Raw genomic sequence first — 144,179 nt, 5'->3', positions numbered from 1 at the left:
CAGAATAAGGCTGTGGATATATCTTGGAGGTAGAATGCCCCTGGATTCAATCCCCAATATCACACACAAGAACAGGTCCACGCACACTCAGAATGTGAAGTGGTAGGAATACTCCTACCAATAGATCTCACTTGGTTTTCTTTTAGTTTGTGCACAAAATGATATTAGAGTCTTCCAGTAAGCACAAAACAAAATTAGTCTGGCTAACGTAATCATACCATGGTAGAAAAATGAATGCTACCCCATTTGAAATTCAGCAAAGCCATTAATAGAAATAACCTTGGAATTACTGCATTTACCCATGTACCTTCACCTCCTGAACTAACTTCAATTTTCAAGAGGAAAAATATAAGCCGGGCATGGTGGCGCATGCTTGTAATCCCAGCATTTGGGAGGCTAAGACTGGAGGATCGTGGTTTGCAGACAGCCTCAGCTACTTAGTGAGGCCCTGTTTCAAATAAAAAATAAAAATCAGGGCAGGGTGAGTAGCTCAGAGGTAGAATGCCCCTGGTTTCTATCCCCAGACTTGCAGAAAACAAAAAAGAGGAAAAATATAGAATTTTCCTAAGAATAGTAAACTCTTATTTATTGGCACTCACTACACATTGGCATGGTGGTAACATCTTACTTTAATTATCTACTTTAAACTTTAAGCGTTTGTATGGATTAGGAGTTTGTTTTCAGACAGGTTTTGTTTGTTTTGTTTTGTGGTACTGGGGATGGAACCCAGGGGAAATCTGTCTCCCAGATATACCCCCAGCCCTATTTTTATTTTGAAACAGGTCTTCCTAAGTTGATGTGAGCCTCTCTACTTGCTGAGGCTGTCCTTGAACCCGTGATCCTCCTGTCTCTGCCTCTCGAGCACTGGGATTGCAAGCAGTATGCCACCACACCTGGCTAGAAGTTTTCAAAGCATAAATGTAATGTCTTCTGGTTGTGAAAACACTGTACGGAAGTGTGTCCCGTAAGGTTCGCAAATGCTCATTTTACACCCTTCCAGGTCTTTGATGCATATTTGGAAGTACACGCAGGCACACAGAAAAGGCCAGTCGTTAATGGGATTTCATTATAAATTGTGCTCTGTGAGCTGCTTTACTTATTTTAGCAGCATCTCCTAGAAATATTTCCATGTCTGCACACAGAGCTAACTGTCCTTTTTAATGACTGCAGTCACTGGCTTGCCATTTTACCGTAAACAGCGTTCCCCAATCCCACCATCAGCAGGCTCTCAAGACCATCACCCGTTTTTTGGAATGGATACTTCTCTACTCCTCCCCCCTCCCCCGCCTTTTTGTAGTATTGAGGATTAGTCCCAAGGGCATTCTACCTCTGAGCTACGCCCTAGCCTTTTTTTAAATATATATATTTGTAACAGGGTCTCACTAAGTTACTAAGGGTGGCCTTAAATTTCAATCTTCCTATTTTAGCCTCCCAAGTACTGTGGTTACAAGCATGCTCCACCACACCAGGGTTTGGATACTTGTTTAAACACTTGCCCTTTGCACTGGGAGATGCTTATTAGCATTTCTGGGTTTTAGCTACTAAAAGCCAGTAGCCTAGCTCCTCTACCACCACCGAGCTACTGAGGCAGAGAAGCTGTCTCTGTTTCTCAAAGGACATTGTGTCCTTTGAGAAACAAAAGTCCTTCCCTCCACCGCTGTGGAAAAACCACTAGTGCAGAAAGCTATTTGTGCTGGTTATTTGCAACAAAGGGACCCAGGAACATTTTATTTACTATAAACCATATTTTACAGGTAAGAACATGGAGGCTGGAAACACTGATCTGCTTAAAGGTGTCCGCTCCAGAGCATGTGATTTTAATCTCCTTCCAATTCCACTCAAGCTTACCACCCGGCAGGTTTTAGAGACCACACTAAAGCGGGGAGTCGGAACCCTGAGTTTCGGTACTTGTGGATAATAAAAACATATGTTCAGCACAGTTCTGATAGGCATACTTCGGCTTCTTCAGAAAAGCTAGAAGTTAGATTTTTTTTTCCTTTGGGGTTTTTTTTTTTTTTGTGTGTGTGTGTGTGTGTGGTACTGGGGTTCCTAGAAGCCCTTCTACCTCTGGGATACACTCCCAGACCTATTTTTTTAATATATATTTTTATTTGGAAACAGGGTCTCTTAACCCAACGGGGCTGGCTTCGAACCTGCGCGATCCTCCTGTCTCCGCCTCCAAAGCGTGGGGATTACAAGCGTGCGCCACCATGCCCGGCATCCTTCAGGTTTTTAAGTTTCCACAACAGAAAAAGTCCCTTGTAATAAACATTTCAACCAGATATAAAACTGCATAGAATTTTTAAACAAATAGCTCATACGATATTACCATGGATAATATGGTTAACTATGATAAAGGACCCTGAGAGCTCACTTAGTTTTGAGAGATCGGGATTCTAGAGCTTTATGGACCAGGAGGCAGCCAGCCCTTCGTCATTAAGGAGGAAGATGAGTCTCCAGGCCTGTCGCATACAGAAGCATACTGGCTTTTACTCCAGACATTTCCCCGAGCGCTGGCAGGTCTCTTGTAAGTTGACAAGGCAAACCACGCCACAGAGGAAGAGGCAAACAAACCCAAATTCAATAACGCTGTAAATATTGCCAAGTATAAATAGTGTGGCGGCAGAAGCCTGTAACCCCTGTCACTGGGAGGAGGGGAGGCTGAGACAAAAGGATCACAAGTTTGAGGTCATCCTGACAACTTAGCAAGACCTTGTTTTAAAATAAAAATAAGAAGGACTGGAGGTATAGCTCAGAGGTAGAGTACCCCTGGGTTCAATGCCAAGTACAACACACACACACACACACACACACACACACACACACACACACCTGTTAGAACTGACTGAGTACTTAACTAAGTAGCAGGTATTTAAAATAAGGTTCTCTCCCAACACTTACATGGTCCTGATACACGGTGAGCATTACATAGATATTGGTTAAATAAACAGGGAGTGAGTCATGTTGGGTGGTAAAAATAGTAATACCAACTGCAATGGCTGTTTTCATAGAATTCCCAATTTTTCAATCTGCAAAATAATAAAGTATGAGTATGTACAAAAATAAAGTAAAAGGAAGTTTGGTCACATCTGTTGTTTCATTTAACTTATGCCACAAATATTTATTAAATGCCTTCTGTGTCAGATGGGGCACCAGGTGCTGTGGATAAACCAGAGAGATGGTGTGCTGCTGGGAAGCAAGAAAGATACAAAATCACTATTTGCTTAAATAAATAATTATTGGGGGGAGCCTAATAAGGGTAGGGGCTGGAGGGAGGAGGATTTCTGGAAAAAAAAAAAAACACCTTACACTGAGCTCTGAGAACAGAGTATGAGTTAACTATTTGCTTAAATAATGATGGGGGGGGATATAAGAAGGGTAGGGGCTGGAGAGAGGAGGCTTTCTGGAAAAAAATACACTGAGCTCTGAGAACAAAGTATGAGTTAACGTTTCAAATCTCTAACAACAGAAGATTTAACTACAATAATATCTGTAAAACTCTGAGGCGGGCGGGAACTTGGCCTAGTCAAGGAAGACAGAGACAAAAATTACAGATAAAAAGAAGGATAACCAGATGGGCGTGGTGATGCATGCTTGTAATCTCAGTACTTGGGAGGCTGAGACAGGAGGATCACGGTTCGCAGACAGCCTCAGCTAGCTACTTAGTGAGGCCCTTGACAACTCAGTGAGACCCTGTTTCAAAATAAAGAAAAAAAAAAAAACAGGGCTGGGAGTGTAGGTTAGAGGTAGAATGCCCCTGGATTCCATCCCCAGTACTGCAAAGAAAAAAAGAAGAGGAAGACCCAGGCCAGACCAAGCAGAAACAACTGGGTGATGGGATTCTTACCTTTGCCCCCACCCAAATGGCAAACCATTGAAGAAATTTTAGACAGTAATATGTCATAATTATATTGGATTTTCCTCATCCATTCATTCATTCATTTGGGGCACTGTGGGTTGAATCCAGGGGTATTCTACCTCTGAGCTACACCCCCAGCCCTATTTTATTTTTCATTTGTAAACAGGGTCTTTCTGAGTTGCAGAGGGTCTCCCCCAAGTTGCTGAGGCTGTCCTCGAACCTGCTATCCTCCTGTCTCAGCCTCTCAAGTACTAGGATTACAGGTGAGCACCCCCAGGCCTGGCTCCCAATTTATTTGTTGGAATATTCTGTTATTTTATTCGTACAGAAAATAAGATCAGATACCAAATCTTGGAAATTAAACTATTTGCTTACCACAATATATTGTTTCCTTTCACTAGCAGAAAAAGTAGATAATGTGGGTCAGGGTTTTTATTCTCTCCCCTTTCAACTAAAGTCTTTTTCATAGTATTGTAAAGGTTATGGAACCTCTGCTTAAACAATAAACCAAGCCCTTAAAAGCCTAATGAAGGATATACTACTATTGATTCTGTTTCCATTTTGTTCTTTAAATATCACAACTGTAAAATAAGAATATTCCTTATGGTGAAGAATGAATAAAAAATGATTGCTAATATAATTCTAAGTAGAAAAAAATTCCCAGTGATTCTAACATTAAGTCCAGGCAACCACCACTTATGGGCTGCCATTTATTTATTTATTTATTTATTTATTTATTTATTTATTTATTTTTGTGGTACTGGATATGAGCCCAGGGATATTCTACCTCTGAGCTACACCTCCAGCCCTATTTTATATTAATTAACTAACTAATGTTGTACTACTGGGGATGGAACCCAAGGGCTTTCTACCTCCAGGCTATACTCCCAGACCTATTTTATATTTTATTTGGAAACAGGGCCTCACTAAGTTGCTGAGGCTGGCTTCAAACCTGTGCGATCCTCCTGTCTCAGCCTCCCAAATACTGGGATTACAAGCGTGCACCACCAAGCCCAGCTATATTTATTTTAAAACAAGGTCTTGGTAGGTTGATGAAAATCTCACTACTTGCTGAGGCTGTCCTTGAACCTGCGATCCTCCTGTCTCAGCCTCCCAAGTACTGGGATTACAAGCCAGTGCCACCACACCCAGAGACACAGGTGTATCTTGATCTACAAACAGAACCAAGAAAAGACACTCTTACTTATGCCTCTTTGTAGAATGCCTGGCCACGGGCTGCCATTTTAAGATGTTTCCCCAAATATATCATTTACAAATCAGATGCTTTCTTATGCTGCTGGTGGTGATCTCTACAATAGCCCAGTGGAATCTTCCCAGAGAGTTTCTGACGACCTCATAAAGACTATTTCACTTGACACTAGGGACATCGGCTAAGATCAAACCGCAAACGCCTGAAGCCTTTTGACATCACCTTGGTCATGAATTATCCTCAGAAACTGATCATATTGCACAATTCTTGCTTTTTTAGATTAAGCCATCTCAGCAGGGAGTGGTGGTACACACCTGTAATCCCAGTACTCTGGAGGCTGAGACAGGAGGATCGTAGGTTCAGAGCCAACCTCAGAAACTTATGCCCTCCACAACCTCACGAGAACTTTCAAAATAAATAAATAATAAATAGGCCGGGCATGGTGGCGCACGCTTGTAATCCCTGCGCTTGGGAGGCAGAGACAGGAGGATCGCACAGGTTCGAAGCCAGCCGTGCTGGCTTAAGAGACCCTGCTTCCAAATAAAAAAATATAAAAATAGGTCTGGGAGTGTAGTCCGGAGGTAGAAGGGCTTCCAGGAACCCCAGTACCACCAAAAATAAAAAAATAAAAAATAATAATAAATAAACAAATAAATAAATAAAGCTGGTGGGGTAGCTCAAAGCTAGAATAACTCCTGCATGTTACTAGGGGTTGGTTACTAGGCTCAACCTCTAATAACCCACATAACAATAAACAAATATCTCTTACTGACCCTTTCACATCATGTTTCTTGTTTGTCCTCAGTAACAAATTGAAAGATGAAATTTCACACAGTTTTTAATTCCTCAGCCTCAATTTTACAGGTTTTAGTAATTCTTTCAAAGTATAATTTCTCTGGGTCTCTAGGTTGTTTTTTTGTTTCTTTGTTTGTTTGTTTGTTTGTTTGTTTGTTTGGTCCTGGGGATGGAACCCAGGGGCATTCTACCTCTAAGCTATACCCTCAGACCTAGTTTTTATTCTTTATTTTGAAATAGGGTCTCAATGACTTGTAAAGGGCCTCACTAAGTACCTGAGGCTGTCCTCAAACCTTGATCTTCCTGTCTCAGCCTCCCAAATACTGGGATTACAAGCATGTACTACCACGCCCGGCTTGGGTCTCTAGTTTTTTGATATTCCTTTCTTAGCTAAGTTTGTATTTAACTTTTGTGTGCATGTGTGGTACTGGGGATTGAAGCCAGAGGAGACGCTACCTCTGAGTTATACCCATAGCCCTACTGTTTGTTTATGTGCAAGTGTGTACACATGTGATACTGTGGATGGAGCCAGAGACTTCTGACCTCTGAGCTACATCCTCGGCCCTATTTTACCTTTTCTTTTTACTTTAAAACAGGGTCTCACTAAGAGCTGAGAGCCTTGCTAAATTGCTGAGCCTGCCCTCAAACCTGCCTCCCTCCCGTCTTGGCCTTCCATGTACCGGGATTACGGGAGTGTGCCACTGCGCTTGGCTTCTATAACTTTTGTTTTGACTTTTCCCATGATTCAAATATAAGAGTAATAATTTGAGAAATATGACCGATGAGTTGCACTTACTCCCTCACAACTTGTTTTAAAAACCTACTTCAATGCAAATTGATGTCAAATACTACTTCCTATTTTGCCCACGTTGTTGGCTTCTGAAGAAAGAACGCGGCCAGGCTGCCTTCCATGGTCCTCAATGAGCTGTTCCATTCTTCACCCAACAGGGCTCAAAAATCAACTCCTCTAGCTTAACAATTGAGGAGAAGAGAGAGAGAGAGAGAGAGAGAGAGAGAGAGAGAGAGAGAGAGAGAGAGAGAGAGAGAGAGAGAGACCCATGTGATTTGGTTCTTTTTGTGCTTGGTTTCGGAAATGTCAAAAACGTGTTGGGCTGTTTAAAAAATTATTTTGGTATCCTGCCCTTTTATAGAGTGTCCTCTTGAAAGGTCATTTGGAAAAAGGTCATGCTTTCAGAAAACCCTGGTTTCCCTAAATCTCAGTCATCCAATTTCTATTTCCCCTGGAGAGAACTGAGCCTTGAGTCTCAACAAAAGAGCTCCCTCAAGAGTTGTAGTTCGAGCCGGGCATGGTGGCGCACGCTTGTAATCCCAGCATTTGGGAGGCTGAGACCGGAGGATCACAGTTTGCGGACAGCCTCAGCTACTTAGTGAGGCCCTCTGCAACTCAGTGAGACCCAGTTTCAAAATAAAGAATAAAAAATAGGGCAGGGAGTGTAGCTCGGAGGTCAAATGCCCCTGGATTCCATCCCCAGACCCGCAAAAAAGACTTGTAGTTCAATCTATGTGTGGTGGCACATACCTGTAATCCCAGTACTTGGGAGGCTGAGGCAGGAGGATGGTAGGTTTGAGACCAGCCTCAGACCCTGTTTCAAGTTAAAAATAATAAAAATAGGGCTGGGGGTGCAGCTTGGAGGTAGAATGTGCCTGTGTTTGATCCAAAGTATCATATACACACATACAGAAGAGCTGGGGTGAAGGCCTTGCATGAACTGACCACTTGCCTCATTCCTGAGAAAGAGGCAACTAGATTTCCCTGCCTCTGATAGACATATTAACAAGTAGACTGCAAACCGGGCGTGGTGGCGCACGCTTGTAATCCCCACACTTGGGAGGCTGCAGGAGGATCGCACAGGTTCAAAGCCAGTCTCAGCTACTTAGTGAGGCTCTCAGCAACTTCGTGAGAACCTGTTTCCAAATAAAATATAAAATAGGGCTGGGAGCATAGCCCGGAGGTAGAAAGCCTCTGAGTTCCACCCCAAGTACCACCAAAAAAAAAAAAAAAAAAACCAAGTAGACTGCATATGTTTTTATTAAATGTGTGTGTGTTCTCTTTATATGTTCTCTTTTCTGCTGTTCAATGACTTTACTCTCACTTGACTGGCTCCACTGTGTGTATGTGGTACTGGGATTTAAACCCGGGGGCATTCTACCACAAAACTACTCCTGGCCCTTTTTATTTTTCATTTTGAAACAGAGTCTCACTAAGTTACTGAGGCTGGCCTCCAACCTGCCATCTTCCTGTCTCAGCTTCCCAAGGGCTGGGGCGGCATCGGGAGGGGGGAAGAAACTTCTGGAAGTTCTAAGAGTGAACGAAGCAGTTACACTGTTTTGCCTTATTGCTGGGCCGAGTTTTATTGATATTTTGTGCCCAGTTTCCTTATAACTATCCTTCCTCCTCCCAACCCAACTTCCTATCAACAGAGTTAACACACACACACACACACACACACACACACACACACACACACACCATCAAAACCCCAAAGTTGGATGTTTTATTCACCCCAGAAATTTGGTAATTTGGGATCACATAAAATAGGTAGAATGGAATTGATTATCTGGTAACTTTCTCTTTTGGTGGTACTGGGGATCGAGTCCAGTAGCATTCTACCTCCAAGCTATAGCCCCAGCAATTTTTTGTTTGTTTCAAAACAGGACCTCACTAGGTTGCCGAGAGTCTTGCTAAATTGTCGAGGCTGGCCTCAAATCTGCAATCCTCCCGTCTGGGCCACCTAAGTACCGGGATTACAGTTGTGCACCACGCCTGGCTGGAAACTTTCAAAAAATTACCTGATCACAATTGAATTCCATACCTTCTCATTACGATCCACGACAAACTTCCAAAGTGCTTTTTACTGGAAACGATGCCTTTCATTTCATATTTAGAGAACACTGGAAAATTGTAAATAGCCCTCCTACAAGGTAGCTTGGCTTAACTTTATACTTCATATTTCATTTCCAGAAAGTTTGTTCTGTCGGGGTTGACTGGTATTTGGGAGAAGAGGAAGGAATGAGGAGTTAGAGGAACGATACACTGCACCTGGCCGTGTGGCTTAGACCCCTGAGGTGTGTGTGTGTGTGTGTGTGTGTGTGTGTGTGTGTGTGTGTGTTTCTAGGGATTGAATCCAGAGGCATTCTACCTACGAGCTATACCCCCAGCCCTATTTTTACTCTATTTTGAAACATAATCTCAGTAAATTGTGGAGGGCCTCACTAAGTAGCTGAGGCTGTCCATAAACCTTCACTCCTCCTGTCTCAGCCTCCCAAGTAGTGGGATTACAAGTGTGCGCCGCCACGCCCCGCTCCGGGCGGGACTCTTGAATCCACTCCATTTAACACTGAAGCTGACACCAGAACTCCACCCCTGGCCTTCCTTCCTAGCAGATGCAAACTGCCAGGGAAAGCCTTTGCAAAACGGGAATTGTAAGTACTCTCCCCTCCTTTAAGAAAACAAAACCATTTACATTTGAGTTATGTATGTACTGAGCTATGAACTCTATTACGTGATACAGCTATTAAAATCCATTTTGGCGGGGCGTGGTGGCGCACCCTTGTAATCCCAGCGCTTGGGAGGCGGAGACAGGAGGATCGCTCAGGTTTGAAGCCAGCCTCGCTGGCTTAAGAGACCCCGTTTCCAAATAAAAATATAAAAAATGGGTCTGGGAGTGTAGCCTGGAGGTAGATGGGCTTCCAGGAACCCCAGTACCACCAAAAAAAAAAAAAAAAGATCCATTTTGGTATTTTGGTTTTAGGGTTTTTTTTTTTTCCTTTTTTGTTTTGTTTTGGGTACTGGGGACTAGATCCAGGGTCGCTCTACCTCTGAGCTAGATCCCAGCGCTATTTTATTTATTTTTTATTTTTTGTGGTAGGGGATTGAACCTGGGGCTTTCAGAGCGACACCCCAGCCCTATATTATTATTTTTCAGTTTTGAAACATAATAACAGAGTCTCTCAAAATTGCAGAGGGCCTGGCTAAGTTGCTGAGGCTGGCAGTGTATGAATCTGCGTCCTCTTGTCAGCCTCCCAGATGCTAGGACCACAGGCGAGCGCCACCACGTCCAGCTTATTAAGACCATTTTACAGCGATGAAGCTGAGACCCAGAGAGGCCAACGGGTGTGGCTACTGTCACTTGGACCACACACACAGGACGTGGCTATGTCCAGCTCCTCGGGCCATGTTCCTTTTTAAAACCTTACCTTCTTAAGTTTATAATGACTGCGTCTTTAGTCGCCTAGTTGCTCACCCCAGTCTCATTTCTCCAATCTTAAGTGTCCTTCTCTTACCATTGTAGAGCACAGATAGAAACATTTAGTTAGGAAACCTCCATTTAAGCATTTGACCCAAAGAAATTCAGCAAAAAGCGCTGTTTGTCTTACTGGTTGACTTATTACTATTATTTTTTTGTGTGTGTGGTACTGGAGGTGGAACCCAGAGGCTTCCTACCTCTGGGCTATACTCCCAGCCCTATTTTATATTTTATTTGGAAACAGGGTCTCACTAAGTTGCTGAGAGCCTCACTAAGTAGCTGAGGCTGGCTTCGAACCTGCGCGATCCTCCTGTCTCAGCCTCCCGAGCACGGGAATTACTAGCGTGCGCCACCACGCCCGGCTTACTGGTTGATTTAAATGCCACTTTCAAAAAGAACTATTTCTACTGGCACTGAAAATGAATTTTATGACAAATATCATAACCAAACACTAACTTCTATTCCACGCAAAATTATGAAATACACTGGTCTTACAGACATGAGACACATAAACTTTTTTTTTTTTTTGGTGGTACTGGGGTTCCTGGAAGCCCATCTACCTCCAGGCTACACTCCCAGAACTATTTTTATAATTTTTTTATTTAGAAACAGGGTCTCTTAAGCCAGTGAGGCTGGCTTTGAACCTGCGTGATCCTCCTGTCTCCGCCTCCCAAGCACGGGGATTACAAGCGTGCGCCATCATGCCCGGCTAAACTCCATATCCTACCACACCTTAAGAAGGATCTAGGCATCACTTTCCTTCATAATTAGATATTTTGAAATAGATGAAGAGATTTGGTTTTTAGAGGATTTATTTATTGTGTGTGTGTGTGTGTGTGTGTGTGTGTGTGTGTAGTACTGCGGGTGGAACCCAAGGGCTTTTCTACCAATGGACTATACTCCCAGACCTATTTTTATATTTGATTTGGAAACAGGGTCTCACTAAGTTGCTGAGAGCCTCACTCAGTAGCTGAGGCTGGCTTTGAACCTGCGCGATCCTCCTGCCTCTGCCTCCCAAGTGCTGAGGTTACAAGCGTGCGCCACCACACCTGGCTCTTTTTATAGGATTTTTTTGGGGGGATTGGTACTGGGGTTCTTGAAAGCCCTTCTACCTCTGGGCTACACTCCCAGACCTATTTTTTTTATATTTTTATTTGAAAACAGGGTCTCTTAACCCAGCTGAGGCTGGCTTTGAACCTGCACAATCCTCCTGTCTTCGCCTCCCAAGCACAGGGATTACAACCATGCGCCACCACGCCCGGTTATAGGATTTAAAGCTTCAAGGTGCTGCCTGACTTCTAAGACCCTTCTAATGTGTTTATGGATATCATAAATATATATTACATGGACATTTTTCAAAATTATTTGATCACAGAACTTTTTCTTCATGTAGAATCTCAGGAAATATGTTTTTGGATATGCTAACTCCCAAACCACTAGCCTTCCAATTTGTGCCTGCAACAATTGACTTTTCCTCTATACATTCCTAGGGAGTAACCCTATCTATGAATGAGCCAACATGACATTAAAGAAATCCCAGGCTGGGTGCGGTGTAGCACACCTGTAATTCCAGTACTTGAGAGGCCAAGACAGGAGAATTGCAAGTTTGTAGATCAGGCTCAGCAACTTAGCTAGATCTTGTTTCAAAATAAAATATAGACTATGGATGGGGGGGTGTGGGGGTGGGAGGGGGTGTCGCTCCACAGTAGAATGCCCCTGGATTTAATTATTAGTGGAAGGAAGGAAGGAAAGACGGACCCATTTATAGTAGCACCAAAGAGAATCAAATACTTAAGAATAAATGTAACAAAAGAAGTATATAACTTAGACTTACAAATCTGCTTTATACTTTATTTGGAAACAGGGTCTCACTAAGTTGCCAAGAGCCTCACTCAGTACCTGAGGCTGGCCATCCTCCTGTGCCATCCTCCTGTCTCAGCCTCCCAAGCGCGGGGATTACAAGCGTGCGCCACCACGCCCGGCTTGGATACTCTTGAAAGAGAATAAACTCGGAGGACCCAACACTTCTCAATTTCAAAACTTACTACAAAACCACAGTAACCCAGACAGGGTGCAATGAGCACCAGAACAGTTGTAGAGATGAATGGAGACGCTAGAAATAAAACCATGCATTTATGATCCACTTATTTCCAACAAGGAAACTAATATCATCCAATAGGGAGAGAGAAGCCTTTTCAACAGCTGGTCCTGAAAGAACTCGATAACCAAACGCCAAGTGCTCACGTTAGACCTCCAATTCACACCATCTAGAGGAATCACTAGAAATAAACCAAAGACCTACACGAAAGAGTCAGAACTATAAACCCGAGGAGAAATAAACTTAAAGGCAAATCTTTGTGACCTTGGATTTGGCAGTGGATTCTTTATATATCTAACAACAAAAAAGTAAAACTTTGTGCTGAAAAAAAGAAGTATACTGTCAAGGGAGTGAAGAGACAACCCATGAAATGAGAGAAAACATTTGCAAGTTATAGATCTAATAGTGGGCTTATTTATGAAGTAATAAAGGACTCTTATAGGCCGGGCGTGGTGGCGCACGCTTGTAATCCCTGCACTTGGGAGGCTGAGACAGGAGGATCGCGCAGGTTCAAAGCCAGCCTCAGCTACTTAGTGAGGCTTTCAGCAACTTAGTGAGACCCTGTTCCCAAATAAAATATATTAAAAAAAAAATGGGTCTGGGAGTATAGCCTGAAGGTAGAAAGCCTCTGGGTTCCACCTCCAGTACCACCCAAAAATAAATAAATAAATAAATAACTCATAATTTTCTATAAAAAGACAAATAACCCATAGAAAAATAGGCAAAGAATCTAAACAGACATTTATACAAATGTCCAGGAAACACATGAAAAGATTCTCAGTGTCATTATGCAAATCAAGGCAGAACCACTATGGGATACTACTCCTTATCCAGTCATAGGACGGTTACAATCAACACGATAAACTGCTAGCCAGGATGGAGGAAATTGTGAACGCTCATAACTGCTGGCAGAAGTGGGAAATGGTGAAGCCACTGTGGAAAACAATCCTGTTGATAGTGCCTCAAACTTTAACTATAGGATTACAGTTTGACTCCACAATTTGTCTCCTAGGTGCATACCGCAAAGAATGACAGCATGTCCACACAAGAGCTTGGACGCGAATGTTCCTCATAGCACTGTTGTTCACAGTTTCTAAAAAGGGAAAACAACTCAAATGTCCATCCATTGATGAATGAATAAACAAAATGTGTGTGTGTGTGAGAGAGAGAGAGAGAGAGAGAGAGAGAGAGAGAGAAAGAGAGAGAGAGAGAGAGAGAGAGAATGAATATGTAGTGTATTGAACCTGAACCCAGGGGCATTCTACCACTGAGCTATAACCCTAGCCTTTTTATTTTTTTTTAAGTTTTTATTTTTTCATTACTGAAGATTTAACTCAGCGATATTCTACCTCTGAGATACTATTATTTATTTATTTATTTATTTATTTATTTATTTATTTATTTTTGCAGTACTGGGAATGGAACCCAGGGGCATTCTACCTCAGCAAGAGAGAAAGAGTAAGGATGCAGAAGCCGGGAGTGGTGGCGCACGTTTGTCCGGAGAATCGCGGGTTCGCGGCCAGCCTCAGCTACTTAGTGAGGCCCTCTGCAACTCAGCGAGACCCTTATTTCAAAATAAAGAATAAAAAATAGGGCTGGGGATGTAGCTTGGAGGCAGAATGCCCCTGGGTTCCATCCCCAGTAACACACACACACACACACACACACACACACACACACACACAATGCAGATGTGAAGATAATTTAAGAACTAGAAATAGAGGACCAAAGCAAAGACCAAAGCTGTGCCAATTTGATCTTTTTTAGCTTCTTTTAGAAAAATAAAAAAAAAATGTGAGTGTCAAGCTGCCAGCTTCAGGGCCCTGGTTGGGGTACAGAAAACTTAGTCAATAAGCATGCCAGACCAGTCCAACGCACGTGGTCCTCAAACCCCATGTTACTGAAGCAGCAGGAACCAATGCTCACGGCAGCTTATGCACCAGTGCTGGGACTTTATGGAGCTGGATCCCGGCACACTCTAAACAGTGACGCCAGGGCTGCTCATGTCAGGCCACGCCGCTAATCCCAGTACTCGGGAGGCTGAGACAGGAGGATCACAAGTTGCAGGCCAGCCTCAGCAACTTAGCAAAACCCAAAATAAAGCTCAAAAATAAAAAATAAAATAAAATAGGGCTGGGGGTGTATTGTATCTCAGAGGTAGAGTGCCTCTCGGTTTAATCTCCAGTACCACAAAAAATAAAACATTAAAAGATCAAAGCCCAGTAAAATTTTTTTCTTCGTGTGTGCGTGCATGCATGCATGAGTGCGTGCGTGCGTGCATGTGTGTGTTGTTATTTGTTTGGTACTGGGAGTTAGTTTAAAACAGGGTTTCACTAAATTGCTGAGGCTGACCTTAAATCTGAGATCTTCCTGTCTCAGCCTCCCAAGTACTAGAATTATAGGATTGCCACTGTGCCTGGCTGAGATTTTTTTTTTTTTTTTTTTTTTTGTGTGTGTGTGTGTGTGTGGTACTGGGGTGGAACCCAGAGGCTTTCTACCTCCGGGCTATACTCCCAGACCTATTTTCTATTTTATTTGGAAACAGGGTCTCACTAAGTTGCTGAGAGCCTCACTAAGTAGCTGAGGCTGGCTTCGAACCTGTGTGATCCTCCTGTCTCAGCCTCCCAAGCGCGGGGATTACAAGCGTGCGCCACCACGCCCGGCCGGGCTGAGATTTTTTAAAAAGAAGAATCCATGCTTAGCTAGGTTAGGTGTGGTGGAATACAACTGTGATCCTGGTACTTCGGAGGCTGAGACAGGAGGATTGCAGGTTTGAGGATAGCGTGCAGCAACTTAGGAAGACCCCTTTTCAAAATAAAAAATAATATAGGGCTGGAGATATCGCTAGGGGGTAGATCGCCCCTGAGTTCAGTCCTTAATAGCACATGTGCGCGTGTGCACGCACACACACACACACACAGAAAAAAAAAGAAAAGCCAATGTTACAATAGAAAACTTTGCCTTTTTTAAATTAGAAAATTACATTTTGAGATTTCACCTTTTTAATTCGAACATTAAAGACAGAATGTAATTAATAAAAAGGATGCTATGATGTAATAAGTGAAATAAAAGCCACGGCTTAAATGATTTTTAGCTCTTCTCAGGTTGGAGTAGTAGAGCTATCATTCACCAACAATGTGCTATAAGAAAATTAATGTCGGGCGCACTGAGCATTAGGTTAAAGAGAACCAAGGGTTAGGGTTCAAACATAAAGACATCTATAAACAGGGAGCCTGGGCCTTGAGTGACTCAACCAACCCACAAGTATGTGCTGAACATCGATCATGCAACTATCATTATGTAGGCACCATGCAAAAGACACATTTAGAGGACTGTCCTTGACTCCAAGGACGTCATAAGTATGAAGGGAAGTCATTTAATAATAAATGAGAATCATTTATTCATTCAACAAACATTTACCAAGCACCTGCTAGGCTGAAGATAACGTTTATTATATTATCTCGCCGTTATGTCTTTTGCATGTCTAAAATATTTTATAGTAATTTTTTTTTTGGTGGTACTGGGGATGTAACTTAGGGACCTTTTACCTCCGAGCTACACTCCCAGACCTATTTTATATTTTTTTATTTGGAAACAGGGTCTCTTAAGGCAGTGGAGGCTGGCTTAGAACCAGCGCGATCCTCCTGTCTCAGCCTCCCGAGAGCGGGGATTACAAGTGTGCGCCACCATGTCCAGCTGTAATAAATAAATAAATAAATAAATAAATAAATAAATAAATAAAAGTGGTAATTCAATCGTTAAGTTTTAGCACTGGTTGCTAACAACTGTTAATGTTATTGATTTCAGGCTTTATTTATTTATTTTATAGTACTGGGGGTGGAACCCAGGGACTTTTCTGCCTCTGGGCTATTCTCCCAGATCTATTTTATACTTTATTTGGAAACAGGGTCTCACTAAGTTGCTGAGAGCCTAAGTAGCTGAGGCTGGCTTCGAGCCTGTGCGATCCTCCTGTTTCAGCCTCCCAAGCGCCGGGATTACAAGCGTGCACCACCACGCCCGGCTGTTTCAGGTTTTAAAGAAAAAATATAGTACTAATGGCAGAGTTAGAATAAACAATAATTGAAAATTAGGCCTTCGATTGATTCTGAAGTAAGAAACTCTGGTAACTTTTTTGCGGTACTAGAAATAGAACCCAGGGGCATTCTACCTCTGAGCTACACCCTCAACCCTATTTTTTTCTTCTTTATTTTGAAACAGGGTCTCACTGAGTTGCAGAGGGCCTCACTAAGTAAGAGTTGAGACTGGCCTCAGACTGTGATCCTCCTGTCTCAGCCTCCCAAATGCTGGGATTACAAGTGTGCGCTACCACTGCCGGCTTGGTAACTGTTTTTTTTTTTTTTTAATCACTTGTATTTACCTTTTCTTTTAAAGTGCCTTTAGTTTCATCATCTTATTTCATCCTAATGGCACTTGGTGAACTTGCTGCCTACTATAAAAACTTTATACAGGTCGGGTTTTTTGTTTGTTTTTTGCGGTACTGGGGATGGACCCCAGAGGCACTGTACTTCTGAGCTACAGCTGTATCCCCAGCCCTATTCATTTCTCGTATTAGAACAGAGTTTCCGTAAGTTGTGGAGGCATTGCTAAGTTGTTGAGGCTGGCCCCAAACCTGCGCTCCTCCCGTCTCAGCCTCCCAAGTACCAGGATTACAGGCGTGCACCACCACGCCGGCTGAACGGAACCACGGACTCTACTTACCCTCTTTGTGTTCCCACCATGTGGAACCACTTCCTGAAGATTGTTAATAACGACCCATTCAAATATAGAAGAATCTTGTTACACGCACAGTATAACTGGACGAAGGTAACACTTGGGCCAGGGCTTGCCACGTAATTTGAGACTTCTATAGAACAGAGTTCAGTTTCTATTAACATGAGTGATGCCTTATCCAAAAGAAAAATAAACTAAAATAATGGAATTACATTGTTTTACTGCGAAGGATTATGGTAACAGCTTTTTCTGACCAAAAAAAAAATGAGTAGCTCTGTGGATAAGTAAAGTCTATATACTTGAATAAAATAAATAAATAAATAAATTAGAGATGGGTGTGTTGACACACGTCCTCTGGAGGCTGAGACCGTAGGATCACAGGATTTAGGACAGCCTCATAAACATAGTGACACTCACAGCAACCTCTCCAGGCACTGTTTCAAAAACAAAAAGATGAAGGGGTGGGGGTGTAGCTCTGCGGTAGAAGGTCCCTGAGTTCAAGTCCTAGGGAAGGGGGGAGGGAGAGAGGGGGGGAGGGAGAGAGGGGGGGAGGAGGGGAGAGAGAGAGAGAGAGAGGGAGAGAGAGAGACCATTTAATTAAATAGAAAGAGGGAGCCCGTCATGGTGGCATACCCTTGTAATCCCAGCATCTGGGAGGCTGAGACCAGAGGACCTCGGTACATGGACGGCCTTAGGTACTTAGTGAGGTCCTCCGAAACTTAGTGAGACCCTGTTTCAAAATAAAGAATAAAAAAATAGAGCAGAAGGCGTAGCTCTGAGGTAGAATGCCCCTGGGTTCCATCTAAAGACACACACACACACACACACACACACACACACACACACACACACACACATAGAGGGTAAACGACTTTAAACTCACTCCCTGGCGTTTACACGTGTTTTGGAAGAGTGCAAGCAGATGGCGAGCAGTATTCTCCCCTCACGATTCCGTGTGTGCCAACAGTAACTAGCTGGATTTCTATCTCAGCCCTCAGAACCCGCATCAGCTGTTTTTGGCCTGACTCCGGATCTCGCAAAGCAGGTCTGATGACGTGGACCTCCCTTTGCTTTATTGGACTGACTTCCCCTTGGTTTTGCGACCTCTTTCCTTCCATCCCAATCACGCTCCTCCCGCCTTCAGACCCTTCTCTGTCCTCCTCAAACTGACAGCCCCTAACTTCCACTTCTCATTAAGCCCTTCCCAACTCGGCCCCCTCCTTTTCCTTCTATTAAATCCACGTGACAAAACTCCAGCCCTTCTAGCTCCAGGACCTCCCCCTGGAGAAAAGGTGGCCAAGATCGGGGAAGGAAGGCCTCAGGAGGAGCTCAGGGGGAGCCCGGAGAGGAGCCATCACCTGGAGGGAGCTCAGGAAGTGCAGAGCTCCGCCCAGCCCCTGGCTCTGAAGCCGGCACAAGCCAGATCCCGAGGCGCTTCCTAAGCCAGCAGGAGTGAGCAATCATTACCAAAGAACACTGCTAGCACCTGAGGACTCCACCTGCGGAGCTGGCCTCTGGCCCCTCTGCAGAGCACCCTGCAGCACCTGGCCCTATCCTTCGGAGCTGCAGTTTCGTTTCTTTTCTTTTCTTTTCTTTTTTTGAGGGATGACGGGTTCCTGTAAGCTATACTCTAGCCCTATTTAATTCTTTATTTTGAAACGAGGTCTCACTGATTTGCAGAGGGCCTCACTAAGTAGCTGAGGCTGGCTTCGAACCTGCAATCCTCCTGTCTCAGCCTCCCAAGAACTGGGATTACAGGTGTGCGCCACCACGCCCGGCTCCCTGAACTGCACTTTGGAACTTGATCCTCTCCATGGGCTCTCGTCCATTTCTGTCCCCTTCTTGTCAGCCCATGTCGCGAGCTCCTCCTTTACTGTGCAAAGATGGGGCTCTGGCAAGAAGTCCTCCTCCCTCCTAAGCCATCACTACGTCTCCAGTGCCTGTGTCCGGGAACTATTCTCCCTGCTCTTTAGCAAGAGAAGAGGTGGATTCCCATGCGCCACCATGCCCAGTTTACCATTTTCTTTTCTTTTTTTTTTTTTTTTAACTTTTTTGTGGTACTAGGGGTGAAACCCAGGGGCTTTCTACCTCCAGGCTACACCCTCAGCCTTATTTATTTATTTATTTATTTATTTATTTATTTATTTATTTTGGTGGTACTGAGGTTCCTGGAAACCCTTCCACCTTAGGGCTACACTCCCAGATCTATTTTATACTTTTTATTTGGAAACAGAGTTTCTTAAGCCAGTGCGGCTGGCTTCGAATCTGCGCGATCCTCCTGTCTCCGCCTCCCGAGCGCTGGGATTACAAGCGTGCGCCACCACGCCCGGCACCATTTTCTTAAATATGCCTCCACTCCCTGCCTCTACTAACCCCCAGCCTCTCCCTTCACCATCTCATCTCTGATTCTGGCCTCAACAGACAGGAGCCTGGCCAAGGATGCTGCTCCTAGGACCCAACAATGTTATCGTTCTCTCATTGAATAGTTCCATCTTTTTCTATTTAATTTTATTTTACTTATTTGTGCTGGAGATTAGACACAGGGGAATTCTAACTCTGAGCTACACCCCAGTCCTTTCTTTAATCTATTTTTTATTTTTTGTTTATTTAGGTACTGGGGATTGAACCTAGAGGCATTCTACTTCCAAGCTACACTCCCAGCCATGTTTTATTTATTTTTTAATAGCAAACAGGGTCTTGTTAGGTTGATGGGAGTCTCACTACTTGCTGAGGCTGTCCTCAAACCTGCGATCCTCCTGTCTCAGCCTCCCAAGTACTAGGATTACAGGCATGTACTACCATGCCGGTCTTATTGTTGTTGTTGTTGTTGTTGTTGTTTTCTTTTAAAACGGGAACTGCTAAATTGCTGAGTCTTACTAAGTTGCTGAAGCTGGCCTGGAACCTGCAATCCTGTTTTCAGCGTCCCAAGTATGGGGATCATAGGCTTGTGCCACCACCTCCAGCGATAGATTGTTTTTTTTAAAAAACGGAAAGTAGAGAAATTATCATAAAATCAAACTAACAGCAATCTTAAAGTAAAACAGTTGGCCTTTCTGCATTGTGAAAACATCTTTATCACAAAACTATGTGTTACAGTTTTGAAGCTGATACATTCCCAATACTGATACACCATGGATCGACTGGGCATTCTGCTGGAAGTCTGTGGGGAGATAAGCAAGCCTAGAATGCCAGTACTTAGAAGGCTGAGACAGTAGGATCACGGGTTCCAGGCCAGGGTGTGGAAACTTAGTGAGACCCTGACTCACACACACACACACACACAAAGTAAAAAGGCTGGGGGTATAGCTCAGAGGTAGTTCCCTGAATACAATTCTCAGGATCTCCCCCGCCAAAATAAATAAATAAATCTTTGGAGCTTTTGACATGAACTAAAAACATCATTAGTTCATACAACAGGAAACCAAAGCTGAGGAAACAGAGACCTGGTTAAGGACACACAGCTCAGAGAAGCGTTTGGAGGTTACTCAGTCTCCGGGTCCCCTGTGTTTTCAACTTGAATATGTTAAAAAAAAAAAACACAAGCCAGATGGTCACAGGTGTGCCCGCTTCTTACAGCCCTTACTTAAGAAGTAAAAACCAAATCATAGCCAGGAGTGGTAGGCTACACTTGCAATCCCAGTATTTGGGAGACTGAGACAGGAAGATAGCAGATTTAAGGCCAAGCTCAGCATTTAGTGAGACCCTATTTCAAAATCACAAAGGCTGGGATGCAGCTTGAAGGCAGAAGACCCGTGGCTTCAATCCCAATTAAAAAATAAAAAAGCCGGGCGTGGTGGCACACGCTTGTAATCCCAGCATGTGGGAGGCTGAGACCAGAGAATCGTGGTTCGCGGACAGCCTCAGCTACTTAGTGAGGCCCTCTGCAACTTACTGAAACCCTGTTTCAAAAAAAAAAAAAAAAAAAGAATAAAAAATGGGGTAGGGGGTGTAGCTCAGAGGTCAAATGCCCCTGGGTTCCATCCCCAAACCCGCAAAAAAAAAAAAAAAAAAAGCAGAGTATGGTGGTACATGCTTGTAATCCCAGTTCTTGGGAGGCTGAGACTGGAGGATCACAGGTTCACCAGCCTTAGAAATGTAGTGAGATTCTCAGCAACCTAGCAAGACCCTGTTTCAAAAAATAAAACAGAAAGCCGGGCGTGGTGGCACACACTTGTAATCTCAGCATTCGGGAGTCTGAGACAGGAGGATCCAGGTTGACAGACAGCCTCAGCTCCTTAGGGAGGCCCTTTGCAACTCAGTGAGACCCTGTTTCAAAATAAATAATAAAAAATAGGGCCAGGGGCTGGGTGTGGTGGCGCATACTTATAATCCTAGCATTCAAGAGGCTGAGACAGGAGGATCGCAGTTTGGGGACAGCCTCAGCTACGTGGCAAGGTTCTCTGCAACTCAGTGAGACCCTGTTTCAAAAATAAAAAAGATTAAAAACTAGGGCTGGGTAGTGTAGCTTGTAGTTACAGTGGCCCTGGGTTTCATCCCTGGTACCACAAAAAATAAATAAATAAATAAAATAAAAAAATAGAGCCGGGGGTTTAGCTCAGAGGTAGAATGCCCCTGGGTTCAATCTCCAGCTCTAACCTCCACAAAATAAATAAATAAAAAAATAAATGAATGAATAAATAAATAAATAAATAAAATAGGGCTGGGGGTTGTGGCTTGGAAGTGGAATGCCTCTAAGTTCAATTCCTGGTATCTAAAATAAAAGGGCTGCCCGGCGTGGTGGCGCACGCTTGTAATACCCGCACTTGGGAGGCGGAGACAGGAGGATCACGCAGGTTCGAAGCCAGCTACACTGGCTTAAGAGACCTTGTTTCCAAATAAAAAAGTATAAAAATAGGTCTGGGAATGTAGCCCGGAGGTAGAAGGGCTTCCAGGAACCCCAGTACCACCAATAAAATAAAATAAAATAAATAATAAAATAAAAGGGCTAAGAGGAAGAACGACCCTGGGTTAAATCCCTACTACCACAAAACAACAACAACAATGAAAACCCATCATCGATCGATGTGTTCTTTTCTGGAGGGTCTAGTGAGACGAGACGTGTTCATTGAAAGACAGGGGCGAGGCTCCCCCGAAAGCCCTTGGAACCGGGCTCCCAGGTGTGTAAGTTGGGGTGGAGGTGGAGTCAGGGCGGAGTCACACCTCACAACCTGCTCCACCACTTGAAGCCTCCTCTGACAGCTCAAACCTGCAGCAGATTTAATCACACCTCGTCTTGTGCCTCTTTCCTGACTGAAACATATGTTTTTCCCCTCTCATTCATTATGTCATCTCTTTTATATCCATACCCCCAAAAATCAGTGAACTCTTAGTCCCTCCCCCCTTCCAAAGGTTCAGGGTGATGCTTAAACTACGAATCACAGGGCGGGAGGGCAAGGGGTGGGGAGTAGTGCAGAAGTCTAAGCGTGCACATGTTCCGGGGAGACTGGTTAGGCAGGAAATTTAAAAACCCTCCCAGTACATGGAAAGGAAGTAGCACTGCTAGGCATTATGCACCGAAATAACTCTTTATCCCAGGCCCATCGCTCCGGTGGCTCCCATCGCTAAAGATGCGTAATACAGAAGGAACTTGTCCCATCCTGAAACCGGACCTGGCCGCCGTGGCTGAGATCACGGAGTTACTGAAGACAGCCAGACTCTCAAGGCACTGGGCTCCCATCAGGGGAGAAAAAGGCAGGACATCACTCCCTTGGCTTTTATTTCTTGTTTTTTTTTTTTCACTCTCTCCAAGGATCCTAGGGTCTGGACCATAAAAGGAGATGGAGAGGAGAGAGACTAGGTGAATTCTACCCAGGACATTCAAGTGCCTATTCCCACTAGATGGGGGAGATGGGTCTGGAACTCAGAGTAATGGCCAAAGGCGAGAGTTTGCATCGTGCGGGCCAAGGGGTTCTAGGGGAAGCCAGGAAGGGAGATGCACTGGGCCGGGCAGAACATGCAAAGGGAAGAGGGCTTATGGCAAGAAGGTGTACTTGACTGGGATTTTTACCAGCAGCCTGACATATAGCAGGTAGTATAAGCGAGAATGGACCAGTTGAGGGTTGAAAATCAGTAGCGAGAGGGAGGCAGAAGCTGAAATGGTTCTGCTCAGAGTCCTAGCAGGAAAGAAAGCCATTCTACGAGTGACTTGAGAGGCCTGGAGAAAAAAGGAGCCGTCGAGGGAGTTGGGTAGCTACACTGTTGACCACTGTGTGACCTCCAATCTGTCATTCAGTCTCCCTTTGGAAACCCACCAGCCCGGTGTGCAGCTACGCCAGGATTCTAGTCTTCGCTCTTGGACACCACAAGTCAGTGTGTGTTAAGAGAACTAACTTCTTAAGCTGGACATGGTGGTGCATGTGTGTAAGCTCACTGCTTGGGAGGCTGAGACCGGAGGATCACAGGTTTGAGGACAGTCTTGACAACTTAATTTTATTTATTTACTTATTTATTAATTAATTTATTTATTTTGGTGGTACTGGGGTTCCTGGAAGCCCTTCTACCTCCAGGCTACACTCCCAGACCTATTTTATTTTTGGAAACAGGGTCTCCTAAGCCAGAGGGGCTGGCTTCAAACCTGAGCGATCCTCCTTGTCTCTGCCTCCCAAGCGCAGGGATTACAAGCGTGCGCCACCATGCCCGGCAGTCTTGACAATTTAAGCAAGACCCCATTTCAAAACAAAAAAAATAAAAAGACCTGGGGCTGGGGGTGTTGCTTGGATATAGAATGTTCCTGGGTTCAGTCACACACACACACACACACACACACACACACACACACACACACACACGTGCACACATACATTAAAAAAAAAATCAGTGAGCCAGCCATGATGGTGCACACCTGTAATCCCAGCACTTGGGAGGCTAAGACAGGATGATTGCAGGTTCGAGGACAGAAATCAGCAACCAAAATTCTTTCACCCAAACAAATAATCATCTCCAACGATAGAAATTGGGCCATTCCAGCTTCCGCTTCTTAGTGAAGCCCTTTACAACTCAGTGAGACCCTGTTTCAAAGTAAAGGATGAACCAGGCACGGTGGCGCACGCTTGTAATCCTAGCGCTGGGAGGCTGAGACAAGAGGTTCACACAAATTTGAAGCCAGCCTCAGCTACTTAGTGAGGCTCTCAGCAACTTAGTGAGACCCTGTTTCCAAATAAAGTATAAAATAGGTCTGGGAGTATAGGTTAAAAAAAAAAAAAGCTCCTGGGTTCCAGTCTCAGTACCAAAAACAAACAAACAAACAAACAAACAAACAAACAAAATAAGGAATGAAAAACATAAGGCTGGGGGTGTCGCTCAGAGGTAGAATGCTCCTGGGTTCTACCCTCAGTACCACAAAAAAAAAAAAAAAAAAAAGGAGCCAGGTGTGGTGGCGCAGGTTTGTAATCCCCACGCCTGGGAAGCTGAGACAGGAGGATCGCACAGGTTCGAAGCCAGCCTCAGCTACTTAGTGAGGCTCTCAGCGACTTAGTGAGACCCTGTTTCCAAATAAAATATAAAATAGGTCTGGGAGTATAGCCTGTAAGTAGAAAGCCTCTGGGTTCCACCCCCAATACCTCCAAAAAAAGGGGTGGGGGGATGAGAGAGGGGAGATGATATTCTAGAATATGGGTAATTTTTCTATTCCCCCCCTGACAAATTAAGTTCCACACAACCAAGTCCAGCTTCGATGGGCGCACTTCCTAACCGCAAGGCACCTGGCTCCATTTATAACACAAGTCTTGTACAAAGCCCACAAGTTGCAGGATACGCGTTTCTGGCAGCAGCAAGAAGCCAGCGAGGCCCCTTCCTCCCATAAATTCCTCGTCCCTCTTCCAGCTGCACGCCAGACCAACAATAACCAAGCTATACTACTCCCTCAGGACACGCAGGAATGCGAAGGCAGAACAGCACTGAAATCTATTAAGATCCATATTCATGGGCGCCCTTAGGAGCCTTAACAAAGACCGTCAGAAGAGCTCAGGCCAACGGTAGACGGCCCCCAGCCTTAAAACTGCTGAGTGGCTGAATCAAGTGTTTGATTTAATTAGAATTTCCTTTTTGGGGAAGAGGACATGGCTCCACAAAGCTCTGAGCTGTTTGAATATTGGAAGAAAAACCCACTAATATATTATGCTTTGGAGAAAAGTAATAAACCCCACTCATGAATGATCTTAACTTTTTTAAAACCACAAAGCCTCATTTTATTTAATCATGGGCACTGTTCTCAAAATGCCATGAACACCACAAAAGGAGGGGGGAAAAAAGGTAAAGTCACCCTTCAACTTTCTAAGGCTAAAATATTTCTCCCAGACAGCTCATCTTTGGGTTGCCCCAACTTTGTTGAGGTGCTCTTGAAAACCAAAAGGCAAGGGCTTTTTGTTCTTGCTGTTATTTGTTTGTTTGGTTTTATTTGATTTGGCCTCTTTTGGTACTATGAATTGAACCCAGGGAACTTCTATGTCTGAGCTACAACCCCAGCCCCCTTTCTTTCATTCTTTCTCTTTCTTTCTTTCTTTCTTTCTTTCTTTCTTTCTTTCTTTCTTCCTTCCTTCCTTCCTTCCTTCCTTTCTTTCTTTCTTTCTTCCTTCCTTTCTTTCTTTCTTTTTCTTTCTTTCTTTCTTTCTTTGGTGTGGCATTGAGGATTAAACCTGGGAGTGTTCTATCTCTGAGATACACCTCCAGGCTCTTTTATTTCTTTTCTTTTGAAATGGGGCCCGCTGGCTGGGTTATGAAAGTCTCACTTTTTGTTGAGGCTGTTCTCGAACCTTTGCAAGACTGAGATTACAGACTTGTGCCACTGTATCCGGTTTATTTTTTTTATTTTTGAAATAGGGTCTCCCTAAGTTGCTTTAAGTCTCTACATTACTATGGCTGGCTTTGAACTTGTATAATGCAAACAAATCCTCCTGTGTCAGCCTCCCACGTACAGAGATTACAGGCATGTACTACTAAGCCTAGATATTATTATTATTATTATTATTATTATTGTTATTGTTATTTTATTTTTTACTTTTATAACTTTTTTTTTTTTTTTTGCAGTACTAGGGGTGGAACCCAGGGGCATTCTACCTCCAAACAATACCCTCAGCTCTATTTTTTTTTTTTTTTCAGTACTGGGGATAGAACACAGGAGTATTCTACCTCCAAACTACACCTCAAGCTTTCTTTTTTACCTTGTATTTTGAAACAGGGTCTCACTGAATTGCAAAGAGCCTCATTAAGTAGCTGAGGCTGTCTGCGAGCCCGTGATCCTCCCGTCTTAGCCTCCCGAATACTGGGATTACAAGGGTGCGTCATCACACCCGGCGTTAGAACATTTTTCTAAACCTTATCAAAGAGACAAGCACTGCCACACAGTGTCACTCAATAGTGAAAATTACAGCACATTAATGGGGGTGCATCAAGAAGTACAAGAAGGTTAGCTGGGCGTGGTGGTGCACACTTGTAATTCCAGTACTTGGGAGGCTGAGACTGGAGGATCGTAGGTTCGCGGCCAGACTCAGCTACTTAGTAAAGCCCTCTGCAGCTTAGTGAGACCCTGTTTCAAAATAAAGAATAAAAAATAGGACTCAGGGTGTAGTTCAGAGGTAGAATGCCCCTGAGTTTGGTCCTCAGTATCCCAAAAAATAAATAATTAAGTACCAGGTTGACAGTTTTAAGTGTTAGTTGTCAACTATGATGTGGTAACAATTTTCCAGAAGAATCCCAGTTGCTCCTCCACCTTCATACAAGAGAAAAATCTCTCTGGTTCTGGAAGCTTCTGGATTATGGGTGCACTGGTAGGGAAACAGAACCCTTGGCCCCTGCAAGAGGTTTCGTATTGAATGTCAGAAACTACTGGACATCAAGTCATCAACATGGCCGGCAGATAGGTATCTTCTGGTTTGCATGGTTTACCCTTCCTCATTTGTCCCAAGCAGAGAGGAACATTTAAATCCTGGAAGAGGAGCCGGGCGTGGTGGCGCACGCTTGGAATCCCCGCACTTGGGAGGCTGAGACAGGAGGATCGCACGGGTTCGAAGCCAGCCTCAGCTACTTAGTGAGGCTCTCAGCAACTTAGTGAGACCCTGTTTCCAAATAAAGTATAAAAACAGTCTGGGAGTATAGCCTGGAGGTAAAAAGCCTCTGGCTTCCACCCCCAGTGCCACCAAATAAGTAAATAAATAAATAAATAAATAAATAAATAAATCCTGGAAGAGGAGGTCCTAGACCGTGTGTTATTGGCAAGAGAAAGTTGTTGGTGGGAGATGTATTTATTTTCAAATCCCCAGGGTTGGCATACCCTCAGCAAATGTTTCCCTACATGAAATAAACTAATTTTAGTTCCTATTTTGCTGTTTACTTATTGTGTAACTTCAGCCAACTGATTTGTCTTGAGCCTTAATTTTTCCATCTGCAAAGTGGGTTTGATCCCTAAGATAAGGCCCATGAATATATTTATGAGCCCTAAAGTTCTATGTTCATGAAGTGATGAAGAATTACTTGTCTCTGTTTTGCTTATTCTCAAACTTTCAGTGTCAAAATCAAGGCCAGTATTCCAAATGGCTTTCTTCCAATCAAAAAGCTTCTCCAAATCAGGAGAGGCAGCGCTTGTCTGTAATCCCGGCAACCCAGGAGGCTGAGGTAGGAGGATCATAAAATCAGGGCCAGCCTGGAGGTTGAATCCAGGAGCATTCTATTTCCAAGTGACACCCCCCAGTCCTTTTCATTGTTATTTTGGAACAGGGTCTCACTGGGTTGCTGACCATCTCGTCAAATTGCTGAGGCTGTCCTCAAACCAGCGATCCGCCTGTCTCAGCTGCCAAGAACTTAGATTTACAGGTATGTGCTACCATGCCAGACTCAAGATATAAACTTTTAAAAGGAGCTGGAGATGTAGCTAAGGGATTTGTTGTTTGCCTAGTATGCACAGGCCCTGAGTTCAACCTGAAATACCACACACACACACACACACACACACACACACACACACACACACACCTTGTCTGGCTGGTAAAAATAAATATTCCTCCCTATCAGTTAAAGCTACTTTTGTTATACAAATGTACAAATTTTGGCTTAATTTACCTGCCTTTCCAGAACTAAACTTTTTTTTTTTTTTGGTGGTACTGGGGTGGAACCCAGAGGCTTTCTACCTCCAGGCTATACTCCCAGACCTATTTTATACTTTATTTGGAAACAGGGTCTTGCTAAATTGCTGAGGCTGGCTTTGAACCTGTGTGATCCTCCTGTCTCAGCCTCCCAAGTGCAGGGATTACAAGCTTGCACACCACGCCCGGCTCAGAACTAAACTTTTAAAGAATTGAATTCACCAGGGGAAAGCCTGCCAAGTGCTGGGGGCACGTGTATCACTATCTGTAGGAACTACGTTATGATGTGAGACTAGAATGCACCAATAAAAGTATAAAAAAAGACAATACTAGCCGGGCGTGGTGGCGCACACTTGTAATCCCCTTGCTTGGGAGGCGGAGACAGGAGGATGGCACAGGTTCGAAGCCAGCCAGGCTGGCTTAAGAGACCCTGTTTCCAAATAAAAAAGTATAAAAAATAGGTCTGGGAGTGTAGCCCAGAGGTAGAAGAGTTTCCAGGAACCCTAGTACCACAAAAAAAAAAAAAAAGGAAAAAGAAAAATTACACTCATCTTGGTTTTAAATAAGATGGCATTGTAGAGTACTCCATTATATTACTACTATAACTATTCTATAACACTACACCAAAAATTAAAATAATTCATGATGTTAATTCCAAATTCTGATAGTCCTATAGTTGCACCTATGACTGGTACTCAACTGTAATTATTATTGGGTTTTGTTTTTTTTTGTACTTGATAAGGAACCCTGGAGCATTTTACCTCTGAGCTACACCCTCAGCCCTATTTTTTGTTTTGAAACAGAGTCTCTCTAAGTTGCTGAGGCTGGCCGTGAACCCGCGATGCTCCAGTCTCAGCCGCCCAAGTACTGAGATTCTAAGCATGTGCCACCTCGCCCGCCTCTAAACTGTTATTAATTAAATACTATATCCCAAGCACAGCGCTATGCATTTTATTTAATCTCCATAACAACTCAGGAAGGAAGACATTTCTTTTATACACATGTAAAAGGAGACTAAACGGAGAAGGAAGGGGCTCAACTCAGCTAAGAAATAACAGAAACAGGATTTGACCAGGTCTGGCTTACTTCCAAATCCTTCCTGTCTCTGTTATATCAATAAACTGACTTCAAAACAAACTTACAGAACAAAAAAAAACATCAGTAAATTAAGTCTGTATCCATGAATGTCAGAACTACTAATTCATTTTTAAACTGAAGAATATAAAAAGATCCAGTGTAAGTAATGTTTCCAACAATCTCCACTAAATATGCTTCAGATGGCCACGCTTAACGTTTTCTTCCCTGCTCGGTACAAACTGAGAGCTCAGGGAACAGCGGACACACACTCTTTTGACATTTTCCAAATCGAATAGCAGCTATCCTAATAATACTAAAATAAAGTAGAAAGCCAGGCATGGTGGCACACACCTGTAATCCTAGTGCTTGGGGGGCTGAGACAGAAAGATTGCAGGTTTGAGATCAGTCTCAGAAGCTTAGGGAGACTCAGCAACCTAGTGAGAACGTGTTTCGAAATAACAACTAAACTCGCGCTTGGGAGGCTGAGACAGGAGGATCGCGCAGGTTCGAAGCCAGCCTCAGCTACTTAGTGAGGCTCTCAGCAACTTAGTGAGACCCTGTTTCCAAATAAAGTATAAAATAGGTCTGGGAGTATAGCCCAGAAGTAGAAAGCCTCTGGGTTCCACCCTCAGTACCACCAAAAAACATAAATAAATAAATAAATAATAATAATAATAATAACAACTAAAAAAGGCTGGGGATGTTTCTTGGGTGTAGAACACTCCTGGGTTCAGTCCACAATGTGTGTGCGCATGCACCAACACACACAATAAATAAATAAACAAACAAACTAGAAAAAACTTTTGTAGAACGCAATGCTCCTTGCATAAAAATAATCCTTAAAGATCTGAAAGATAATTCTCACCATCAGACAGACAAAGGTAGTCTCTGCACCTTTCATCTATTACATCATATATTTCTGCTGATTCCACTCCGGCAGGAATAGCTCGCTTAGTGGCTCCTGTTGGGTCTTTAGAGATTCTACGACAGGTATCGTCTTGTACTTAAGGATGAGTAACTTCTAGTATCACGCTGGCTGGAGGCAAAACTCTTAAGACTATGGTGTAGAATCTGGCTCGAAGCCCTTGGAACATGTAATTAATCCCTAATGCTCCCTTCTCCACAACAGCGATTTACAGCGGCAACCCCGTTCCAGCCCCGTGAGGGAAACGTTAAGTTGAGCTTATTGGCAAAAACTAGTCGACCGCAGCTTCAAAGAATTATGCACATTTTAAATCACTTTGAAGCACAATTTCCCATATTTCTTCCCAGTGTTTGGAATAAGGGCAACTTGACGCTAACCCTACAATTAGAAAATATGGCGTGTGTAATCAGAGACGTGAGAAGAGCTTCTAGCTAGGAATCAGAGCAGTATGCATATTACAGCCAATTATTCTGGAGTTAATTATCCAGAATCATCCAATATTAGCCAGGACCATTGAGATAGACTTAATTTCCTTCATTTTCAGCCACTGATAAGCAATCTGCATACCAACCAAGGGTACTTATAAAAATTCAACTGAAGCCAGGCATCGTGACGCATGCCTGTAACCCCAGTACTTGGAAGGCTGAGACAGGAGGATTACAGGTTTGAGGTAAGCCTCAGCAACTTAGTGAGATTCTATTTTTTTTTTTAAATAGTGTTGGAGTGTAGCTCAGAGGTAGAATGCCTCTAAGTTCAATCCCCAGTATCACACACAAATAATAATAATGAAGAAGGAGGAGGAGGAGGAGGAGGAGGAGGAGGAGGAGGAGGAGGAGGAGGAGGAGGAGAAGGAGGAGGAGGAGGGGAGGAGAAGGAGGAGGAGGGGGAGGAGGAAGAGGAGGAGGAGGAGGAGGAGAAGGGGGAGGAGGAGAAGGGGGAGGAGGAGGAGGGGGAGGAGGAGGAGGGGAGGAGGAAGAGGAGGAGAAGGAGAAGGAGGAGAAGGGGAGGAGGAGAAGGAGAAGGAGGAGGAGGAGGGGAGGAGGAGGAGGAGGAGAAAATTAAACCAAGGGAAGGTATCAGATTGTCTCATCAGCTCTTATTTAGAGTGTGATCCTGGCTCTGATAAGGAGATAGCTGTGTTATCAGTTGGGGTAGCTGAGAAAACGTGGTCCATGAGGCTCACCCCTAGAACGTGTTCCTACCAACTCATTGATTTTGTTTAATTTATAAACTTTGATTATATATATCACTTCTTGAACCCAGGGTTAATCTATCTCTGAGATACACTCCCAGACCAATTTTTTTTTTTTTAAATTTCGAAACAGGGTCTAAGTTCCTGAAGCTGGTGGAAAAATAAAATGATGAGCCGTGCTGAGGATACATATGCAGGGAAGTAAAAAATAGCATGACTGATTTCCAAGAGAGGATTAGGGAAGTATCCTCACCTTAGAGACACACAATGGGATGATTCGAGTTTTAGTGATATGCAAGCTTTGCTTTGAATCCAAATTATTTCACAAGGGAGAAGTGTAGTTAAAGCTTTAATCTGCTTAGATATTTTATTGCCAACCGTCATTTCCCAATGCCAGGGGACATTTCATAGTGGGAAATGGAACTAAGCTCCAAGAAGTAAAGTAGGATAGTTATGTTAAAGCTTGGGACTCACAGCACGAGCTAAAGCAAAACCAAATGCCACACTTTAGAAACTGATCAATGATCAAAACCGATCATCAGGCATTTGATATGTTCAGAAAAACTACTGTTTTTTGGAAATTGAATTGGGACTTTTCTAATTTTTCCTCGCTTTTTTCTTTCCTCCTTTTTTCCTCCCTCCTCCTCCTCCTCCTCCTCCTCCTCCTTCTCTCTTCTTCTTCTTCTTCTTCTTCTTCTTCTTCTTCTTCTTCTTCTTCTTCTTCTTTTCTTCTCTCTCTTCTCTCTCTCTCTCTCTCTCTCTCTCTCTCTCTCTCTCTCTCTCTCTCTCTCTTCCTCTCCCTTCCTCCCTCCCCATCTTTTCTTTTGGTACTGGGGATTGAGTCCAGGGGTGCTGTGCCTCCAAGCTACACTTCAGCCCTTTGATTTTTCATATTTTGGAACAAGGTCTCACTAGGTTGCTCAGAGTCTTGGCACACTGCCGAGTCTGAACTCAAATCTGTGGTCCTCCTGTCGCAGCCTCCTAACTACTGGGATGACCAGGCATGTACCACCATGCCCAGCAGGAGTTTTCTTGTGGAGAAGAAAGGGGAGTTTGAGCTGAGAATCGATCTGATTAAATAAAGGTTTTTGAAAGATCAGGGATCACTTGCTAGGGATATGTGGAAAGTATTGTAAGAGGGGGATGCCAGGGCGTGGGGACCAACTAGGAAAGCATGAGTGTTTGTACCACGTTGTACGATTAGAAAGGAATGAGCGGGCCAGCACTGGTGGTGCACGCCTATAATCCCAGCATTTAGGAGGCGGAGGCGGGATGATCATAAGATTGCAGCCAGCTTCAGCAACGCGGCGAGGCCATCTGCGACTGAGTGAGCCCTTGTTTCAAAATAGGAATAAAATAGGGCTGAGGATGTAGCTCATGGATAGAGCACCCCGGGCTAAGTCCCCAGTCTGTCTGTCTGTCTGTCTGTCTGTCTCTCTGTATCTCTCTCTCTTACACACACACACACACACGCACACAACCAGGAATGAGCGAAGATAGACATATTTCAAATGAACAATCAAGAAAATGTACTTGATATGGTTTCATGATATAAGGCAGCATTATTAATAGAAACAGGAGAGATGAGGCCGGGCGTGGTGGCGCACGTTTGTAATCCCTGCGCTTGGGAGGCGGAGACAGGAGGATCGCGCAGGCTCGAAGCCAGCCGCGCTGGCTTAAGAGATCCTGTTTCCAAATAAAAAAATATAAAAATAGGTCTGGGAGAGTAGCCCAGGGGTAGAAGGGCTTCCAGGAACCCCAGTACCACCAAAAAAAAAAAAAAAAAAAAAAAAAAAAAAAAAAAAAAAAAAGAAAGAAAGAAAAGAAAAAAAAGAAAGAAAGAGAAAAGAAAAATAGGAGAGATGAGGTGAGAGAAGAAATCACTTAGAGATGAAGGGTTAGATTTTGGGTTGTGGAATACCTTCAATTTAGGCTGATGACGGCCCATCTGAATGGCTAGTGGACCACTTTAATTAATCATGAGAACACAAGTACATGTGATTTCTTCCCAATGATGCTTGCTAAAATTTTATGCTATAATGAGGCCAAATTTGAAAAGAGGCAATTTTTCTAATAGTAGTAGTAGTAGTAGTAATTGGTATTACATTTTAAAATATGTACTCTCCGGCCAGGCGTGGTGGCGCACGCTTGTAATCCCCGCGCTTGGGAGGCAGAGACAGGAGGATCGCGCAGGTTTGAAGCCAGCCGCGCTGGCTTAGGAGACCCTGTTTCCAAAAATAAAATAGGTCTGGGAGTGTAGCCCGGAGATAGACGGGCTTCTAGGAACCCCAGTACCACCAAAAAAAAAAAAAAAAAAAATGTACTCTCTGTTAATGAATGCTAGCCAGGTATAATATCAATTGCAGAACTCCTGAGGTTTAACTATATCTTTTCTCCACCACAACCCCAGTACCAGGGACACTTTAACCACTGAACTAGATCCACAGCCCTTTTTATTTTATTTTTTTTTATTTCAAATGTCACTGAAATTCACCAAGTTGAAGAAATTGGCCTCAAACACGTGATCCTCCTTCCTCAAGCTTCTGAGTAGCCGGGATTCCAGGCACGAGCCACCGTACTTGGCTCAACCCTATCTTCAGTAGAGGGGTGGGTACTGGAGACTGTGGGCTCTGAGCTGCACCCACAGCCCTACTTTATTATTTATTTTGTCACAGGGTCTCCCTAAGTTGCCGAGGCTGGCCTTAAACCATCCTCCTGTCTCAGCCTCCCAAGTACTGCGGTTACGGGCATGCACCACCACGCCCGGCTCAACCGTATCATCCAATTTTACCTTTCTTGTATGGTGAATATTGTTTACATCTTCTCACAATACAAAGAGTTGATAGAACTCTGCCCACGTGGGCCACGTGTTGGGAGGTTGGGGCTGCCCCTCTGCGCACAGCGATGAGCTAATCGTAGCCTGCGCAATCTTTAAATAGCTCAGGGAGGCCAGTGCATTCAGCTCCAAGCCGACCTCTGGATTCTTGAAACCGAAGCCTACGCGTCTAGCGTGTCATATAAACAGGCCGCAGCTCCAGCACTCGGGCTCCCTCTCGGCCTCGGAATTATTCTATTTTCATCTCACTTCCTCTTCAGAATTCCTGTCATCCTGCAATGCCAAAACAGGCCTGCCTCGGATGATGGAAGTCCTTTCCAGTTCTCATACGTCCTTTGTCTCTGTGTTACACAGAATAAGCCGTCAATTCTAGTTAAGGAGGAAGCCAGGAAAGGCTACCTCCGATGTTCTGTATGTTTAGACTAGCGAATACATTCGAGATTGAAATGTAAAGGTTATCTCCTTACTCATTATGTTTGGACCGCAAAAGCCAGCTGATTGAATTTATAGTAGGCAACCCAAAATAACGGGTTTTAAAATTGTTTTCGTGGTCCTGGGGATTGAACTCAGGGGCATTCTAATTCCAAGCTGTCTCCCTAGCTCTATTTTATTTTTTTATTTGGAAAAAGGGGTCTCACTAAGTTACTGAGGCCCTTGCTAAGTCACTAAGGCTGGCCTCAACTCTGCAATCCTCCTGTCTTTGGACTCCCATATACTGGGATAGTACTGGGTGCTCTTAATCTGTAGAGGGGAGCATAGACAGTAGTTATACCAGATCATAAGTCGAATGTTCTGGCAGAGGCTGGAATATCGCTGAGTTCATTATCTATCTATCTATCTATCTATCTATCTATCTATCTATCTATCTGGTTTATGTGGTCCAAGGGATTGAACCCAAGGCGTTCTACCTCTGAACTACACCTGTCCCTCAGTTCTACCTTATTTTTTAGTTTGCTAAGTTGCTGAGGGCCTAACTTGCCGAGGCTGGCCTTGAATCTGCAATTCTCCCATCTCAGCCTCCTAAGTACTGGGATTATAGGCATATGCCACCATGCTCGGCTTCAAGTGGATTTTGTGTCTTGGAAAAAATGATACTCGCCTATTTTTTTTCTCTTTGGAATTTACGCTATCGCCATCTCAATATGTGTTTATCTTTAGCTTACAATCCATCCCCTTGTCTACAACATGGCTTTTTGCTTAAATTTACCCTATCACCGTCTCCATATGCGTGTATCTTGCTTAAAAAATACATCCCCTTGTCAGCAACATAAACAGGAGCTTTGCATTTTATCTCTTCTGTACCGGAAGCAGGTCCTGACACAGATTAGTCTGTCGACGGCATTTACTGAACTACTGAATCCGCTCCTTTAGAAACACCAAGACCGCCCCGTGCAGGGGTTAGCATGAAGACTGCCACAAAGAAGGCCGGATGGTGCCTGAGCGTGCCAGTGTCCTGATGGATACCCACGTGGCCATGCATCCTTGGGCCCTGGAGACTCGGACTCACATCCCTGGGATGTCAGCATGAGGGTGAACTAGGGGACCGTCTAGATTTAGGTTGACCAGTAAAACGGTGAGCTATGAGTTGGGCATGGTGGCGCACGCTTGTAATCCCAGCATTTGGGAGGCTGAGACAGGAAGATCACGGTTTGCGGCCAGCCTCAGCTACTTAGTGAGGCCTTTTGCAACTCATTGAGACCCTGTTTCAAAATAAAGAATAAAAAATAGGGCTGGGGGTGTAGCTTGGAGGTAGAATGCCCCTGAGTTCCATTCCATCCCCAGTACCGCTAATAATAATGATAATAATAATAATAATAATAATAATAATAAAGAATGCGGGACTTGTTAATAAACCAAATTTCTTAGCCTCAGCCTAAGGATTTTGACTCAAGGTCCCCTGTGATTTAAACGAATCTTGCATATGATTGATATTCTCTTTGTTTTGGGGAAACTGCCTGAAAGGCTTTATGCTCTGCACATGGCTCTTTTGCAAAGGGAAATAATACCAGGCACAGTGGTGCACACTTGAAATCCCAGCACTTGGGAGGCTGAGACAGGAGGATCACAGGTTCAAGGCTGGCCTCTGCAATTTAGCGAAATTCTCAGCAACTTAGAGAGACCCTCTTTCAAATGAAAAAAGAACTGGAGGTGTAGCTCAGAGGTAGAATGCCCCTGGGTTCAATCCCCAGGACCCAAGTCAAAAGAGAAATAGCTGAAATAGCAAGTATACAGCTTGTGCTTTCTTCTTTCTTGAGTCTATTTATGTATTCCCACGAAAAGCATTCGCACATGGCTTACAGGAGAAATTATGTCATAAATGGAAATGTAATTTAATGTGTATGCAGTTTCTTCTGCAGTGAGTGAAATCAAAATTATACCTTTATCAGAAAGCGAGGCAAGCCGGGCGCGATGGCGCACGCTTGTCATCCCAGCATTGGGGAGGCTGAGACCGGAGGATCGCAGTTCGCGGACAGCCTCGGCTACTTAGTGAGGCCCTCTGCAACCCAGTGAGACCCTGTTTCAAAAGAAAGAATAAAAAATAGGGCTGGGGGTGTCGCTTGGAGGTAGAATGCCCCTGGGTTCCATCCCCAGTACCACACACACACACAAAAAAAAAAGAAAACAAGGCATAAACACAATGCTGCTTTCAAAATAATGATTTATGACGTGAGGCGCAGACTCTGAGAACGCAATTGAAGAACATGTTCGTTCTTTGTCCAAGATATATTTTAGGGGTCACGAGTATTTCCTATACATGTGTTATGAAGTCATGCAGCTCCTGTGTGCACCCAGGGGCGGGGATGGAAGGAAGTATTCCTCAGAGAAGTGAAAAGAGAGGAAGAAATAACACATCCAGGCCTCAGGTAGGGGCTCAGTCAGCAGGGGAACGGGGACTGTGCCCACGCACACACTTGCGATCCCTACGCCTGGATTTAAAAAAAAAAAAATGATACATAGAACCCAGTGCAGTGACACAGGCCTGTAATCCCAGGATTTGGGAGTCTGAGATAGGAGGATTGCATGTTTGAGGGCAGCCTCAGCAACTTTGGGAGACTCTCGGCAATTTAGCCAGATTCTACTTCAAAGTAAAAGATAAAAATAGAAGCAGGGCATGGTGGCACACGCCTGAAATCCCAGTTCTTGGGAGGCTGAGGTAGGAGGATGGTGGGTTCAAAGCTAGCCTCAGCAATTCCTAACAAGAGACCTTCTGCAACTTAGTGAGAAATTAAAAAAATAAAATAAAATAGATCTGGGGATGTAACTCAGAGGCAGAACGTCCTTGGGTTCAAGCCCTATAACCACAAAGAAAAATTAATTAATTAGTTAATTAAGCAAGCAAACCAGGGTGTAGCTTGGAGATAGAATAAAAAGAAAAAAAGAAATGGTACTTAGGTTTGCATGAAAACTTTTGGGCAACTCCTTTACTATCTGACATTTTCAAGAATTAGCATTTTAAATTTATTTATTTTTGCAAAACTGGGGTTGAGCCCAGGGCCTTCTACCTCTGAACTACACCTCCAGCCCTATTTTTTAATTCTTTATTTTGATACAGGGTCATACCAAATTGCAGAGGGCCTCACTAAGTAGCTGAGGCTGGCCGAGAAACCACGATCCTCCTGTCTCGGCCTCCCAAGTACTGGGATTACAAGCGTGCGCCACCATGCCCGGCAGCATTTTATTTTTTAAATACCACATCTCCCCTTTGTGGCATCGAGGCCCGCTCGATGGCATGCCCTTCAGTGCCAGCGCCCCTCATCCTCCCAGATGGTGCGAAGCCCAGTGAAATGGCGGCCCGCATTGCCTGGACCACGAAGTTTTGGAAAAGCAACGGCTTCGTAATTCATTCATGGTACAAAGCGCTGCTGCCGTCCCTCCCCTTCAGCGCTTAATCTGTTTCAAATTTCAGCTTCCAAGGAGTCTCAGAGCTTTGATGGCTCCGTCTGTATTAAGTGAAGATCAAAGGCCCTCTTAGCTTCGTAAAATCTTTGACATCTGCGAGGGACTCCACATAACATTTCTGATGTTATGGTGTGTGTCTTTCTTTCCACCACGGAATTCAGCGGAAGAAAAATGCCTTTGCCTTCAAACATGTCCTTCTCTCTAAGCCGAAATAGCCTCCAGATTATAAGCATGCTGCCTTCACGCATGGAATCCCACTCAGGGGTCCGTTTAAAGGACACCGGGAATGGACCGCGCTAGTTTTTCTAACGCCACCATAGAACACTTTCTTTTTTTCCCACAAAGCCTCTTCCCTAGCAGGGCTGTATTTGGTGCTTATAGAAAAAAGTCCAAGGTTGCTACCCTTCTTTTCTCCCTCCCTCCCTCCCTTCCATGTGTGTGTGTGTGATTACTGGGTATTGAAATTGAACCCAGGGGCATTCTATCTCAGAGTTGCACCCCTACACTGGCTTCTTTCTTTCTTTCCTTCCTTCCTTCCTTCCTTCCTTCCTTCCTTTCTTTCTTTCTTTCTTTCTTTCTTTCTTTCTTTCTTTCTTTCTTTCATGTTGTGGGTCTGCGGAAGGAACCCAGAGGTATCTGACCTCCGCGCTACACTCCCTGCCCAATTTTTTATTCTTTATTTTGAAACAGGGTCTCACTGAGTTGCGGAGGGCCTCCCTAAGTAGCCGAGGCTGTCCGCGAACCGCGATCCTCTGGTCTCAGCCTCCGGATGCTGGGATTACAAGCGTGTGCTATTCTTTATTTTGATGCAGGGTCTTGCTAAGTTGCTGAGATCCTCAAGTGAATTACTGAGGCTGGCTTTGAACCTCCGACCCTCCTGTCTCAGCCTCCCAAGTCCTGGGATTATAAGTGTGTGCCGCCACGCCTGGCCGAGGAGTTACTTTTCTAAACCGATCTTGTAGAGAAGGTGGTTTTTGTTGTGTGATATCATAAGAAAATTCCTTCAAATATCTCATAGATTCGTAAGAGAGAAATGAGTCAGGGTTCTGTTGAGCGATGAAATTCACAACATTGAGGACAAGGTAAGAAGATCTACATATATCGACATGGATATAGAAAACAGATGGAAAGCTGGGGTGGTGGTAGGCGCAGAGACAGGAAGGTCGCAGGTTCTCGGCCAGCCTCAGCAACTTAGGCCATCCATTACTTGGTGAGACCTTGTTTCAAAAAGAAAACAAAACAAAAAAAAAAAAAATAGGGCTGGGTGTTTGGCTCAGAGGTAGAATGAACCCTGGGTTCAATCCTTATTAACACACACACAAACACACACACACACACACACACACACACACACACACAAGCAAGTTACAGAACTTTGTACACTATATTTAATTCTATTTATATAGACTTAAAACGATACAAGTAAATATTACGTCACTAGTTAAGACACATAGGATTCTTAGAGGGAGAAGGAGAGTGAAGATATAGAATAAATAAATTCTAAATTCCTGTCTGAGGGTGCCTTTGAAGAAGGCTCGAGGGGGGGATGAGACAGAAAGAGGATCACAGGAGCCTCAGGCTTCCTCGTTGCTGTTATGTTTTCATTAGAAAATGGAACTAATGAGTCCAAAAGTTTTAATCATTCTCAAGTGGAGAGTACACTGGTTTGAGTGCTTGCTTGGTTTTCCCTGTATTTTTTAAAATTATTTACTTTTTTGCCATACTACCTCAGAGCTACACCCCCAGCCCTATTTTATAGTCTTTTTATTTTTGAAACAGGGCCTCACTGAGTTGCGGAGGGCCTCACGAAGTAGCTGAGGCTGTCTGCGAACTACGATCCTCCTGTCTCAGACTCCCGAATGCTGGGATTACAGGTGTACTCCACCATACCCAGCTGAGACAGGAGGGTCACACAGGTTCGAAGCCAGCCTCAGCTACTTAGTGAGGCTTCCAGCAACTTAGTGAGACCCTGTTTCCAAATGAAATATAAAATAGCTCTGGGAGTATAGCCCGGAGGTAGAAAAGCCCCTGGGTTCCACCCCCAGTACCACCAAAAAAAAAAAAAAAAAAATTATAAGTAGGAAACAAAAATGGCTATAACATATAAAAATAAAAAAACTGTCATCTTCCAAGTAAACAAGGAGATGCAAATTTATGCCAGATATTTTCACCCTTAGGAATGGCAAAATAGCATTGCTATTTTAGAAATCTACTGCTGTATAAACAAATCACTTCAAAACACAGCTTAAAATCACGATTCTCTCCCGTTTCCGCAGCTCTGACTTGGGGTGTCTCCCGCTCCCCCTCTGAGGGCTCAGCTCGGGCTGCGGGATCCGTTCCCCAGCGGCTGAGTCGTGCTGGAGCCGGGCCAGGTTCTGGCTCCTCTCACAGACCTGCTCGGCTGCCCGAGTGTGTACCAGACGTGTACCAGACACGCCTGGCGACCGGCTTTTGCAGGCGCATGCGCAGTCCACGGCAGCCGCGGCCTTGGGTGGAGCAGCCTCAGAGATAACGCGGTGACTTCTCCATCCTCGGTCAGACACGCAGGCGGCTCTCGCCGCGTGGAAGGGACCAGGGGAGCAGGAAGGCGAGGCTCAGGGGCTGGCTACCTCCGCCGCAATTCAGACTTTGGCAAGAACGGGAAGAGACAGACGTCCTCACACACTCCCCTGGCTGTGCGATGTGGAGGTTTTGCGGGCGGTTTGACAGTAGCTACCAAGATTTAAAATGCACGCGTCATTGCATATGTGAAAGAGAGTGTATACGGGTGTTTACCTCAGCAGTGCTGGCAAAATAAAGAACCTAAGTTATCTGTAAAAAAAGGGAATGGGTAAATAATGAAAGAACCCAGAACAGCTTTAAAAAATGTAGCAGATCCATGACTGGCAAGGGAGAGGTTTTTAAGACACAGTGTTAAGAAAGCAAGCAGAAAGTGTCCACATTTCTTTACATGAATAGAAAAAAACCTAACACGTGAAGACTGGCACTTGTGCGTGTACATGTATGAATCAGAAAACCCACAGGAAACATCTGGAAGGCCATGTGAAAAACAGGCAGTTATTTCAGAAAACTGTAGTGTAAAGCGTGGGGAGAGGAGGCAGCATTTTTATTTTATTTTGTTATTTATTTATTTATTTATTTATTTATTTATTGGTGGTACTAGGGATGGAACCCAGAGGCATTCTACCTCCGGGCTGTACTCCCAGACCTATTTTATATTTTATTTGGAAACAGGGTCTCACTAAGTTGCTGAGAGCCTCACTAAGTAGCTGAGGCTGGCTTCGAACCTGTGCGATATTCCTGTCTCAGCCTCCCAAGCGCGGGGATTACAAGCGTGCGCCACCATACCCGGCTATTTTGTTATTTATTATTTTTACATTTTGAAACAGGGGCTAGCTAAGTTGCTGAGATTGGCCTTGAACTTGTGATCCTCCTGTCTCGGCCTCCCAAGCACAGGGATTACAGGTGTGTATCTGTAGTGCCCAGCTGGCATTTTTATTTTATAAGATTGTCTTTCCATTTTTAACAAAAAGAGCTTTAATAATTTAAACATTTAAAGCAAGGCGTGGTGGCGCACGCTTGTAATCCCAGTACTTGGGAGGCTGAGAAAGGAGGATTGCAGGTTTGCAGCCAGCCTCAGCTACTCAGTGAGGCTCTCAGCAACTTAGTGAGACTCTGTTTCAAAATAAAGAACAAAAAATCGGGCTGGGGGTATAGCTTGGAGGTAGAATGCCCCTGGGTCCAATCCCTGGCAACACACACACAGACACAGACACACACACACACACACACACACACACACACACACACACACACATTTAAGCATTTAAAAATTGATAAATTGAGCGAGGTGTGGTGGTGCTTGCTTGTAATCCCAGCATTCGGGAGGCAGAGACTGGAGGATTGCAGTTCACAGACAGCCCCAACTACTTAGTGAGGCCCTTTGCAACTCAGTGAGACCCTGCTTCAAAATTAAAAAGACAAATTATAGGGCTGGGAGTGTAGCTCGGAGGTGGAATGCCCCTGGGTTCCATCCTCGGTACCGCCAAAAATATAAGAAAAAAATAAAAACTGGTAAACAATGATCTTCAAGCAATAATATGAAATACCCTTATAGAATATGAAATGTGCTATAGTGATTAGACTTTTATTTTGGTGGTAGTACCGGGGATTGAATCCAGGGGCATTCTATCTCTGAGTTACACCCCCCAGCCCTATTTTATTTCTTTATTTGGAAAAAAGGTCTCACTAAGTTTCCGTGGGCCTCATTAAGTAGCTGAGGCTGGTCTTGAACCTACGATTCTCTTGACTCAGCCTCCCAAGTGTTGAGATGACAGGTGCGTGATACCATGCCCAGCATGATTAGGCTTTATGATTCCATTATTGTGGCTTTTCAGGGTTTTTTTTTTTTAAATGGATTATGCATTTCTAGCCAATGCAATGATTTTGTTGATCTCAGAGCAAATCTTTAGAAAATTATGAAAGCAAGGCCTCCACTTGCGTTTCCACATGTGGTAGAATCACAGACAGAAAAGGGATGTTAGGCATGCAGGCATTAAAGCATTTGACTCCCTCTTATCGGTTTCATCATCTATCAAACGGGGGAAAAGATACAGTACCTACTGTCAGATGCTGCTCTGACCTAGTAAGCGACTGGAGCTTGCTAGGTACTCACGACATGGCCATTGTGTTTGGCCCGTTCTAAACCTCTGATCAGAAACGCACTGTTCTGATCAATACAGAACATGTAAGTGAATCCGTGCCAGGCAGAACAATCCGATCACGACTTGCATCGATTCATACTTCTCTTCCCTCAAGAATATTTAAGGGCTGGGCATGGTGGCGCATCTTGTAATCCCAATACTTGGGAGGCCAAGATAGGAGGATCGCAGGTTCAAAGCCAGCCTCAGTAATTTAGTGAGGCTCTCAGCAACTTAGTGAGACCCTGTTTCCAAGTAAAAAAAATAAAATAGGGCTGGGGGTGTAGCGCAGAGTCGTAGCATGCTCCTGGGGTTCAATCCCTGGCATCACACACACACACACACACACACACGAAGTTATGCCTGAATTAGAGCTATTAGTTTATGAGAGTTTATTTGCTTGGACTATAAGGTAAAATCACAACTTTCTTGATTTAGTTAATCACAACTTATTGTAGAGCAAAAAAAAAAAAAAAACCTCTAGAAAAGCTTAACTATAGTTTTAAAAATTACTGGTTTTAATAGCAACTGTAATACCTTCTCAACTTGGACGTTCTGATGAAGGCATCTACATTCCTGCAACATCTACCAATACCGCAGCCTGCCTACAGCCCCTGATTCTGTGACCTTGCAACAGGACTGAAGCAAAGACCCAGACACACAAGTGAATCTTGCCTGCATCACTGTCCACTGAGTTGTGTGGAGAAGTCATTTACGCCGCTGGGCTTGAGTTTCCCTCTGTGGAAAATGAGAAATCTGGCCTAAATCATCTCTAAGGTTCTTTCTTATAAAAAACCCATGATAAGCCGGGCGTGGTGGCGCACGCCTGTATTCCCCGTGCTTGGAAGGCTGAGACAGGAGGATCGCACAGGTTCTAAGCCAGCCTCAGCTACTTGGTGAGGCTCTCAGCAACTTAGTGAGACCCTGTTTCCAAATAAAATATAAAATAGGTCTGGGAGTATAGCCTGGAGGTAGAAAGCCCCTGGGATCCACCCCCAGTGCCACCAAAACAAAAACAAAAACAAAAACAAAACAAAACAACAAAATAAAACCCATGATAAAAGCGTTCTCTTGCCCTCCCTCATCAGAGGTGCTGCTTTTCCTGGTAAATTGACCAAAGCATCAGATGTGGCTTTTCACCCTCAGAATGTGACTTCTACCAAAAGATTTAAACAAATAAAATTCACTGCAATGGAGCGCTACGGGATTCATCATGAGGTACGATATCACACACCCACATAAATCCTTTTTTTTTTTAAAGTACTGGGGATGGAACCCAGGGGCATTCTACCTCTGAGCCACACCCCAGCCCTGTTTTATACTCTTTATTTTGAAACAGGGTGTCACTGAGTTGCAAAGGGCCTAAGTAGCTGAAACTGTCCGCGAATCACGATCTTCCTGCCTCAGCCTCCCAAATGTTGGGATTACAAGCGTGCCCAGCTCCATAAATCCTTAATGTGTGGCTGCAGTGGCAATCAGAGGCATGAGTTAAGAACGTGGCATAGCGGGGCGTGGTGGTGCACAACAAAACTTGGGAGGCCAAGGCAAGAGGACCTGACTCAGTGACAGCCTCAGCAACCTGGTGAGACCCTGTTTCAAAACAAAACCGCTGGGCGTGGTGGCACACGCTTGTAATCCCCGCGCTTGGGAGGCTGAGACAGGAGGATCGCATGGGTTCGAAGCCAGCCTCAGCTACTTAGTGAGGCTCTCAGCAACTTAGTGAGACCCTGTTTCCAAATAAAGTATAAAATAGGTCTGGGAGTATAGCCCGGAGGTAGAAAGCCTCTGGGTTCCACCCCCAGTACCACACACACACACACACACACACACACACACAAAACAAACCAAACCCCCCAAGGGCTGAGGGTGTAGCTCAGGTAGAATGTCTCTGGGTTCAATCTCAGTGTCAGGGAAGAAAAAGAACTTCCTGTATAGTTATTCTCTAAATGATTTAGCATGTGTTCTTTTGTTTGTTTTGGTGATATTGGGGTTCTTGGAAACCCTTCTACCTCCGGGCTACACTCCCAGACCTATTTTATTTGACTCCCAGACCTATTTTATTTGGAAACAGAGTCTCCTAAGACAGTGAGTCTGGCTTTGAACCTGCATGACCCTCCTGTCTCCGCCTCCCAAGCGCGGGGATTACAAGCGTGCGTCACCACGCCTGGCTAGCATCGGTTCTTTCGCCACAAGCTAGGCTTGTTCAAGTGAGAAGATCCTGAATAATTACCATAGAGTAAACGTAATGTGAATGCTGGTTTATGAAGGGATCTGTAGCATCAGACCTACTTTGCCTAAATTAACAGCCGCCCTGCCAATTTACTGTCACTTAACTTCATATACAATCAAGAATTGCTCCAATTCATATCTATAATACAATAGCAATTTGCTTGGTGTGGTGGTACAGACTTGGGAGGCTGAAACAGGAAGACTGCAGGTTTTTAAGGCCAACCTCTGTCATTTAGGAGGACCCTATTTCAAGATAAAATATACGGGCTACATGTGCATTTCAGAGGTAAAGTGCCCCCGAGTTCAATCCATTGTACCCCAAACAAAAACCTATTTGGGAATGGTGGCAATATGCCTGTAATCCTAGTACTTGAGACTGAAACAGAAAGATTGAAGTTCAAGGTCAAAGTGTGGTTTATTTTGAAACAGGGAGGATGTTTCAAAATAAAAAATTAAAGGGGCTGGGGTTATAGAGGTAGAATGCTCCTGCGTCCAATCCTCAGTACCCCTCCCCCACATAAAATATTAACATGTTGGGTGTGTGGCACACCTGTAATCTCAGCTACTTGGAAGCTGAGGCAAGAGGTTCAAAAGTTTGAGGCCAGCTGGGGAAACTTAGGGAGACACTGCTTCAAAATAGAAAATAAGAGCCGGGCGTAGTGGCGCACGCTTGTAATCCCTGCGCTTGGGAGGCAGAGACAGGAGGATCGCGTGCAGGTTCGAAGCCAGCTGCGCTGGCTTAAGAGACCGTTTCCAAATAAAATATAAAACAGGTCTGGGAGTGTAGCCTGGAGGTAGAAGGGTTCCATCCCCAGTACCACCAAAAAAAAAAAAAAAAAAAAAAGGCTGCGTTGGGCTGTAGAAGTCAGTGGCAGACTATCTCTGGGCCTAAGCCCCAGTACCTCCCCATTCCCCCTTATCTAAAGAGTTGAAATGCTCATGGAATATATTGAAGAAAAGTGTGGAGGCTGCGGTGTCGTTTAGTGGCAGAGTACTTGCTTAGCATGTGTGAGGTCCTAGGTTAAATTCCTACCACTACAAAAAAGAGCCCCCTCACCAAGAGTGTGTCTTTTTTTCCTTGCCAATTCACTTTTTTGAAAGCATAGGACATTTGAACTCCATTTTTTTGCTTAAAGCCACAGTAAAAATTAGAATGTATTCTTTTCCAAGATAAAGTATATTCAGTTGAGTTCCAACAGCTCTATGACCATCTTTACAATGATGCCTGTAGATCTCGGTTTTTTCATGTAGGTTACGGTTGGTAGAGACCAACAGAAAGAACACTCCTGGTGCCAACATTAGACACTGCAACAGAAGTGTCAAGTCTCCAATTTTAGTACCTGACCAGTATATAGGCTATGATTAACTCAGAAGGTCCCAGAAGTCTAATATTCAAGACATAATGAAGTTCAAACACAAAGTGTTTCTTTTGAAAAGCAACTTTCTCGCAGTCAGTGATTCTCAGTCTGGCTGAAATTAAAAGGCAAATGCTGAGGCCTTTGCTTCAGTATATTACATATTTTATGACACCTGGGGTGTTCTCCCGAGTCGTATGGGGTGGGGGGTTCTCTGAGCAAGTGCCTTTCGCACATGAAGGCTGAGAACTCGCTTTTGCCGTCACCGCCGAGAGGGAGGGCCCGGAGGCCTGGCCGCGTCTTCTCGCCGCTGCTCCAAGTGCTAGCACAACGCCTTGCACACGCAGGCTTAATACATTCACTGAACTGAGGCTATACAGAACACTGAGAAAAAACCTGCTCTAGTGTATAAACACTGTGAACAGAGTTACAAAGCCTCAAAGTCAAGAATATTTTATTCAATGAGGTAGATAAAAATACAACTCAAAAGTAAAGCATTTGAGTGTTCACAAATTATGAAATTTACAATGTAGATGAATACATGCTGTCAATGTTAAATGTTAATTTCAACATTTAGCATACACAGTAAAGATTCATATTTAGCCAAAGTAAATGCTAAAAAGATGTAAGGCAAAATAATTCATTTTATTTCTTAAATGCCTACATATTTACAATCATAAAAACTCATGCATTATATAACTTAAGAGATACTGTACTTTCACATTTATTAAAAATTAAGAATTTAGAAAAACCTAAATTTAACCACTTATAAAGAAATGGCTGATAAGGAAACGTTAAATTCCTATTAGCCAGGGATTTGTAACATAATCATGAATAGCATTTAATCATGAACACCATCATAGTACGTGTGTAATTTATATTAAAACCTCATATGGGAGTAAGAAGATGCTGCGTTGCATTATAGCCACATATGGAAGGGTGTTTTTAATTCAAGGTTCCATGATGGTCCACAATATAAAGATATATTTTAATAAGGATTACATGATGGATAACCAGCAAAAGAAATGTGCTAGCACAGGGTAGTAAACTAACAACTAAGCGCACACTGAACCAACAGACTTTACTCTAGGCCAGGGCAGGCCTGATCACTGCCAGCTTTTCTACAGTGTTCAGGTTCTCAAAGGTCACTGAATTTTATAATTATTTCCAAACAATTTTCTTCATGGTCATTTAAGCTTTGTCTAAACAGCTGGGTGTGTTGCCAAGCAACACTGCCATCTCCTCTGCTTAGTTCTGCTTCCAAAATAACTTCAGTGGCACCAGAAAAATCCTGATAGGAGTGAAGAGTTTTATCTGTTGGGGGGAAAAACAATTAACAGTTTACTTTTGGTAGTTTACAGAGCATAAAGAGTTTTGAGATGCACTTTCTAGTCTAATTTCTGGTTAAAATTAGTCGGCCTATCATCCCAGTTCTTGGGAGGTGGAAGCAGGAGGATCACAGGTTTGAGGGCAGCCTCAGCAGCGTAGCAAGACTTTCAGCAATCAAGTGAGATCCTGTTTCAAAATAAGAAGGGCTGGGGTGTCATTCAGAGGTAGAATGCCCCCGGGTTCCATCCCTAGTAACATACATACACCCCCCCCCAACAAAACCCAAATACCTGCAATAATATTAACTTATAATTGGCTATTTTAAGATCCAGAGGAAGTCATCACAGCATAAAAAGTTGTGGAACAATAATGTGGAACTTTTGATAAATTAACAGAAACTCCAAGTACACATTATTCTATATGGAGGAAATGCATCCTTTGAAACAAAGAAATGACTTTTCTTCTTGCATTTGTGTTTTACACAAAGTAACATGAGGCTAAACAAGCCTTCAGTTTTTTGCAATACTGGGGATGGAACCCAGGGGCATTGTACCTTTGAGCTACAGTCCCAGCCCTACTTTTTATTCTTTATTTTGAAACAAGGTCTGAGTTGTAAAGGGGCTCACTAAGCAGCCGAGGCTGTCTGCAAACTGCGATCCTCCTGTCTCAGCCTCCTGAATGCTGGGATTACAAGTGCGCGCCACCACGCCCGGCTAGCCTTGTTTTTAAATACTTTGCCACAACGGTGTGAGTAAGTTGTACAGGTCAGAGCTGGACCTCAGGCAGGCACAGCGGGGGCACACCCTGGCCCTCCCGGCTGGCCCCGGCTTCGCGTACCTCCCGTCAGGTCCACCTGTGCCGCGTCGGATCGCAGCTTCCACTTCACCATCCCAGTCTGGAACGTCTGGCTGCTCGTTCTAACTGAAATGCTATCTACTTTTAGGCCGACTGACCCACACTCGAACTTCCAGGAAATATAAGCGAAAGATGATCCTTCCTTTCGGGCTAAATACACCTATATGGTAGGAAAAAGGGGAAAAGGAGTTTAGAGGGGTCATCGGACGGTGGAGAGAACAGTGAGAACCTTCAGCTCACAGGGCACTTGCACAAACAGTTATTTAACAAGGCTTCCTCCCCACTGAAAAGACCCCCTGCTGACATTGTTCTACTCGATCACGCCTTTTCCTACAGCATCTTTTGGTCTGGTAGAAAGTTACCTGAGCTTAGGTGCCCTCTAAGTACGGCTCCAGAGGACTTGACGCCGATCAGATTTGCTAAGTTACTCTCTTCTAAATGAAGTTCAGTTATTTAAGATCAGCTTTAAGACAAATACTGCTGAAAATGATTTTATTATTTTTACTGGTGCATGATTACACATCGTAATGAAGTCCACAGTGATAGAAACTTTAGAAGTGTACAGTACCTATGTGTATGTGTGTGTGTTACACCCAGACCTACCTGCGCCCTCCCGCCCATGCAGTGCTGAATTGCTGATAACTCTATGTGAACACGGCGTCCCTGAGCTGTCTCTTTTCACCTCCCCGCCTCCCCCCGTTACCTGACTAGCTCCCCATCTGAGCAAGTGGACGTGGCCCGCACTTGCTCAAGCAAGCTGCCCTCACTAGCATAATACTTTCTAGTAGTTCCACAAAGGATATTCTTTAGTTTATCTGCTTACTCTGCATTTTCATGGAACTTTCTAGAGTCAGACAGGCCCACCCTCTAAACCACAAGACACCTCAGCTTTGACACCAGTGTTCTTTCTGTGGTACTGGGGATTGAACCCAGAGGCACCGACCATCAAGCTAAACTCTAGCCTGAAGGGGTCTTGCTCGGTGGATTTGTGTCTCGCTACGTGCTGAGGCTGCCTGGAGAACTCCACCCTCCTGCCGCAGCCTCCCAAATACAGGGCTCAGTGCCGGGGTGAACGGCACTTCCTCACCGCACGGCTGCTCTCCCATCCGCACCCCTCACCTCCTCACACAGGCACGGCCGAGGGAGCCCAGGCCTCCAGCTGCGTCCTCCGGTCAACACGCCTCAGTCTACTGATGCGACGCCCATAACCTCCATCCTTCAGAGCGAACTTTATTCACTCAGGGCAAACTCCTAAGAATCTGACTCTTCAACTATCAATCCTTACAGCCACACTCCCACAAAACTCTATGCACTTCTTTGAAATAAATCTCAAGAAAACCCTTCTTCATTTACACTGCACTTACACTGGAGCTGGAACTCTCCGCTCACTGTGCTGCAGCCGCCCAGCACTGCTCCATTCTCAGCACCACGGCCTCTCGGCTCCCCTCTCTGGCTCCCGCTGCCTCTCCCCTCTTACTAGGAGTGAACCGGGGCATTCTACCACCGAGTACATTCCAAGCAGACCCTATTTTCTTTTCCTTTTTTGAGACTGGCCTCCAACTTGCAATCCTCCTGTCTCAGCCTCCCAAGTACAGGGACTACAGGTGAGTGCCACTGTACCTGGCTTCAGATTCAGGTTTCTAAAGGCCCGTTTTCCTCACGCCATCTGCCAGCTCTAGAATGTGCCGCAAGCACCTGGCTCCGCTTGAAGTCCAAACGACTAGCTTTCAGGGTCCTCCACAGTTTCATCCCTCCGGGAACTGCCAAGACCGTAAGCCTTACCTAACTTTCATGTGCTTTGCCTGATGTAAGTCTGGAGGCGACAGTCTGGATACATCAGAGAGTTTAATAAATATTAAGTATTTTTGCATACAAACATGCATATATTCAGAGGAGGATTTCTTCGAGAACACCCCCCTCAGGATCAGCAGCTCCTCCTTCTGCCGCCTTCCCTCAGTAATGTCCAGGTTCATAATCTTCTAGCATTTACTCCATTAACCTAGGCAGCTTCTCAGGGACTTTCCTACACCAGTCCACACTTGTCTTTTTCTCGTGGTACTGGGGATGGAACTCAGGGGCATTGTACCTCCGAGCCACACCCTCAGTCCTAGCAGTTAGTCTTTTTATTTTGAAACAGGGTCTGAGTTGCAAAGTGCCTCACTAAGTAGCTCAGGATGGCAGAGAAGGGTGACCCTCCTATCTCAGCCTCCCGACTGCTGGGATTACAAGCGTGCGCCACCATGCCTGGCTTGTGCCTGTCTTGAGGCTTTTTTTTTTTTTTTTTTTTTTTTGGGTATTGGGACTGAATCCAGGGCATTCATCCCTGGCCCCTTTTTAATTTTGAAACAGGTCTCACTAAGTTGCTGAGGCTGGCCTTGAACCTGCAATCCTCCTGTCTCAGCCCCCCCACCCCCGCATTGGGATTATGGGTATGCACCCCAGTGCCCAGAAAGAGGCAAGCCTCCTAATTCTTCCACCTGCACACCAAGCACGTTTGTTGAGGTATATGTTTGCTGAATGACTAATGAAATGAATTCTTGACACAATGCCATGTATCAAAAGTTCTCAAACAGTATCAGTGACAAAATGCTCAAAACTCAAAATCAGGCTGGGCGTGGTGGTGCACGCTTGCAATCCCAGTGCTGGGGCTGACAGGATCACAGGTCTGAAGCCAGCCTCGGCAGCTTAGCGAGGCCCTCAACAGCCTAACAAGACCCTGCTCCCAAGTAAGAGACCTGTCTTGGGGTGTAATTCAGAGGTACAATGCCTCTGGATTCAATCCCCAGTAACATACCCCCAAAGTGTCTAGGAGCGCCCAGGAAACACTGACCGACGCAGAGGCCCTCCTGTGCTTTACACAGCTCAGGGCAGTGCAGGACTCGTCACACATAGACACTCAACAGTGTTTCCTGAGCACTTAGCATGTTGAGCACCAGATCCATGAGCACAAAGTGAGCAGGAATGTTAAGGCCCTGGTGGGAGAGATGCTTTTCTTACTCCTAACTGCTGAATGCATGCGAGGAAGGAGAGGTCCAGGGTGCAGCGACCCTATGAAGGGCAGGACGGATCAGTCAGCTGGGGCTGCAGAGGGTGCGCTTTAAGCCAAGTTCTGAGGACAAGAAGTCAGAGGAATAGGAAGGAAAGTAAGGTTTCTGTGGAGAAGGCAGGAGAGGGCAGCTAGAATGCAGAGCCAAGCCCGGCAGGAGAGGAGGCAGAGGCCAGCTCCAGGGCCGCGGAGGCTTCTAGGCCGCTCGGAATGCCACCGAATACATGGCCCCTCGGAGTGCAGCATTCTGTGGCATCCTGGAGGGGACCAGAGCAGGGAGACTAGTTAGGAACTGAAGTGTTATCACTTGCTTCTCCAAAAGTACTGGTTTTCTTGATTTTGCTCTATTTTTTTTTCAATTCAGATATCACCGTATATGTATTTGTAAACAGTATGATTTCACAAGTCCATGGGAGCCTGGGAAAGGACCTCCTGAGGGTGACCATTCTAAGGGTCCGAGAGCAGGCTCACGTGCCTGCTACGATACGAGGCTGGGGGCACTGAGGAAAGACTGATGGGAGTGGTCGCCTACCCAGGAGCTGGAGACACTGACCTGCAGCTGCGCAGGTGAGGCACCAGAAGTCCTGATTTAAATGGAATAGACACATCTAGATGACAACAGTCACTTCTCAGTTATCACTCTCTGCATGATTGTAGCTAGTAATGGATTTATTCAACTTTTATCAAAGGAACCCCACACAGAAGCATGTCGGAGCAGGAGGCCCTCAGCTAGGGTCCCCTTCCGGGCTCACGGCGCGCACTGGCCTCTCATCCACACGCCCACTGGCCACACCGCTCTACCTGGAGCTGTGTGCGCCTCAGGCCTTTTTGCTGCTGTTTCTTGCTGACAAACACCTCCCCGTCCTTCAGCGTCCGGCTCCAATGTCGCCTGCTCTGTGCAGCTTTGCCCAACTCCCACAGCCAGAGCTAATTACTGCACCTCAGGGTTTCCATGGCAATGTGCTGATATTCTTATTATAGCACGCTGCGTGGTGGCTGAGATGGCTGCTCATGCTCCTGTTTCCTCTATTAGATCAGGGCACAACCTGTATCTTCATCTACCTCCCCACTGGAGCTACGAATAATGCCCACCAACAGGCACCCGGGAAACGCGGAGCGGGTACGACAGCCTGCTTCTCCGCACTTCTATCTTCTGCATCGCGCCGTTTCCTCCATGATTTTCCCTATCAACACTTGTTCAGGAAAAAAATCCATGACTTTCCTTCGGTTCAGCAATTATAGACTAGTCCTTGAATAAATAACACTCCTGTTCTCTCTTTAGAGGAATCTTTAGGCTAAAGACAGCCTTCCAGAGACGCTCATCCTCAGCAACTACACATCATTTACAGACATGTGCACCTCGACATTAAAACTTTTATTTTTACATGCTTATTTAGTGAAAGAAGAACACTCCAAAATTTACAATCTTAATAATTCTGTAATGTATTCTTGGTTTAATATAAAAAATCCTTATTTTTATTAGTAGATAATGTGATTTGAACTGGATATTTATAGGTTAAGTTTTGGGACAAAATCTTATAATTGGAAAAAAAAAGCGAAGAAAGTAGAGTCCTGATTTCTGGATGCCTTTTTGTCCTCTGTGGTGCTAACCAGCACCCACACGGCGAGAGCACAATCCATGCTCATAAGCTATGGCAGACCCTCATTACATTCCTTTTCCACTCAAATATCTCAGCAAATTAACTTCAAAAGTTCCCTATAAGTAACTTATACCCTATGAAATCTAACCATAAGGCCAGGTGTGGTGGCACAAGCTTGTGATCCCAGTACTTGGGAGGCTGTGACAGGAGGATAACAGGTTTGAGGACAGCCTCAGCAAGTAGTGAGACTCTCATCCAACAAGTGAGATCCTGGCTCAATCCCAGTACAAAACGCACGTGTGCGCGCGCACGTGCACACACACACACACACACGCACACACACACGCACCCCTATTGGTAATGCATTACAACCATTTTGAGTAGTTGAGTTTATTTATAGTGTTTCTATGAAGGAAAAGACTTAACTTATTACTGATAACATGTGATAACAATGTGAGGTCCAGCATAAAGGATCTACTGTGGCTCCAGCCTCCATTTACTTACTCACTCTTTAAGACATGAAGAGATCACCAGAGCCACTCCTCAACCACCCACATCTTCATGAAATCAGTCTCTTAGATGACTAGCTTCCTGAGATTTGGGGCTAAATCTATGACACTCCTCAGCAACTTATACTTAGTAGGTTAATAATATATATCTGCAAAGGAATTAAATAGCAATACATTTTACATATTCATGCCCCAAAAAACACATGGATTGGTTACTTGACTGTTTTTCCCATAAAAGAATTCAATCTTTTTGATGAATATGGGTATTATCTTGATATAAATGCAAGAATTTCTAGTGTACTTTTGGTTACATGTTGGGAATAATATTTTATTTCCAAAGTTAAGGAATTACTAAAAACAATTCTGACACATCCGTTTTCACATGCATACTGGATAATGAAGCCAAACTACACACACACACACACACGCACGCACACACACGCACGCATATATTTTTTGCAGTACTAGGGATTGAACCCAGAGGCATTCTACCTCTGAGCTACACCCCTAGCTCTACTATTTATTCTTTATTTTGAAACAGGGTCTCATTAAGTTGCAGAGCACTTCACTAAGTAGCTGAGGCTGTTCAAGAATCCAGATCCTTTTATCTTGGCCTCCTAAGTACTGGGATTAAAAGCACGCACCACCACACCTGGCTTGAACTATATCTGTTTAAACAATGACAAAGAACCATTGATCCTAGTACTTGGAGGCTGAGATGGGAGGGTTGCAGGTTCGTGGCCAGCCTCAGCTACTTGTGAGGTCCTATTTCAAAGAGAATAAAACAGCCGGGCATGGTGGCGCACACTTGTAATCCCAGCATTTGAGAGGCTGAGACAGGAGGATTGCAGTTTGAGGACAGCCTCAGCTACTTAGTGAGGCCCTTTGCAACTCTGTGAGACTCTGTTTCAAAATAGAGACTATAAAGTAGAGCTGGGGGTGTATCTTGGAGGTAGAATGTCCCTGGGTTCCATCCCCAGTACCGTAAGTAAGTAAGTAAGTAAAGTAAAGTAAAGTAAATAAATAAATAAATAAATAAATAAATAAATAAATAAAAACAAGGTTAGGGGTATAGTTCAGAGGTAGAACATCCCCGAGTTCAATTCCCATCAGCAAAAAAGCAAAAACCAAAAATGACAAAGGTTTTAAGCTCCACGCAGCCACTTACCATGTTCCAGTCTGTTTCAACTTTTCGGAATATGGACTCCATTTTCCACACACCATTCTCCCATCCAGAAATGGTTTGATTGTCACTTGAAACCCGGATATAATGATCTTTCACAATATTGTAACGAAGGTGGAACTGTTTGGAAATCTTCTCGTTTTCAGAAGGAATGAACTGTAGGCTTTCCTTTCTCTTAAAAAGAGAGTTTTTCAACATTATGAAAGATGTTAAAAATAAAAAGAGTAACTACTATATATAGTAGTAATAGATTCCTTCAATTTAAAAAGGAAAAAAAATTATACCAGTGAAAAACTCAAAATATTTTATAGGTTAAATAAAATGAAAAGATACTGATCTAAAACCAAACATTACTACAGAAAGGATGAGTAGAGCTCTGACTCCACAGGTGATTGTGGTGTATCTAAAATTCATTAATTCTTCTCCACACCACCGACGTTGTCTCATCTCATAGAGTGACTCCTGGCTTTCCACTCACCTCTATTCATATTCTACATAGCAACGAGCGTGATCTTTAAAAATCACTGACTGAGCCGAGTGTGGTAGCACGCGCTTGTCATCCCAGTACTTGGGAGGCTGAGGCAGGATCGCAAGTTTGCCGCCAGCCTCAGCTACTCGATGAGGCCTTCCGCAACTTAGTGAGATCCTGTTTCAAAATAAACAACAGCAACAACAACAACAACAACAACAAAAACCAGGGCTGGGAGTGTATTTGGACATAGAATCCCTGGTCCCCAAACAAAAGCAAAGAGCATTGCCTGGAATGTGTCTTTCGTTTAACACACATCACTAACCTCATCCCGCGTCCGCTCCAAGCTCATTATCAAGGCTGAGGCGCATGCAATCTGTCCCTGCCTACCTCTCCAACCAGACTCATGCTACCTGTCCCTCTGTTTCTAAGCTCCACGTACTTCATAATGTGTGATTACACTGCACCAATGAATTTTAAAAAAAGTTTCAGTTGGTTCCTGCCTCAGGGCCTTGACACATGCTACACCCTGTCTGGAATGGCACTCTCTCTAATCTCCGCATACTCCACATCTTTCTCCTCCTTTAGGGCTCAACAAAAAGCCATTTATTTCATCAGGACCCTTTCCTGATACCCTAAGGAGAGTGTCCGAGAAGTATAGCTTAAAACACTCTTCTGAATGTGTCAAACAACTACTATGGCTCATGGTTTACTTTAAAATTCCTGGAAATTTTTGTATTTTATTCCCAAATAAACTCATGTGCTTTTTTTTGGTTTGATTGAGATGCTGAATATTGAACCAAGGGGCATTCTACCTTCTAGCTATACCCCCAGACTGTTTTCATTTGGAAACAGGGTCTCAATAAGTTATCACAAGCCTTGCTAAGTGCTGAGGCTGGCTTCGAACTTGCAATCTTCCTGTCTCACCCTCCATAGTACTGGGATTACAGGTGCGTGCCACCACACCTGGCTCTCAGGTTTGTTTTAATATAAAGTGGTTCCTACTTCCTGAAACCACTGAGTGACAAACATGTGAAGGAGACATATTTACCCTGTGTCTTATGTGCCTTGGCTCAGTGGCTACCCCACTTTGATTACAGACACAGTAGCATTTTGAGTCAGATAATTTTTTGGTACTAGGGACTGAACCCAGAGAGATTCAACCTCCAAGGTTTACTCTCAGCCATTTAAGTAATCCAGAAAACAATTCCAGTCACAATAACCTCAAAAACCAATAAAATACCTAGGAATAAACCTAGCCAAAAAGGTAAAAAGACCTCCACAATGAAAATTATAAAACACTAAAGAAACAGAAGCTCTTAGAAGATGGAAAGATCTCCCTGTTCTTGGATAGGTGGAATAAACGTCAAAATGGCCCTTCAGGAAAAAGTGATCCATAGAGTCAAGTCAATGCAATCCCATCAAAGCACCAATATTATTCTTCACAGACCTAGAGAATCAGTCAAATTTCATTTGGAGAAACAGAAGACCCACAACAGCCACAGCAATTCTCAGCAATAAGGCCAATGCAGGAAGCATGATAGTTATGAAACAGCATCTTGGCGAGCTGTGAGGACAGCCTTGGATCCATAGTCCTCCTGTGTCAGCCTCCCGAGTACTGAGTCAACAGGGGTGCGGCACCCGCCCACCCGGGGTCAGGCCACTCTTTGTGGTGGGCACCGTCCCGTGCCTGGCAGGTGGTTAGGTGTGCCAGGCCCATGGCCGCAAGGTGCGCGGCACACCCGCTCCCAGCCTGTGATCAACACAGTGTCCCTCTGGAGAGCAAATCATTCACTCTTAAGAACTACTACTCTGTGTCAACACTTTACCACAGTACTTTCTAATTGATCAATATAATAGGCAATGAATGTTTGCCGGGCACGGTGGCGCACGCTTGTAATCCCCACACTTGGGAGGCAGAGACAGGAGGATTGTGCAGGTTCGAAGCCAGCCGCGCGCGCTGGCTTAGGAGACCCTGTTTCCAAATAAAAATGTAAAAATAGGTCTGGGAGCGTAGCCCGGAGGTAGAAGGGCTTCCAGGAACCCCAGTACGACCAAAAAAAAAAAAAAAAAAAAAAATAGGCAATCCTTTTTTTGTTAAACTTTGGGCACTAGGTATTAAAAAATATAAAACTTTAAATGTACAAGAACCAATGAGAACAATATAAAACATCTTTAAGCCCGGCTCAGAGGCCCATGCCTATAAATCCCTGCATTTGAAGGCTGAGACAGGAGAATTGTAGGTTCGAGGCTGTCCTTAGCAACTTAGCAAGACCCTGATTTAAAATAAAAAAGGACCTGGGTAGTGTAGCTTGGAGGTAGAATTTCCCTGGGTTCAAGCCCCTGTATCAACTCCCCCAATCTTAAACACAAGGTGTTTATACACACACACACACACACACGCACGCGCACATACACACACACACCACTGTTGAAATTTTAAAATGTTAAAAATATAAAAGATGTTAATTCTGCCAGGCGTGGTGGCGCACGCTTGTAATCCCCGCACTTGGGAGGCGGAGACAAGAGTCTCACGCAGGTTCGAAGCCAGCCGCGCTGGCTTAAGAGACCCTGTTTCCAAATAAAAATATGTAAAAAAATAGGTCTGGGAGTGTAGCCCGGAGGTAGAAGGGCTTCCAGGAACCCCAGTACCACCAAAAAAAAAAAAAAAAAGATGTTAATTCTCTAGGAGAACCTGTGAATATCATCATTGCTAAAAGGTAAATAAGGCAGATTAAAAATTGATTTTACAATTACAAATTAATATACTACATTTCATAACAAGCATGTAATACTTCCCAATTTTTCTTCTTTAAAGCTTTTTATTTTTTTGCAGTGCTGGGGATGAAAGCCATGGCCTCAAGCATGCCAGGCAAGCACTCTACCACTAAGCCATGACCCCAGCCCCTCTTCCCTTTATCAAAAATATTTCAGAGCCGGGCAGGGTGGCGCACGCTTGTAATCCCAGCATTTGGGAGGCTGAGATCTGAGGATCGCGGTTCGCGGACAGCCTCAGCTACTTAGTGAGGCCCTCCGCAACTCAGTGAGACCCCGTTTCAAAATAAAGAATAAAAAATTGGGTAGGGGGTGTAGCTCGGAGGTCAAATGCCTCTGGGTTCCATCCCCAGACCCCCCCCCCAAAAAAAAAAAATTCAGAGTGCTGACATGACCCAAATGGAATTAAATTTAAAATAATTTTTTTTCCGGTACTGGGGATGGAACCCAGGGGCACTCTGCACTCTATCTCTGAACTACATCCCCACCCCTATTTTGTATTATTTATTTTAAAACAGGGTCTCACTGGGTTGCAAAGAACCTCACGAAGTAGCTGAGGCTGTCCTTAAACTGTGATCCTCCTGTCTAAGCTTCCCAGATGCTGGGATTACAAGCGTGCACCACCACGCCTGGCTTAGAATTTTTATAAAGGAAGAGCAATTATCAAAGGAAAAAGAGAAGCGTGTTCAACTTAACACAGCAATGTCAATGTTTTAGAAAATATCTTTAAGATTAAAACTTTGCTTTCTGAAAATAATATCACCAGTGTGTCCTTTTTCCCCCCAAAGGATTCTAAGATTTAGTTCCAATTTTTTTTAGGGTTAACATTTTTCTATTTACTTATATGACCCAGTTTATATTTTTAAAGTTTAATCAACTTACATGCCATGCAAGAGGAAGCACAGCCATCCATAAAAGAGAAAAAGAAATGAAGACCTAAATAACCGTGCCTTAAATTGAACACAGCTGTGAATTAAATTAGCTCTCTGAAAGAGGTTTTATTTAGATTTGTGCTTATAACTTGCACTGCATCAGCAGCGATTAGAGTTATTTGTCGAGTTTACTCTTGTAGCTCCATGGCTGAGCCAGCGCTCACAACTGCCTGCTGCAGATGACGAGACCAACTAAAAAGCCAGCATGAAACCGACTAGGCACAAGGCTCTCCCGGACATTTTCTCTCACTAGACAGATGAATTGTGACAATGGCAAATTCAGAAAAAGTAGACATAAGGCTTTCCTTTGTCCAAAACTGTTTGATATCCACGTGTGATGAATCGTTTCCCTTAAAAGTATGTTTCATTACGTATCTTCCTAGCTATTTACATTAAACACTCCCTAGCCATTTTATTCTAAGCTCTCTAGGTTAAGAGCTGGTTTACCGCACTTTTTTTTACTGTTCATTACAGAACTAAACACACTGATTTTTACCTGGACCTTAACCATAGAACTACTGAAATTATTTAATTTTGGTGATTAATCAAGTGGTAATAATTTTAAAATAAATTGGATAATATAACAGTAATCACATCAACAACTTCTTGCAACTACCAAATATACTCAAGCATATACCAAGAAATACACACTTTCACCACCTAAATTACCCAAATTCTGTATTTTCCCCACTGTGCATTATAAAGTTTTACATACTGGGGAAACAAAAAGTAAAACAAGGTTCTTTTAGATGCATTAAACTGTCACTTAAAAGACCTAATTGGGCACCTCATAAAAGAGAATATCATTACAGAATAAATTACATACCTCTAGACCCATTTCACCTCGGGCTACTCTCCAAGCCACGGATCCAGATATTCTTCCACCAAGCTCTCCAGGTTTAGGGGTTTTAGGAGATATAAATTCAACAAGCTCCACAATTATCCTCTGGAGAAGTTCTTTTCTTCTGTTTTCTGACAAAGATAGCTGCCTCTGTAATTAAGGTTTTAAGAAGTTGTGATTAGGGGAATGCAGAAGTCCATCTGTAAGCAAAAATGTACTTACAACATTTGCATGTTAAGAGGCCTTGAAAGAAGTTACCAATACTATTTCCATACATATATTATTTGGAAGATAAAAAGATGCTGGAAAACTTAACTGTATAAATTTGATGGTGAGGAACCATTTAATATCTATCTCCAACTTTCTGTGATCTCTGCTATCCTACATTTACAGTGGAGGTAGCACCTGTCTTTGGCCTGTGTTATAGCGACTGTCTTGCTACACAGAAGACTGAGGCACATGCCTGTGTGGATGCAACAGAAAGCTACTAAGGCAGCCAGAACGCAGGAGGCCAAGGTCCCAGAGGAGAAATGCACGGAGGAGAGGAGCACACAGCAGCTCCTTTCCCTTACGCAAACCCCAATGAAGAAATGGTGCGTGAAGAGGAGGGTGGGAAGCCAGCTAAGGATGGTGGGTGACCTGTGCTGACACACAGCAAAATTCCTAACTGACTCGAAGCGCACAGGAGAACACAGATTGGCATTCCGAGTCCTCGGAAACAAGGGGCTCCAGCAAATAGTCCAGGTTTTCAAGTTCAGATCTCTGCAGGGCAGCAGGGAAGTAAAAGAGAGTAGGAGCCAGCTCTTAGAAGTGGAAGCAAATTAAAAACAGACTGCACCTCACCGGGAGAGGTGGCTGCCGACTGGACGACAGGGGTCTAGGTGCCTGTGCCAGGCGCCAGACAGACAAGTTTTTTTTTAAATTATGAAAAATCCCCACAATTACAGAATTAAAAATTCAAATACTACCAAAGGGTTTACAACTCAAATTCTTCCTCTCCTTATAAGTAGTCATCTGTAATAATGTCCTGCGACTTCTGAGAAGATGGCGACGGAGAAAAGCAGGGCTTATGAGCCCAGCTAACAACCAATCTCTATTACCACAAAATCAGTGCCTGTCATAGCCAGAAAACACCATCAGCAGAGAAACAAAACATGTAATTACAAGGGACAGAGAAAAAGGGGGCTGGAAAAACGAGACACCAGAAAGAAACCAGACTGCAATGCTGCGGCTGGAGCTGCGGCGTGGAGCAGCGTGGGCGCCATCTTCCCTTGCAGCACCAGGCCCCAGAGAGGAGGGGGACTCAAAACGGAGCTCAGAGCCACAGAGGAGATATGTCGGCCTCACGCCCGAGGATGCGGCAGCAGCGCCTGCCAGCGGCAGCGTCAAGTTCACCGGATGGCACCAGACCAACACACTCAACAGCCCACCAGGCTCCAGAGAGGAGCGGCGGGCAGTGAGCGGAGGTGAGCCGCTGCAGAATAGCTGGGCAGGATTCAGCAGATTTTTCGGTGCAGGGAGCATCTAAAGTTCCCAGGGGCTGGGCTCAGCACACCCTACAGGGACTCAGAGCGGAGCTCAAAACCAGAGAAGAAATACGCCAGCCTCACGGCCGAGGGCATGGCAGTGGCACCATACTACCACCGGCGGCAGCAGCAGTGAATTCACCAAGTCCACTACAGCTCCATCAGCGCACTCAACAACAGTGAGTCAAACTGCGGCCCACAGAGGAGAAATCCCAGTACTGCACTCCCAGTGGGGGAGTGGCGGTGGCAGAGATATCACACCATAGGAGAACGCCCAACCTGGCACCCCCCATGGTCTAAAGCAGCCTCGATTGACTCCCTGGGTCTGAGACTCTGCGATACAAGCCAGTAAAGGAGTAGTGGGGACTGAGATACCACAGACTCGAGAACCACAGCACCTTAAGTGAAGTCGTAGTGACCCAAGGGAAGAACCCAGAGAATGCACAAACTTCCGAAATCATGGGAAAGAGGAATAATAATGGAGCAATGAATGTCCACAACCCCACAACATCAGAACCTGATAAAACAGAAATTCAGAGATTTCTAGAAGATCAAATCAGGAAAATAACTGTAGAAATAATAGAGGTTTTTTGAAAAGAATACAGAGAGCAAAAAAGAGATAAAGGATGCAATTAATGAAGTAAAGGCCTCAATTCAAAGTACAAACAACCGATAGACCACATGGAGAATAGAATCTCGCTCTTAGAAGATGATCACTCCAAAAATGAACGCATAGTTTCTAATCTAGAAAAAAATATCCGACAGCAGGAATCTGACATTGAAGAAATATGGGCCCATTTTAAGAGCGCTAACCTAAGAATAATTGGAATAGAGGAGGGAAAAGAAAGTGAAACCAAAGGGATCAACAATCTCTTCAAGGAAGTAATAGCAGAAAATTTTCCAAACATAGAGCAAGAGGTTGATACACAGGTCCAGGAAACTTATAGAACTCCCTTTAGACAGGATCGGAGAAGAGGATCTCCATGCCACCTGTCAAAATGACCAATGTGGAAGCCAAGCAGAGAATCTTAAAGGCAACAAAAACAAAGGGCCAAGTGACACTCAGAGGCAAACCAATCAGAATCACTCCAGACTTCCCAAACCAAGTCATGAGAGCCAGAAGGGCTTGGAGTAACATATTCCAAACTCTGAAAGAAAACAACTTCCAGCCCAAAATTTCCTACCCAGCAAAACTTTCTATCAAATTAGATGGGGAAATAAGAAGCTTCCATGACAAACAGAAACTGAAGGAATTTATGTCTTCAAAACCAGCGCTAGAGAAAATACTCAAAGAGATTAACTACAAAGAAGAAATAGGTAACACACACCAGAACCAGAGAAACAAGATTTTCCATCCAACAGACAACTAAGATTGGTTAAGTGTGGAGATGCATTATTTATGTTAGTCTTTTACCTATCTCTAAATTGTATTGTTTGCTTTTATTGTTGCTAATTTTTAGGATTTCTAGTTGGAATATTAATATACCTTCAGATATAGCATTTGGAAATATTTTATCCCATTCTATCAGTAACTTTTAACTCTGTTTACATTGTCATTGGATATACAATAATTTTTTATTTTTTAGGGAGTTTGTTTACCCTTCTGTTGCCTGTGCCACTGAAATATTATCCAAGAAATCACTGCCAATTTCAATGTCATGAGGTTTTATGACCCAGATTTTCTTCTAAAAGTTTATAGTCTTAAAGATTTATATTTAGGTCTTTTATCTATTTTGAGTTAATATTTGTATATGGTGTTAGGTAAGGGTCCAATTTTATTCTTTTTCATGTAATTATTATTTCTCAACAATATTTAGTCAAAAGATTATTATTTCCTCCACCAAATGTTTGTGGAAACCTTGTCAAAAATAACTTGACAATATATGGAAGAATTTATCTCTAGGCTTTTATTTAACTCCAATGGTTTAGATATCTGCCTTTATAATAGTACTACACTGTTTCAATTATTGAAGCTTTATATGGTTTGAAATCAGAAAATATACATCTTCTAGCTTTGTTCTTTTTCGAGATAGTTTTGGGTATCTAGAGTCCATATTCCATATTAGGATAGATTTTTTTCTGAAAAATAAATAAATGTATGATAGTTTCACCTAAAAAAAAAAAGATAAATATATTCTGGTAAGAAAGAAAGCAAAAATAAATATTGAAATGTTATCTTTAAGTCATCAAAAGCTTGGTATCAGACAAATGAAACTGTTCTGTGAGATTATCAATGTTAATTTTGGATAAATTGCTATAATACTAGATGTCAACCACTAAGCCGAGCATGGGAAGGAGGGATGGGAGAGAACGGGGTGGGGATCGGGTAGGAGCTAAGTGGGCGATGTGTGCATGTATGTCTACAAAAGTTTTTTTTTTCTTATCCCATTGTGATGTATGAATACAGTGCACCAATAAAAAAAATTTCAAAAAAAAATAATGTCCTTCATTTTACTTCCATACATGTACATGTATGTCTGCAGGTATGTGTATGAACATATGTATATACATAAATATAAGTACATCTCATTATATCCAAAGTACAGTTACTTTGACAAAATGAATACTAAAATTTTGTTTTATTATGCTTTGGAAAGAAATGTGACAATCTAGAAAATGTAATAGTTAGAGTGAGTCCTTAAAATTTCCAGTGAACAATAAAACATTTAGCATATTAAAATATTCTTAGCTGCTGGGCATGGTGGCGCACACTTGTAATCTCCGCGCTTGGAAGGAGAAGACAGGAGGATCGCGCAGGTTCGAAGCCAGCCATGCTAGCTTAAGAGACCCTGTTTCCAAACATAAAAAAGTATAAAATAGGTCTGGGAGTGTAGCTCAGAGGTAGAAGGGCTTCCAGAAACCCTAGTATCACACACACACACACACACACACACACACACACACACACACACACACACACACTACATATATATATTCTTAGCTGGGAGTGGTGGTACATACCTATAATCCCAGTACTTGGGACGCTGAGACAGCAGGATCATAGGTTGTCACAGCAACCTAATGAGACCCTCAGAATCTTAGACTTTGTTTCAAAATTAAAACACAAAACAGGCACAGTGGTGCATGCCTGTAATACCAGTATTTTGAGAGGCTGAGTGAGACAGGAAGATCTCAGATTCAAGGCCGGCCTCAGCAACTTCAAGAGGTCCCCAGCAACTTAATGAAACCCTGCTTCAAAACAAAAAATAAATTGGGAGTGGTGGCACAGGCTTGTAATCCCCACGCTTGGGAGGCGGAGACGGGAGGATCGCGCTGGTTCGGAGCCAGCCTCGCTGGTTTAAGAGTCCCTGTTTGCAAATAAAAATATAAAAATGGGTCTGGGAGTGTAGCCCAGAGGTAGAAGGGTTTCTAGGAACCTCAGTACAAACAAACAAACAAACAAACAAACAAACAAACAAACATAAATTAGGGGTAAGTGTGTGGCTCAGAGGTACAACATCCCTCCTGGATTTACATCCTCTGTACCAAACACATACACAAAACCCTGTATCTATATAGGTAAAGATGTATATAGATAGAGATTTGCTGGCAAAGTATTACTTCTTTAAGTAGCTCAGGGAGTTGAACACTGTCTAGTCTCGATTAATTGCAAATGTCCACTTTAAAAGACACGCAGTCACCCCGACCTGCTTATTAAGTGCGTTAATGGTCTCCCGAAGTACTTCTTCCTTAATCTCGGTTCTTCTGGTGAGGATCTCTTCATGTTTACAAGAATATCGCCAAGTGACATCAACCACCTGAAACAAGGGGCAGAATATAAATATTTAACAAGATTACAATCCTCAACTTTTCTTTGATAGCTAATGTATGGAACTCACAAATGCATATTTAAAAGTGCTATCCTTTATACTTGAGAGGCTGAAATGGTTCAAAGCCAGCCTCAGTAGTTTAGTGAGGATCTCAGCAACTTAGACCCTGTTTCCAAATAAGATATAAAATAGGTCTGGGAGGATAGCCCGGAAAATATGCTTTTTTCCATTTCTGAACAAGTGGACTTTCAAAAAACACTGTGATGAAATAGAGTGTGGCATGGCGGCACAAGCCTGTAATACTAATACTGGGAGGCTGAGATGGGAGGACCTCAGGTGTGAGGCCAGCCTCAGCAACTTAGTGAGGCTGCCAGAAGTTTTGAGAGACCCTGCTTCCAGATAAAAAATTAAGAGTTAGGTGTAGTGGCACATGCCTGTAATCCCAATACTTGGGAAGCTGGGACAGGAGGATCACAGGTTTGAGGATAGCCTCAGCAACTTGGCAAGATCCTGTTTCCAAATAGAAAATAAAATAGGGCATGGGGTGGGGGTAGCTCAGAGATAGAACCCCCTGGGTTCAATCCTCAGCAATACACACACAGAATATTCAGAATATTAGCTTTTTTTTTTTTGCAGTAGTGGGGGTTGAACCCAAGGGCAGTCTATCTCCGGGCTACACTTCCAGCCCTATTTTGTATTATTTATTTTGAAACAGGGTCTCACTGAGCTGTAAAGGACCGCGCTAAGTAGCTGAGGTTGTCCGGAACCACGATCCTCCTGTCTCAGCCTCCCAAATGCTGGGATTACAAGTGTGTGGCACCATGCCTGGCTAAAATATTAGCTTTTTAAGATTTATAAAATTGATGCCTCAAAATTAAATAGCAACTTTATCCATTTTTATAATATTAAATAATACAATTGATTTTGTCATTCTAAAATGAGTTTCAATCTATATCTTAGACCATATATAAAAATTAACTCAAAATGAATCACAGATTAAACATAAAACTAAAATATAAAATTTTTAAAAAGAAAATGAAAGACAATTATAATGATCTTGGGCTAGGCAAAAATTTCCAAGCCACAACATCTAAAAGCACACTCTGTAAGAGGACAAATTAGTAAAAGGGACTTCACTGATTTATTTTCTTCAGAAGTCATTAAGCCTGGCATGGTGGCACACGCCTGTAATTCCAGTACTTGGGAAGTTAAGACGGGAGGACCACCAGTTCTAAGATAGCCTCAGCAACTTAGAGAGAGCTGGGGTTATAGCTCAGAGGTAGAACACCCTTCAGCTCTATCTCCAGTATGCCCCCCTCCAAAAAAGTACTTAAGAACATGAAAAGTTACAGACAGGAAGAATGTTTGGCAAAGCATACTGCTGGTGTAAGTGCACATTAGAACTACACAAATGTCTCCCTTCAGCTAAGTGGGTAAATAGACTATGTTGTATTTACACAGTAGAAAACTGATTGTTGTAATGATTTCATGGATGCAGAGAAGTGACAAAACTTATTAAAAGGTATCTTTAAATATACTCAACTTATCATTAAACTGTCAGAGAAAAAAAGTCACAATTTATTCTTGGAAAATGTTTTTTTTTCTCATATGCCCTACCTCATCTTTAGAAAATGCTAAGATGTAGGACAGCTTCTTGCCCCAGCCTATCTCATAAAGGAGTGGCTTGTCGCAGACGTCCTCACATGCGTCACAGTGCAGCCACCGCTGCTGGGAGGCGGAGTACACTTCTGTCCAAACATGGTCTGCTCGAGAGGAACGGGAGAATGGAAACAGGAAATAAAGCTTATAAAATCAGAACGACTTCCAGTATTTATACACAGATGCCTAAGAATGACATAATAATCTAATATCCTAATTTTAATTAACAGTGAACATTTTGGTGGCACAGACAACTCTAGAATACTTGTATAATTTTTTTCTTTCTTTGAACTCCTAAAAAATGTTTTTGGAATAATCTCCTTTAATGCAGTCAGTTGTAGTCTTAATTAAAAAGAAAGAATACTATAACGCGAAAGAAGGTAAAAATATTAAAAAACAGCATCAAGAAATATTAAGTTCAAGCTGGTTGGGGTGGTGCCCGCTTGTCATCCCAGCATTCGGGAGGCTGAGACAGGAGGAGCGCAGTTCGAGGCCAGCCTCAGCTACTACTTAGTGAGGCCCTCTGCAACTCAGTGAAACCTTGTTTCAAAATAAAGAATAAAATATAGGGCTGGGGTATACCTTGGAGGTAAAATGCCTCTGGATTCCATTCCCAGTACACACACACACACACACACACACACACACACACACACACACACACGCACACACATTTAAAGCTAGCTGCAGTGGTACTTGAAATCCCTGTACTTGGGGGGCTTAAACAGAAGGATCATAAGTTTGAAGCCAGCCTCCACAACTTAGTGATACCCTGTTTCAAAATAAAAAATAGAAAGGGCATAGAAAGGGCTGGAGAGTAGGAGCAGGTCATGGTGGTGTGTGCTTGTAATCCCAGGATTTAGGAGGCTGAGATGGGTTCAAGACCAGCCTCAGCTACTTAGTGAGGCCCTCTGTAACTTAGTGAGACTGTTTCAAAAGAAAGAATAAAAAAAAAAATAATAATAAGATGGGGGTGTAGCTCAGAGGTAGAGCACCCTTGGGTCCAATCCCTAGTAACTAACATACAGGCACTCACACATACACAAACATCAGGTCCATCTGGGAACTGTGGAGGTATCACTGCGATGCAGCGTGGTGGTCGAGTGCTCCTAGGTTCAATCCCCAGCACACATCCCCCCAAAAAATACCAGGCTCAGTTTGCCAATGTGAAGGAATTAATGCTTCTTTTGAAATTGTGGTCTCTCTCTCTCTGGACCTCGATACTCAGAACCAGCAGGAAGTCTAACAGGATCTCATGTTAGTGAAGTCCTGTATTTTACTATTAAAAGAATGCTAATCAAAGATTTCATTTGATTCTAAAAAATAAATAAATAAATAAAACCACAAGTACAGCTAAAAAAGGAAAACAACTTTTTAACACAGAGACAATATGAATCATTTCTTTTTATTTTGTTGCCAGGGATTCAACCCAGGAGCATTTTGAAAAATCCAAGCCACATTCCTAGCTCTATTTTATTTTTTATTTTGAAACAGGGTCTCATTAGATTTCTAGAATCTCACTATGTTGCTGAGGCTGTCCTCAAACTTGTGATCCTCTTGTCTCAGCCTCCCAAGTATTGGGATTACAAGTATGTATCACCAGGCCTGGCTAACATGAGTCATTTCTAAATAAAGATAATACAAATATATGGCTTTTCTTATGTTTTTTATATAATGCAAATTAAGTTTACTAAATCATTCACAGTAATCCCTCTAAAAATGAAGGTTTTTATAAAACATTATTACACATGTCCTTTTCTCTATAAAAAACAGCATCAGTATAAATGCCAGGATGAAGTGTTAATGAAAGAACACTGAGAGTGCAAAGTAGCACAAATTACTAGGTATGTTAGAAAAATCTTGTGATTCCCTCAAAAAACCCGAGGTTAGTACTGCTGTCATTTTACAGAAGGCAAATGCAAACTCAGACGGGCAGGGCCAGAAGAAGTAAGGCCTGAGCTCCCGAGTCTGCGAAGCGGTGCCGCCCCCGGTGCAGACAGCCTTCTGTACCTGTGGAATCCCAAACATAGCGTGCTTCAAACCCCAGAGCTCGGCAGCACAGTGTGAAACAATTGGCCCATTCGCCACACCGTCCGCATCGCGTCTCCAAAAGTTTTTCAGGGTGGTTATATCTGGTTTAAAAAGAACAAAACAAAAAAGCTTTGAGTCATTATCAAAACCAATTTAAAAAATTACAATACTTCTATGCTAAGCATTAGTCATGTTTCTTAATTTCTTATTTTCAAATGTTGGTTAAAGAGCCTAGAATTTCTAAGATGTTGTGCTAGAATTCTTGGTGAAAAGTGATTCAACAGTGGTATTATCTTCATGGTGTTTAGAATCCTGAGAAAATAAAAGTTAATACAAGTTAATACAAGTAATTTTACTCTATGGCAGAATGAGATACAAACCAGTAGGCAGACTTAGCATTACGGGAAAGAGGCTGGGGAGGAGAGCATGTATTTGAAGTAGACTTTGAAAGATTAGAGTTGGACAGGCATATTCTCTGGAAATCTGCTTAAGGCATTAAACACTATTCTAACAAGTGATATAATTACCTCACTGTGTTTCAAAGGTAAACAACTTTGAACCCAGCATTGTGACATATACCTGTATTCCTAATACTTGGGAGGCTGAGACAGGAGGATCACAGGTTCAAGGCCAGCCTCAGCAATTTAGCAAGATTCTCTTTCCAAATAAAAAAAATAAAGTAGGGCTAATGGCATAGCTTGGAGGCAGAATGCCCTGGGTTCAATCCCCAGTACCTAAAAAATGGTAAGCAATTTCAACAAACTATTCAATAAATATTTTTATCTTAGTTTAATTCAACTTTACTTAAAAATATTTTTATTTGAAATGATCACTGTATTAAAATTTACTCTTCTGGAGTATTCAAAGGTACCTGCTAACTTAGAAGTTGTTTTTTGAAAGATGTCTACAGCAGTATTTTCAAAAGTTTTCCAGTTACAAATTTGTCATAAAAATGGATAACAAATTCTGCATTTTTTTGTGTGTGTGGTCCTGGGGCTGGAACCCAGGGGCATTCAACCTCCGAGCTACACCCCCTGCCCTATTTTTTATTCTTTATTTTGAAACACGCTCTAAGTTGCGGAGGGCCTCACTAAGTAGCTGAGGCTGTCCACGAACTGCGATCCTCGGGTCTCCGCCTCCCAAATGCTGGGATTACAAGCATGCGCCACCACGCCCTGCTGCATGTTTTGTTTTGAGCTGTTATAGCTAAACAGAAAGTGTCCAGGTGAGCAGAGACATGGGCTGTGAGCCTGGGGGGCGGGGGGGGGGGGCGCTGGTGGGAATGAACTGGCTCTGCAAGGACACTTGTTAGGTAGGTGCTTTTGTTCAGGCTAAGTTAAGTGAACTTAGAACTTAGGTAATTAAGTAAAAAGTGAAAAAAGGTATAAGTTGGGCATGGTGGCACATGCCTGTAATCCCTAGTACATGAGAGGCTGAGACAAGAGGATTGCAGGTTCAAGGACAGCCTCCGCAAGCAATCAAACTCAACCTAGCGCAATCCTGTTTCTAAACTGAAATAAAATAGAGCTAGAGGTATAGCTCAGAGGTAGAATGTTCCTGGGTTCAATCCTCAGTACTATACACACACGTGTGCACGCGCATGTGCACGCATGCACACATACACACTTAAAAGGTAAATTTACATTCAGGCCAACACAATCTCCATCTTCTATTTAAACTACTAGTGCCAAGTCAAACAGACTAGCTTGGGGGTCAGGTAGTCAGTAGTAGAGACTTTGCCTAGCGTGGGTAAGGCTCTGCGTTTAATCCTCAGCACCAAAACAAAACAAAAACACAACTGCAAAATCAGATAAGCCTTTAATAGTGCTTAGGACCGGGGTTCTAGCTCAGTACAGCACTTGCCTAGCATGCCTGAGGCACCGAGTTTATCCCTAGTACTGCAAATACACACACAAAAATGTTTACCATTCCAACCTGACAGCAAGGCCAACAGCAACAATACAACAAGCAAATAAGCAGAAAGAGGAAAAAAAAAAACCAGCTTGCATAAATATGTGAGCCTGACCATTCCAACTACCTAGGAAACAGTTAATGAGGAGAGGGGGGTCATTCATATATTTATATCAACCTAGGAGTCTCTGCAAAGGGGGTGTGCAAATGAGTCTTAAATGAAGAAGTAACACTAATTTTAGATAATTACTAAGTAGTAGATTGTTTATCCTATATTCTGTGTAACATAGGGCTAGTCCCAAATTAGAGAAATGACCGAGTCCCTAAGCCCCTAAAATTAGGTTTTTCAAAAACATCGTATCTTTCTTGCCTCTAATACAGTCAAATTTTGTAAGTCCTGCCAATTAAGAAAAATCTAACATGAGGCTTGTACAGGATTGAAAAATAAAGTTTCTTTGGTTTAAAATTTTGAGATATGAGGAGGTTAGGTGGGAGAAATTCCCAATGAAAATAAAGTTTTGCATTTGTAAGGAAGTATGATCATGCTATACAACAGACTTTCACCCTCCATATTAGGATTTGGTAATTATGTTAAGAAAAACATCGTATTTACTAACAGTATTTTGTTAATGTATATCAATATTAGTTATAAGAAAATTATGTATTAAAACTGCAAAAAATACAATTTTTTCAGAATTGAAAATGTAATTACTACACTCAAAATTTATAATCTAGGACAAGAAACAACTTTCTATAAAAGGACAGAGTAAATATCTTAGGCTTTGAAGATTCTAGGGTCTGTCACCAATATTCACCTCCACGGTTATAGACAGAAATCGGTCAGACTGTAAATAAATGAATCAGATTGGCTGTATTGTAATACAACTCTATGAAAACAGGATGTGGGCTGGATTCAGCCTGCCACGGTTTGCAAACCTCTGTTCTAGCAAAATGCATTTCAAATAATTAAAATGAAGATGAAAAAGTTCACTTAGTGAAACTTCATTTGTTTCACAGAATCCTGACTTTGTTCCCGGGCACCCACCTTGGGAACCGATTGCTGAACTGGCACGTGTCGCAGTAATGATCCTCTACGTTGTTTGTGCCCCACTTGAGCTCCTCATCGTTGGGAGTTAACGACTTAGTCCTGGATACAGTCTCTCCACCACATTTGCTGCACAGAACAGTATTCACCCACTGAAAAAACTCCTCCTTGAACCAGTGCAAAAGCTCCAGCAAAAGAAAATCTTCCTCACTTATATTAGAACCTGAGAAGATAAAAGAGCAGCAGGTAAGACCCAGAGCTGACAGGATCTAAAATTACCCACATTTTATTCTCAAACTGAAAGCTGAAATATGTGAAAACAGAATAGGACATAGGAGGCATTCACAAGACATACTGTACATGAAAACCATCCAAGAGCCAAATTCACACAGGATCCTATGTACATGAACCGCACACAACTTATGTTTAGAGATAATCACTTATCAGTAGGAATATACAAGAAAATAACATGTCATAAAATAACAGTTGTTGCCTACTGAAGAAGGAACTTGATTTGAGAATTTACCTCTTCCTGCATCATATCAAAGTTTCCTAAAAGATACACAAAAGAGTTAAACTTTTAGAAAATGGATGTGCTCTCCTCTATGCAGTCTAGTCCCTACATGTAGCAGCCAAAGTGATCTCATTAAAAATGTGAGCCAGGGCTGGGGCTGAGCGCCGGTCAGATCTCAGCACTTCATGCCCTATGGGTTTCTCATTCAGATAAAATGTAAAATCTCTACACTTGTTCTCTAGCTGGCCCCCTGAAAAGTGCCCCCCCAGGACACCCACATCCTAGTCCCTGGAGCGTTAAGTGTAGTTGTTTTGTGGAGGGGTTGCAGATGTGTGACCTTAAGGATCTCTTCTGGGGAGGCCATTCTGGATACTTGCTGGGCCTGAACCTCCACACGCCCCCTCCCCCGAGGGAAGCAGAGGCGTCTTTGCATTCACACACTGCAGAGGCCAGAGATGGCAGGCCTGGCCTGGAAGACGGGCAGGCGGGATGCGACTCAAGTGGAGGATGCCAGAAGGCAGGAGAGGGAAGAAACTGATTCTCCCTTGTGCGCGGGAGCAGAGCTGTGCCAACACTTCGGGCCCTGCGATACCAATTTAAATTTTTAGCATCTAGAATTGTAAGAATAAATTTTTAATTTTTTTCTGTGAGTCACTAGGTTCATGGTGATTTCCTATGGTGGCCACAGAAAATTGTACATATTCCCTTACTTCTCTTGTTCTACCACAGCTACAATGCCCGCCCTGCGAAGATCACTCCCACTGCAGGGGCCTCATAGCTGACTGTTTACCCGAAGAGGATCTCTGCCTTTCAGAGAGACTTTCCGTGGCAGTGATACCAAACAGCATCTTCCTAGTCGGACACTCTTATTCTGACTTCTGTCTTTGTAGCCACTCGGCACTCCTTAAAATATTTGAGTATTTGAGCTTGTCTCTCTTCCCGCATAACAGCAGGGACTTTGTGTTGCTCCATGCGATATCCCCAAGACCTAAAGCTACTCTTGTTTCACAATAGATGCTCAGTAAATATTTAAATGTCTGGTAGAGGTACTGAACCAAAGTCTCAAAAATATTAGTAATCATTGATACTGTTCATCAAATAGTCACCATCAAGACGGGAAAAAGCCACATGTGGTGGCATATGCCTGTAATCCCAGTACTTGGGAGGCTGAGACAGGAGAATTGCAGGGTTGAGGACAGCCTCAGCAATGTAGCAAGACTCTCAGTAACCTAGTGAGACCCTGTTTCAAAAACCAAAAAACAAAAAATAAATAAAAAGGGCTGGGGGTGTACGTTGGAGGTAGAATGTCCCTGGATTCAATCCCCATGATCACAGACACAAAACCAAACAAAAGACAGGAAGAAAAACGACAGTACAGTATTCCATACTAACATATTCTGGGCATAAAGCAGCTGGCTTCTGGTGGGAAAGATAATGTCCCAACAGCCAGGCGACTTGAGGGTCAATGTCACTGAGAAATGAGAGCAGATCCTGTCTGTGGAAGAGCTGCTCACACACTCAAAAGATAGGAGCGTGAAAGGGAGGCCGACTTAGATGCTAAATCCTGTGAAATTCTATTTAGAGGCTGGAGAGTTGATTTTAAAAATACAACTAAGACTTCAAATTTATATATTTAGCATGTTTGAAAGTGTTATATAAATATAAACGTATTTCCGGTAACATTTCAGTGACAAAATAAAATTATCAAATTTAGGCACTAAGTCCACCGTCTGCAAACCACTGACACCAACGTACAAAGAGAGAATGAGCTGCCGGGCGCGGCGGTGCCGCCTTCAACCGCAGGACTAGGAAAGCTCAGACGGGGGAGCTCAGGCTTGAGGCCGTCCTCAGAAACGTAGCAAGACCCTGTTTTATATTAAAAAATAAAAGAGGGCTGGGGGTGTAGTTCAGAAGCAGAACACCCCTGGGTTCAATCCCTTGTACTGCAAGAAACAAAACGAAGAGGCAAAGGGAAAGGAAAGGAGCCTCACCCCTGGACACAAGCTTAGGACGCAACACTCTGCATCTCCTGTCTCCATACTCAACTTTGTAGGCCAACATATATTAGTACTTCTCCAAAATGGCAGCACTCTTCCTCTTCCAAAAAGGCATTTTATCAGTTATCAGGAATAACATTAATCCTGAGAAAGCCTGAGTCCACCAGGCGGAGCTACCAAACTGTGCTTCTCTGAGCCTCAACTGTCTCTAGAGATGCTTCAGTGCACAGGCCAATAAGGTCCCCACTTCGGCTTCAAAACCAGAACGCCTGTGCTGGATCAGAAATCCAGACTGAGATTGCATTTGGGAAGGAAAAATGAATCTTTGCACAAATGAAAGCAAGCCACTGGCCAGCGGAGGCTCTGGCATCGCCTCAGGGCAGGGCTGCCACTGGGGCAGAGACGGCTCGTCACCATGTCCATTGCTGCTGCTTATTCCAGAAGCACCGCCGAGGAGAGGGCGACCCACCAGCTGAGTGACTGCAGGGCTGCCTCTCGTGGCTACGAGACCACAGGACCAGGCTTCCTGCGCCGCCAAGGAACGGCTACTCCAACACAGCAGGCACAGATTAGAGGCACGGCCGTTACTGCCTTTTCTTCCCTTCTTCCTGGCCAGTCTGGTCTGCAAATGTAACGGTGGACACTGCAGCAGCCACTGAGGTGATGGGAAGATGGCGCCCATGTATGCCTGAGTCCAAAGACAGAAGTACACACCTCGGTCGTTGGCCACAGCTCCCATCAGCACCACAGTAACCCTGTCCACGCCACCATGGTCCCCGAGCTGCTGGCGCCTGGCCGAGTCTTGTCAGCAGCTCGGGATGCCGACGGCCCAACGCTGACATTTCTTTCACTTGTTGCTCATCTTCTTCCTGGATCCTGCGTTTCTAAAATACCGCCATCCAGAGAACTACAGCAATGCGGAAATAATTCCACGTTTACACTATCCAATAGGATGGCCATGCATACCTGTGGCCTGTGAGCACCTGAAATGTGTTGAATGTGACTGAAAAACTCAATTTTAAGTTTCATTGACTTTAAATACAGATGCCACTGTGGCCGGTGCTGCAGTGTCTCCCAGAGCCTCTCATCTCTGCTCCCCCTCTTGTCAAGCTCAGCACCCCATTCCTTTCCCGCATGGCTTCCCGACCACCCAACTGTGTCTGAAGCCTCACCTCTGGGGCCCAGGCCCGCCTTGCCTGGCAGTCGAGCGGCCTTGCGCAGGCCCCTCACCCGGCTGTCTTCTGCCCCTCAAAGCTTGTCTGCCGACTTCTCCGGGTCACACGAGCCAGCCTTCTTTGACATGTCCTCATGGGCTCACAGCTCCTGTCACAGCTTCGCCAAGACCCGCACCCCAGCAACCTGCTCATCTGCCTCCTCCCCCAGTCCATACTGTTCACCCCCATGTAAATTCTACTACCATGTTTTAGTTCTTCTCTCCTTGCTCTTGAGTTCTGTTCATCTTACAAGCTGTTAATAATGTCCTTAACTATGGCTGTGATGTCACTCATTTAAAGCTTCAATATTTAAGGCTGGGAGCCGAATGTGGTGGTGCACGCCTGTAATCCCAGTACTTGGGAAGCTGAGACAGAAGGATTGCAGATTTGAGGACAGCCTCGGCAATTAGTGAGACTCTCATCAATCTAGTGAGACCCTGTTTAAAAAATAAAAAATAAAAGCCAGGCGTGGTGGCACACGCTTGTAGTCCCAGTACTTGGGAGGCTGAGACAGGAGGATCGTACAGGTTCGAAGCCAGCCTCAGCTACTTGGTGAGGCTCTCAGCAACTTAGTGAGACTCTGTTTCCAAATAAAATACAAAATAGGTCTGGGAATGTAGCCCAAAGGTAGAAAGCCTCTGAGCTCCATTCCCAGCAACACACACACACACACACACACACACACACACACACACACACACACACACACAAATAAAATGGATGGGGGCATAGCTCAGGTACAATGCCTTTGAGTTCAATCCCTGGTACCACCCCCAACACACACACAAAGTTAAGCCTGCTGAAATCGAGTACACTAACTTGATTTCACTAGGAAATTATTTTTTTCTGATAAATGAGGTTATATTTCATTTTTCCTATATGCTCAACCACAGTAGCAATTTATGATGAGCTGTTTAGCTAAGATGTGTGTTTCCTATTAACTGTGCTACTCATTTCCCAAATAGAGCCTCTGTTTCTACATCCAGGCATATTGTTCACTGACCTGGAAGAAGGTCTGTGATCCCTGCCTTATTATGCCCTTTTACATCTCAGGTTATAAATCCTATTTTTTAATTTTTTTGGTCTTTAAAGGAAAGTCCAATCTTTTACTGATTTTCACACTAGCCCCTTACCAACTAATATGTTCCTTTCCTATTTCAATTAAAAGTTCTTCACTGCAGCCAGGTGTGGTGACAGACACCAGTACTTACAGTACTTAGGAGGCTGGGATGGACTACTGCAGGTTCAAGGCCAGCCTCGGCAACTTAGTGAGACCCTACTGCAAAATAAAAAATAAAAAGTAAAAGAGATGGGGTAGAGTTTGGAGGCAGAAGGACCTTGGGCTCAACCTGCAACATATCTGTATATATTCCTATGTGATGAAGTTACAGATGATTCAACTCATTTCATGAATTTGACAAAGATCTGTGTGACTTTTTAATACTTAGAGAGAAAAATGTTGGGAAAAATGTCAGCAGGGACTATCAGATTTTACGGGAAGTGGACTTAAGGCTTGCCTAATGGATCTGAGGGACTCTGATATACTAGATGGACAAATGCATCAGGACAGCCACACCGTTCACCAACTCCTGCTCTCTTCCTGATTCTTGTTTCTTGAGCAACTTCCTGGCTGTTACTTGCCTGGAGGGAAGGAATGTGCTGGACATTCTGTCTCAGACATTTCTTACTGCAGTTTAGTCATTTGGCAACGACTGTTTTTTTTAGATAGTACTTCCCACATTACATTTGCTGGGCCCCGCTTCACGCTGAGTTGTTAGTACACTTTACTTCTCTTAGAGCTATATTAGGTCTCGCTACAGGGCCCAGCCCAGCAACTCTGATGCAGAATGTATTCAGCGAGTACCAGACACACAGGCAGCAGTTCTGTCGAGTATAAAGGATCACAGTACTCTGAAGCCAACAGGCCGGCAGGATCACATATTGATATGCGCTTATGTCACATGCAGAAAAAATAACCTGTGAAAGTAAGAAACGGTCTCCGAGGTCAGCAGACCTGCGGCAGACTACGTGAGGCCAGGCCAGGCATCACACCACAGGGAAGTAGCACAGTGTGACGCTAAAATAAAAAGATCAAACCAAGGGGTAGCAAATGACACATGAATAAACTGATTAAATGGTTAAAAACCAAGGACAAAACACCCCACACTGACCCTCAGGGATTCCAGAATTTCCAGTTTCTACTTCTTGTTTCTCCCAAGTAGAAGTCGCTACTTCCATCCTTACAATCAAAAGCACTGAACAAACTAGAAGTCAGTGATCTTTCTTGAAAAACTCACTTTGCGCATCAGAGATCGGAGGTCAGAGCAAACTGTGCTGCGGAGTCCGAGGCCCCTGGCCAAGATGTGCTCACGAGGAGCACATGTGCACTGCAGCCGTGCACTGGTATCAACATATAAATAGTAAAGTACCCCCCACCCCACACTAGGGATTGAACCTAGGGCCTCACACATGCTAGAAAACACTCTCCCACTGACCTGCACCCCTTTAATTTTAAATTTTAATTGGAGACAGGGGCTTGCTATCCTATGCCTCAGCCTCAGGAGTAGCCGGGGTTACAGACCATGTGCCACCAAGCCCGGCTTAAATGGTAATTCTGACCAACCGCTGGAGACTGAGGACGGACCAATTTGGGAGTGGAAAATACAGTGTCAGAGAGGTCCTCATGCCAACAGACAAGAAAAAATCAGCCTGCAGAGACAAAACAACCCTAAGGGCCACTTGGATAGAGCATACATTTTGGAATTCAGGAATTTAAAATGACTATGGTGTATGTTTTCTAAGTTTACATATCTTATATGTTAAGTTCTAATGGAAAAAGTAGACAACATATAAGGACAGATAAGAGGTCATGTAAACAGGGACATTAAAACTAACAACAACAACAAAAAAAATTAAAGGAAATGCTACGGGTCAAACCACTGCAACAGAGATGAGGAGTGCCTCTGCTAGCTCCTCTGCAGACTGGACAGACACCCAGCAAATCAGTGCTTGAGGAGCGCACCACTCCAGGACTGGGGTGCAAAGAGAGGGGCAACATCACACACCCCTCCAAAGTTTTAAAATGAAACACAGCTTAGGAACGGTGGCAAGTTGAAGCACAGAGATAAATGAAGGCAAAATAAAACACACACTGGAATATCAGAAGGAAAAAAAGGAAGCAGAAAAAGTATGTGAAGTTGTAACGTCTGACAATTCTCAAAAGTTAATGAGACACCAAGCCACAGACCTGGGATGCTCAGAGAACACCAAGGAGGATAAATGCCCCCAAATCTACACCTAGGCATATCTTACTCAAACTGCAGAAAGCCAGGGACAAAGAGAAGATCATGAATGAGGAATAAAGACAGAAAATATAGCAGATTTCTCATTAGATATAATGCAAGCAGAGAGAAGAGTGAAATATTTAAAGTGTTGAAAGAAAAACCCACCAACCTAGAATTCTATATCCTGGTGATATTATCCTTCAAAAGTCAGGGAGAAATAAATAATTTCTCAGGCAAACAAAAACTGAGGAACTTCACCTCCAGCAGACCTGCCCTGAAAGAAATATTACAAGAATTTTTTAGGGAAAAGAAAAATATGTCATAAACATGGGTCCAAATAAAGAAATGAAGAAATCAGAGAAGGAATAAATGAAGGTAAAATAAAGTCTTATTTTTCTTATTCTTACTCTATCTAAAAAACAACTCAAATAACAGCACAGTGTTGGGTAATTTCAATACATGGGTACGCGAAAGGAAAGACAGGAACATCATGAGGGACAGGAGGAAAGAACTGAGACAATTCTGTAAAAGGCACCTGCCCTCTACACAGAGCAGGAGAGTGCTTCTGAGGGGTAGACCTAGTTAAAAATGTTTACCATAAACCAGGGCAAGCAGCCCTCCCCACTCCCAAATTAAACAATGCCCTAGAAAATACAGTACTAGCAAATAACTTGTGGGATAAAACCCAACTGCATAAAAACTCAAAGTAAAAATACTATAGTTGGACAAACTTAAGCACCGAAATCTTAGGACCACCAATGATAACAATAAACTACCGCTGGATGATGAGTGTGGCAGGCATTTTTCTGAGCTATTTAAATGTACTATCTTATTTTTTAAATGATCATTCCTATTTTCAAATTGCGGCACAAAGAATAAATTAATTGCTCAAGTTAAGCACTGGATGTAGCAGTACTGAATTTATATATGGACAGTTGGTTTCCAAATTCACTCTTAATAAATGATGACTATTAACTAAAGTCAATCAATGGTCTAATCATATGAATTAATTCTGAAAATGGTTGTTTTCAGATTCAGGTTAAAATTCATTAATTTAAATTTACTTATAACACCATCATGTATTCTATGGGCTAAAGTTCTACTATACCTAAAAATATTCACATACCAAAGGTTACACTGAAAATACATATTCAGGCTTAAAAAAAAGCTTTTAAAGAGAATGTCTGGAAGACTTAATGAAACACTTGTCTGAAGAAGATATAAAAACCCAGTAAGTACATGAAAAGATGCTTAACCATCAGGGAAAGGCCAGCCAAATCTGCAATGATACCTCCTTTCATTAGCATAAATAACATAAAAAAAGATCCAGAAAATAGTACTGGTGAGAATATGAGGATACTAAAACCTCTTTGCACGTTGATGGGAATATGAAATGGTACTGTTTCCATGGAAAATAGTAAGGCAGTTCCTCAATAAAAAGTAGAATATAGAATTACCATACGATTCAGTAATTTCACTTCTGGGAATATACTCCAAATAATTAAAACCAGGGTCTCAGAGATATTTGTATGCTTATGTTCACAGCAGTATTATTCATAACAGATAAAACATGAAAGCAATACAAGTATCCATCAAGAGAAGAATGGATAAGCAAAATATGGCATATACACACAATGGATTGTCATTCAGCTTTTAAATGACAGAAAATTAGCCAGGCATGGTGGTCCATGCCTGTAATCCTAGTGCTTGGGAGGCTGAGATAGGAGGATCAGAGGTTCAAGGTCAGCTTTAGCAAATTAGCAAGAACCTGTTTCAAAAATAAATAAGTGGATTTGGTGGTGCACACATGTATTCCCAGTGCTTGGTAGGCTGAGACAGGAGAATCGCAGGTTTGAGGCTAGTCTCAGCAAATTGGCAAGGCCCTCAGCAACTTAGTGAGACCCTGTTTCAAAATAAATTAAAAGAGGGTTGGGGTGTTGTAGCTCAGAGGTAGAATGCCCCTGGCTTCAACTCCCAGTATCACACACAAAGCAAAAATAAGACAAAGTAAAAATAAGAGTGGGGGCTTGGAGGTAGGATGTTTTGGGGTTCAATCACAAGTACCAAAAAAAAAAAAAAATTCCGTACTATGTTACAAAAAGAATGAATCTTGGGGGAATTTTGCTGTGTGAAATAAGCCAATCACAAAGCCACAAATACTACATGATTCCACTTATATATTTTTGAGTAGTCAGAATGATGGGAATACAAAGTAGAATGGAAATTGCCAAAGGCTGACGAGAGGACAGAGAGAAGGGGGTGTGGGGGAGAGGGGTGTGGGGGAAGGGGACGCAGAGAGACTAATGGGTAGAGGGTTTCAGTTTTACAATACAAAAAGAGTCATGAGCTGGATGGTGGTGATAGTTATACAACATTATAAATGTATTTAACAGCACTGAATTATAAATTTAAAATGGTTATGATGGTAAATTTCCTAGTATGTACATTTTATCACAATATAAAATTTTTTAAAAAGATGTGTCCGTTATAATTATGCTATTATACTTCTTAAAAATCTATTAAAATGGGTTATTTACAATGTATACACAAAAAGGTGCTATTTTAAGTTTGTTTACTTAGCAATGATGCATATTTAGTAATAAATCATTATGTAAAACCATTACCTTTATCCAATTTTCTAGCTCTGGATAACTTTTCTTGCGATTTCCTCTTTAGTTCTTTGACTGGAATACAAGCCAAAGCCTTCTCCTGGAGAACGGGATTTTCATAGAGTAGTACATGCTGAATATTGGACTGAAGAATTTTTAGAACGACTGAATCAGCCATAATCTATTAGGGGGAAAAAAAACCCTAAAATTAGCTTTTCACTATATGCTACAAAAATAACACAATAAAAATCCTATGAGGTTCTATGATTTCACAGATAAAGGGGAATGTATGGATTCACTGAAAAACAATTACACTATATCTTCAGATATATTATTTTCCTCTGTACTTATTACTGATGGCATTTAAATGGGGATAAGCTGAATTCTTAACCATAAGAATCAAGTCGGGTGTGGTGGCACACGCTTGTAATCCCAGCATTTGGGTGGCGGAGACCAAGAATTGTGTTCACCGACAACCTCAGGTACCCAGTGAGGCCCTTTGCAACTCAATGAGACCCTGTTTCAAAACAAAGAATAAAAAATAGGGATGGGAGTGTAGCTAAGAGGTAGAATGCCCCTGGGTTCCATTTCCAGACCCACAAAAGAAAGGGGAAAAAAAAAAAAAAAATCAAGCTCTGTATAAGGCTCGGTGGTCATTTTGGCTTTTCCCTCCTTCACAGCCCATCAAAAAGTCCACCTCTGAATGCGAAGCTGCATTCATAGGGTCCAAAGGAGAAGAGGAGCAACCAAGTCCAGACCAGTTGCTTCTGGCTCTTCCCACCACGCCCCCTCAGGCACTGGAAACAAACTCAGTTATTCAGATAGGCAAATCCACACAGACACATATGGCCAAGGAGTATCAGAAAGACAAACCCTACAGCAAAGGCAGTGAATACAGCAGACTGGATAAGGTGCACCTTCAGCTGCTCTAGATCTGCTGCACCGATGCTCCTCCACTTGATGGGGTTACATCCTGATAAAATGTCCTAAGTTGAAAATAGCTTAGGTCAAACATGCATTTCATAAGCCCGGCCTGTGCGGCACATCACAGTGCAGCCACACAGTGCCCTGCAGTGTCACCTAAGCTCCCCTGCCTGGGAGCATCAGCAAGGAGCACGTCACTAGTCCAGAAAAGATCCAAATGCCAACTTTCAAATATGCTTTCCACTGGGTGCGCATTGTTTCTTTCATACCACTTTAAAGTTGAGAAATCTTTTGTCAAACCATGGTTAAATCAAACTTCTGAAAGCCAAGGACCATCTGTATTCAGAGAAAAATTCAACTATGGATCTTAGAAATAAAAACTTAAACTCTGAAAGAAAGCACAGATGATGTCAAATAGTAGAACAAGTACAGTAAAAGAGCAACCAATCAATTAGAAGAGGAAGCAAAGCCTCAGTCTTAGAATGAGACAAGAAAAGAACAGATGTTGGCTGAGCGTGGTGTACGCACACTTGTAATCCCAGTGCTTGGCAGGCTGAGACAGGAGGATCACAGGTTTGAGATTAGCCTCAGCAATTTAGTAAAATGCTCAGCAACCAAGGGAGACATGGTGGCACACGCTTGAAATCCCAACATTTAGGAGGCTGAGACGGGAAGAGCGTGGTTCACAGATAGCCTCAGCTACTCAGTAAGAACCTTTGCAACTCAATGAGACCTGTTTTAAAATAAGGAATAAAAAAATAGGGCTGCTGGGTTCTATTCTCAGTATAGGAAAAAAAAAATTTCATGTCGATATTGGAAAACTAAGTGTGATAGTTAACTTTCTAACTCTTAAGGAGCAATAATGGAAAAAAACTCAATCTTTTTTTTTTTTTTTTTTGAGGGTCTGGAGATGGAACCCAGGGGCATTTGACCTCCGAGCTACACCCCCTTACCAATTTTTTATTCTTTATTTTGAAACAGGGTCTCACTGAGTTGCAGAGGGCCTCACTAAGTAGCTGAGGCTGTCCGCGAACCGCGATCCTCTGGTCTCAACCTCCCAAATGCTGGGATTACAAGCGTGCACCACCATGCCCAGCTAAAAAAACTCAATCTAAACAAATCAAAGAGAAAAAAAAAAATCAGGAAAGCAAAGAAGTCAGCAATACAAAAATAAGGTTCAGAAGTAAATTCAAATATATTAGCAAAGCAATTATAGCAAATGGAAATGGGTTCAATGTGTGTATTAAAAGGTAGAGAGAGTCATTTAAAAAAGCAAACCACTACCAAATACAACGTCAGCACTGTATTAGGCACTGGGTTGGGTGCACCAGACAATTATGGTCTGAGGGTAAACAGCATCAGCACAGTAATTTAGCAGTATTCGTCTGTGAATGTGCAGGATGCTTGAAAAGTCGGGGAGACCAAAATAAACAAGGACATTGCCTTTACAGAGCAAACAATCTATGGATACACACTGAATGACAATGCTCATTTACTCGAGTACTTACTGATCCTTTATTTGCTACGTACTAGGGACATAATTGTAAGTCGACAACCTAGTCACAGCTATGATAAGAATTATAAGGGTTAAATGAGGCTTTCCAACTGGGACCCCAAACTGAGGCTTCCCTCAAGAAATGACATTTGTGGTGAAATAGAAAAGAAAGGAAAAAGCTACCAAAGAGAAAAAGGAAGAGCACTCCCGTCAGAAGACTCAACAAGAAGGGAGCTGGGGAGTGTCGGTGAGCGGGATCTGCCTGGAGTCTTCTGAGGGATCATAATGAGGACGTTCGGTACATACGGACTGAGGAGAAGCCGATGGAAAGACGAAGCTGAGGATGGGGCTGGGCTGACAAGCAGGCGGATCTTTCTCATCTCCACTATAATAGGAAGATGTTAGATTCAAGCAAGGGAGTAAAATTATCAGACTGGTCTTTTCAAAATGCCACTCGAGTTTATAGTATTGGTAGAAAACATGTCCAGGTATGAGAAGAACTGAGAAAGCTGAATCAACAAGTCTTGGTGACAGAGGGCACCATGGAGCCAGCTAGAAAGGGAGAAGACTGCTCGGAATGGTCCATGGCTTCAGACAAGAGCAACGGGGTCAGCAGTGAGCCACTTACAGGAGGAAACAGCTGAGTTAAAGCAGACTGAGGGGCAAGCAAAAACCAACCACACAACGTCCAGTGACTCTAGCAATATGGAGATCAATGACCTTAGTAGAATAGTCTTGTAATCATGGGTTTTTTTGGGGGGGAGGGGGGAGTGGAAATTGAACCCAGGGAATTGAACCCAGGGAATTGAACCCAGTGGGAATTGAACTTAGGTACACTACCACTGAGCTAGTCCCCCCTTTTTATTTTTATTATTTCTTGAAAAATCTAAAACAGTCTCATGAAGTTGCCAAGGTTGGCCTTGAACTTATGATCCTACTTTCTCAGCCTTCTAAGTCCTGGAATTATAGGTGTGTGCCACCACGCCCAGCTCTGTGATCAGGAAAACAAGCTACAAGAGACAGTTGTACAAGTGGTGTCCCAATGTGGGCTAAATGCACCAAGGTGTTACTGAGAAAACACAAGCAAACCCTCCAGCTTCACTTGCTCTTAAATGCACTAAAAAGTCACTCATTTTGGAGGCCACAGAGCTAGGAAATACATTCATTCTTAGTCTCCCACTAGCTTTGCTGTAGACAACACCTCTGGCTGTGGGTTATGATGACATGTTGATTTTACAAACATTTTGTCCCAAGCTATAAGGTTAACTTGACCCAGACTTGTTTCTTACACTCTCCCCTTATCAAGCTACCTACCAGCCACTACAGAGACCTCAAACATGAAAGGAGAGGAAAGAGGTAGCACCTTTTCCCCCAAAAGACACAAGCATCCCTCTCTTCTCCCAACCCCCATTCCTGTGCTACAAGCCTTCAACCCCAGAGTTGAGAAGCTGGCTCAAGCGTGGGCTCCCACTTCTCCATTCTTCAGACACTGAATAAAGACTATTCTTTCTCCCTAACATGTGTCTGCAGGACAAGACTCCTAATCCGTGTACGGTAGCAAAGGCAGCTGTATAAAACAGTCCACTGGGATAATGGCAAAAATATTAAAATTTCTATTTGTATATTTTTGTCCAAAAAGCAAAGTGATTAAGTGATAGTAATAGTATTTGCGCCGAGCATGGCAGCACACACCTGTAATCCTGGTACTCAGGAGGATGAGCAGGAAGATTGCAGGTTTGAGGTCAGCATCAACAATTTAGTGAGGTCCTCTGCAACTCAGTGAGCTGTTTTAAAATGAAAAAATGAAATAGGGCTGGGATGTGACACCACCTGATGTCAATCTCCATCACCACAAACAAAGGCTGACATCTGGATTAATAGTGGCTCACACCGACTAGAGAAACTACCCTGAGGAAGATGCCATAAAGTCCAGGGGTTAACAGTGGCAAAGCCATCCGCTTCTAAGCTGGCAGATTAAGAAGTTTTATACTTCAAATATGCCTGATTAGATGGACTATATGATATATTTTTAACTAAATTAACTACAACCCTAATATAAATAGATAATGAACTATAGGAAAAGCTGGGCATGGTGCTGTTTGTTTATAAACCCAGTTACTCTACTTGGGATGCTGAGGTAGGAGAATCCAAGTTCAAAATCAGCTCAGGCAATTTAGCAGGACTCTGTCTCAAAATAAAATTACAAAGGGGCTGGGGACAGAGCTGTGGAAGCGCATGTGCCTTGCAAGCTCGAAGCCTTGGCTTCAGTCCCCAGCACTGTAAAAACCCAAACCAATAAAAACTCAAGTGAACAACAAAAGCCTCTGAAAAACAAAGGATAAATGTAAGGACACAAAAGAAATTTGATAAAGATTTAGTGAGAAGAAATGGAAAATAATATGTTTCTTTAGCAGAATTGACAGAATAGAAAAAAGTCTCCATTTTTATTTAAAAGAATTCTTATAAAAATGAGGCATTCAAAGTGGTATTTTTTTTTTCTAAATGTAGATTTTCATTTACCAAGAGAGTAAGAATTCATCCAGAGTTTTTTTTTTTTCCGGGTCTGGGGTTGGAACCCAGAGGCGTTTGACCTCCGAGCTACACCCCCTGCTCAATTTTTTATTCTTTATTTTGAAACAAGGTCTCACTGAGCTGCAGAGGGCCTCACTAAGTAGCTGAGGCTGTCTGCGAACCGCGATCCTCTGGTCTCAGCCTCCCAAATGCTGGGATTACAAGCGTGCGCCACCACGCCCAGCTTCAGAGTATTTTTTATTTAATTCTTTCCAGCCTGTAAATTATAACATTCACTGTGGTTTTATGGCTTTCAGATAATCTTGAACAACAGTTTGTTTTCTTGGCTTATTTCTTTACATATTCATTGGCACAACTCTGAAAAGAACTAAGTCATAAAAATAGAAGGTTACTGATTGCTGGGCGATTACAGCAGCTGGGTAGCCATGTACTAATGCAACGTAAGGCGGCAGTTAATTGCCTGACAAAATAAAAGTTATTTGGGGTACAAATGAAAGTTTAAAATGGAAATCTGTTTTAGATTAAAGAGACTTTTCACTAATCATACTTCAAATTATTTTGGTTTCTGATGTGAGATATATTTGACTCCTTACAAAAATTATGTGTATGACTGCCACTCTTGTGGCCTAATCAGTGGAAGGTGAATTAGCAAACTTACTTCTCTGGTAAGAGAGCAAGGCTCCCCAAGCCCACCAGCCCTCTATACCTGTGTGCATCCCTTTATTTTGTGACTTTTAGATGTAGAGATTGTTTTTGAGCACAAAGGTTTTATCTAATAATATTTTTAGTGACAGTTTTAATCAACTTGGAATTTAATAGTTATTATAAATTTTTTTTCTATTGTAAAAGTAAAATACATTTCTGTAAAAAATTCAGGAAATACTGAATGGTATAAATAATATTAAATATTAAATCATCCATAACTTTACTACTCAGAAAATTATGGCTAAGGTATCTGTGTATGGCTAGGCATGATGGTGCACACTTGTAAGCCCAGTACTTGGGAGGCTGAGACAGGAGGATCACTGGTTTGAGGTCGGCCCCAACACCTTAAGAAGATCCTGTTTCAAAATACATAAAATAGGGCTGGGGGTCTAGCTTGGAGGTAAAGTGCCCCTGGCTTCAATACACAGTACTCCTCCTGCCAAACACATACACACACACACACACACACACACACACACACGCGCGCGCGCGCGCGCATATATAAAATATTTATCAGAAAGATATTTCCATTAGGAATAATAAATACTCAGTGTATATAATCAGCAAATTTAAAAGTCACTTGGGTCACTAAGAAAATGCAAATTAAAATCAAAATGAAATCCTCCTAGCCTCTAAAATGGGTATTACAAAAAAAAAGTAACTGTTGAGAAGATTGAGAAATTGGAACCTTCAGACACTACTAATGAGAATGTAAAATGGTGTGGCAATTCTGGAAAACAGGTTGGCAAATTGTTAAGATTACCATTCAAGCCAATGGTTCTACTCTTTGAATCCACTCCATGAAAGCTGCCTGCAGAGACTGCATGTGAACAGTCACAGCAGTGTTATTGCTAATACCCCCAACGTATCAACTGAAGCATGGCAAAACAAGCCGTGCTAATGTCCTTGCATAGTGTACTGTTCAAGAAAATTAAACAAGATACTGATCCGTTTATAGTACGAATGAATTTCAAACACAGTACACACAGTAAAGAAGCCCACAGTGAAGGACCGCACATTGTATAATTCCATTTACACAAGGTGCCCAGAGAAGGCAGCAAAGTAACTTCCTCTCACTACCACCATGTACTGAGCACCTTTATATTCCAATACTTTGTATCTTGAAGAAAATGCTTACTAACATAACTCAAAATCAGTAACTATCATCATGGATTATATTTCAAAATTTTACTTGATGTAGTTGTAACCATAGAAATATAATAGTTATAAAAGTTCACCCAGGTTTATCTATTTTACATATAGATTAAATGTTTTCTTAAATCTCTTGCTACCTGACTTTGTTCCATCATAACCTTGGTATCCTCACTCAACACAGGCAAGGCAGGAGAAAATAACTGTCAAATTCTAGAGGATAGTAACTAATGGTGATTAAAAACTTAAATAAGAGCCAGGCGTGGTGGCACACGCGTGTAATCCCAGCATTTGGAAGGCTGAGACAGATCACGGTTCACAGCCAGCCTCAGCTACTTAGTGAGGCCCTCTGCAACTCAGTGAGACCCTGTTTCAAAATAAATTTTAAAAAAGGGCAAGGGGTGTAGCTCAGGGGTCGAATGCCCCTGGGTTCCATCCCCAGAAGACCCTGGGGGGGAGGGACCTTAAATAACAAGATACTTAAAAGTGTATTCCAGTGATTCACAGATAGCCAAGAATTAGTTATCTATAAAAACCATCCAAGCCGGGTGTGGTGGCACAAGATTGTAATCCCAGCATTTGGGAGGCTGAGACCAGAGGATCGCGGTTCGCGGACAGCCTCAGCTACTTAGTGAGGCCCTCTGCAGCTCAGTGAGACCTTGTTTCAAAATAAAGAATAAAAAATAGGGCAGGGGGTGTAGCCCAGAGGTCAAATGCCTCTGGGTTCCATCCCCAGACCCGCAAACAAAACAAACAAAAAAAACCCCCAAAAACCCACTCAAGATTCCTTCAATTTCTCTCAACTTCTTTAAGGAACACATAAAAACATTTTGTCTCAAGGACTAGAGAAGAGTTGATAAATACTATCTTACTAATTGCATACATTTTTTTTTTCTTTTAGATATTGGGGAATGAACCCAAGGCATTCTACCACCAAGCTACACCCCAAGCACTTATTTTGAAACAGGGTTTTGCTAATTTGCTGAGGCTGGCCTCAAAAAAGGCTCAGTATTAGCCTCTCTAGTATTGAAAACATTTGTGCCCCACCATAGGGCCAGGCCAGCCTGTTGCGCACAGCTTTGAGAAAGTTTCTTTTCTTCTCAACTTTAGAATGTGTGCTGGCCAGACTGCCATTTTGTTTCTGAGCAGAGGTGATATAGTGACTGACACGTCAGAATTGCAAGGTTAAGAACCAAAAACAGAAGGGAGGCTAAAGAAGATTCAGAAATTGTGAACAGATTCCTGAGCCAGAACATTGACAAAATACTCCTTAGTCCAGGCAAGAATATTTTGTAAAATAAGATGTTTTCAAGCTTTTCTTAAGACCAGTCAGCAATGTACATGCTAAACTGCAATTCTGTGATTAAACAAATGTTAAAGAGGCAATCAAATAATAAATTACGAAATTAGAAAACTCCTAAGAAAAGGTAGTAAAAAGCAAGGAAGATGTTAACGGAGCTTCTATATCTGTACCTACGCTACCCTCAAAGCCGATGAAGATCTAAGGTAGTCCAGGATGGGATGTATGTGCTCCTGGGAGGGCCTGAGAACAGTGGGGTGCACTTTGGACTTTTATCTCTTAATTCTTTACATGATTTTGTATAAGGTACAGAAGTATATCATTTGTAAATAGACACCGGTTATGCTCTCAACATTCTATTATGGTAAGCTGTATAATCTAAACAGGAACGGAAACCACTGCTGTAGGATGGGATGGCTAGAGTGCTTATTCTGTCAGAGTTAAGTATTCACTTTCTGTAACTGTGTCAACTTTGTACGAATGAAGCAGATCCAATACTGTGCAGAAAGAACTACTACTGCCTAGAGCAAAACTTCAAAGTTCTTTAGAAAGCTTCCATACATGCTGCCTCATCTGATGACCACAGCCTTCAGTATCATTAGTTGATCCAGTAATATCCAGTAACATTTCTTAGAACTCTTCATAAATACCAGCTGTGTTTGTTTTTACTATTGTAACAAATATTTAAGCTGGGTGTGGTGGTGCATGCTTGTAATCCCAGTACTTGGGAGGCTGAGACAGGAAGGCAGGTTCCCAGTCATCCTCAGCTACTTAGTGAGGCCCTCTTTCAAAATAAAGAATAAAAAATAGGGCAGGGGGCATAGCTTGGAGGTCAAATGCCCCTGGATTCCACCCCAGACCCACAAAAAAAAAAAAAAAAAAAAAAAAAAAAAAAAAAAAAAAAGAAAAAGAAAAAGAAAAAAAAAAATTTGGCTGGGGTGTAGCTTGGAGGTAGAATGCCTCCGAGTTCAACTGCGAGTTCTGCAAAACAACAACAAATACTTAAAGACTTTAAGTCAATTGAGGGTCAAGAGTATAGTAGTAGAGTTAGTATTAGTATTCCACAAAGGGAAGTTTGGAAGTTACCTGACAGAATTACACAAAAGCTGCCACTTTTATTACTCTCTCTTCTACTGCCACTTATATTCTTTACTTTTATTTATTTATTGGTATTGGGAATTGAACCCAGGGACATTCTGCCTTAGAGACAGAATCACATAAATGTAACTCTACTACCCTCCCTTCCTTTAAAGCCAGGGACATTCATTCTACCTTTGAGCTGCACCTATAGCCTTTTTTTTTTTTTTTTTTTTTTTTTTTTTGCGGTTCTGGAGACTGAATCCAGGAGTATTCTACCTCTGAATTATACCCACAGCTCTATTTTTTATCCTTTATTTTGAAAGAGGGCCTCACTAAATTGCAGAGGACCTCACTAAGTAGCTGAGGCTGACAAGAACCTGTAATCCTCCTCTCAGCCTCCCAAGTACTGGGATTACAAGTGTGTACTACCACGCCTGGCTACCTACAGCCCTTTTAATGTTTTTTACTTTAATACAGAGTCTTAGCCGTGCATGGTAGTGCATGATTATAAGGCCAGTATTTGGGAAGCTGAGACAGGATGATTGCAGGTTTAAGGTTAGCAGAACCCTCAGCAACTTTGCAAGACCCTGTTTCAAAATAATTAAGAGTTGGTGTGTAGCTCAGAGGTAGAAATTTACAGTTCCATAAAAATAGGCCCATATATGCCTCTACCATCTTGTACTCCATTAAGTTGTATGATAACAATTTACCAATAAAATTTTTTCAAGAAAGGGTCTTGAAAGGTTGCCAAGGATTTTACTAAATTGCCGAGGCTGTCCTTGAACCAGTGATTCTCCTGTCTCAGCCTGCCAAGTACTACGATTAGTACTTGGAGCCTTCCCAGTCTAGACAAAGAAATGACCCCCAATTATTTGACAATCAAGGAGAAAACATTAAAATCCGTGGGAATGTCCGGATTGAACGATTAAGGGTGGATTTAATAACATACTGCATAAAGTTCTGCTGTATGGAAAATAGTGACAAGGTGTTCTATCAAAGTTAAAATAAGAGGATATGCGTTTAAGCTTTACTTAGAAAATTACTATAGAAATATCACAACATTTTCAGTTATAATTCAGAATACATAATGATCTCCATCAGAAGAAATTTTTGTAAACAGTTTATTTCCTAATAAATGAGGTCATTAGATTTACAAAGAATGCCTTTGTACAAAACATGAAATCTGATTTCAGTTCTTCAGAAGTATGTATCTGCATATGCTATTAACTATACTAATGTGCCAGCATCTACTATCAGTATATTAATGTGTTATTTACCTTATACCTAAAGCAGCTAATTTTTCATTAAATTAAGATGTTGACAATGGTTGGGCCATTGAGATTAATAACCTCATAGTGAATGGCAGAGGGTAAAACCTCGATTACAAGTGTCACTGCACTATGGTGGGTGTGGTGTCACAGGCCTGTAATCCTGGGAAGGCTGAGGCAGGAGGATTCCAAGTTTGAGGCTAGCCTGGAAAACTCTGAGAATGTCTCAAAATAAAATAAACGAAATGAAATAAAATAGGGTTGAGAATGTGGCTCAGCAGTAGTATGTACCAACATGTGTGAGGCCCTGGGTTCAATCATCACAGTCAGCGCAGTAGTAATTTGATGGCCACACTTCTGTTTAGCAACTCCATTAATTTTAAAGACATATGCTAACTTGTGTAACTGATTTAAATACCTAGGCAACAAGTACATTTATAAATGATAAAACTTAAGCCAAACTGGGCGTGGTGGCCCACGCTTGTAATCCCAGTACTTGGGAGGCTGAGAAAGGAGGATCATGCAGGTTCAAAGCCAGCCTCAGCTACTTAGTGAGATCCTGTTTCCAAATAAAGTATAAAATAGATCTGGCAGTATGGCCCAGAGGTGGAAAGCCCTGGGTTCCATCCCCAGTACCAAAAAACGCACACACACAAAAACAAAAACAAAAAACCCCACAAACCTTAACCCACAAGTTAAATTTAAACTATAGATAAAATATAGTCATATTCATCACATTTACTATAAATTTGAAACTTTTAAAGCACTGAAAAAATGTGGAAATGTTAGAGTTATAAGAACAAAGACTATCTGAGGCATAAATTCAGAAATAAATCATAACATTTTCTAAAGCATTTGCTATTTCAAAGCTTTGACAGAAAGGTAAGGAAGGTTTAACTCTAATATTACCTTTGGAACTGAGGAGGGGTCTGACAGTCCTTGGCGGTCCCCTATGCGCTGGGTCAACATGTTAGGATCTGAAGACCGTGTTGCAGGCAGCTGACTCCTGGCTGTGGGTTGTTGAGCTGATTCTACTCCAAGGTTCTTAATCGATTCATCCAATCGGCTACTTCTCTCCATGGCAATCAGGTCACGGATTTTTTGCAGCTGTTCCACTGAAGCTTTTTTAGGAAAAATAAGATGTGTTTCTCCCTGGAATTTACAAAATTGGGGAAAATGTTGACCTTTGCTTTATACTGAGTCATATATATGAATTCAATATTATATGTATATATTTTATTCAATATATATTTTATTCAATATTATAGAATAAATTCAATATTATAGAATAAATAAATATTTTAACAATTGTACTTTTTTTTTTTTTGGTGGTCCTGGGGTTCTTGGAAACCCTTCTACCTCCAGGCTACACTCCTAGACCTATTTTATACTTTTCTTTATTTGGAAACAGGGTCTCTTAAGCCAGTACGGCTGGCTTCGAACCTGTGCGATCTTCCTGTCTGCCTCCCAAGCGCGCCACCACGCCTGGCACATTTGTACTTTTTATCATTATGATCCTTTTAAAACACAAAGGTAGATAATGCCTAAACAAATCAGAAAATTAAAGCCAGACACAGTGATTCATACCTATAATCCAAGTATTTAGAAGGCTGAGATAGGAAGATCAGAGGTTTGAAGTCAGCCTTGGCAACTTAGTAAGAACCTATTTCAAAATAAATAAAAAGGAGCTGGGCATAGTGGTGTACAATTGTTATCCCAATACTTGGGAGGTTGAAACAGGAGGATCGCAGGTTCAAGGACGGCCTTAGCCATTTAGCAAGACCCTGTTTCAGGTGGTGTAGCTTGGAGGTAGAATACTCTTAGGTTCAACACTTAGTATTCAAAAATTAAAATGGGCTGGAGGTATAGTTGAAGGTAGAATGCTCCTGGGTTCAGTCCCCAGTTAAAAAATATCTAAACAAAACAAGTAAATAACATTTAACATTTGTTTAGATTGATTTAATAAACACTCATAGCTGGGCATGGGTGGCACACAATTGTAATCCCACATTTGAGAGGCTGAGATAGGAGAATCATGGCTTGCGGCCAGTCTCAGCTACTTAGTGAGGAGGCCCTTTGCAACTCAGTGAGATCCTGTTTCAAATAAATTTTAAAAAATAGGGCTGGGGTGTAGCTTGGAGGTAGAATTCCCCTGGGTTCCATCCCCAGTACCACACACAAAAAAGAAATATTCATAGTACAACCAAAATGCTTTAAGTTAAACATTACAACCAGACTCATAATATAAAATAGTCAATAAATTACAAAACTAGTGAAATGAAAATATATTCAATTAAGTTTCAAGGTGTTAAGAATCAAGAGTGAGCTGGGCATGGTAGTGCATGCTTGTAATCCCACTCAGCTACTTAGTGAGACCTTGTTTCAAAATAAAGAATAAAAAATAGGGCTGGGGGAACAGCTCAGAGATGGAGTGCCCCTGGGTTCAATCCTGATACTGAAAAAACAAAAGCAAAAACAAAAACAAAAAAAACAAACAAGAGTGTTAATTGCTAATGAGATCAGGTTGCTACAACATATAGATCATGAGCACTTAAATTAATTCCACAACTGAGAATGACATGATTTTCCTGGCGCTGGCAATCCTACAGGAATCCAATGACCAAGACTTTACTCAGTGGTAACATGAAAATCAATTTTATTTGAGTGTTCTTAAAATGCTGGAAGAGAAATTGGGTGTGGTAGTGCAAGCTTGTAATACTGGCATTTGGGGGGCTGAGACATGAGGATCATGTTTCATGGATAGTCTCAGCTACTACTTAGTGAGGCCCTCTGTAACTCAGTGAGATCTTGCTTCAAAATAAAGAATAAAAAATAGGGCTGGGGGTATAACTCGGAGGTAGAATGCCCCTGGGTACAAAAAAAAAAAAAAAAAAAAAAGCCAGAAGAGGCCAGCATCCATGGATTATCCATAGCAGGTATAAAAGAATTACCACCATTTCTTGTGCTAATGTGTTCTAGGTATGTGCTAAGCATTGGATATATGTTATCTCTGAAAATTCTTTCAAACACACTGAAACTACCCCACTAGTTTCTCTTAGTATTTTACTAAGTTTCTAGGATAATCCAAATCTCAAAGAAGTTAAATAAGATACCCGATACCTCCGAACAACTGACAAGAGCATGGATTCAAACTACATGATCTTGCTCTGTGTGTGTGTGTGTTATTTAAGATTGAATTCAAAATACTCCACTGAGCTACACCCCCAGCCCTATTTTTTCTTTATTTTTTGTATTGTGACAAGGTTTTACTAAGTTGTTCAGGTTTGCCTTGAACTTTCACTCCTTCTGCCTCAGCCTCCAAATACAGATGTATGCCATTGCATCCAGCTCAAACTTCATGATCTGATTGTTTTTTACTGTAAATGATCCCATCTTAGGTTAAACAGAGACCACAAATCACAAACCTGCAAAAGCGGTTGGAAATGATGACCAGAGCATTTGCAAAACTCTCGAGAGTCTGGTACTTTGGATTTCACACCTCAGCACATAGCTGAAGTAGATGTGTTACTATGTCGTGGGAGGAACCAGTGATGGTGCTAAGCTTCACTACTGAAATGTCCTGGGCTTTTACATGTGAATTTAAGTGTCATCTGCAATCTGCAGCTGTTTATTAAGATCCCGGATACTTGTAGGCCCACTTGTCTCTAAGGCTGACTCTTTTTGTGTTTTATACTTAAGAGGTGGCAGGGACATTCTGCCTCTGAGCTACTCCCTCAGCCCTGGATGGTTTCTCCCAGTCTGTCTGGCTTTCTCAGCACTACTGCAATGAGAGTCTGCGGTCAGATTTCTCCATATTTGGAAACCAGATAGATGGTTTCTCTTCCCAGACTTCATAGAGATGTGAAGTGATTCCTTTTCTAAAAAAAAAAAAAAAAAAAAACCAACACTAAACTCTAGTATCAAAAGTAAACTTGTGGGGCTTTGGGGCTGAGGTGTGAGAAACAGTGTGGCAAGTGTGTGGATCTAGACTTCACAGTCCACACCTGTGAGAAGGCCCCAGGGAGCAGAGGTGCTGCTCACGCTTACTCGGTTCCTTTCTATTAATCTGCAGCCCATTCTAAGAGAGCAAAGAGCTAGGAGCCATGGCGCACACCTGTAATCCCAGTACTTGGGAGGCTGCAACAGGAGGTTTGCAAGTTAAAGGACCATGTACACTCACTTGGCCAGACCCCATTTCAATATAAAAAAGGGGGAGGGATTCATCTGATGTAAAATGCCCCATATTCAATCCTTAATGTCACACACACACACTCACACACGGAAAATATAGCTATGAGCAAAGTGTTTGCGCCAAAGATGTTTAATCAACAGCAACAGATTTTCATAAAAGGACAAATGTATAGGCTTAACATACTATAACCAAGAACAACTTAAGACATCAATGAGAATTCTAGAATTTTACAAGCATGTTTCTTGAAATGTTTTTGCTGAAGCAGCTCTCACTGCGAGATGTTTAGCCAACATGGTCCCTGACCACTAGACACTCAAAACCCTGAACGTTCTGGTCCCCGCCTGCCTCTGCAGCTACGTTGTGTGAAAGTTACTCCTGCTGGAAGTCCTTTCTTCACTTAGGAACCCTTCAGCATGATGCATTTCAGACACCTGAGCTGTCACTTGGACGCCAGCTCCATCTTCGCAGAGGCCCTCCCTGGCACTCACTGTGTAGCTGCCTGCCACGAGTCGCTTTTTATTGCACTACGCGTCCCTTCTTTGCATTTGTGTCCACTGTCTAATCCATCAGAACACAAGCTCGACGTGCAATGCGATCAATACTTAGTTCATTACTGTTTGTTCAGGGTCGGGAATAGATCTGGGTAAGGAGGAAAAGTATATCCTATAGTAGCTCTTGTTGTTTACACTATGGTTTGAACCCAGGGACATTCTTCCAAACTACACGCTTAGCCCTTTTTATTTTGAAAAAGGGTCTTGCTATGTTTTGGGGGCCTCCCAAGTACTGGGAGTACAGGTGTATGCCACCACACCGATCCAACATGTGTCTTTAACAACTGCCAATTCAGGAGCCAGACTGGCACTGACGATTCAATCACCATAATCTGGTTTAATTTCTTTTAATACTCCAAACCTACAAATAGCCAAAGACATAAACACAAAGAAAACTTGCAGGCCAGGTGCAGCAGTGCATGCCTGTGATCTCAGTGTATGGGAGGCTGAGACAAGAGGATTGATGGTTCAAGGCCAGTTTCAGCAACTTCATGAGAACCTGGTTCAAAATAAAAAAGGTTGGGTGTGTAGCTTAGAGACAGAATGCCAATGGGTTCAATTCCAGTAAAAGCAAAAAAGAAAACTTGAAATCTTGGTAACTACTTTAATTGTATTGTAAAAACATACTATGCCACAAGATTCCAGAAGATGGAAACACCAAAAACTTCTTTTGAAATAAAACAAAACACATTGTGACTCCTCCTGTCACAGAAGCAAACCTTTTTTGTGGTTAACTGTACCCAGCTTTTCTGTGATTACTTCCAACTCTTCACTTCTTACTAGACACAGATGGTAGGACCCTTTTAATATTCACACATACTCACAAGTCAGGTTTTTGCTTCAGATCTGGAGGGAACCACATGGGGTCTTTCACTTACATTTTTATCCTAAGGACTGAGACTTGTAAGAATTTCCCTATAGAGTTGTTTTATTTGTATGTATGTATGTATGTATGTATGTATGTATGTATGTATGTATTTTTTGCGGTAGTGGGGGTGGAACTCCCAGAGGCTTTTCTACCTCTGGACTATACTCCCAGATCTATTTTATACTTTATCTGGAAACATGGTCTAAGTTGCTGAGAGCCTCACTAAGTAGCTGAGGCTAGCTTCGAGCCTGTGAGATCCTCCTGTCTCAGCTTCCCAAGCACTGGGATTACAAGCATGCGCCACCACGCCCAGCTTAGAGTTGTTTTAACTTTAAAATAAATTTACTGTGACTTTTGTGTGTGTGTGTGTGTGTGTGTGTGTGTGTGTGTGTGTGTGTGTGTGTGGTACTGGGGATGTAATCCAGGGGCTTTCTCCAGGCTACACTCTGAGACCAACTTTTACATTTGGAAACAGGGTCTAAGTTGCTGAGAGCCTCACTAAGTAGCTGAGGCTGGCTTCCAACCTGTGTGATCCTCCTGTCTCAGTCTCTCAAGTACTGGGATTACAAGTGTATGCCATCATGCCTGTCTTACTTTGAATTTTGAATGTCTAATATGTGAATAAATAATTCTCTAAAATGATCAATAAAGAATACTATTCAAACATTTACCAATATTAAAATGATTGCTTTGTACACAAAGACCAGAGAGGATATCCTTAACACACTTACCTCTTCAAAGCCCATTTCAAATAAACATTCAACCGCTCCTCTGACAGGCAAGAGTCTAGTAGAAAAAGTTGCATTTCCAATCCGGATAGATCTGTATTTTTCATCATTAGGGTTTCTGATAAAAGAAAAATTATATTTTATACAACAAATTTGTTTTTTTGTAGCTCTGCAGATACAACAGAGGGGCATTCAACCCCCGAGCTATACCCCCTGCCCTATTTTTTATTCTTTATTTTGAAACAGGGTCTCACTAAGTTGCAGAGGGCCTAAGTGGCTGAGGCTATCCACGAACTGCGATCCTCTGGTCTCAATCTCCCAAATGCTGGGATTACAAGTGAGCACCATCACGCCCAGCAACAATTTATATTTCTCAGTGTTTCTGCATTCTCTTTCACATTTTATGCTGACTATTCTCCTACAGAATAGAAAGCAGTCTAAAGAAGTAGTACTATTTTATGACTCTTACCTAAGTATACACTTAGTGCAACCTCGTGGCTGACAGTACTAATGCTGTCATAAAAAAAAAAACAACAAAAAAAAAACCTATGTGGCATTTAAATCTGAACTGCTACTGAGTCTTTTTAAGTCTCTTTTCTCCTCCTCCTGTTGTGGTGGTGGTGTCCAGGGCATTCTGCGCTGAGCTACACCCTCAAGCCCTTTTATTTAATTTTTTATTTTGAAACAAGATCTTGCCAAGTTACCACTATTGGCCTTGAACCTGCAATACTCTGTCTTAGCCTCCCAAGTACTGAGATTTAGGTTTCTAAGAAAAAAAAAAAAAATTTTTTTTTCAAATCCACATAAGCTCCAGACATGGGCCAACATGTAGCCTGTTTTGTTCTGAAGGATGCTATTGTCCAGAATGGTGCCTGGCACACAGATGGTGGTTAATAAATATTTCTTAAATGAATAAAATGAAAAAGCTACATAAAAACAGGGACCATAGTTTTTCAAAGACGTCATTTCCAAGAACTATGGGCCTAGTTATAACTTTATAGTGGCGTTTCTTTCTTCCCTAGACCAATGACGTTTTACTGTAAATTCTTTTTCAAAATATATTGACACAAGAACTTTGGTAGTAAAACTATAATTTTTTTCCATAAAAATTTATGGTAAATAAAGATTTTGAATAGTACTCACGGGATTTGTAACCAGCATACGAAAAGCTTTGATGTAAGATTTTTAATAACCTTGAAAAAGCAGTAAGGCTGTTTAAAAAATCAGAAAGAAAAGCCAGGGTGGTGTGCACGCCTAGTACTTAGGAGGCTGAGACAGGAGAATCACAGTTCTAGACCAGCCTAGACAACTTAGCAAGGCCCTGAGCAACCTAGTGAGACTATTTCAACCAAAAAATAAAAAGATGTGGGGCTATCATTTGGAGGTAGCTGATCCCCTGGGATCAATGACTAGAACCAAAAACCAAACCAAAACAAAAGCAAGATAAAAGACCTTCACAGTTTAACATGATGATGTTTCATATCTCATACTGATAGACTTAAAATGGTACTATCTTCCATGAGCACTAATGCTGTAACTACTGCGGTGATGTCATGGGTCCACAGAAGAAGTACAAAGCCATCTGCTCAGGGTACAAAAGGAGAAGGGCAAATGCTGTTCTCTAGATATTCTGACAAAAAAAAAAAAATGTTCCAGAAACAAGTACTTTGAGTGTGCAAGTTTTAATGAATTTGCATTTGTTTTCCAAACTACTTCCTACTGTCAAATTGTTACAAATACTAAGTCAATGTTTTCTAAACCTTTTCCTCTAGTTTAAATAGTGCCATTCAAACGGCACAGATTAAGGCTGGGTGTAATGGTGCAGGTCTATAATCCTAGCACTCGGGAGGCTGAAACAGGAGGGTCATGTATTCAAGGATAGCCTCAGCTACTCAGTGAGATCCTGTTTCCAAATAAAAAGTAAAACAGGCTGGAGTGTAGCTTAGAGGTAGAATGCTACTGGATTCAATCCCCAATACAAAACAAATAAAAAATGAACAAACTAGGTGTCTTCCTACTCCCATAGTTATCTATTAAGTTATTTATTTTTTTGGTGGTACTGGGGATGGAACCCAGGGGCCTTCTACCTCCAGGCTACACTCCCAGACCTATTTTATATTTTATTTGGAAACAGGGTCTCTTAAACCAGCTGAGGCTGGCTTCAAACCTGAGTGATCCTCCTGTCTCAGCCTCCTAAGCGTGGTGATTACAAGCATGCACCACCTCGCCCGGTTTTATTAAGTTATTTAAATTATGAAAAAATAATTTGCTTTTAAAATTGAGTGGTAAGGTCATATTTTTCACTTTAAAAGAAAAACTTACCATATTTCTAAGATTATAAGACATGTTTACAGTAGACAATAAAAGCATCTCAGAAAATAACAAAAACTTAAATTCTCAATTCTATTTCAGAACTTCAAGAATGCTGAGAATTAAATATATTTGACCATTTACTAGCCTCCTTCCTCTTCTAAAATGTTTAATGCCTGGAAGATTTTGTAAATAAAAACTTAGTACATGAGTGCATCTATAGTCTAATTTTATTATTAATCATAAAAACTAGTTTGTAGGCCATTTTAAAACTATCTTTAAGCCAGGTATGGTAGCACACGCTTGTAATCCCAGTACTTGGAAGGCTGAGACGGATGGATCTGGGTTTGTGACCAGCCTCAGTCACTTAGTGAGGCCCTTTGAAACTTAGCGAGACCCTGTTTCAAAAATAAAAATTTGGCCGGGCGTGGTGGTGCACGCTTGTAATCTCTGTGCTTGGGAGGTGAAGACAGGAGGATCGTGCAGGTTTGAAGCCAGCCTCACTGGCTTAAGAGACCCTGTTTCTAAATAAAAATATAAAATAGGTCTGGGAGTGTAGCCCAGAGGTAGAAGGGCTTCCAGGAACCCCAGTGCCACCAAAATAAATAAATAAATAAATAAATAAATAAATAAATAAATAATTTTTAAAAATTGGGCTGGGGTGTAGCACAGAGGTCGAATAACTCTAGGTTTAATCCCCAGCACCACACACACCAAAACTAAATAAATAAAAAATAAAAATCCACAGTCTTACTAGATGTCTTATTCTGAGATACATCTATATTTTTCAAAAATGTCTTTGAAACCAGGCATGGTGATGCATGCTTGTAATCCTAGCATTCAGGAGGCTGAGACGGGAGAATCCTGGTTCACGGAGAGCCTTAGCTACTTAGGTCCTCCGCAACTTAGTGAGACCCTGTTTAAAAACAAAGAATAAAAAATAGGGCAGGGGATATACCTTAGAGGAAGAATGCCCCTGGATTCCATCCCCAGACCCGCAAACAAACAAACAAACAAACACACACCAACTTTGGTTCTAACCAGCATTCTCTGTACAACCAAAACGTATACATCTCCTCTGGTTTAACACAAAACACTGAATAATTACAATAGTTATAATAGCAGCAGCAGTTACATATGTGCCGGGTCCTTTATTTCTATGTTTTTCAGCAATAATATAAAATAGGTTTTTCCAATGAAGAAATCGAAACCCAGAAGATGTATGTATACAAGTTACCCCAGGAAATACCTGAGTACGATTTGGACTAACAGGTCTGGTTGTAAAGTTTGCATACTTTCCACCATTCGACCTCACCGAGCCTCACTTCATCATTTGCTTTCAGTTTCTCCAGGTGTCAGCAGTGATCTGGCTTAGAAATCTGAAGTCAGTTTTTCCTGTCTTCCATTACTAGTTTCACTGCTGCATCGTCATTAAGAACTGTCAATCCCTGCCTAGAGTACGTCATTCTCAATTTCATCTGCATTTAATTATAATTATACGATAAATTACACGATAACTTGACAATTGGAATCAATGCCTCGGTCTTCCTGTATTATTCTACATGGAACTTTCATTACCCTGCTCTTTGACCCTACAAACCACCATTGCTTTCTTTTACCTATCACATCAGAGAGAAGTTCTCTGCTACATCAACGAATCCAACCCCACTGAGCCTCTACTCTGATTAAATGCTTCAATAGTCTTGAAATTTAGATTTGTATGCTATAGTTGCTTCCCATACCTGTTTCTTTCTTCCAAATATATTAATGTTCTTGAAGAAAGAAACTTTCTATTGACTCTTTTCAATCAAACCCAGTGCAGTATATATAATTATTGTGTGCAGTTTGCAAAGCAAATTGGTGGAAAGTCAAGTGTGTGTATGTGCGTATAGTTTATTTTTAATTTTTATTTTTTTTGGTGGTGATGCAGATTGAACCCAGGGGAATTCTGCCTACACGCTACACCCCCCAGCCCTAATTTTTAAATTATTATTTATTTTATTTTAAAACAGGGTCTCGCTAAGTTTCGGAAGGCTTAAGTGGCTGAGAACCTGCAATCCTCCTGTCTTAGCCTTGGGATTACAAGCATGTGCCTCCACTTCGGCTTAAATATATATTTTAAAGAAAAATGAAACACATTAGTTAAGGAACCCAAGTGGAATGTCAGTGAAATTATTATAGCTTTTTGACAAAGTAGGTATTGAGGAAAAGTAATCTATACCTTAAAGTGAGTGGCATTGTTTGCATGCTAATTAGCCCACATTTTATTCTGTAATTTAATTCCACTTATGACTGTTAGTTGGGAGATAAGATAATCTAAGATGCCGGGGCGTGATGGCTCACACTTGAAAATAGGTGGTGGCTCATGCTTGAAAATAGGTCTGGGAGTGTAGCCCAGAGGTAGAAGGCCCCCTGGGTTCCATCCCCAGTATCACCAAAAAGTTTTCTAAGACAAAAACTTTAAATTTAACCAAAGGTACTATTTGTCACTTGAGATTCAGTTTGTACAGCAACAAGTATCAATATTTCAAAAAAAACCTGCTAATAAAATTCTCATTTTAGTGTTTTATAAAATACTATTTCATACTCTGAAGTAGAAGCAAGAGCAAGACAACCTCGACTCTTTTTTTTTTTTTTTGGTGGTACTGGGGTTCCTGAAAACCCTTCTACTTCCGGGCTACACTCCCAGACCTACATTTTTAAATATATTTTTATTTGGAAACAGGGTCTCCTAAGCTGGCTTCGAAACTGCGTGATCCTCTTGTTTCCGCCTCCCAAGCGCGGGGATTACAAGCGTGCGCCACCACGCCCGGCCAACCTTGACTCTAATACTACTAGATTTTTGCAAAATAGCAAATACATTAGACGAGCACATTGGTAATGATGTGTGGCTGAGGACCAAGAAGGGATCTAGAGGTTTTCTGTAAGAGCTTAGGAAGCCAATGGATATGGACATGGTAGTACCCCCTTCCCAAATTTGAAAAAGTTTGAATTCTAAGAATCTGAGGACAGAAATGCTATTACTTAATAATCTAAAAAGCGCAGTTTTTCATTCCATCTGCACTCATATGAGCTTCAAATCTCTAACTGCCTTTTTTGGTGCTGGGGATCGAACCCAGGAGCATTCTACCTCCAAGCTACAACCCAGATGGATTTTATTTGTTAACAGGATCTTGCCAACTTGCTGAGAGCCTAAATTGCTGAGGCTGGCTTCGAATCTGTGATCCTGTTTCAGCCTCCCAAGTACTGGGATTACAGGCACCACCAGCCCAGTATAAAATATCTTTTCAGATCAGAAATACAAGCCAGAGTTAAGATTGTAACATGAACTGACAGCATGTCAAGTTTCTTTTAGTTTAGTAAACAATGGTTATGATGCCAAAAGTCATTATTTGCCTACAAAGAGGTCCTTCCTCAAAACACCATCTCAGCATTTCTGGTCTCGCTGCACAGAAAGCAGAAATGGCCACCTCCCTGTTATGAAGAGTGGGGACTGAAGAGTTTGGTGGCTTCCCAGACGGGAAATCCCAGTTGACCAGGTCTGGAGAACTCAACCTATGAGTCCATTCAGAATCCATTAGCATCCTTATACTCTGAAGAGTTGAAAGACTTTTCAGGGTAGAAAATGTAAGTTGAGCTGTCACAGAGGAAGGTGATCCCCACACAGGTCACAATCACACAGCTGTGAACAGGCCACCTGCTGCCTAACTCAAAGCATCTGGCACATAGTAAGGGCTCAAGTTATTCTCCCTCTGTTTTGCTTTTAAAATCAACATTAGCCAGGTGTGGTGGCACACACCTGTAATCTCAGTACTAGGGAGGCTGAGAGGGGAGGATCACAAGCATCTCGCCGGCCTCAGCAACTCAGCGAGGTCCTCAACAATTTAGTACGACCCTGTTTCAAAATAAAAATTAAATAGGGTTGAGGGTGTAGCTCAGAGAGAGAACGTGCCTGGGTTCAATCCCCAGTACTACAAAAACAAAACAAAAACAAGATTTGTGAAATCATGTTACCTAAATGCACAATTACTGCTATGGGAGTTAAAAACTGTACTTGCAACTAGTGTCTCTAAAAATTGGGTCACATGAAATCTAACGCCTTGCAGCCGAGTTTCCTTTCGGACTTCTGCCAATCTACCCATCACTTAGAAGAGCCAGCGCACCAGGGGCCAAAGAGAAAATAGAAGGTAGAGAACCACGGGGCTGGGGAGGGAACTCCCTCAAAGCACGTGGAGCTCCTTTCACCTCGAATGCACTTCCCCTTCCTTCCCCACGTCCCTCCTTAAGGCCTACCATCTGATCTCAAGAGTTGAAGTGTCTAATAAACCAAATGGAACAATCATGCTTGCCACCCAGTTCCCCCAATCAGTCGGGGACCCTTCAAGTGCTAGGAGAGTACTTTCACACACAAGAGAATCAAATACCTCTTGTCCACCGTGATCACCCGAATATTTCTTTAAAGGGTCAGGATGGAAAGTGGAATCCAGTGACCGATAGAAACACGTCACTTCAAATTTCTCTGGTTAATGTGTCAACCAAGACTAACAACAACAAAGACGGGCAGGGGGAAAAAAAGGCCATACAATATGAAAAGCCCATCACTACAGCTGTATTATGCCTAAATATTAGGAGGCTCACGATAATGGGAAGAAAGCACGTCCGTTTCAGAGACTAACTTGAGACGAGCAGGTTGGAAACCGAAGCCACCCGGCTCGGCCAAATCCACGCCGAGGCTCAAAGCTGTGGGCGTTCGCGTCCTGACACTGGGGGCACCTGTGACAGTTCGCGGCCGGGGACGGGGCCCTGCGCCTCCCCACCGCCCCCGCGCGGCCCTGCCCCGGGCCCCGACACCCCGCGGGCGGCGGGAGCGGAGGCCGCAGGGCCCCGTCCAGGCCCCCAGCCCCGGGCCGAGCCGCCGCCCGCACCTGAGGATGTTGTCGGCGTAGGTGAGAAGCAGCTTGGAGGCCTCCAGGAAGGTCTCCGGGGTGTTCTGGCAGAGCTCGGCCACGGCCGGGGACGCCGCCCCCGGGGAGCTGCCCAGCGCCGCCGCCGCCATGCCCTCGCGCCGCCGGCGTCGCCGCCCCTCGCGCCGCCGCCAGCAATGAGCACGCGCGGGAGCGCGCCCGCCTTTTCACGCTCGCCGAGGGCGTGGCCAAGGCGCGGGGCGTGGCCAGGGCGGGATAGGGGCGTGGCCGAGACGCGCGGGCGGAAGTGAGGCGTGGCCGAGGCGCTCCGGGCGGGGCCTGAAATGACGGGGCGGGGCCAAGGCGCGGCGGAGCCTGGACTGGTGGGAGTGGGTCTTAGCCAGGGCGCCGCAGCATCTTTATTTTACTATCTCTTCTCTACATCATGTCTGGAGCAGGAGAGGTGCCTAATACACACTGGAATGATGGAATGAAATGATTTCACTTAGATGTACAAAGAGAACTGTAGTACATTCTAGGAACCAAAGGACCCGCCCACCAGCCAGGTGCTTGCCTGTCATCTCAGTACTTGGGAGGCTGAGACAGGAGGATCCAGGTTCGGGGCTGGCTGGGAGAGGAGCGAGGCCTAAATAAAAGAAGAGCGTCCTTTTCAAACAAAATCTTAGAATGTCTGTATATCAAAGACTGCAGTTTGAAACGCCCTGAAATTAAAATATGGGGACCAGAAGTCTGTGTTTTTCATGCACAGTAAAATTTAAGAACTGCTAAGTCAGAAGGAAATTTTCATAGAGGTGGGAGAATGCAAACACACACAAAAGGTAGTGGAAAATGTCAGTCTTCTTGGTGGAAAGTTTATTTAATAATAAAAGGACATATATTTGGAAAAACAGTTTTTGACGAGAGTACAGAGAATTTAAGGTAAACCTAATAAGTCATAACACAAGTCTGGTAATTGAAGGCAGTTTGAAGATAGGATGTCATTGTAACAATATGGTGGCAAATTACCTACAGCTGTTAGACAATCATAAAATTTCTCACTCCTTTCAGATGACAGTAAAAGTGATCGGAGATAGAAACATAGTTCAGTTTTTTTTTTTTGTGTGTGTGTGTGTGTGGTACTGGGGATGAAACCCAGGAGCATTCTACCTCTGAGCTATACCCCAGCCCTATTTTTTAAAAATTATTATTATTATTTTTTTTTTTGTGTGTGTGTGTGGTACTGGGGTTCTTGGAAACCCTTCTACCTCCGGGCTACACTCCCAGACACCTATTTTTTATATTTTTATTTGGAAACAGTGTCTCTTAAGCCAGCGCAGCTGGCTTTGGACCTGCGCGATCCTCCTGTCTCCGCCTCCCAAGCATGGGGATTACAAGCGTGCTTTATTACTCTTTATTTTGAAACAGGGTCTCACTGAGTTGCAAAGGGCCCCACTAAATAGTAGTTGAGGCTGTATGCCAATCGTGATCCTCCTGTCTCAACCTCCCAAATGCTGGGATTACAAGCGTGTGCTGCCACACCCGGCTCCGTAGTTCACTTTTCTACAAGGTTTTTAATTGGTTTGTCACATCTCATACGTGATTTTGTGAAACTACAAAGAAAAACATAATAGTGCATACAAAGTTTCATATGGCCTGGCGTGGTGGCGCTCACTTGTAATTCCCCGGGCTTGGGAGGCGGAGACAGGAGGCGGAGACAGGAGGATCACGCAGATTGGAAGCCAGCCGCAGATTGGAAGCCAGCCGCGCTGGCTTAAGAGACCCTGTTTCCAAATAAAATATAAAATAAGTCTTGGAGTGTAGCCCGGAGGTAGAAGGGTTCCATCCCCAGTGCCACCAAAAAAAAAAAAAAAAAAAAAAAATTTCATATATGAACTAGCTTTAAATAAAACACTGGATGTATTTTTTCCATTATTATTTAAAAGTACCATCATATCCAACTCCTAATTTAAATATTTAAAAAATGTATATGCTGTAAACCGTTTTACAACTTACATCTTCTAATACATAGTCTCAATATCTTTGCACATTAATATTTATTCGCAACTGAACGTGGTGGCATATTCTTGTAATCCCAGCTTTTGGGAGGCTGAGACAGGAGGATGGCGGTTTGCAGACAGCCTCAGCTATTTAGTGAAGCCCTCTGCAGTTTAATGACACCCTGTTTCAAAATAAAGAATAAAAAATAGGGCTGGGGTGTAGCTCGAAGGTAGATTGCCCTTGGGTTCCATCCCCAGTACCGCAAGAAATAAAAATAAATAAAATAAAATAGGGCTGGGGGGTATAGTTGAGAGATAGAATATCTGAGTTCAATCCCCAGTACCACACACACAAATCACCTATATAATTATTTTATTTATTGTGGTGCTGGAGATTGAACCCAGGGACGTTCTACCTCTGAGCTACACCCCAGATCGATTTTTAATTTTTTTTTTTTTAATTTGGAAACAGGATCTAGCTAAATTGCTGAGAGCCTGGCTAAGTGGCAGAGGTTGGCTTGGAACCTGGGATCCTCTGGTCTCAGTCTACCAATTTGGGCTTATTTTAAATGACCGCATGGCATTTAGATACACCGCAAATTACACAACCAATGGCAAAAAAAAAAAAAAATCCAATATCTTGATGGTGGGATTTGTTAGTTCAACTGCTATCACCATTCTAAATAACTCTGAGGCTAAGGTAATTTCTTTTCCAAGGATTTCTGTAGAAAATGATGGTTTCCCTATCTTTTACAACATGCACTACATGGGCATTATCATTACCCCTCCCCCTCCAAAAAAATGAAAAAGTTCTTTGGTGATGGGCGGAGATGCTGTCTCCTGGCGGCTTGCTGGGTCGTCTGGGTGTCACCGAATCCCGACAGTTGTGTCTCTCCTGGGGACCGGACTCCAGCCGCCTCCGGCCGCCTGACCTCTGGACCCAAACTCCGCAAGGTCAATCGACTGCAGCGCGCTCCGAGGTGATGCCTGCGAGCGGGCGCGCGAGCGCGGACGTGCGCCCTTACGTGCGCGTGCGCGCGTGCGCGTGTGCGCATGCGCACGCCGGGATCCACGCCGCGGACGAGCTGCGCGATCGGCGCAAGCCCAGTTGACAGGTAGCTGCTTGTTACTTTTCTGCTCGCGTCCCTCCACCCCCAATTCGGGTTGGGGTTGGATTCGGAGCGGGAAATCAGAGGACCCCGGACTTGGGTTGTTGCTGTATTTTTGTCGTGCCCGGCTCTTTTCGTGTGCGGCATTGTTTAAAAGCTGGGCGGCCACGCCCCATAACTCCCCGCCCTTGGCCTCCGGGTCCCAGGGGTGGTCGACTGGTCCGGACCTCTCCTTCCACGTATGTCTCGGTTGCAGAGGTTCCGAGGGGTGCAAAGGCTTCCGCTTGCTCCAGTCGCAAGCTTAGACACAGCGGATTCCCAGCCCACGTCTACAGAAGCACAATCTAGGGCTCTGGGCCCTGGGCGGCCTTTTGAAAGGCTGGTTATCCCGACATATAGAAGATTGATAAAGCCCGCTTGCCCCCACTTCAAAAACTAGGCCCTGAAATGTGTTTTTTGTGCCCAGACTCCAGTAATAACTCTTTAGAATAAATCCTCAGTAATCCTGAACATTATTCCTGCAGTTCATATCAGGTCAAGGCGTGCCTTGATTTTTTTTTTATTGCATAATTCTGCTTAAGTGGATCAAATGAATCATCAGGTCGTCTTTGAATGACTGAGGTAATTACAGGGAATTACTCTAAAAAGGGAATTAAGTCCCTTTTTAGCAGGTGGTTTGATGATGCAATATATAAATACAATGATGTTCCACACCTGTAACCTCAGGACTTGGGAGGCTAAAACAGGAGGATTGCAGGCTCGAGGACAGCCTCAGCAATGTAGCAAGACCTTGTTTAAAAAAAAACTCAAAGCCGGGCATGGTGGGGCACACTTGTAATCCCTGAGGCTGAGACAGGAGGATCGCACAGGTTCCAAGCTACCCTCAGCTACTTAGTGAGGCTTTTGGCAATTTAGTGAGACCCTGTTTCCAAATAAAATATAAAATAGGTCTGGGAGTGTAGCCTGGAGGTAGAAAGCCTCTGGATTCCACCCCCAGTAACACACACACACACACACACACACACACACACACACACACAATCTCAAAAAAATCAAAGGGGTTAGGGGTATAGCTCGGAGGTAGAGTGTCCTTACATTCAATCTCCAGTACCCCCCCCCCACACACATTAGGTTATTTTCTCTTGCTTATTATCTCACATCAAGTAGCCCAAAGGACATCTCAGGTATTGTTCGTTTGCTCCCTGAATTATTTATACAGCGAATACTTCTGGCTGTGTTGTGGTCTGTTACAGGAATGTGCTTCTGATTATCTGAAATCCAACCATGTTGTCAAACTGCTTACGCAATTTTCTAAAAGTTACAAGCACTCATCCATATGCAAGATCATGCCAGCGGTTAATACACGAAAGGAGGTTTTCTGGAACTGTACGGACATCCACATCACGTAGGCGGGTTGTCATTACGGGCATTGGCTTAGTGACTCCTCTTGGCGTTGGAACTCAGCTGGTGTGGGATCGTCTTCTCCGAGGAGAAAGTGGAATTGTTCCGTTGATTGGGGAGGAGTATAAAAGTCTCCCGTGCAGGGTTGCCGCTCATGTGCCTCGAGGCTGTGATGAGGGTCAGTTCAATGAACAAAACTTTGTATCCAAATCAGATCTCAAGTCGATGTCATCTCCCACCATCATGGCTCTAGGGGCAGCAGAGTTAGCCCTGAAAGATTCTGGCTGGGATCCCCAGTCGGAGGCAGATCAAGTGGCTACTGGTGTTGCAATTGGCATGGGAATGGTTCCCCTGGAAGTTGTTTCTGAAACAGCTTCAATGTTTCAGGCCAAAGGTTACAATAAAATCAGCCCATTTTTTGTCCCTAAGATTCTGGTCAATATGGCAGCAGGCCAGGTCAGCATTCGGCATAAACTCAAGGGCCCCAATCATGCAGTATCCACCGCCTGTACCACAGGGGCACATGCCGTGGGGGACTCTTTTAGGTTTATAGTCCACGGCGATGCTGATGTGATGGTGGCTGGAGGTGCAGATTCTTGTATTAGTCCTTTGTCTCTTGCGGGGTTTTCCAGAGCCCGGGCTCTGAGCACAAACTCGGATCCTAAGTTGGCATGTCGGCCATTTCATCCAAAGAGAGATGGTTTTGTGATGGGAGAAGGCGCAGCTGTGCTGGTGCTGGAAGAATATGAACACGCTGTTCAAAGAAGGGCCCGGATCTACGCGGAAGTGCTGGGCTATGGACTGTCAGGTGATGCTGGTCACATAACCGCTCCCGATCCCGAAGGAGAAGGTGCCTTAAGGTAAAGACTGATTGTTTTGTTCAAAATATTTTTTTTGTTTAAGACTGTATTGGAGTCCCAAATGAACAAAAATTAGAATATCTGGTGTATTTTTTTTCCATTCTGTACTAAAAAAGTGTTTTGTTTTTGTGATGCTGGAGATTGAACTCGGGGGGGGGGGCATTCTCCCTCTGAGCTGCACCCCCAGGCCTGTTTTATTTTTTGTTTGGAAATGGCTCTCAGCGGGTTGCTCAGGGTCTTGGTGAATTGCTGAGGCTGGCTTCACACCTGCGATCTGCCTGTTTCAGCCTCTCGGGTACTGGGATTACAGACGTGCGCGCCTATGCCTGGCTAACAAAGTGTTTTTTCGTTCTTCTGCCTGAAATGTTTGAAAATATTTGAATATCCTTCCACACATTGAATTCTAGTTAAGCCCAATAAGGTTATGAGGACGGCTGTGCGTCTTTGCCAACTTTGCACACCTCACTTTGTGCGTAATAACCTTCGGCATGCTCCCTCCACAGTCCTCGCTTTTGTCCTTCATCAGACTCAGAGAGTCAGTCCAGCCCTTCCAGATGTGTCCACTTCAATTGGGATCTGTTCTTCCCAAATCAGGACGTCTCAGCCTTTAATCTCCCAGGGGTCATACTAAAGTGCTGATTCTGATGCTGGGCCTAGGGTAGCACTTCTACCTCCAAGCTACACCCCCAGCTCTATTTCTTTATTCTTTATTTTGAAATAGAGTCTCACTGAGTTGCAAAGGGCCTCCCTAAGTAGCTGAGGCTGTCTGCGAACCGTGATCTTCCTGTCTCAGCCTCCCGAATGCTGGGATTACAAGCGTGCCCACCACGCCCGGCTCTTGAGACTCTACCTTTAAACAAGCTCTTAGGTGATAGGATGGTTGGGAGGCCAAGACAGAGGTGAGCACTAGCAACTTAACGAGACCCTGATTCAAAATAAAAACGATTGGGATGTAGTTCAGAGATAGAGCATCCCTGGGCTCAATCCCTAATGTCAAAAACAAAACAACACCAACACAAAAAGGAATCTCCTGCTCAACCTCAACTTAGTTCTGATAAATTTCTTTTCTTGCTAGATGTATGACTGCTGCTGTAAAAGATGCAGGTGTGCGACCTGAAGAGATATCCTATGTCAATGCACACGCCACTTCCACACCCCTTGGAGACGCTGCTGAAAACAAAGCTGTGAAACAGCTCTTTAAAGAGCACGCGTACGCCCTGGCCGTTTCCTCCACGAAGGGAGCCACAGGACACCTGCTGGGGGCTGCAGGGGCGGCCGAGGCAGCTTTTACTGCTCTGGCCTGCTATTACCGAAAACTACCACCTACTCTCAACCTGGACTGTACAGAACCGGAATTCGATCTCAATTATGTCCCACTAAAGGCCCAGGAATGGAAAACTGATAAAAGATGTATCGGACTCACTAATTCCTTTGGTTTTGGTGGCACTAATGCAACACTTTGTATTGCTGGTATGTAGGGCTAGTCATTTGTAATTAAACACTGTCTTTTTAAATGTTACAAGTGTTGGAATTTATATATGTATGCATATGTTTATGTGTTAATACCCAGATACCCTTTACCTCTGTTAGGGCTTCTTATCCTTAACATTACTGATATTGCTTTAGTATAATTCTCTGTTGTGGAAAGGGGGCCTGTCCTGTACATTGTAGGATGCTTAATGGCATTCTGGTTTCTCCCTATTAGATTCCAGTAGTAACCCCTTCACTAATTGTGATAACCAGAAATGTCTCTAAGTCAGGCATGGTGGATTACACGGCTGTAATCACAATACTTGGGAGTCCGAGACAGGACTGCGGGTTTGAAGCCAGCCTTGACAAATTAGCAAGGCTCTCAGCAACTTTGTGAGGCCCTGTTTCCAAATAAAGTTGGGCTAGGATGTAGGATGTAGCTAGAGGTAAAGTGCCCCTGGGTTCCATCCCTAGAAAACACACACACATACACACACACACAAACACACACACAGAAGCAATGTCTCTAAACATTGCCAAATGTTTTCTTGGGACATTTCTGAGAACTGCTGACCCATGTTTTCTTTATATTCTATCTTAAATAACTTTGTTTAACAACATTTCATCTATTTCTGTTTCTTCCACAGACATTTAGAGAGTAGCTGTTCTGTGATAGGCAGGTTACTGGATGGTACATGCGTGTGTGTGTGTGTGTGTGTGTGTGTGTGTATGCGTATACACACACACATATATATAAGAATACAATATAGAAATTTGCATCATTGATCACATTCTTTGAGTGTAGTTTTTAGCCAGTAATAATATATTTACCTCACTCTCTGAAAGAAGAAAGTGAAATTGGTTTGGCATTTCTTTTTTTGTGTGTGTGTGTGTGGTACTGGAGATTGAATCCAGGGGCATTCTACCTCTGAGCTCCACTCCCAGCCCTATCTTTTATTTTTTATCCTGAAACAGGGTCTCACTAAGTTGCAGAGGGTCTCACTAAGTAGCTGAGGCTGTCCGCGAACCTGCGATTCTCCTGTCTCAGCCTCCCAAGTACTTTCTTTTTGTATTTAGCTGTCACCTGGTGATTAATGGAGGTAATGGTCTTTGGAACAAAAATTGTTGGGGACTCAGGCAACATCCCTTCAGCCACCTCTTAACCTATTGCAGCTGCGGTCGTATCCTGTGTTCTCCAGCTTCCCACCACAAATGCTGGTGGTCCCTCTACTTTTCTGCCCTGAGGACTTCTTTAAAGCCAAAGGATCTCCTTTATTCCTGGAAGTGCAGTGGAGGGGGAGGGACAAGTACTCAGAGGCAACACTCAACCATGAAGGATGGCGGTTGGTGGCAAGTGCTCTGTTCAGAGGGATGGCTACTGTTGTACACAGCTCCTCAAAGGATGCCCAGTGAGATGGAGCTTCAGCTGCCTGCAGCATCCGCCAGCTCAGTAACACCCCAGTTATCGGCCTTTTTCTTCCTTGTCCCTCTTTCCTGACTTTTTTTTTGGTACTGGGGATGGAACCCAGGGGCATTCGACCTCTGAGCTACATCCCCTGCCCTATTTTTATTCTTTATTTTGAAACAGGGTCTCACTGAGTTGTGGAGGGTCTCACTAAGTAGCTGAAGCTGTCCGCGAACTGCGATCCTTTGGTCTCAGCCTGCTGAATGCTGGGATTACAAGCATGCCCCACCATACCCGGCTCTTTCCTGATTTTTAATCCTATTCCCAGGAGTCGGTCAAAGTCATCTCCCAAACCAACCACCTTTTCTCAGAATTTCCTCTCTGGGTGACTCAAAACTAGGGCAGGAAGTTTTGGTTGTATTTGGAGTTTACATCTCTATAGAGTGAAAATAGGATGTGTGTATTTTTGTAGAAATGAATAGGGTTTCCTACATTTATAGATAGATAGATAGATTGATTGATTGATTGACTTGAGGTACTGGGGATAGAACCCAGGGGCACTCTACCTCTTAGCCACATCCCCAGCCCTATTTTTTATTCTTTATTTTGAAACAGGGTCTTACTGAGTTGCCAGAGACCTCACTAAGTACCTGAGGCTGTCCTCAAGGTGCAATCCTCCTGTCTCATGCTGGGATTACAAGCGTGCGCCACCATGCCTGGCTGTTTTCCTAGGTGTTTTGCCTGCCCACTGTCCTTTTCCTTTGCCCCCTATATGCTTAATCTCCAGCCATGTGTTCACATAACTACCATCAGTTTTAAGTTCCATCACCATTAATTTGTTCAACTGAAACTCATCGGATACTAACACAGACCTGCTTTGTATTGGTCACTAGTGATAAAGGGAGTTTGTCAGGGAAGATTTTCTGAATGAAGCTGAGCACGTTTGTGTGAACAGGCCCCAAGTTGAGGGGTAAGATATGGAAGGAAAGATGTTCGAGCTAGGGGAAGTTCAATATGTGAAGGTCTAGAAGTCAGAACATTTGTACTGAACATAATACAATATACCTGAGATCAGGAGATTAGGAGATCATGCTAGAGAGCCCGGTGAAAGTCAGGTCACAAAGAACCTTACAAGTGTTAAGGTGGCAAGGATACGTATCAATCTTAGTGTTCTGTTTCTCTGACCCCTGACATGTATGTGAGGAGGAATGGGGGATATTGGGAGTGACAATCACATTTTTTTTTAAATGTACTACTACTCTGACAACACAATAATGAACATACTGTAGGGAAGCGTGATTCCTCTAAGAGAATAAAGTATTGTAAAATCTAGGTAAGAAAAGATGGTGGCCTGGATAAGCAGAATATTTTGACCCATGTTTTTTCCAAAGGTGAAGATGGTGTCTGTGTGTGTGTGTGTGTGTGTGTGTGTGTGTGTGTGTGTGTATCTTTAAGTCAACTTTACTAATTTTTTTTTTCTTGGTGGTAATGGGGTTCCTGGAAGCCCTTCTAACTCCGGGCTACACTCCCAGACCTATTTTTACAATTTTATTTGGAAACAGGGTCTCCTAAGCCAGTGTGTGTGGCTGGCTTCGAACCTGTGTGATCCTCCTGTCTCTGCCTCCCAAGCGCGGGGATTACAAGCGTGTGCCACCACGCCCGGCTCCAACTTTACTAATTTGAAGTGTGTAGTTCAATGAGCTTTGATAAGCATGCACATACACACGGCCACCACTTCAGTTAAAGAACATCTTCACCTACAAGATACCTCTGCCCCTCTGCTGTCAATGACCCCACCCAGCTCTGGACCATATTGAAGAGCTTTCTGTTATGATGGATAAGATTTACATGTCCTAGAATGTTATTTAAATGAAGTTATATAGAAGATCCTGCTGTGACTACCTTCTTAGTGTTTTTGAGGTTCATTTATGTTATTGAGTATGTCACTAATTTTTAATTCTTTAATCAATATAGACAACTTTGACTTATACTCTATACTCTTATACTCCTAATTTCTACATTTTTTTTTTTTGGTACTGGGATTGAACCCAGGGGGCTCTGCTACTGAGTTATACTCCAAACCCTTTTTAAAATTTTAAGACAGGGTGTCTCTAAGTTGCTGAGGCTAACCTCAAACTTATGATTTTCCCTCTTTTAGCCTCCAAAGTACTGGAATTATAGGTGTGCACTACCAAGCCTGGCTGCTACTTAGCTAATTTTTGAGATTTTTACTTTATCACACTATTATTTTTTAAATGAATATGTATTGCCTTTTGAGCATAATAAAGGCAAGGATTTTAAAAAATCTATAGATTGAAGCAGAATATTTTGACCCATGTTTTTCCAAAGTTGAAGATGGTTGTGTGTGTGTGTGTGTGTGTGTGTGTGTGTGTAGCTCGGTGGTAGGGTGCTTACCTAGCATGTGCCAGATTATGTGTTTGAATCCTAGCACAGCAAGAAAAAAATCGGCTGTATATATAATTATAATAATTATAATTATATGTATATATAATTTTAATAATTATATGTATATATAATTTTTTTAATTTTTTGTGAGGGGATTAAATCAGGGCATTCTATCTCCAAATGCACGGTTGTATCTCCTAAACCCCCAGCCCTTTTTATTTTTTTATTTTTAAACAGGTTCTTGCTAGGTTTATGAGAGTCTCACTACTCGTTGAGGCTGTCCTTGAAGCTGCCATCCTCCTGTCTCAGCCTCCCAGGTACTGGGATTATAGATGTGCGCCACCATGCCTGACAAAGAATCCTTCTGAAAATAGCAAATTTCTAAGGGTTTAACAATATCCATGGACACTCACATTTATATAAATGATTGAGATCACTAAGAGTACTGCTAGAAATAAGAGAGTTTCTTGTGGTCTAGTACCAAAAGTATATGACTAGTTTTGGACCCAAATATTTTACCCCATCATCTGGGTCCTTAAAAAGAAGATGGTTAAAAATGATAAAAATAATAATGAAGATAGCTCTTATGTTCAGGTTCTTTGAGAAGCAGATGCCAAAACAATTTTCTGTGTAAGAAATGTTGGCGGAAAATACCCATGCACCATAAAAAAGTACACAGAAGGCAGAGAATGATAAAAGCCTTTGAAGGAGAGAAGCCCCGGAAGGAGAGAGCCGGGCCTCCAGGGTCTCAGACTGAAGTGGCACTCTACTAACATTTTGGCTAGGCTTTGGGGAGTTGCTGATCCAAAATCTTTCACTGAAAGAGTTCCATATCTGTCAGGAGTGGCCTGCATCACTACCTCCACCGAGTGGCTATTGGTGGGAGCTGCCTGAGTGCAGCTGGAGATCAATGTAGTTTTCACAGCCATTGCAATCATTGCTTGCACTATAGAGACCTATTTCTCTGGGCAGGCTTGTGAGGCAGCTCCTTTGTGCTTCCTGTGGGCCTCTCTTTTCCCTTTCTCTCTCTCTCTCTCTCTCTCTCTCTCTCTCTCTCTCTTTCTTTCTTTCTTTCTTTCCTTGGTGCATTGCAATCATGCATCTTATTGGAGTACAAGATGTAGAGGCATACGTGCACACATCTCCCATTTAACCCTTTCCCAATTCCCACCCCATTCAGTCCCCCTCTCTCCTCCTCAGGTTTGGCTTAGTGATTGACTTTGATATGTTTGTGAATGTACATTATGTGCATTAGGAAATTTCCCTCTTACCCCCTCCCTTTCCCCTCAGTTAGGTCGCCTTATTTGCTCATCTAAGGTTTTCCCTTAAGGGAACTTTAGAAGATGGAAATCATTAGGGCAAACGATAGCCTGAAATGCTGTAGTTGGTCCAAAGGTCTACAACTGCTCCCCATCCCCTCTGAAACCATGGCTCATTCCCATCTTCAGCTCTCAAGTTGGCAGGCCTCGGTGGCTTCTCTGGTAGTGTGACCCAAGTCTTCATTTCTGAAGAACGTGAGCTCTTGCTGATCATACCATTTCCTTCCAGATGGAAGTTGCTGCATGTGTCTGTCACAGAGTATCTGGCTCACATGACACCTGCAGCTTGTCATTCAATGTCATACTTGCTGTGTTCCTTGGAAAGGTCATGGACCCTTTGCAAGACCAGGACTCCCAACACTGCAGAACCCGGAGTTATAAAGACGGGAAACACATAATTCCTGATTGACTCATTAGGAATGATGGTAAGTGGAGCCATTCCTGTTCCCCCCGACACCCTTGGTTTTTTAACCCGTGTATTCTTATTGGAGACTTAGCCCCCTAGAGAGGTCTTTGACTCAAGTATATGCTACATCCTGAAGATGGCACCACGTCCATTCAGAATGTTGCTCCTGAGCTGGTGACTCATGTGTACCTCTGAGAAGCTGTCTCAGCTTTGGGGCTGGCTGCTTCCGGATGGTGTGATAAATGATTCAGAATGTGGCCACCGTGGTTGAAGCCTGTTCCCACAGGCCATCTCCTGTGTTGTATAGAAGTCCCCCTGCTCAGATGCCGTGGTGCAGGGAGTCCCCATGTCTGTGGGTCAGGCTTTCCATCAGCCTGCAATAATAGTGTTGGCTGAGGCTCTGTGGGCAGGAAAGATGAACCCGCATGTGAGATAGGTTTTGTACCTGTGAGGATGAACACAGGCTCTTCCCCTGGAGGTAGGTTAGACTCTGAAAAGCTGCAGTAGGTGGGTCCACTTTGGTAAGGGGGAGCCTCTCTTGTTGGGCCCATATATAGCCTCCATTCCCACCCCTTTTCTTTGTCAGATGCTCTTTGTGCAAGTTTTAGATGGCCAGTGACAAGACCTGGCCAATGTCAGGCAGCAGAGTCAGTGATCAGCTTGGTTATTGGGTCCCTCCACTGTGACAGATGCATTCTGTCGAGCCTAAATGTGTGATCCAGAAGTGTTTTAGTTGTTTTTTTTTTTTCTGTAAAGGGGGAGACAGCAAATATGTTTGGCTTGGTGGGCCACGTGGCCTCAGTTGCAAAGTCTCCCTTGTAATGAAAAAGCAGCCACAGAAAACACGTCAGTGAAGGAGTGTGACAGGAATTAGCTTGCGGGGGACCAGGTTTGGCCAATGGGCTTTGGTTGACCAGCTCTTGCTGTTGCTCTGCGATGAGGTCCATTCTCTGAAATGTTGAGCCAGCTCGTTGGTCTGTGTGAGCGGAACATCCAGAAATGTTGTGACATAAAGTTCACTGAATTTTCATACTGAAATAATGAGAATAAACACAACAGCTGGTACTTATGCTGTGCTTATGTACCAGGCATTGAGTCCGGTATCTTCTTTTTTAATATCATGCCATTCAGTCCTCATAACAGCTCTGTAATTGAGGCATGATTGTATCCTTGTTTGAATATAAGGAATCTGAATTTTAGTGAAGTTAAAAAGCTGGTCCAAGCCAGGCGTGGTAGTGCACACTTGTAATCCCAGTACTTGGGAGGCTGAGACAGGAGGATTGAAAGTTTGTGGCCAGCCTCAGCTACTTAGTCAGGCCCTCCGCAACTTAGTGAGACCCTGTTCCAAAATAAAGAATAAAAAAAACATGGCCAGGCGTGGTGGCGCACACTTGTAATCCCCGCGCTTGGGAGGCGGAGACAGGAGGATCGCGCAGGTTTGAAGCCAGCCTCACTGGCTTAAGAGACCCTGTTTCCAAATAAAATATAAAATAGGTCTGGGAATATAGCCTGGAGGTAGAAGGGTTCCATCCCCAGTACCAAAAAAAAAAAAAAAAAAAAAAAACAGGACTGAGGTGTAGCTCGGAGGTAGAATGAACCTGGGTTCCAACCCCAGTGGTCCAAGTTGGACCCAGTGGCACAGGTCTGTAATTTCAGTACTTGGGAGGCTGAGACAGAAGGATTGCAGGTTCAAGGCCAGCCTTGGCAACTTAGTGAGATCCTGTTTCAAAAAAAATTTTTTTAAATAGTTCTGGGCATGTATCTCAGAGGTAGAATGCCCCTGAGTTCAATCCCTATTAATACACACACACACACACACACACACACACATACACACACACACACACACACGGTGGTTCAAAGTCACAGAGCCAAAAAGTGACAAAGGGCTCAAAATTTGCTTTATGCCAAAGAGGAGGCTCTTACGCTCCTAAACATACCACCCAAAGAAAAGCAAGTGTTGATCTCTCCACCAGGGGACTCTTAGGGTGAGGAGCAGAGCTCTTTGGGATCCTGTTTTGAGTCAGGTGCAGGAGTGATAGAAAGCCTTGTCTCTGTTCAGGAAAGAACAAAACTGTGGCCTGTTTCATCAATGTACTGATTAATTATATTATCATAACCTAACCCCAGCCTGCAAATCGATCCCTAACTCCCTTCTGTTTTTTCCAGGTTTAATGTTTGTACATTTTTCTTTAAGATTAAAAAAAAAAAAAAAAAAAAAAACCAAGTCAGGTATGGTGGCGTACGCTTGTAATCCCTGCATTTGGGAGGCTGAGACAGGAGGATCACGGTTTGTGGCCAGCCTCAGCTACTTAGTGAGGTCCTTTGTAATTCATTGAGATCCCGTTTGAAAATAAAGAATAAAATATAGGGCCGGGCGTGGTGGCGCACGCTTGTAATCCCCGCGCTTGGGAGGCGGAGACAGGAGGATCACGCAGGTTCGAAGCCAGCCGCGCTGGCGTAAGAGACCCTGTTTCAAAAATATAAAATAGGTCTGGGAGTGTAGCCCGGAGGTAGAAGGGCTTCCAGGAACCCCAGTACCACCAAAAAAAAAAAAAAAAAAAAGAATAAAATATAGGGCTGGGGGTGGAGTTGGAGATAGAATGCCCCTGGGTCCCATCCCCAGTACTGCAATAAATAAATAAATAAATAAAATCATCATTCAGGTTATTATTATTTTTTTGGTGGAATTCTTCTACCTCCGGGCTACACTCCCAGACCTATTTTATATTTTTTATTTGGAAACAGGGTCTCTTAAGCCAGCGCGGCTGGCTTTGAACCTGTGGGATCCTCCTGTCTCTGCCTCCCAAGCGCGGGGATTACAAGCGTGCACCACCTTGCTCGGCATCATTCATGTTATTAAGGGAAAGTTCTATTAATTATAGGTAAAAACACTGATAATTCTTGTGTGTGTGTGTGTGTGTGTGTGTGTGTGTGTGTGTGAATGTAGCATTTTTCATCTAGACAATATTGGGGGGAGGGAAATGGACAGGTGGGGGAGGACACCAAGTACTGTCTAAATATCTGCCATTGTCAACATGATCTACATTATGCTGTGAGGCTATAATGCACCAATAAAATAGATATAATAAATACATTTTCACAGAAATAAAATAAAATAAATTTATTTGAAAATATACCATAAGTCAGCTGGGCATGGTGGTGCATGCCTATAATCCCAGTACTTGGGAAGCTAAGACAGGAGGATCTCAAATTTGAGGCTAGGACACATGGTAACTTAGCAAGACTCTGTTTCAAAAATAAAAATAAAAATAGTAGGCCTAGGGGGTATAGCTCAGAGTTCAAGCTTCAGCACTGGAGTAAAGAAAAAAAAATCATAGATGTTATGTATGTATGTATGTATGTATGTATGTATATATGTATGTATGTATAGGTATATATATGTGTGTGTGTATGTATATATATATAAAATATATGTTATTTATATCATTGGTAAAAAGAACCTATAATATATAATGCCCCTGGGTTCCATCCCCAGTACTGCAATAAATAATTAAAATCATCATTCATGTTATTATTATTACTTTTTTGATGGAACTCTTCTACCTCTGGGCTACACTCCCAGACCTATTTTATATTTTTTATTTGGAAACAGGGTCTCTTAAGCCAGCGAGGCTGGCTTCAAACCTGCAGGATCCTTCTGTCTCTGCCTCCTAAGCGCGGGGATTATAAGCGTAATTAAAAAAAAAAAGCAATGTAAAAATAAAGCATTTTAAAAAATAAAGCAATGTAAAAGATGTGAGACCTTTCTTCATACACTCACCACTGGCTAATAACATTTTACAACCTCACAGTGAACTGAAATATGTTGCTGTTTTGTTCTGGTTTAGCTTCAGCAATTAGCATCTGAGAACTTTTTTTTCTTTCTTAATTCTCCTGTTGCCAAGCTCCATTAAGGCTTATATAGGGGAATAACTTATCACAAGATCATTTTGCTAGCCTGTCTGACAGTGGTTTCGAGACTCACATACTGTTGTTTGATACACTAAGTATAATCCGCTACACTAAGAGAAGAGTGGCAGGGTACAGCGGTGCAGTTTTGTAATCCCAGTACTTGGGAGCCTGAGGCAGGAGGATCACAGGTTCAAGGCTAGTCTCAGAAACTTAGTGAGACCCACAGCAACCCAGTGAGACCTCGTTTTCAAAAAAGGAGGGGGGTTTGGGGTGTAGCTCAGAAATAGAATGCCTCTGTGTTTAATTAATTCCCAGAACCTGCCCCCCAGAAAAAAAGACAGATAGGTGTTTTAATATAATGAATTCTCCCCAGGTTGCTCAATCCAGAAAATTGTGTTGGTATTTTATTTTATTATTCTTATACATCTATATCCATTTATTGTTATTATACTATTGTCCTTGACTTAAAAGGAGAAAAATCTTTGTTAAGGTAAGAAGCTCTGTATCTAGTCTTCAACCTTTCCCCTGAAATAAACAGTCTGAAGTATTGAAATATTAACAAAGAGGCTTATGAGATTCCTTCCCAAGGAAAGAAAGGTTGGGAAGCTGCCTTTCTTGGCTGCCGGGCTGGCCCTCTTGGGCAGTGCGGATGGATTAGATGACCTCTCCAGGCTCCTTCTAGCTGTGTTTTTGTTGTTTGATGGCTACAGAAAGATTATGCTAATATTGTTGATATGAAATTCTTTGTACCCAGGGATGGTTGGAAACACTGGTTCATGACCTGAATCTATTGCCTGCCCGATTTAAATTGTGTACTGGAAGAATAACAGGACCCAAATACCCAGGTTTGATGCAGGGTATTGAGGTTTTATTTTTTTTTCTTCTCAGGAAGATTTAAAAAAAATTATTCTGGCTTAAAGGAAGAAGGAAAGTTTGATAACAAATGCATTCAGATACAGAAGGAATTAGACTATTTTAATGACTAAGCTCAGTTATCATATCTGTGGTTCATAAAGATGAATGAATAATAAGGTATAGTGCAAAGATTCAGGAGGTAATCCCCCAGACACGACATTACTGGAGCCACATATTAACCAGGGAAGAGCCATCGTCAGAGGAGAGCAGAGAGAAAACTCTCTCAAACCACGAGCCTCTGTGTCTGACAGGTCACAAAAACAGTACTGTCAGTAGAACGTGCCCTGGAGCTGACTTGCCTGGGTTTATGGATTGATTCTGCCAGTTCTGTGACCTTGTGTTTTACCTGTGTGACCTTGTGTATCTGTAACTTAGGCTAATAATAGTAGCTATTTCTTAGGGTTGTTGTGAAGATTGGGTTAGTAACGTGTGAAGTGGTTAACACTGTTCCTGGAATATAACGTGTTCATTACTAGCTATTCATCAAAAATATCCGACATTATATTGTGTTTTGCTTTGTTTGCTTTTTGTTTATTTTACTTTTCACCTTGGAATATTATAAGCATATTTGAAAAAAAGGGAAGTATAACACCCCCCATGTAGTCATCAGCAGCAGCAGCAGCATTCAGGGGGAACATGCTTTTCCTAAATGCCCACGCCTCTACTCCTTGATTTTTTTGAGACAGATCTCACCCATCATATTATTTCATCTACAGATATTTCACTATCTGTTTATCTCTGCATCTCTGAAACAGAGGTAATAAGCTACATCTCAACATCTGTTTTATAAATAAAGTTTCTTGGAATACAGTGGAGGGTTCCAGAATACACCATGTGGCATAAAAATTCTTTTGAACCCAAAGCATTTGAGAGTAGGTTTTCTTCTTGAGCTTTTTTAGCTGCCGAAAGCAAAGCTGTTTTCAAAAGAAACCAATTTAAAGCCATCGGATTTATAACAACTGGGTTTCCTTGGATTTATAACAAGTGCTGAGATGTGAGATGGACTCAGCACTTGGAGAGAAGTTGACACCATACTTGAGCTGATGTTGTTACAAAATTATCCTGTCTCCTCTTGAAGGCCTACCAATTTTTTTTAATGTGTGTGTGTGTGTGTGTGTGTGTGTGTGTGTGTGTGTGTGTTACTAGGGATCGAACACGGGGTATTCTACCTCTGAGGCACACCCCCAGCCCTATTTTATTTTTATTTTAAAGCAGGGTATTGCTAATTTGCTGAGGTAGGACTTGAACCTTTGATCCTCCTGTCTCAGCCTCTCAAGTACTGAGATTACAGGTGTGCACCACCATGCCTGAGATTTTTTTTTTTTTTATGCATTGGAGATCAAACACAGATGCAGTCTACCTCCTAGCTATACTCCCAGCCCCTGTCCCCCATTTTTTGTTTTGAAACAGGGTCTTGGTAGGTTGTTGAGAGTCTCACTAAGTTGCTGAGGCTGGGTTTGAACTTGCAATCCTGTCTCAGCCTTCTACGTACTAGGATCACAAGCATGTGCCATCATGCCCAGCTGCCTATCAATTTTTCTAAAAGTCATTTTTTCTCTCCCAGGTATCCTTTTTCCTTCTTCTATTCCCCCATTAAGATGATACTTAAGAGCCGGGCATGGTGGCACATGCTTGTAATCCCAGTACTAGGGAATCTGAGACAGAAGAATCACAGGTTCTCAGACAGCCTCAACTACTTAATGAGGCCCTCCGCAACTTAGTGAGACTGTGTTTCCAAAAAAAAAAAAAAATAGGGCTGGGGGTGTAGTTCATAGGTAGAATATCCCTGGGTTTAATTCCCAGTAACACACACACACACACACATACACACACACACACACGATACTTAAGCTCCACATTCTAATGGTCACCTCCAGTCACATTTTTCTGTGAATTCCTCTGCATCTATGTCTCTTGCATCCTGTCTCTTGAAAGATGACTTTGCAGGCTCCAAAGTGGATAAAACAAGAGGGTGGAAGAGATCTTCTGTTTTGACAGCAGCCGTAGGCGTGCATTTACCCACTGTATATGACTGCTTTTGTGCTGTAATGGCAGAAGTAGTGTGGTTGCCACAGAAACTGTAGGGCTACCCCGCTGAAAATTTTTACCATACGGCCCTTTGTAGAAAATGTTTGTCAATTCTTACTCTGACAGATAAATAGATTCTATGTTTCTTTTAAAAACAGCCACAATCAATTTTCATACCTAAAAACATTGACAGCAATACATGATATCAAATACCTGTTGTTCATATTGTCTCAAATGTCTAATACATTACTTTTTGTTCTGGGGATTGAGCCCAGGGACATTCTACTTCTGAGATAGACTCCCGGATATATTTATTTATTTATTTATTTATTTATTTATTTACTCATTGTGGTACTGGGTATTGAGCTCAGAAAAATTCTACCTTTAAGGTAGGCTTTCAATACCACTTACTCACTTACTTACTTAATTTATTTGTTGTACTGGGGCTTGAACACAAGGGTGTTCTACCTCTGAGACACACTCCCAGCTCTATTTTACTTTATATTTTGAAACAGGGTCTCATTAAGTTGCTGATGGCTCCACTAAGTTGCTGAGGCTGGCCACGAACTTGTGATTCTCCTCTCTCAGCCTCCCAAGTACTGGGATTACAGATGTGTGCCATCATGCCCAGTATAATACATTTTTTAAAAAAATGGTGGATTTATTAAAACAATAGGATCCAAATGAGGTCCATACATTTGGAAAATGTAGCTCTAAAGTCATTTTTAGTCTAAAGGAATCAGTCTCTTTCCTCTCCTTTCCCTTCCAATTGATCTGTTAAAGAAAATAGTTTGTCCTGTAGAATTTTCCACCCTATATTTTATTGATTCCAAGTCTTGGCTGTCACTGAACATGGTCCTCCATCCCTATGTTTTCTACAAATTAATGGTTGGAACTAGAGACTTGACTTAATCCAGATTCCCAAGAACACCATTCATAAGTAGCTTTCACACTTACCAGCATATAAGCCTTGTTTTTTTGTGATGTTAACACAAGCAGAGATATACTGACTAATTCTGAAGAGATATCATTAGTGGGACATTGTGGTGCATGCTTATCCTCCTGGTATTTGGGAAGCAGAGTCTGAGGCCAGCCTGGACAACTTCAGTGAGACCTTGTTTCAAAAAAAATTAATAAATAAATAAAACAGGGCTAGTGATATGGCTCAGTGACAGAGTGCCCCTGGGCTCCATCTCCAGTAGTGCCAAACAACAAAAAAACTGAGGTGGTGTCCCATTTGAAGAGGGGAAAGTTCTGCTCACTACAATTTTGAGAAAGGCTTCAAATGTATCTTTGATTATCAAGGCAGTTGTAAAGGCAGGACTTTTGGGGGTGGCACCCTTCTAACTGGTATCCATTCTAATCATGTTGAATCTGGAATCTGTGCCCTTCTTACGCCTCCCGTGTCTCCATGCTGTCTGGGTCCCTGCCCCTGTCATCTCCTGTCTGCATCACTGCAAAGCAATAGGCTCTGGGCACTTCCGCACTGGCTTCTCTACTATACATTCTCAACACAGCACCAGCCTGTGCCTTTGAATAAAACCCAGTTGTGATCCCCATACCCTCCACAATAAGTGTAGAAGTCTAGAGTTCCTCCCATGACCCATTTTCTCCTCTAGACAAAGAAGAAACTATAGATGAACAAATAAGGCAACCTAATTGAGGGGGATGGGAAAGGAAAGAGAGAAACCCCCTAGTATACAGGATGTACATTCACAAACATCAAAACCAATCACTAAGCCAAACATGAGAAGGAGGGAGGGGGGAGGAATGGGGTGGGAATTGAGGAAGGGCTAATTGGGTGATGTGTGCATGTATGCCTCCACCATCTTATATTCCATTAAGATAGATGACTACAATGCACCCATAAAATTAAAAATATATACTTCTATTGGTACATTGTAGTATCACATCATAATGTAGTTCAGTGATAAATTATGTTTATTCATGTTCCTTAAAAAATAAATGTAAGCCAGGTGTGTTGGCGTACCCTTGTAATCCCAGCATTTTGGAGGCTGAGACAGGAGGATCACGGTTCGTGGACAGCCTCAGCTATTTATTAATTCAGTGAGAACTTGTTTCAAAATAAAGAATAAAAAAATAGGGCTGGGGGGTGTATCTTGGAGGTAGAATGCCCCTGGGTTCCATCCCCAGTATCACACACACAAAAATAATAATAAGTATAAAAGTCCATACACACGCTGCACTCCTGCTCCCCTACTCCGGCCCTGGTCATCTCTTTGCAGAGCTTTTAAATCTCTTGTCTTATTTGCCATAGCACCCTGCACTGGCTCTTCCCTTTGCCTTCAGGATTCTTGCCCCAGAGAGCACACGATGGACTCCCTCACTACATTCAAGTCCTTGTTTCATTGCAGTCTTCTGAAAAATCCCAACCCTCATCACTCCATTTAAATATCACACCCTCCTGTCTCTCCACCACACTACTGGTCACACGTCCGACAATCTGCTTTTTAATTTTTCAGGGCATTATCCACCTCCTAACTTATCTAATTGTTCACTCATTATGCTTGTCATTTATTTTCTATTCAGACCTGCCAAGAGGTCAGTCTCTTGATGAGAGGATTCTTTATCTTGTTCATGAGATTGTGTGTCTAAACGGATGCTTGGCACAGAGGAGGTGCTTCCTATACAGCTGTTGAATGAATGATGGATATGATTTCCCTTAGATCTACAGAGGGAACAGAAATGCATTCTCTGCACCAAAGGACTGCTGGCCACCTCTTCGCAAAACTTTGTGTCCTCTTGTCTTCGGTGGTTGGTCTGTATGCCAGGTGACGTGTCGTTTCCAAATAGCATTTCATTTATTCCTTCAAACAGCCCTAAGTAAATACGAACCCTCAGTGTTCCTGTTTCAGGTGACATGACGCAGGCCTAGGAAAGTTTAGCTCCTGGCCGAACTGGTATAGATAGATGGTAGGATGCAGAGCCAGAAGCAGAGTTAAGAGCTGACCGCTAAATCCCTGCTTTAAATCGCATGCCTAACACTCTCCAGGTGGGTAGAGTTACTTTCAAAGTTAGTCACTTCTGATGGTTTTCTCCCCTCCTTCCCTTGTTCAACAAATACTTATCGAACACTGACGATGTGCCAGGTTCTTAGGTTGTATCAGTGAACCAAAGAGACTTGCCACTACTAAGATTTTATTATATCAAACTCGTGTGTGTGTGTGTGTGTGTGTGTGTGAGAGCACGCATGCATGTGTGGTGCTGGGGATTGAGTACCCAGGGGCCCAGGGGCATTCTACCTCTGGGCTGCACAACCAGACATCATCATCATCATCATCATCATCATTATTATTATTATTAATTATTATTTTGAAACAGGGTCTTGCTAAGTTCCTGAGAGTCTCACTAGATTGCTCAGACATCAAACTTTGTGTGTGTGGCACTGGGGACTGAACCTAGGAGCATTCTACCTCTGAGTTATACCATCAGCCTTATTTTATTTTATATTTTGAAACAGGGTCTTACTAAGTTGCAGAGGACCCCAGTAAGTTGGCCTTAGTTGAGGCTGGCCGAGTACCTGTGATTCTCCTGTCTCAGCCTCCCAAGAACTGTGATTTCAAGCATGCACCACTGTGTCCAGCTGGTATTAAACTCTTTTAAGAGATGATTCAGAGCTAAGTAGTAGGGGACCAAACAGTCTCCAAGGTTAATACAGAAAGCAGAGCAGGTACTCTCTCTTTTAGGGAGACTAAGATTCTTTTAGTTTCCCTAAGGTAATTTTAGGCTCCTAGAGAAAGCTTTCATCATACAGAGTTACTCTCACCTCATCTTGTCATCATATTCTCTCTGAAGTACCTGGATTAATGATACCTTCTGCGAGACTTCAAAGGCTTGCAAAAAAGTACATTTTTTTCTGTTTAGATTCCTCCTTACTTTATAGTAGAGGAAGCCAAGGTTTATGTTGATTTTGAGACATCAAAGTCAGTCTTTTAAATGCGAAACTACCATTTTTGGCCCCAGACTCTGTGATCTTGATGTTGCAGCAAACTTCAGAAAAGAATGTGATAAACTTCGTGTAATGGGGGAGAGTTCCGGGAAGCCAGGTGTACAGAGGACACTCAACAGGAAGCTAACGGGACCCCTGAGCCGCTCCTGAGTTTTCCTGGAGCTGGGAAACCGGTATCTTGGTAGAATAGGAGGACAAATGCCAGGTAGCTGCTTTTGTAGGCCCGTAGACTAACCTGGAGAATTAGGGAAGAGCTGAAGCCAGAGCCCGACTGGGTGGACTGATGCTTGGAAGCACCAGAATGCCACACCTCAACTTGACTTGCAGAGGGCATATCCTCCAGGAAATCACAAAGGGCTATAAAGACATGGTTGGAAATCTAGCTAGTATGATATCTGTATGACCACTTTGACTGATTGTTGATTTACTTATGCATATTGGTAATAATAAGAACAACAATAATAGCTATTTGTTGAACAGCCACTATCAACCCAACAACCCTGATCTGGCCCGTGGCCCTCACCTCCTCTTGCATGGCTCAGCTGGACCCAGCCAACTCAAGTTACTGTAGGTAACTTCCCCACCCTGGTTGAGGACAGCTATGTATAAACAGCAAGGACCCTGTGGTTCTACACTGGAGAGGGAATGAGACAGGAAGACACAAAGCTTGGGATTTTGTAAAAATCCTTAAATTCTGGCCCTGTTATTACTCCTACCCAAGTTATTGGAATTCTCTGAATCTTATATGTAAAAAGGCGGTAACTGAACTTATAAGTACTTAACCCATTAAATGTCTCTTGGTATCTATTTTGTACAAAGAATTGTGGCTTTAGTGCTGGGGGTGAAATTTTATGTATATATCTAAAAGAATTGGCACACAGTGGCTGTTCAACAAAGAGCAGCTATTATTGTTGTTATTATTATTACCAATGTGAATAAGTAAATAAAAAATCACTCAAAGTGGTGGTACAGATATCATGCTAGAACTATGATCCAAGAGGCCCCAGCCTTGTATCCTTGGGAAGTTTATCTAACAGGAGGAAAGATGGCTTTCTTCTCTAACTGGAAATATCATCGAAATATTTAATGATTATTGAGTCCTGACAATCCTGGTCAACTGTATCCCCGAAGAAAATTGAGCTAGTTTTGCTAAATACCATTCCATTTCATGATAGGCAATACAGATTTGCTATTTTGATCTGGTAAGAAGTCAGTCAGTAGAAAATTAGAAATTTTAATGAAGATTCTTATTAGCTGTTCCTCAAATAACAGAGCTATAATCTAACTCGAGGTTCCGGGCAAAGTAATTCTTATTTCAATTCTCACAAGTAATTATTATTTAGTCCTTATATTACTTTGTATTTCTTAAATGTTTTCAATTATTTTTTCCATTACACTAAAGAAAAATTCAAAAAGATTCTCAAAGACCAGAAAAACAAACCCCTTTTGGCTATTTTAGCATGTTAACCTCCATTTCACAGATAGGGGAATATGGGACAGCTTTTGAGCAAACACTAGTGTATCCTGTTATACTAATAAAAATTGCAAAGTTCTCCTCTAGTAAGTGGCCACGACCAACACCTATCATTAAACAAAACACACACACACACACACACACACACACACACACACACACACACGTAGAAAAGATGCTCCTGGGTCAAAGCCTACAATACTCAGTGAATAAAAATGACTTCACGGGACTTTTTTTCCCTAGAAAATAGCCCTCTTCTCTTTCTCTCTTTCTTTTCTTTCCTGGTATTGGGGATTGAATTCAGGATGATTCTACCTCTGAGCCACACCCCTTTCACATTTTATTTTTATTCTTTGCTTTGAAACAGGGTCTCACTAGGTTGCTGAAGTTGTCTTTCAACCTGCGACCCTCCTGTCTCAGCCTTCCAAGTACTGGGATTACAGGCGTGCACCACCATGCCCTGCTTCATCTGCTCTTGATTCAGTCTGTCGGCCACCTTTTGCTGTGTAATGGCCACACAGTTTCCCCTGCACACAGCTGTACACCTTTCTTTCTGGCTCATGCATCTGTGGCTTGCCAAGGCTGGTTCTGCTCCAGGCCAAAGAGGCAGTGTTCATGCAGGGTCTGTTTTTGTCCTGGCAATGGCCCCTGTGCAATAGTATATAAACTTAATGCATATGGACATTTTTTATGGTACTGGGGATGGAACCCAGGGGCATTTTACCTCCAAGCTACACCCCTAGCGGTACTTTTTAGTCTTTTTTTTTTTTTTTTGAAACACGGTCTCACTGAGTTGCAGAGGGCCTCACTAAGTAGCCGAGGCTGTCTGCGAACCACGATCCTCCAGTCTCAGCCTCCGGAATGCTGGGATTACAAGCGTGCGTCACCACGCCCGGCTGCATATGCACATTTAATTCTTTTCTGGTGACACATCCCATTGATCAAAGCAAAGCACATGGCCTCCTTGAAAGCCGAGGGACAGGGAAGCTTATTCCACCTACCTCGAGGTCATAGCAAGGCTTTCGGACCTATTATAGGTGGAGGCTGAAAGACAGTAAAGTCCTGAAGACACAGGCAGGGTCTTTTCCTTTTTTTCTTACTCCAACCTTTTTCTGACTTCTCATTTAGAGTATAATGACACCTGTAAGATAGAGTCACAGTAAGATAAAGTCTCAGTAAGCACATGGTCCCCAAAGATATACTAGGTAGAAATAAGATGCGCAGAGATTTCAGGTGGGTGGTAGATTTACAGCTAAAATACTTTATTTTTACCTCTGTATTTAAGAACTTTGCAATGGGATTTTGAAGGTTTTCTTGTCAAGATGTAAAGTCCATTCTCCTGCCTCTAGAATCTGGGCTGGCCGGTGACTTGCTTTGGCTAACAGCGTACACTGCGAATGATGGCATCCCAATTCCAAGCCTGGTTGTTAAGAGATTTCGCCTGCGTTTGTTCTTTTCCTAGTTCTGTCATGGGAATAAGCCTGGGCTAGCTTGCTGAAAGTGGGATGACCATGTGGAGCACAGCGGAGCAGAGACCTCCGAGCTGTCTCTGCTGCCTGTGCATAGCCAACTTCAGCTCACCGTGCACAGCAGCGTCCGCAAGTCAACACATCTACCCGGCTGGCCTGTAAATCTATGAGACATAACACTTGGTTGTTGTTTTAAGCCACTAAGTTTTGGATGGTTAGTTAGGCAGAAATAATAACTAAAACACCCCGGAAATTCTAATTTGGGCTGCCTTGAGCCATAGCACCTGTATCATTTTTCCAGATCCTAAATATTCTTGGGTAAGTTAGAAGTGATGGATGGACTGTCCCCAGAGACTTCTCTTTGGTTCTCAAACCTGCATCTCCTCATTTTTACATCCCCTGATTTTTCTCTGATATGCATATGTAGTAGTCATTTCTTTGGGAAGGTGATGAGATCCCGATTGTTTTTGGAGACTATGGTTACTGATCTAATAAAAAGAAAACAAAGCCCACAGTGTTTTCTGCTGGAGCCGTCAGACGCATTTCAATGTCTAGAACAACTGTAATTAATTTTAGTGGGGCAGAAAATCCATTTTCTTTGTAGCATCAGTGAGCGAGAGAGAAATTTGTCAATAGCCATTGTTTGGAGTTTTAGTTCCCACATAGGAGGCACGGTCATTTTATACTGACAGCTAATACATGGGGAAACCAACTCATGATAAAGAAAAAGATTCGGCACTATTGTGCGCTCCTGGAAATATGTGATAATGGCATTAAAATCAAATAGGAAGGTAAGAAGCCTGATATCAAAGCATGATGTTTCTTCTCCCGTATTTCATTTTGTCAGCACTAAAATGCGTTATAGAAACAGAAATGTAAGGAGATAAGCATGGTGACTCATAGTTCAAATTTTTACAATCCTTGAACATACTTAAGGGTAAGACCTTTGGGGTTTGTGGGAAACATCACTTTGCAAAACTGTCAGGGGAATGGCCTATTTTTTCAATTGCACTGTAGTTCCACTGTAAATTTTCTGTGGTTTAGTGTGCCATTATCAATGTTTTTCTGCTCAGAACTGAATTCTAATGGACTACTCTCACATTTGCTGGTATGCGCCACTAGTTTATTTTTTATGGGGCACTATTGAAGTTGAACTCTGGTATGGGTTTAAATTAGTCTGTCAAGGCAATGGGGAATGTATCTCAAGTGACATCTGTATATAATAAGGATACAACGGAATGTTTCATACCATTTTCATATATATATATATATATATATATATATATATATATATATATATACTGACACACTGATTAACTTTGAAAAATCTTTTCATTTATCATGGTGGATTTGCAGAGTTCTACTTAGACTTTACCTAATGTTCCCGATGAAGGGCAGAGATATTATTCTCTGTGATATCAGAGTCTAGCATATGTAAGCACTGAATAAATGAATGATTCCTTTTGGGGTGAGAAGGGGGTCACATTCCAGCAAGTCTCTGTAGGACAATGGAGTCATGGAGGATTCAGGCCGCCTTTCTCTGCTGACTCTTGTTTGTAAGTTTCCCCAGTATAAAGCCTTGGCCTTAGAGTAAAATGTTCTGGAATTTTTTCTGAGCCCTGGAGCTTGACAGGAAGTTGATCACAAAAGGATTTGCTTAAATGACTCATTAAGAGAAGAAAATAAATATGTTTAGCAAGAATGTGAGGGTAGTAATTGTCTGTTTTCTTTGCTGTTCTATCCCCAGCCCCTAGATCAGTACCTGACGTGTAGTAGGAACTCAATGATATCTGTTGCAGGCCGGGTGTGATGGCACATGCTTGGGATCCTAGCAGCTGGAAGGCTGAGACAGGAAGATCATAGGTTTGAGACTAACCTCAAAAATGTAGTGAGACTCTCAGAAACCTAGTGAGAACCTGTTTCAAAACAAAAAGGAAAAAGGTCAGTTAGGCAGAAACTAAAAGCCTGACCCAAAGAATGGAAGTAGTTTTTTTTTTTTTTCTTTCTCTGTATGCCAAGCTGTTTTCTGCTGATTGGAGATGGATTTAAGAATTCACATAGTAGGCCAAGGGAAGGATTCTGAAGCTACTTAGTGAAGCATTCTGCAACTTAGTGAGACCCTGTTTCAAAATAAAAGATAAAATAAAATAGGGCTGGGAGTGTAGCTTGGAGGTAGAATGCCCCTGGGTTTTACCCCCATCCCCAGTACTAAAAAAAAAAAAAAAAAAAAAGAAAGAAAAAGAAAGAAAAAGAAAGAAAGAAAGAAAGAATGAATGAATATATGAATCTTGAGCAGATGAAAACAGTCCCTATAGACTATTCTAACCAGCAAGAAGTCTTTTTCTTTTCTTTGTGGTACTAGGGATTAAACACAAAGGCATTCTACCTCTGAGCTACACTCCCAGCCCTATTTTATTATTTTGTAACAGGGTCTCATTAAATTGCAGGGGACCCTTGCTACATTGCTGAGGCTGGCTACAAACCTGTGGTCCTCCTGTCTCGGCCTCCCAAGTCCTGGGATTACAGGCGTGCCCTGTCTACCCCGGCAAGCCTAGGCCTTTTACTTAAAGGGCAGATTAAATTGTGCCTCTGCTTGTTTGGTCTGGATGTCTGAGTTTAAGCAGCTTGGAATTCACCCACACAAATGTGTACAGATGAGAAAACTGGAAAATAGAACACGGTGCTTTTCTGAGTCATATGCTATGCCTAAAATTTGTTCTATGGTACTTTCATGGTTTCATTTGGCAAATGCAGTGCAGGACCTTAGCAGCCTCTAGCCCTTTTAAATACTGTGTGATTTAGTTTCTGACTACAGCGAGGAATGTTCTTAATAAATTTAGGGTCAGAGCTTCGGGTCTTATCTTTCCAATAACTATTAAAACTCTCACTTGCCAACACCAGTTTCTTTATAGTCTCTGGTCTCATTTTCCTGGCCCTTCAGCTATGGGACCATATTTATCTTTATGCAGAACAAATAGAAGTTTGGTTCACTTCAGACTTTAAAGTCACTTTAGGCTTTTAAATGGGGTAATTAGTTCCCATAAATTAAGCAGAATTGAATTCAATTGCAAATTCAATCCAATTATTCTTGAAATCCACAAGTTATCCCCAAATCTCATTTGAGTGATTCATATTCATGTGTTTTTTTTGTATCCAGTTTTCCACGCAGAATTGTAATAAATAAATAAGACGGAGAATTTCTTTTTCTTTTTTTTTATTATTTTGCAGCGCTGGGGATTGAACCCAAGAGCATTTTACTTCTGAGCTATACCCCAGTCCTATTTTATTTTTATTTTGAAACAAGGTCTCGCTAGGTTGATGAGAGTCTCACTACTTGCTGAGGCTGTCCTTGAACCTATGATACTCCCATCCCAGCCTCCCAAGGACTGAGATTTCAAACCTATGCCACCACACCCAGCTAAAATGGAAAATTTAAAGGGTCACCTCTTGGCCCCTTCTCAAGCCCATTAACTCTGAACTTCAGCCCTGCCTTGTGGATTTTGGCTTTCTCTGTCTAGCCCGAGTCCCAGGATCTACCCCTTCCAATACAGTCCCCACATCTCGTATTTCCTTCATGCGTTACCCTTCCGCTGTGCCCGCAATGCCAGCCCTCACCCAGGACAGCCCAGCGCTCCAGTCAGGGCTCACCGAGGACTCTCCTACGTTCCCTTTGCCCATGGTTTTCCTCCTGCATCTAGCGTGGTGAACATTGGAGCAGGCATTCCCCAACTCTCTCTAATCTTCAAAGGCTCCAGGCTTTCTTCCCGCCCATCCCCTTTCCTATACTGCCATTGGCTAATTTTCTAAAGCATAATCGGTTCATTGGTTGAAAACGACCAATGAATTTCTGCGGCCTCTAAATCCTGGTCATGGTATTTAAAGCGGTTTGCAACCTATTTATGGGCTTGATTTTCTGCCTCTCAGCCAGGAAGGAGTGGGAGATAACTGGGAACTACAAGGAACAGAAGAGGAACTGGGATAGAACTGGCTGTCAGTCAAGACCAGGTGAGTGACAGCTTGGGAGGTTCCAGGAGGTACCTTCTTCAGGAGGTTGTTCTCTGGAGGAATAAGAGCAGAGTTTGATAGTATAGAGACAGATCTTTTCCAGGCGTCATGGCCTAGGCCTGTAATCCCCGATATTCAGGGGCCTGAGGCAGGAGGGTTGCAAGTTAGAGAGCAGCCTGGGCAACTTAGCAAGGCCCTATCCCCAAATTGAAAATAGCTGGGTTTGGTGGTGCACACTTGTAAACCTAGTACTTTGGAAACAGGAGGATCACAGATTCAAGACCAGCTGCAGCAACTTAGCAAGGCTCTGAGTAACTTAGCAAGAGCCTGTTTCCAAATAAAAAATAAAATTGGTTTAAGAATATAACTCTGAGATAGAATGCCCTTGGGTTCAGTTCCTAGCAACACACACACACACACACACACACACACACACACACACACACACACAGAACGGTGATGCACACTTGTAATCTCAGCGCTCTGAAGGCTGAGACGGGAAGATCACAGATACGTGACCAGCCTCAGCTACTTAGTGAGGCCTTTTGCAACTTAGTGAGACCCTGTTTCAAAATATAGAATAAAAAAATGGGGCTGGGGATTAGCTCGGTGGTAGGATGCCCCTGGGTTCCATCCCCAGTACCACAATAAATAAATCAACAAATAAATAAATAAATACCTACAGACTTGTTTTCCTTGAAACCAGAACTTGGAATATAAGCTTGTGTGAAGTCAGTTTATTTGGAAATAGAATCAAATAAAGAGCAGAGATGTAGGGTTGGGAATGAGAGCAGTCAAGGGGGGAAGCCAATACAAGGAAACATTATCGAGTTGGCCCAGGGCTAGTGATGTCACATCTTGGTTTGGGACTTAGGGGGAGGCTTTCCCAAGTACATCTCAAGACCTTTGTTTGGGGAACGCAGAAGGGAGACTTTGCTCACTCATCAGCTTTTGCCCTGCATGGTCAAGGGTGGCCTCACTGATGTTAATGCCCCTGCACATCTGGATTAAGAATGCATGAACTCCAAGTGATTTGGAAGACACCTTGGGCCAGCCTCAAAGGAGTCCCTCGAGAGCAGGCAACTGGTGTCGTGGTGTAGCTTAAGGTGAGGTACAAGCCAGTTGCCCCAACACAATAGAGATCCAAGCCTGCGTAGAACTGATACCTAAGAAGGAGGCAGAGCCAAGCAGACTTGGAAACATGCATCCAACTCAAAGGTGACATGCTGAGCCAGTCCTTGAGAGAACTCCACTCCAGGCTTTGGGTCAAGCAGGACGTGGCCAAGGCCTCCAATCATACCTTGCCATGTCTCTCTCTCTCTCTCTCTCTCTCTCTCTCTCTCTCTCTCTCTCTCTCTCTCTCCATAAAAATGGAAGTCCTTACAATTGCCCCCAAGGACTCACTGTGGTCTGTTTCCCTCTTTATTTCCTTTATTTATCCCTTTTCTTGCTTCTCGCCCATCACTTGTGCCCCCACCACACTGTTCTCCTGCTGCTGTTCACACAAGCTCCTAGCTTGGGACATTTACACAGGCGGTGCCAGTAGCCAGGACCATGGGAAGTTTGGGGTCCCTAGAGGTCTAACTCATGCACCCTTAACATTATTACTCCCAGGCCATTCTCCCAGAGCCTGACCTTGATTGTCCTAATCAAAGTGGCATCTTTTTAGCCTGGCGTGGTGGTGCAGGCCTGCAATCCCAGGTACTTACGAGGCTGAGACAGGAGGATTCCAGATTTAAGGACAGCCTCAGCAACTTAGATCCTCAGCAACTTCAGCAAGTCACTGTTTCAAAACAAAACATAAAATAGTGCTAGGGTACAGCTCAGAAGTAGAATGCCCCTGGGCTCAGTTCAACACCAAAATAAAAACAAAGGCAAAACAAAGGTACTTTCTTTATGAAACAAATGGCATCTTCTTACAATGCTTACGCTTTCTTCTCTTCTCCACAGTACTTCCTCACCTGCTAACAAATTATAACATTTACTTCCTCTCTGATCGATTGATCGATCAATAGATTGATTTGTTGTGGTGCTGGGGACTGAACTCAGGAACACTCTACCTCCAAGCTACACCCCTAGACTGACCATTTTTTTAATTTAGAAACAAGATCTTACTAAGTTGCTGAGGTTGGCTTTGAGCCTGCGATCCTCCTGTCTCAGCCTCCCAAGTACTGGGATTACAGAAGTGCACCGCCATGCCTAGCCACTTCCTTCTTAAATTTATTCTTTATTTCTCTCCCTTTCACCCCCCCCCCCAAGAAGGCAAGTTTCAGGAGTGTTGGCATCTTTGATTGGTTTATTGTTGAATATATCCTAAACACCAGCAACAGTAATGGGCACATAGTTGGTGCTAAGAAACGCTTCCTATTTGAACAAGAAGCAGAGATGCCGTATGGTAGACACCCCGAGGTAAGCTCTGCCTTGGGGGGTGGCTCAGAGTTCTTCCTTGCATCCTGTTTTGGGCTTGTGCAGTTTGCAGTCCAGTCGGCAGGAATACTAGTGGCTTGCTGCTGATTCCAGCGGGTGCAGAGACGGCATGGAATTAGAGCTGTGGCCTTTCTTACATTGACATCCAAGGCAGAACAGTAGTGAAAACCAAGAATTTATTAATAATTGCTATAGCATGAATCACAGCTGAGAGTCTTTGAAAAGAAGGTGAATAGGGGCTTTTCTATCCAAGAAAGTCAATAATCATGATTAAAATATTTTATGTAATGCTTTTATGTCGGGGCCCACTCGGCTGGACTGAGATGGCACCCAGGCTTGTTGCCAGCATGGATTCAAGATGGCGCCTAGGCTTGCAGCCAAGTCATGAGACTCACAAGATGGACGTCTCCTTGAGCATGCGCAGTGTGCCATGCTACGTGCCTGCAGAATGATCAGTGACGCAAAGCCTCATGCTATCACCAGCGTGCCTATGAGAGAGTCAGAAGTGTGCATGCCCTAGCTGTGGAAGCTTGGGGTTGGTAGGGAATAGAGGGAGGGATTATGATGCTGATATATATTGTGCTTGTTGTACGCATTGTCAGACATATTATTAGAGATATATTCAGAGATATTATGAAGAAGAATTAAGAATCCATTAAAGAAGAATTCATATTTCAGCTGAAGAGGTGTCTGTGTCGTTCTCTAAGCCCCTGCGGGTCGGAGTCTTAGGGGACGATACTTTTATTTACTGTATATCATCTTGGTATAACGGTCATTTGTAGTAAGATTAAGATGCCTACCTTAGAAGCAAATATTTGTTGATATATTCATACTTTAAAATTCTGAGGTAAAATTCACAAAATCTAAACTTAACCACTTGTATATTTGCGAATTCGCTTATTTAATTTTGGTACTGGCAGTTGAACTCAGGGGCATTCTACCTCTGGGCTCTACCCCCAGCCATTTTTATATTTTGTTTTGAAACAGGGCCTAAGTTGCTGAGACTGGCCTCTAACCTGTGCTCCTTTTGTCTCAGACTCCCAAGTGGCGAGATACACTACCATGTCTGGCTTAAACGTAACTATTTAAGGTATAATAAATACAGTGATATTTAGTATTTTCATAATTTTGGCAACCATAGCCTCTATCTAATTTCAAATAATTTTTTTTTGTGGCACTAAGGATGGAACCCAGGGACATTCTACCTCTGAGCTACATCTCCAGTCCTATTTTTCTTCCTTCCTTCCTCCCTTCCTTCCTTCCTTCTTCCTCCCTTTTCTCTCTCTCTCTTTCTTTTCTTTCTTTCTTTCTTTCTTTCTTTCTTTCTTTCTTTCTTTCTTTCTTTCTTCCTCTTATTCTTTCATTCTTTCATCTTTTTGTGGTACTAGGGATTGAACCCAGGGGCATTCTACCTTCAAGCTACACCTCCAGCCCTATTTTTTATTCTTTATTTTGAAAGAGAATTTCACTGCGTTACAAAGAGCCTCACTAAGTAGCTGAGGCTGTCCACGAACCTCGATCCTCCAGTCTCAGCCTCCTCAATGCTGGGATTACAAGCGTGCACCATCATGCCTGGCTCTCCAAATTATTTTTATCACTCCCAAGGGAAGCAGTCATTTGCTATTCTATGTGATGCTTCTACTTACTGAATACCATGGTGGTATAACAATCATTTGCAGTTAGGGATTAAGCAGTCATTTACCATGTCCCTCTTCCCAAAGTATCTGAAAACCACTAAACCTTTTTCTTTTTCTTTTTCTTTTTATTTACCTATTCCTGATATCTATAAATGAAATAATATATAACTTGTGTTTGGTCTCTAATTCATCATACTATTTTCAAGATTTATCTAGATTGTAGCATGTATCAGTATTTTATTTCTGTTTATGACTGTGTAATATGCCACTGTATGATATAACTTATTTTGTTTCTCTTTTCATAATTTGGTGGACATTTGGATTGTTTCTACTTTTTTTTTTGGTGGTACTGGGGTTCCTGAAAACCCTTCTACCTCTGGGCTATACTCCCAGACACCTAATTTTTATATTTTTTATTTGGAAATAGGGTCTCTTAAGCCAGTGAGGCTGGCTTCGAACCTGCGTGATCCTCCTCCCAAGTGTGAGGATTACAAGTGTGCACCACCATGCCCGGCTGTTTCTACTTTTTGATGATGACAAATAATGCTGCTGTGAATGTGTTATAGCTAAATATAAATGTTGCCTAAAGAGCTAATTTATGAATATTCAGGGTAGATAAAATTGAGTCATGAGAGCTGTAATCTCAGAAGTGGATAAATTCATTGTATTAGATTGACTTTTGTGGTATCCCATAGGTCGGTAGGAGGTGGCTTAAGGAAGTAGTCTCTGGGTGTGCAGCCTTGGAGATTGTATCTATGGTTCCTCCTCCCTCTGCCATCTCTCTTGCTTCTGGCCTCCATGATGTGAGGACCACAGCTCATGCGCTCTGCCTCTCTCCACTCCCTCCCACCATGTCTGAGGTCTGCAGTCCCAGCCTCACGTGGACAGAACTTGAAACTGTAAGAAAATAAATCTTCGTTCTTCTGAGTTACATGGGCAGTCTTTTATATTATAGCAGCAAGAATGCTGATGGATACAGGATGGTTGTGTTCAAGTTTTTGTCTCAGTAGTACTTTTGGGTATATTCTTATGCCATCTACATTTATTTTTTGCTCATTTTGTTCTGAGAGTATATTTACTAGGAGACACAAACACTTATTGAAGTGGTGGTAGATATAGTAGCTAAGTTGGGTGTTAGCTAGCATTAAAAAAAGTAGAAATATAAGCCGAGCGTGGTGGGGCATGCTTGTAATCCCAGTACTTGGGAGGCTGAGACAGCAGGGTTGCAGGTTTGCAGCCAACCTCAGCTATTTGGTGAAGTCCTTGTGACTTAGTGAGACCCTGTTTCACAATTAAAGAAAGAAAAGTAGAAATATAAAATAGAAAAAGATATTGAGATCAAGTAAAAATTCAAATGAAAATATGTAAGCGACAGGGTCTATGTGCCTTTTTCTATAATTAGGTCAAAAATCTGATTTGTAGGCATCTGGCAGCTATTGATGGCTTTTCTAAGTTAAAAATGAAGCCTAGGAACTGGGTGTGGTGGTGCACGCTTGTAATCCCAGTATCTGGGAGGCTGAGACAGGAGGATCGCAGTTCATGGACAGCCTTAGCTACTTTGTGAGGCCTTTTGCAATTCAGTGAGGTTCTGTTTCAAAATAAAGAATAAAAAACAGGGCTGGGGGAGTGGCTCAGAGGTAGAATACCCCTGGGCTCAATCCTCTAAAATGTTTATTTTTTTTTTGAGAAGTCTAATAGATTATAAAAAAAATTTAAAATGACAGATAACATTCAGTATTGACAAGGACCTAGAGATAAGGTCAATGTAAAACAGTGTCAGCAAAAGTTTATATTAATAAACATTTATTGGAGGGCAAGCTGACACCATGGTATTAGTGATAGGAAGACATGTAGATTGACATGGATCAATGGAACAGAATAGGAGACTAGAAATAGACCTACATAGATCTTTGATGAAGGATCAAGGCAATTCAATAGATAAATAATGATCTTTCCAGCAAAATGATGCTGGGACAATTGATAGTCCATGTGTAGAAAAATGAACCTAGACCCAAACCTTACACCATTCACAAAAAATTAACACATTGAAATGAAACCCCAACTTGACATTAAAGGAAAGCCCCCAACACATTAGTGATAAAGCAGACTACAAAAGAGAGAAAAATTAGAATGATATCAAACTTTACATTAACAACACTTGATGCATAAACGTGTAATATACTTAGAATCAGTGGGACAGAAAGAAAAGATGTCAACGACTGACCCATGCATGGTCTGGCCACAAGAGGATTCATTGCCTCATTAGTGTGTAACTCTAGACTTAGGCAGAAAACTCGTGTTCAGTTAAAGTCTGTGCTTGCATACTGTTTTGTTCCTTTTGTGTTGCTATAACAAAATGCCCGAGACTGAGAATAAAAAGGAAAATCTATTTTCTGAAAGAAAAAAGATTTATTTTGCATCATGATTCGGGAGCCTGGGAGGCCCACGAATAAGGATCACATCTGGTGAGGGGCACGAGCTGCTTCACCTCCTGGTGGGGAAGCAGAAGAGGGAGGTGAGCCTGCTGTTGTGGTAACTAACCCACCTCCCAGGAACTGTGGTACCCCCCTTCGTGAAGCTTCCACCTCATGACCAAATGCCTCCTCCTGTGCCAACTTGCCAACCCTGTCATAATGGTGACCAAATTTCACCTTGCGGACTGAGACATTCTGCCTCCGTGGTGGAACATTGCTTCACATATGAGAAGTCCTGGCTCTGATTCCCTTCACAACACCCCAAACCCCAACCTTCACAAGCAAACCCCAACAAAAAGCAAGCAAACAGACAAAAAAAAAACCCGAGAAAACCACTCCCCCCAAACCAGAAAAACAAAAACCCCCCCAAACAAGAAAAAACAAACAAAATAACACAAAACAACAGGTGGAAAGGGACACATCACATTCAAATTTTAACAGCTTGCAGTAATTGTTTAAGAAAGAGAAACTGAAAGCAGGGCACTCCAAGGGCAAAAAGATAAACGCATTCAGTCTTGGCTAAGCCATTAAATAACGTGCGTCTGGGTCCCTATAATTTTCTCAACTATGTATTTATTCTCCTTACACTCGTTGTGGCAGAGCAGCTATCAAAAATATTCACTTAATCCCCGTGCCAGATTGTATTTTCTGTAGAGCCCCTGGCAGCTGACGAAGTTCCCTTTAAAGAAAGCCTTCTGGTCAGTGCGATCGCTCAGGGCACGACAGCTCCTTCTACCAGAAGGCATAGTTTGAATAGAAAGCTTTTGCTCAAAAACAGTGTAGTTTAGCCTCATCAGTTAATCAAAAGTACTAGGCCAGGAGATGCAATTTCACCACGTGAAACTTTTGATGCATGATCTCACCTAGTCGTCAAATGCAGTCTTCCAATGAAACTCACCTCCTCTACCACCAGATGGAATTTCACGCAAGCACGCAGAGATGTGTGCCAGGAGGAGACATTTCAAAGCACAGCTGCCAGCTCTGCCTCACCGAGGACTGAAAGAACCAAATTTATAATGTGCTTGCCAGACAGCCGACCTCTCCGCTTAGCCAATTACGTAAATGGGACTTGAAGAATGATTTGTGCTAGGCACGGTTTCGGATGAAAGCCTTGCTCTTGTAAAGCCCAATCCTGGGTCTAGACAGTTTGAATAATTTTTGCTTCCTCTCCAGTTTTGATTTTGTTTTCCTCATGTGTGGAGAAACTCTCTCTTCAAGCTATTGTGGATGCACAGAGCAAGACCTTTGTTAAATTGATAAGTAAAGGCATAAAAGCAACCGAAAAAATAGAATATTTTATGTGGTACTGGGGTTTGAACCCTATTTTATTTTTGGAACAGGGTCTCATTGAGTTGCTGAGGACCTAGCTACATTGCTGAGGCTGGTCTCAAACCTGCAATCTTCCTGTTCAGCCTCCTAGTTATTGGGATTATAGATGTGTGCCACCACGCCCAGCTAAGGATAGGATTATAATCACTAATTTTTTCTGTTTCTAAAAAGTACTGCTGGTAAGAATTTTTAAGAATTGATTAGATACGTTTAAAAGCAGAGTCACGAGAAACTTAGTGAGGTCCGGGAAGATGGCGACCGAGAAAAGCGGGGCTTAAGAGTCCCGCTAACAACCAATCTCCATTACCACAAAAAGAGCGCCTTTCATAGCCAGAAAACACCATCACCAGAAAAACAAAAAAAATCACCAGGCTCCAGAGAGAAAGCGGACTGAGAACAGAGCTCAGGGCCACAGAGGAGACACACGCGCCCGAGGACGCGGCAGCAGCGCCATACTGCCGGCGGCAGCGGCGAACTCAACAGACGGCTACAGCAAGCCAGGTGAGCCGCTGCGGAACAGCCAGGCAGGATCTTTCGGCGCAGACAGCATTTAAAGCTCCCAGTGACTGAGCTCAGCACACGCTGCAGGGATTCAGAGTGGAAAACGAAACCAGAGAAGAAAAAATACGCCAGCCTCATGGCCAAGGGCGTGGCAGAGGCGCCATATTGCCACCGGCGGCGGCAGCAGCAGTGAATTCACCGAGTCCAGTACAGCTACATCTGCGTACTCAAGAACAGTGAGTCAAATTGCGGGCCACAGAGGAGAAATCGCAGTATTGTGCCTCCTGGGACTTGACCCAGTGA

The 144,179-nt window shown here is 42.8% G+C and overlaps 2 protein-coding genes across 5 annotated transcripts; one reads left to right on the top strand and one right to left on the bottom strand.

Moving 5' to 3' along the window:
• Positions 1-47,388: 47,388 nt before the first annotated feature.
• On the bottom strand, positions 47,389-105,511 carry NGLY1 (N-glycanase 1; the record flags this gene model as incomplete). Of its 4 annotated transcripts, none has more annotated exons than XM_080715258.1 (12): positions 47,389-47,564; positions 48,417-48,594; positions 54,759-54,947; positions 59,776-59,940; positions 64,964-65,074; positions 66,704-66,849; positions 68,744-68,877; positions 71,733-71,955; positions 81,366-81,531; positions 92,716-92,958; positions 98,149-98,263; positions 105,381-105,511. In XM_080715258.1, the coding sequence occupies 12 exons, from the start codon at positions 105,509-105,511 to the stop codon at positions 47,389-47,391; spliced, it is 1,977 nt and encodes a 658-aa protein (XP_080571384.1). The 4 variants fall into 4 exon arrangements, with proteins under 4 accessions (XP_080571384.1, XP_080571385.1, XP_080571386.1 ...); XM_080715259.1 differs by having other exon boundaries at positions 68,756-68,877; XM_080715260.1 differs by lacking the exon at positions 59,776-59,940 and having other exon boundaries at positions 68,756-68,877.
• Positions 105,512-109,749: 4,238 nt separating this feature from the next.
• On the top strand, positions 109,750-112,204 carry OXSM (3-oxoacyl-ACP synthase, mitochondrial; the record flags this gene model as incomplete). Its single annotated transcript, XM_080715228.1, has 2 exons — positions 109,750-110,726; positions 111,802-112,204. 2 exons carry the CDS (start codon positions 109,750-109,752, stop codon positions 112,202-112,204), a joined length of 1,380 nt encoding a protein of 459 aa, XP_080571354.1.
• Between the last annotated feature and the right edge of the window lie 31,975 nt (positions 112,205-144,179).

The sequence above is a fragment of the Muscardinus avellanarius genome (genome assembly GCF_963383645.1).
Source record: "Muscardinus avellanarius genome assembly, chromosome: 18".
NCBI lineage: Eukaryota > Metazoa > Chordata > Mammalia > Rodentia > Gliridae > Muscardinus > Muscardinus avellanarius.
Note: the sequence above shows the minus strand (reverse complement) of the source record. Positions and strands in the feature narration are given on the sequence as shown.